The 103,387-nt window shown below is 46.1% G+C and overlaps 2 protein-coding genes and 1 long non-coding RNA gene across 4 annotated transcripts; 2 read left to right on the top strand and 1 right to left on the bottom strand.

Annotated features, from left to right (window-relative positions):
- The first annotated feature begins 13,259 nt into the window (after positions 1-13,259).
- On the top strand, positions 13,260-14,416 carry GSX2 (GS homeobox 2). The gene is made up of 2 exons (XM_056333004.1): positions 13,260-13,747; positions 13,930-14,416. The coding sequence occupies exons 1-2, from the start codon at positions 13,285-13,287 to the stop codon at positions 14,268-14,270; spliced, it is 804 nt and encodes a 267-aa protein (XP_056188979.1). The 5' UTR covers positions 13,260-13,284; the 3' UTR covers positions 14,271-14,416.
- A 35,672-nt stretch (positions 14,417-50,088) lies between these two features.
- Positions 50,089-51,827, bottom strand: LOC130146645 (uncharacterized). Its single transcript, XR_008820969.1, has 2 exons — positions 51,438-51,827; positions 50,089-50,929 (listed from the first exon to the last, which is right to left on the bottom strand). It is a non-coding gene; the product is annotated as an uncharacterized LOC130146645 (long non-coding RNA).
- Positions 51,828-52,095: 268 nt separating this feature from the next.
- Positions 52,096-87,603, top strand: PDGFRA (platelet derived growth factor receptor alpha). Of its 2 annotated transcripts, none has more exons than XM_056332848.1 (23): positions 52,096-52,231; positions 59,457-59,517; positions 61,240-61,554; positions 64,549-64,812; positions 65,548-65,678; positions 67,083-67,254; positions 67,358-67,547; positions 68,096-68,211; positions 68,693-68,819; positions 69,817-70,010; positions 70,475-70,569; positions 70,680-70,812; positions 74,779-74,883; positions 75,595-75,705; positions 76,078-76,231; positions 77,350-77,516; positions 78,664-78,779; positions 79,359-79,481; positions 80,091-80,202; positions 81,954-82,053; positions 82,175-82,280; positions 82,991-83,226; positions 84,247-87,603. In XM_056332848.1, the coding sequence occupies exons 2-23, from the start codon at positions 59,469-59,471 to the stop codon at positions 84,392-84,394; spliced, it is 3,264 nt and encodes a 1,087-aa protein (XP_056188823.1). In that variant the 5' UTR covers positions 52,096-52,231; positions 59,457-59,468; the 3' UTR covers positions 84,395-87,603. The 2 variants fall into 2 exon arrangements, with proteins under 2 accessions (XP_056188823.1, XP_056188830.1); XM_056332855.1 differs by having other exon boundaries at positions 52,140-52,238.
- Positions 87,604-103,387: the final 15,784 nt, after the last annotated feature.

The following is a 103,387-nucleotide window of genomic DNA, read 5'->3' as shown; positions in this document are numbered from 1 at the left end:
CCAGTGGATTTGCTCACTGCACATAACAGTTCAGTGGACCAGAACTGGTGCCACACACAACTCTGTGACTGAGTCACTCGCTGTCCTCGGAGCTGCTCTGTAAGGACTGCGTGCTGTAATCTAAAGGGGACTTTAAAACATTGTCACATTTCTTTTTCTGTAGCTCTTTATTTCACTTCCCTCGCTTTCTCTTTTCCCATCTCCTTTATTTATTTTCCTCTCCTTCATCATTTGTCCCTGTTCTTTTTCTGTGCAATTCTTCCCTAGTTCCCCCTTTGTCAATGCTGCTTCACCCTGCTTCCCCATAACATCTTCTCCGCTGTCACTCATCTCATTCCTCCCACCGTCCTTGGCTTGTTTCTCCCTGTCTTTTCGTTTCTTAATTAGTACGTTGTTGGACTTCTGAAGGAAACTGTTTCGTGCAACAGGGCATCAAAGAACAAGCAGCAGGTGCAGGAGTAACCTTGTTCTTTGAACTCCTACCACCACTCGGCAGCAAAGCAAAGCTGGCAGGAACAGCTTCTCTTTTTCTTTCCCTGATTAATTAAGAGAAGAGAGGGAGTAAGAAAGAAAACAAGAGTGGGTGGTGATAGCAAGGGAAGAGGGCAAGCAGGGGAGGATAGAAGGATACAGAAGCCAGAGAGAGGAAGACAGAAATAATAGTCTATAATATACATGCGTTGACACCACAGAGAGAGTTTAGCAAAGCTACAAAACTGTAGCAAACCTCCAAGGATACTCACACCAGGTTGTGCTTTGCTTTTTCTGCCCCGAGACCTCCTCTTACATCAGTCCCTTGCCTTGGCACAGAGCCTCCCATCTCTGGGTTGGCTCTTCTGTCCTGCTTAAATGTCCCATTGCTCTCAACAAGCCTGGCTAAAGTGCTACTGATAATGTAAACATTCCTGATAATGGCATCAGTCACCACCACCTCTTGAGTTTCAACAAAACAAAATACAACAAAACCAAACCTAAAAATGAGATTTTAGTTATGGTGTTGCAAAAATGTAGAAAGGGAAAGTCAGGATCAGGCAAGTAGCTACAAATAACACAGCAGAACTTACTGTTAGAGCCACGGGATTGCATTTGTTTCTCTGACCACTTTCATTGTGTTGTTTCTTGCTGATTAAATGATTATTTTGAAAAATCTCTGCAAAACCACAGGTAAACTAACCAAAGTTTTCTTTGCAAAAAACAAAGGCAAGTCTTGACACCAAAGTGTCAAGCCTGTAAATCAGAAGTGTGTTATTGATTTTATGATGCAGAACTGAGGGAGCTTGTAGAGTAAAAAGATATGTTGATTAGACCCAGTTCACCTTTTTTTTTCTTTTTTCCTCCTGTCCAGGAATTTATTTTGTTTTCCTTTTGGTCTAACTTCCTATATTGCATTTGTATAAGGTTAATGAGGAGAGTTCAAAAGATACCTCTATACGGAAAACAGTATTTCTGAAAGAGACTCAGATTTCTAAGTCATAAATAAAGTGCAGAAGGCATAGATCCCATATAAAAAGAAAAGGAGATCCTTCTTTTTCAGAATTTCCTTTACATATAACAAAATGAAGAATAGAGTCCTCGTAGTTTCTGTTTGTAAGTCTGTTAAAACTGTGGATGCATGCAGTTGGGTACTCCTGCTCTTTCAACAACTGCATGACAACACATTACTGAAGGCAGAATCTCCTAATCCAAAAAGAATTTGTCATATGCTCAATTTGAAGACCTACTTGTGTTCCACATAACCTACAGGCAAGATAAACTCTTGGCTGTTTTTAGGCCTGACAGTGGGGGTTTATTTCTTGTAGGATTCACTGACATGGGAAATATGTATGGTCACTTCTTTCTTCCCTTCCCATCAATATCAGAACCTAATATAGCAGAATCCTTGCTGCTTTTTCTTTTTCCCCCCTGTAATCACATCAATTAAACAGAAACGCACAAAAAGTCTCTGTTTTTCATTTTATGTGAGAGGGATGTAGCATTGACACGATGGAGTTTTTCAGTGCTGCAAGTACAAAAGCGTAAAGTCCCCTAAAATCAAACACAAACACAGTCATATAAACATACAAATGGAAAAGCAAGTTCCAGGGTTGTAAGATATTCTTAAAATGGCAAATATATGTTGGAAGTGTGGAAAAGTATCAAGGAATACTGTGGGCTGAATCCTCTGCTGTATCTGTTAGAGATATGGATGCTGTTTTTTGGGTGAAGCTGTGGTCAACTTCTATCTTAGAAAAAAAATAATTACAAAACAAACAAAAAAGCCAGGGACAAATGTGGAGCTATTCTAGCTGCTATTGGAGTGAACAATTGTACCCCCAAACATCAGCAGGGATTGTAATTTAATGTATTTTTCCTTATTTCTATGTTTTTCCATCTTTTAATACCACATCTTGTAGTTTATTTCCAAGACAGTTATTTTTCTCTTGGTAAATATCACCCAATGACTAAGCTGTTTATTCACCATCTTAAAGAAACAGCAAGTGACTACTGCAACTGAAAGATGCAACTAATGCAACTGAACTGCAAATCACTATAAAAAGAAGGATCTTTTATATGAAGAAAGAGTTAAAATCAGATTTACTAATCTGTTAAGATAAAATACCTTCATGTAACATATTTTAGAGAATTAGACAATGCCTCTGTCCATTTTTGCTTGAGAATAGAAAGTGCCAAAGTTTTATCCTGCTTAAAGGCAAATACCCTCTGCTATGCCACCCACATGTACCCAATCTGTTGGAAAACTAGAACTATGTATTCCTTTAGGATTGAGAACATAATTCTTTGCCTGTCAGATTATTCTGACAAATTGCATTATAATTACTTCCTCATTAATTACTGTGACAAATGTTGATCTAAAGAGAACAGGGAAGGATGTCTTTCATTTAAAATCATCAAAACAAGAACAGTTGAGATTTCCTCTGATGAACACTTTACCGTTCATTAATATTAGGACATGCTAATACATTCACTACTGCATATAAGCAAAGAGAGATTTCTAGCACCTGTCTCTTTCAGATATGACATTTTTATTTCCTTTTGAACATCTTTAAAATAACATCTTTTCTGCTTCCAAGCAGATATTTTTCTTTCTGATAGTATGAGGCATGATTCACAAAGCATGAAAAAACCAGATGTTCTGAGATGTTTAAAGTGTAACAAAAGCACTTATAGTGGAATATATTATGCTCCTAGAGCATGAGGTCCTCGAGAAAGGTAAAGAACAAATAACCAATCCAACCTCTGTGGTAAAGCACAGGGGTTGGAAATAATCTGCAGCCTGAAAAAGAAACTTACTTTCCTTTTGAAGCAAGAGAGATATTGGAAAGGAATTGCCTCTTTTCAGAATCCTATTCCTTCTTTGTGTTCACTTTTGGCTGCTAGCGGTCTTGCCCTAAGCATCGGGCCTGGTATAGCTGGGTGAACGTCTGTGCTTTGTACTATCACCATATGAATGCTAAAATTTCTTGATGTATGTGTGAAGAAGCAGCAGAGGAAACAATCGCACACATGATTCAAATGCCCTTTGGGATCAAATTTTTAAATCTCTTTGCAGCTTGGTTGAGACATTGGAGTAGAGTTGTTTTCTCTCCTTGAAGGGACTAGAGTAACAATTCTAATCTGCAGCAGAGAATGAAGTCAATGACGTTTGGGTAACTGATCTGTTTGTACACAATGGACAACTTGTACCACACAATGTCTTTGCAAGCAGGAGAATAACCTGTATAAACTCTTACCCACAAAGGAATGGGGAAGCTGCATTAGGCATCCTTTGCCCAAGGAGTTATTAAAGTGCAATCAGATTCAGCAGACTGCAATTCTGAAAGTTCCCTTGTAAGACACTGTTATTTACTGCAAGATGCTGAAAGATAGAAGACTTTGGGTCAAATCCCACTTCCATAACTATCTTGCTCTGGGACCTTGGCCAAAATTGTTTGAATCTGTACACCTTTCCCATGGTGGGTGAATTACTGGCAGGACTGTCATTGATTGGGAAGCTCCCAGGGTTTTTCCCACTGGGTGATACCTTAACATACAAATGTTGTTTCTATGTGTGCATCTAGGAAGTGTGATCATGGCTTTTATTTTTATTTCTTTGGTACCCTTGAAAGACCTTTTGTAGCTCTGGAGAATGAGCTGACCTTTTTTGTTCCCCTAGCCTGAAAAAGGTCATATTTTGTTTAACTAACCTTTGAAAACACCAGGCCAAATTCTACTCCCACCGCACCATTCAGAAGAGCTGCAGCGTAACTGTCTTACAGCTCTGTAACTGAGAGTAGTATTTTACCCAAACCTTTCCGTCCTCTGATTTGTAACAAGTCTCTCACAGTATATCTGAAAGTGCAGGCAGTCATACCTCTTATACACTGTCGTGTTAATTGTATTCTAGACATACAGACGTTTTAATGGGAATATTAGTTCTTTGGCTCAGCTGCAGTGTAAGAGAGAGAACCCAGACTGGTAAAGTGGAGACACTTGAGTCTGAGCTATTCTTCAGTACTGCTCTACTTTTTGGCTGATGTTTTTTCATCTGCTGAATGTATAATAGTAGTTATATTTTATTTGTACTTTAAAATTGTGACGTATACCTTCCAGCTTACATCTCTTGGCCGTTTCGGTTCCAATACTTCTTCCTTCTTCAGAAGCTTCATACTGCTTTCCCCCCCCACCCACCCCCCATTTTGCTCTCTTTCCTTTTCACCAGAATAGTGCTCTGAACCTCATAAAATAATTTTCAGGACTTCTGTCATTCTTTTTCCATTAGATTTTGGCATAGCCTGAACACTAAATAAGCTTTAAACTAATAATATACTTACCCAGCATCATAAAATATGTGAAATTGCTTTGTTTCCATTATTTTTCAGAAAGTTTTGAATACAAGCTTGAACAATGTATTCATTATAAATATAAAGAGCCAGGCTATGCAAAACTGTCTGATATTTGTTTAATAACAGTCTTCATTTTGGTTCCATTTTGACATGCTTATATTGTGTCCTTCTTTTATATGTTACTTTCTTCCTAGCAAAGCAAGAGGTAGGGTACCTCTATCCTGTATCTCACCAATGCTCTGCTTCCTGAAACTTTTGAATTTGTTCCTTTATTTTAAATAAAGGATGCAAATACATATGAAGGGATGAAACTGAAAAAGGGTTGCTTCCAGCCACAGCCATTAGAGATTTGTTTTCATGTAACAGCTGCTTGGACAAAGCTAAGACTATATTCTGAAAAGGGACCTGAAGAAATGAGGTGGTAGGTTTCTTCTTGTGGAGGTTTCCGGATTGTATCAAAATCAGACCAATGTTTATTCTGACATCTGAAAAAAACGCTTCATTTTGGCACACGTGGCTTTTGTCTTCCATTACCTTAACAGAAAATATAAAATGGGAAAAAAAAACCCCGAAACAGTTCCTATTGGAGCAGAGTTGGTATCCAGAACACTAATCAGGCAATGAACATGGATGGTATAGGATAGAGGACAGGGAAGATGCAGTAGAGTACTGTGTCCAGCCATGATCTAGCTGCCCTGTAAACCTTAGTTTCTAGGAATACAAATCCAGCATCTTTATTAGAAAATACATTCCCTCAAGTAATCAACAATTTAATTTTAAGTCAGTACTATGTTAAAATGGATATTAAGCAGTCTTTGTGTGTGTCTTCACTCCAGAAAAAAATCCCATAACTTCAGGCATTGTTATATAACAGTCAGAAATGTCTCAGGCTTTCTCTGAAAACTACTTCTATTTCATACTCCCATTGGTAAACCCCACAATGAGTTTCAGAACTTCATTTCTGTCATACTTAGAAGCTTTTTTTTAATTATTATTATTTCCAGGGTAAATTTCTACATGGCCAGAGCATATCCGCCTGTTCTTGTGGTGGTACTCTTCTTCAGATGGATTAGCTTTTCTCTCTTGTGGATATTTACCTCACCGGTATAAGCAACAATTGTATCTCCGCTCTCTGGGTCTTCTCTTCTCATGAGGGTCCACATTCCTCTAACACTATACTCCTAAAGCTGTTTTCTGGACCTGCTCTGATTTAGTTTTTTTCTGAGATGGACATGGAAAACTGTCTGCTGCCTCAGACAAGGTTTCCCTATGCATGGTGGCTTTAGTTTTCCATCTCCTTAGTGGAATGGCCTTGCCTGTTAGGTTCTGTGACACCTGTCACCTGACCATGACACGCTGACTCTTCGTAAACATGGATTAATGTGCCCAGGTGCCTCAGTCACAAAGATATATGTTCAGCCATGGAGCTCCTAGATTACGTTGGCTTTGTCAATGCACTTATATTACTCCTCCTCTCAGAGAATCCACTTCTTCCAGTGTGACAGTTCAGGCTCCACAGATAGTGACTTCACTTCTTTCCTATGCATAGTGAAGTCCTATTGGCTATGCCAAGAAAACAAATTAAGTAATTCAACTGCTTCTGAGACTTATCCTTGAGGAACTCCATCATTAACTGTATTCCCTTCTGCTTCCTGAGTCTGCAGGAGGAGTATCTTCTCTCCTTTAGATAGTTCCTTCATCACTCAACAGATCTTGAACTGTCCCACATCCATACTTCCATTACAGGAAAAAGGAAAGAAATTATAGCCATTTTATTTTTTTAGACTGAATGAAGTGAAATCAAAATTCATACAATTTTCAAACTGTGAAACAGGTAGCTCCTACAACATATGACATGTTTAATGACCTCTTCATTTTTCTCACAAGCAGTGTTTAATGTCCATTCCCATTAATCTGTTTTTTTAAAAAGTAGCATTTCCTCTGGTAGCAAATTCAAAAGACTGTTTTTTGGTCACTGTCAAGCAGAATGCTTCAACCTAAGGAACGAAATTCATGAAAGTTGAATTTCAAGGATAGAAATGAGGTAGGATGCTTAGTATTACACAGACTCCCATGTTCTTTACTGGATTGGGGCCTGCATTACTACAGAATGTCACTCTCGTATTGATTTGCGATACATCAATGTAAAACCAAAACTGGTCAAGGTTGGCATGTTCCAGAGTCCACAGCAGCATTTTGAATCCTCGTTCTGACTCACATGAGCTTGGGGTTTCAGCTCCATCTCCCACCGTAAACCACCCCTGAGACTGTTGCAGGGGTTTAGCTTTATCTCCTCTAAAGATACACCATCACAGCTTTCCTTCATACAAGTTATCTGTAGCAGCTAACAATTTTAGCCGCTGGAGGTCTAAACAAAGGTCATTAATGAAACCAGAGCCCAAACTGCCTGGAGTGCCTGGTCTGATGTTACCTCATATCTGAAGAGTACTAGGGACATGGCAAAGCCAGGCTTAGAGAAATACCAGACAAGACTGCAGATAACATTAATCTCACAGGGCATTTCCTTCTCCAGCTCCTACCTGTGATCTCTTAGAATCATTTAGGTTGGAGAAGACTTTAGCATCATCAAGTCCAACCATTAACCCAGAACTGCCAAGTCCACCACTAAACCATGCCTCTAATCATCACATCTACATGTTTTTTGAACACTTTCAGGGATCTTGATTCCATCACCTTCCCAGGCAGCCTGTTCCAATGCTTGACCACCCTTTCAGTGAAGAAATTTTTCCTGATATCCAGTCTAAACCTCCCCTGGCTCAACTTCAGGCTGTTTCTTCTTGCCCTATTGCTTGTTACCTGGGAGGAAACACCTGCCCCCACCTGTCTGCAGCCTCCTCTTGTAGGAGGACAGTGTAGAACACCAGTGTAGGCTTCACTGTGGTGAGAAGGCCCAGACGAGAAGTTTCCTTTGCATCCAGACACTGAAGGGAACCTAACAACAAGCTGATACTCTTTTTAAGAGGGCTGAGGAGGGAGCACATTAAGGCTCATACCTGCCTACGTATCTGAGTACAGACCTGAATCACTTAGGAAGAGCCTTGTGAAGCGAGTAATGAAACTTCCCACTCCAAATAAAAAACTAGCAGAATAAGGCCAGCTGGTCAGTCACTACATTAAAGACACAGCAGACCTGCAGGTAAAGGCACAAGACAGAGTCAGGCGGTAAAGGGAGAGCATGGGGTGAAGGCTGCTGCTGGGGGCGTCCTGAAGCGCTCACTCAAACGCCGCTCGTCTCAGCCACCCTGAAGGACGCACATAAAAATCTGCTGCTAATCAGGTAAAAAAAAAAAAAAATCTTTGTGAAAAGCACGGACAACGTGAAACGGGAGCAGCGTCGTCTCTCCGAGGGCTGCGAGGGGGCAAAGGAGGGGGCACGTTTCTCTCCAGCAAGCAGCGGCCGCTCAGGCCCTGGCAGGCCCCGGGGTGGCGGGCACGGCGGTGTGCGGGAGGGCTCAACGGCCCCGGGGAAGGGGAGCCAGGGGCCCGGCCTTCCCCTGTGCAGAGGGGCTCCTCAGGCCTTGGCCAGCCCCGCTCTTTCCTCGGAAACGACCCGATTTCCCGGCGGGGCTGCCGTGCCAGGTCGAGGTGGGGTGATTTACGCCCGGGGATGGGGGCGAAGGAAATCTCCCACGGAGGGGAAGGGCACCGGGGAGCTGCATCTGCGGGAAGGGGGAGAAGCAGGCTCCCCCCTCCTCAGCCCGCAAACCTCCTGGCCCCTCGGGGGAGCCGGCTGCCGGGCTGCGAGCGGCTCTCCGCGGGGAGGCTCCGCGCCTCTGCCCACCGGGGCCGGGGGGAACGATGGTGCCCGGGGATGGGCGGTTTGAGCTGGGGGGGCTCGGCCTCGGCTCTGCCCTGTCCCCCCGGGCAGCGAGGAGCTGGACCACGGCTCCCATCCCTGGCGTGGCCGCCGCCGGCCCCTACCCTTAATTAGATTCTTTGAAATCCAAAAAAAGCGGGTTTTAATGTTACATCCTTATCTTTGGAGGAGCGCGGTTCTCTCGCCGCAGCGACGTCGCTTGTTAAACAATCAGCGGCTGAGCCCTTGAAAAGGGAGGCATTGCACCCTCCGTGCTGAATGCACTTCTTAGTGCATATAACGCCAGGGCCTTTTGATGTCTCACAATGCGTGTTACGCCCAAAGATTGTCTCTTTGGACAGATCTACAACGCTTGGCTTCATGTTTGGAAGTTAAATGGACAGCGAGGTTGTTGAAACTCCCACGCTTTAAGCTAGCGCAGACACTCGGTACATTCGCCCGTTACTTTCCATGAGTGAAAGAGGCAGGGGTGGAGGGAAGGGGCTGCTGGTTTAATCCACGCTCCGAGGCAAGGGAGGCGGCGGTTCGGGGGGGAGAAGCAACCCAGCCCAAACTTTTCCTCTTTTTTTTTTTTTTTTTTCTTCTCTTTATTCTCTGGCAGCCTTAAAATAAGAGCTATGTGCAAAGCGTGCGCCCTGCGTAGGTAGCTTGTGTCTCGAAGTCGCTGGCAATGTTGCTGCTCCATGAAATCAAAATTTATGATTATTCAAATGTTGGGGACTGTGAAAAGAGAGGAAGAAAGAGAGAAAATTAATATTGCAGCTGTTCTTCTGATTAATGAGAGATAATTGCTCATGAAAAGTCACCCCTGTGGCATTTTGTTGTCTCCTGGATCTTTGTTCTTTTCCACTATTATTGAGGACTTTCTTGAAGACTAAGCGGTTCTTTTCAATTTTTGGTATTCAGAAAGTGTTGCTTGGTTACAGATAATGGAGAAATCTCGGGCTATATTGGGTAAGATGTGCCACAGACAGCAATATCACAATGCCACTTTCAGAAAAGGATGGATACAAGTTAACGATGCGCTTTCAATAAAACATTAATAGACTTGTTCACGCTTTTATAATGACCTCCTTAATGGGAGCTGGGGGCAAGTCCTGTCTTTTGCTTGCGTTCGCTTCACAAAATCCGGCCTCAAGATCTCCGATCGTTTTGGAAACTAATAGGAAATCAATGTTAGATTAGCGAATAAATGCGATTACAGCGCAGGAGCCCGCGGCCCCTCGCCTCCCCACGCACGGCTTTATTCCGAGCGGCGCTTTCCCGCCTGGGAACCGACCCAGCCCGGGGCGCGCTCTGCCCAGCGCCACCGCATGTCCCCCGGCGCGATGCTGGCCACCACGGCTGCTCTGCAGAGGGGGTTTGGGGGTTGGATTTTTTTATATTTTTTTTTTTGGCTGGTGGAAACGTGTCCGCCGGTTGCGGCGCTTTCCACGGAGGCAGCTCCTCCCGTGAACTCGGCGGAGATGCGCCGCTGAAAGCCGGCGCTTTCCCCGGGCGGACACGGCTTTTTCTTCTGCCGGGAGCTGCGGGGGTTGGGGGAGGGAAGAGAAAGAGTTGCTTTTGTCATTTAAGCCGTGAATCTCTTCTACATAAAGGTGTTAGAGACATCTGGAAGAAAAGAGGGACCAGCACCCAGTCCTGCGCTCGGCGGACCAGGGGAGCGGCTCTGATGTTCTTTTTGAACTGCTCCACTTTCAAAAGGGGGCAATTTCGTTACATTCTCATTTGTTACACTGTCTTGAACTAAAGGCAGACAAAGCTATACTCTGTCACCCCGAGCAGAATGAAGGGAATCAAAGGATTTTCCCTTAAAAGGACTAATTTTCTCCTTGAATTATGAAAGTAATGGCTAGGTAACAGCCTGTGCTCTGTACCCAACTGCTTAATACCTTCTAAATCCTTCCACGTGGCTCTCCCAGTCGTAGCAATTAGAGCTCATTATAGGCTCATAAGAGCTCTCATTTCGGGGATTACTTAATGGACAATGAAATTTTATCGGACAGAATTATTGAAAAATAAAATTGTAACGAGGCCGATGTGATGTGGGCGCACGCCTTGCATCATTCCGCCTGGTTTGGGATATCTTTGCTTTCAAATGACTTCTTTTCTTGCTCTGGCTTTCAGCGGTGTGTTTTTCTTTGTGGGTTTCCCTCTCCTCCCCCCCCCCCCCCCCCCCCTTTATCACTGCACTTGGTTTATTATAACAATTACAAATTGCAATTTTGATCCGACTCTTGCTCTGTCTGCCTTCCCTTACGACAGCCCCCTCCCCAGATCCACTCTATCACTGCAGACAGTTTTTTCCACTGAGGTCGATGGGGATTTTTTTTATTGTTATTCATTTCCAGAATAGCCTCTCATAAAGGGAAAAGGAGAGGGGGAAAAAAAAAAAAAAGAGGAAGAAAACACAGAGATTATTTCAACTCTTTGCCCGATGAGCTGTGTTTTAAACGGGAAGAGCCGGGCAAAAGCCTATTCTTGTGCAGTGTGACGGTGATTAAAATCTCACCGGAGCACAGGAGGCAGAGTCCCCGGGCACCCCGGGGGCCGCGGTCCCCACACCTCGGCGGCCCCGCAGGCAGCGGTCCTGGGCCCCGCCGCTGCCCGGGGCCTCGGCTGCGCCCTCGGCAGCAGTTTGGGGAAAAGTAGGTGAGGTGGGAGCCGACCCGCCTAAACCCCGCGAGTCCCTAATTGTTGTCACAAGACGCGGGATTAGCGCATTGCTGGAATAGCTGTCTGTTTACACTCCGGAGCCCCGCCGGCCGGTAAACACTTTCTAATTGAATTCTAATCACATTCAAATAGCTCCATAACCAGCCTCAGCTGCAATTCATAAAACTTTAATTGCCATCCATAAATCCTCGGATCGCCGAGTGCGGGAGCGTCCCTAAAAACACTGTTGCATCGTGCCTGCTTGGGGACGTGGCGGGAAAGGCGAGCGGGGCCGCTCGGGGCGGGGGCCCCGCACGGCGACACTGCCCGCGGCAGGTTGGGGACCGGGACGGGACAGCGGGGCCAGACCCCGGCCCCTCTCCTCCCTTGCACCGCTGAGCCTTGCTGGTCCCGGGGCGAGGAAACGCCGTCTCCATCCGAAAGCGGGGGCAGCAATTTTATTTCCTGGGGTTTAACCGCAGGCGAGGGGGTGCGCGGGAGGGCTGGTAGGGTGTCGGCGTCCCGGCCCGGCTCTTGTGCACAGCAACCGTCTCTAAACACGTTACGGCTATTGAGTCCCTCCCCAGCCTCCGGTAATCAGGCGTACTCTGGGTTTTCTGCTTTAGAGCACAATTATCGCTTCCCTCTCCCGAGTCAAGTGGGATGGGATCCGTAGTCGGTTTTAAACGCCGCTTCGCATCTGCCAAACGAGAACGCGATCGCCCTTCTATTAACGATAAGTCTCTTCTTAAACTCCCATAAAACAGGTCATTGGAAAATCGTTTAATATGCTGCGTATACCTTGGCTTTTTAATGCAATCTGAAATGCTCCGGAGCCACCGACAGTATTTAGCTGTTTATCCAATTTTACTTTGAGTGATTGCTTCAGCAAACTTGGTGGAGATCAAAGAATCCCCCCCCTGACATGTTCGCCTTTCATTAGCACTGCGCGCTGCAGTCCTGAAGCGGTCGGGGAAGTTCAGTTGGAAGTTTTCCGTTTTGATACTGTTCGGCTGAGAAGTGTCCAGAAATTTGAAGGCTTTGTCCGTTGGAGTAATTGCCAATTTGGCAAGATTCACTCGAGGTGAAAAGGGCGAGGGGGAAAAAAAAAAAAACCCAACAACCCAAACCCCACAACCTACCCACCCGACTTGCGTGTGCACAGACACACACGCGATCCCTAACTTTGTATCTATGTCTGTATCTGTGACCCTGGCTCCTCTGGTGCGGAAAGGGCCTCCTGAAGGAGTCCTGCGTGCAGGGAAAGGGCCGGACAGGGGAAAGGTGTTGGTCCCACGCATCCGTGGGAGTCACGGCCCCTTGGATGATCCCTTACTGGGGGGTGTGTGTGTGTGTGTGTGTGTGTGCCGCGTTGACCCGCCTAGTTCCAGCGCATCACCTGCTCCCCTCTCTCCTTTCCTCCCTGCGGGGGGGAAAGAGCGTGCTTCTCGGAGTAAACCCCCGAGGAGAGGCTCCCTCCGACTGATTTTAAACACACACACACTCATACACACCCCGGGTGCGTTGACAGGGGGATGTGCCTGCGAGCGCGACGTGTGACGGGGCCGCAGCCCCCTCCCCGGCTTCCCCGCTCCTATAATTTATCTGGGGTGGAGGCGGGGGCGAAGGACTGAACTCATCGGGCGGGCGGACGAGCACGCACACTTTGGGCCCCCCCCGCTTTGCCATCCCCCCCCCCCTCCGGCAGCCTCTCCTGCCGGCCTGGGAAGCCGGGGAGATTTAGATCTGCGAGGCTTTCAGCCATCACGTGTTTAAATAGTTGATATAAAACCCCGGCGCAGGGGATCCAGGCGGGGGGACTTTAAGACCAGCCCTCTCCAGGGACCCTTTTGTTCAGCTCTCAAACATAAGCACCTTCTCGCCTCGCCAGGACTTCAGTGGCAACTTGGCCAAGCAGGAAAAACCCGACTGCGGGAGAGCCGCCCCCGGCTGCGGCAGCCCTCCGCAATGTCCCGCTCTTTCTATGTCGACTCCTTAATCATCAAAGACTCCTCGAGGCCGGCTCCGTCTCTGCCTGAGCATCACCACGGCCAGGACTTCTTCATCCCTCTCAGCATGCCTTCCCCCCTCGTCATGTCGGTGTCGGGCCCGGGCTGCCCGTCCCGCAAGAGCGGCGCTTTCTGCGTCTGCCCGCTCTGTGTCACCTCGCACCTGCACTCCTCCCGCGGCGGCGGCGGCGGCGGCGGGGCCATCCCCCTGCTCAAGAGCCAGTTCCCCGCCGCCGCCGGCGAGGCCCAGTGCTGCCCGCGGGCCGGCCACACGCACCACCCTCCGCAGCACCCGCCGCCCGCCGCCTCGGTGCCCGCCGCCGCCGCCGCCGCCCTGGGCCACCCGGCGCATCACCCACCTGCCTGCGCCGGCACCACCTACAGCGTCAGCGACCCCCGGAGGTTTCACTGCCTCGGCATGGGTAGGAGCCCCGCGGCCGCCGGGGAGGGGGGGGGGGGCAGAGGGAGAAGGGGTTCCCCCGGGGGTGCTCGAGGGAGAGCGGTTGCCCCGGGGCGCAAAGCTGCGGGACAGTGTTTTGTTTCTCTTCCCCACCCACCGCCCCCTCCCCCGTCCCACTGAAGTTTGTGCTTCTCTCCCGTCCAGGAGGGTCCGATTCCAGCCAAATCCAAAACGGGAAAAGGATGAGGACAGCTTTCACCAGCACCCAACTCCTGGAGCTGGAGAGGGAATTCTCCTCCAACATGTACCTGTCCCGGCTGCGGAGGATCGAGATAGCCACCTACCTGAACCTGTCCGAGAAGCAGGTGAAAATCTGGTTCCAAAACAGGAGGGTGAAGCACAAGAAGGAAGGCAAAGGCACCCAGCGAAACTCGCACGGGGGCTGCAAGTGCAGCACCGGCCAGGGGCATTACCCCAGGTCGGAGGACGAAGAGTCTCTGTCCCCCTCATCGGCTACCGAGGATAAAGAGATCTCCCCGCTATGAGCCCGGCCTGGAGCTCCGCACCCGCCGCCGCGCCCCAGCCCGGAGCGGGACGGCGACACAGTGGCTCACCTGGCCCCGCAGCCCGGGGACAGCCGCCCGCCGACCTGCAGCGGCCGGGGGGTTGCTTTTCGTCCCTCCGCAGTAATAGAGAGAGAGATAAATATATATTTTTGGAATGTAAATGTTCTAGTCGTGAGAGTTCAACTAAAACGTTATTTATGTAACCCCAGGAGCGGGCACCTGCTCTTCCTAACATGTAACACGGGACTGGATCCGCAGGGCCCAGGGTGCCTCCCCCCCGCCTCCCACCAGGCAATTTAAAGGAAAAAAAAAAAAAAGTATTTGGAACCGAAAGTCGAGACATTAAAAACTGAAAAGCAAACAAAAACCCGTAGGGCTGAGAACCTCCTGGACAGACTTCTTAACAAAAATAAGAAATAAAGATCGGTCGTTTGGGTTTGGGATGGCGGTTTGTTTGTGAATAGTTTTATATAAAATTTATATTTATATTTATTTAAATAAATTACATCAGACGAGAATTTAATTTTTTTTCCTTCTCCCCACACCCCGCGTCCCCCCAGGTGCCAGCCTAGTCCAAGCAGCGGAGGTGGACTGGCTGGGGCAGGGGTGCGTTTCTTCGTAGTCCTTTGTACGGTGAAAGCATTGGTGTATATGTGTCAGACCTCCGTAAAGACTAGAAATAAATGCCAGCGGCTACTAACCCGAACGTGCTTGCTGTTCCCCTGCGATTCGGGCCGGCTGTGGGGCGGAGGAGGGTGGGGGACCCCGCTCCGGCCGAGCGGAATGCAAATGAAGCCGGCTTTTCTGAGCCGAGCAGCTTTGTGTCCCCTCCAGCGGAGCCAGCGCCCGCCCCCGCCGCGGCTGACAGCTTTCCCCCGGCTGCTCCCCGGCGGCACCGCGCCGGGACACCCGGCTGCCGCTGGCCCGGGGCCGCCGCTGCCGGCAGCGAGGCTGCGCGCCGGGACCCCCCGGCCATGCTGCCCGGCCCGCTGGCACCGTCCGGCTCTTTTCTCACCGAGGGGCTGCCTGCGCCCGTCAGCCCTTCGTCAGGCTGAAACTCCGCTGATGTTATCCCAGAATGATGTTAATCAGAAATAAGGGGATTTTTTTATTACTATTTTCACCCTCAGGCGCCGGGACGGCATCCAGTCTTCTCGGTGTTGCTTTCATTCAGGCGCCTTGGCTGAGCTCAGGGAACAGATCCGAGAGCAAACCTGCTCGTGGGGTCAGGCTGATGGGGTTGAAGTGCTCTGCGGCCTGCGCTGGGCAGTGCCCGGCCCCCGGCCCCATCCTCACTCTGCCTTGGGCCATCCATCCCGAGCTCCTTGCGGGGGGCTGGTGCAGAGTGGCATGGGGCTGGAGCTGTGCAGCCTCAAATGAGCCTCTTGATAACTTTTTTCCTAGTGCCTGCAGGCCCAGCAGACAGCACATGAACAGGTCAGAAGTGCCTTCTGCACATTATGTTATTTGCCACACACTTCTTCCTTGGGTGGGTTTCCCACTAACCCAGCCCACACTTCTGACTTCAGCCTCCAAAACTGTTGCAAGACCTTTTTGGTAAATAATTCCCTGAGCAATCCCTACATTTCCCATATTTGATCTCTAACCTCGGAGCTTCAGCTCAGAGGTATGTCTCCAATTTCACTTGCCTGCTCTGCTTCTAGTGGGAAAACAAGTAATAAGGCTGCTTAGGGTTTCTGTTGCAATGTGAATAACCCAAGCACCCTGGACACTGGAGAGAGATGCAGCCCAGCACTGTAACGCTCTCACTGCTTGCTCACCTTGGAGAAGGAGCCAGGTGCATGGGCATGTCTGGGGGTAGGATGAAGAGGACCTGGTGTGGCACTGCCCCACAGTCCGGACCAGCTGCAGGACTTGGGGCAGAGGCAGTACCCACAACGTAGTGGGAGGAGAAAGGAAAGGCAGGATCAAAGTGTCTATTCTGGACTTGGAAAACAAATACAAAATCTCAGTCTTCATATCACAACCATTTCACTGCCTCAGCTGATGGCCTGTACAGAGACCAGCGGCCCACGTCCCAGCTAAGCAGGTGAGGATGTTGTTTACCCAAGTAGCAGTCCCTGGACTTGCCAGGCTGGGGACACCAGAGAACCAAAGTCTTGTGGGCCTTGTAACTTCCTCCCAGGAGACCTCACAGAGGGCCCTGCCTCCTCTTACCCTAAAATCTGATGAGGTGGGCGCAGGGAACTTCAGTTCACCTGTATCTAACTTGTTCCTATAATCCCACTGTGTCTTTTCCAACCTAGAAGCTCTGGGAGGAGATGTTAGCATCACAGAAAGTCCTGCCCATCCTCTCGGCAGTGTCATCCCCATCCGTTGACAGGGGGGAGTCAACAGGCCTGCAGCAGCCTGGGAAGGCAAAGCTTTGCTGGGACAGAAAAAACATCGCTGCCTTTGAAGCCTAGCACTGGGTGATACTGCAAAACCCAAAGATATTTTGAAACTGCAAAGATACTCCTTGGCCAAGTGTATCTGTTTTTTGGTCTAAGTCTGTGGAAATATGCACTTCAGTGAATAAGCGGGTATTTCCCTCTGCTTCTAGAAGATACACAAGAAGGGATCTCTTCATTGCAGTATTTAACTGTTTCATAAAAATAAAAGGAAAATGGAATTAGTTGCCATTTCTTGCAGTAATCAGTGTTTGCCTGTATCTTTCAAGGGCTGAAAGGGCATAGTGGCATATTATTATCACATACAAGCTATACTGGAGACAGTTGCTGTCCTTACCAGGTTTCTTTCTATCTCAAAGTAAATGTTTCATGTTAAAATTTTGGAAAAGAGGAATGATGCCTTGACACATCTCAGAAGGCTGGTACAACCAGCTCGACCTGAACCTAGCACTGGGGCATCCAAGCCAGTCTGACAGGAGCAATGCTGGAAGTTGTACATACCCTGCTTGCAGTAAACATGTTGTAGGGTTTTGAAGTCCAGCATTCAACAGTTAGATATTTAGGCAAATTGACGTTATAGTGTGTTGGATTTTTTTTTCTTTTTCTTTTTTTGTAACTACTTCTTTCTATTTTTTTCCCCTCCCGCAAAGTGTGAAATGCAGGTTTTTCACCCCGCTGTGCCCAAGACAGGCAGTGTTCAGCTTCCTATTTAATATTCCTCTTATCGTTAGTTTTCTAAGGAAATAAGGATTACACAGTTGCTCTGTTTATCTGTCTGCCACTTATCCTCATTCACTCATAACTCATAAACCCTGTGATCAATAATAATCAGTGGGCTGACATGATAGCTCTGTGAGGGTCTCCAAGATGTCGAGTTCCTACGACTTCTGCAGAGCTCAGCAGCTGGCTGCAGGGGACAGACCTGGGAGACACCTCAGCTGCCACCATCCAGTCTGGCAGGAGTCAGGTAACCTATAAATGGGGGGCAGAGGGATGTCTTTTGCCCAACATCTTGCTAGAAGAGGATGTTTGCAGGGGGAACAAGATGGTCACAGAGGCAGACCTTGACACAGAGGGTATGGTCAGCCAACAGGGCTGGGAACAGATGCCATAGAGAAGGCTGAAGGGCCTGGGGGACATGGGACAGCACCAGATAACAGCTTTTTCCTTTTACCATTAGGCATGATCCCAAGGCTTATTTGTTGCAAGTGCAGTGAATAGGAGACAAATGCTACCCTCTTGTTTTCCTTTGGTACTTGTCATGACGATGTTTGAGAGCACTAGAAACACGACTGCATTTATCTTTATCACTCCCGTGGGAGCAATAAATTGGCTTCTCTTCAGAGGTCAAGAGCGAAGCCTCACAGAGGTTCAGACTGCTGCTCCAGCCCTGCCCTCGCATTGTGAGGCTCCATGCAACTTCCCAGCCTTATTCCCGTTTTTAGCACCGGATATAGCCCAGGCACGGTCCCGACATACTCCAGCTGCAGTTACTGCCCTTACTGTGCTTTGAGCAACAGATGTGTCCCACTCCGGGCGGCCAGGAAAAGAGGAGCGTGTGGCAGCTAGCTGCGACCGCTGCTGCTGTAGCCACTCATCTGGGCTTAACTCGATGGCAGAAGAGCTGCCTGTCCCCCGGCGCGGCGGTTTCAGGCGGCGGTGTGTGTCCCGGCTGGCTTCCAGGTGTGGGCTGGCCCCAAGGGGAGGCCCCGGCCGCCCCGTCGGGCCGCCGAGAGCCACTGCGCGGAGCCCGCCCGCCGGCAGGGACCCGCGGGGGGAAGGTCGCGCAATTAACCCCGTGCATTCGCACGAGGGATGCGAGTTAGGTCTGTGCGAGTGACCCTGCTACCGACCTTCTGTAACCTTTCGGGGCTTGAGTGAGCAAACATAGCATTCCTCCAGCGAAGCTTCCCCCCCGTAGTTATTTATTTGCTTCCTTTAATTCGATTTAAGTCTTTGCAATAAAAAAAACCCCAAAACTGGAGGAGGAAAACATCCGTCTTGAAGAGTGTCCCTGATCTTGGTCTGCAGGGCTGGGATCAGACCCTCGGCACCCACCTCTCCCGTTGTGAATCCCCTCCTTGAACCTGTTACCGTGCTCTGACCAGGCCTGTTTGCCCAGGGGCTGCCGCACCCCGCCGTGCCGAGGGCACCGCCGCTCCCCGCTGCTGCCCCCAGGGCTGCCCCGGGGCTCCTGCCGCAACGCCCCTCACCGGCGTCCCGCGCCTCCGCCCCGCACCTAGGGGAGCTCAGCCCGGGGCGGCAGCTCCCTGCTCCCACCCGCCGTGTGGCCGGGGCACCGTGGCAGGACTCGTCGTGCGTCCGTGCCTGGGGGACAGGGACCCCCAGCCCGGAGGGCTCCGCGGTCCCGGCCGGCTGCGGATCCGCCCTGAGGTGAGCGGAGCGAGGTCGGCCCTGTCAGCCGGGAGAGGCGGGCTCACGGCGCCAGCACCCTGGTAGCCATACCCAGGCACCACGTCTAGCTTGCTCGAACTTCCTACTCCCGCCCCACCGCCGAGCCGACCCCGCCGGGGCACGTCCTGGGAGCGGCTCCCGAGTGCCTGGCGCTGGCCGCTGGGCTCGGCCGGCCTCGCTGCCCGGAGTTCGGCTGCTGCCCGGGGCCCTTTGCCCTCTTGCACGGTTCAGCCGACGGCTCAGCCGCGGGACGAGGCCACTCCGGAAGGATCAGGCCCACCCGGGAGTTTCTGCCGTGTCCACGGGGATAAGGCTGCCAGGAAGGGGCGCGTCCGGCTGGCACCGCCCCGGGACCCCGGGCCGGAGGACGCAGGCAGGGCGGGGAGCGCTCCCCTTCTGGGTCCGGCGCCCGAAGATGACCTTCGGGAAAGAGACCTGGCCAAAAAAACCCCAGGAGTGTGTCTATACTTATTTATTTATTTATTTATTTAAAGTCCTGGCAGCTGCTCGAAAAGGTCCAGGGGTAAACTGACGGTTTTAAGTACGAGCGCGGCAAGCGCATCCCGCAGCCTCCGCGCCCCGCCGTCGGCCGAACGCGGTGCCGCTCTGCGGGAGAAACCCGGGGGCAGTTTGCGGGCCGGTCCCGGCGTGCCGGGAGGGATCCCGGCCCTAGGAAGGCGCCCTCGCCCACCGGACCCCCGCCGGGGCGGAAAGCCGTGCGCTGGGCAGCTGCCCGGGAGTCTCGCATGCCAGAGGAATAACAAACAGCCTGAAACCCGACGTGCCGCTCGGGAAACCTCGGGGCGTGTGTCCGCGCTGCGGCGCGCCCAGCCCGCGCCGTGAAAGCCCCGATTTCACGCAGGAGCCGCTCCGCGCCCCCCTGCGCCCCACTGCGCGCCTTCCAGCCGGCCCCGCTCCGGGCGGTGCGCCGGCTCCCGGCCCCTCCGCGCCTCCCCCCTGCCCCGACCCCATCCAGCGTGTCGAGGGGGTTGGAGCTGTTGGAAGCCAACGCCAAGAGATCGGAAGCGTGTGCTGTGTGCTCTGGAAAAATAACTAGTTTCAGATTAATGAAGGAGTGACAATTTCAAGGCTAACGTTGGCACTGCCCAAGCCAGAGCGTGGGGAGCTCGCCAGGCTTTGCTTTATATTGTCTACTTTTCTGAAGAGCAGACAAAGATGGATAGAGAGACATTGAAAAGCAGGAGGCGTATTTCAAACAGTTCAATAAAGAGGGTTGTCACTTAAAGACAAGAACCATAGTGCTTTGATGACTTTGTATTAGCCTCACCGTTTCAAATAAGTGACTCTACTCTCTTTGCGGAATTCACCGAGTTTTAGTAGATGACACTTCAGTGAAGCCGCTTTAGACAGGAACAAGAGCTTGTAACTGCGGGGCAAAACTCCCCTTCGGGCCGGTTTTGCAAAGGAGATAGCCGATCCGAGGCTGTTTGTTTCTTTCCGTCTTCAAACTAAGGAACCTCGCTAAAATCAAGGTTCGCAATTTGCGCGGAACCGCTGTGCAGAAGACGGAAAACCGCTCCGCTTCCGTGTGACTGGCGAGGGAGCGGCGGGGAGATGGCGCAACGCCGGGGAGAAACGCTGCCCCCTCGCCACACCGCCTCCTGCACCCTCGGAGAAGGCACCCACGGGGGATGCTGCTAATAAAGCTGCGTGTAACCCCCCGCAGCCCACGCGTGCTCCCACCCGCGAGGCCGCTCCCGGTCTCGCCCCCCGCTCAAGTCCCCGGCTCCGCCGCCCCCGGGGCCTTACTCAGGCTGGGGGGTCACCGCGCCCCTGCCCGGGGGTGTGCGGTGGGGGGAAGAAGGGCGCAGCCCTCCGGGTGAGGCCTTTCTGCCAAACCCGAGATTTTTTATTTTATTTTCTTTCTTTTTTTTTTTTTTTTTTTTAAAGATGGGGACCCCCGACGGCTGCAGCCCCCCCAGGCTTTGAAGGCACAGCGAAAGGGCTTCGCTGCGGGTTTGAGCGAACCATTTAGTCACTGTTTCATTAGGCACTATTTGAACCTTGCAACATGTGGTAATTTCTGGGGCAAGCTGAAAAGGGGGGATTATGTAGGAGGGACACAAGGAAATTAGCTAACGGTTAATTTAACTCGTTTTCTGGTAGAATTTTCGATACATTCCTAATTGACTGAGGAGGCAGGTGAAGTCTTCAGTTCCAGGCAGACTCATTCACGGTGAGAATAAATGGCTCTTTTTCAACTCACACTGCTCACAATATATCATCAGGGCAAAGACACGCAATGAATATGTTGATTTTTATTATTATTGTTATTATTATTACTATTAATGGAATTACACCCTGCTACGCAGGTGTGAGGGTAAAAACCTATACTGCGATGAAATCAGATTAACAATGAAACGAGGATTTTATTAGCTTTCGATGTCACATAGACCTGGATTTAAACTGTCAAAACAAGAAACAAGAAGGGGGGGAAAAAAGATACTCTGAAGGCAACAGTGCCAATCGACGGGCAGAAGTAGCAGCCTGGTAGCCAGATGATAATTAGCTGTAATTCACGGTGAGTATCCATACCCCGCACTCTACGCTATTTATATCATATAGAGAATGTATGATTAGCCTATAATGGCAGATCTCTTTTGAGTCCGGGATTTGCCAATTAACCCGAATCACCTCGACATTTGCTCACAAGGTCCGAGTTTTAATAAGACATTAGATGATGTAGCAAATAAACTCTGGCTGAGGCCTTTCCCGTGTTGGCAGGGGAAAGGGGCCCAGCCAGGCCGGAGCGTCCCGGGAAGCCCTTGGGAGCAACCCGGGGAGCTGCGGACGGGAGCTGCGACCCCGCACCGGGGGGCGATGGGCTGGAGGTGACCCGGCACCGAGGGGCGGCGGGTCGGAGGTGACCCGGCACCGGGGGGCGGCAGCGCTACCTGCGCCGCAATGGGCACAGGCGGGCAGAGCCGGCCGCCGGGAGAGCCCGCCACGTCTGCCAAGGGCCCCTTTGTAACCTGCTATAGAAAATGGAGGTATTCTGCATGACAAAGCCCAATTAAGCTCGCTATTCAGGACCTCTGCAGCTGGTAGCCCATTGGGAGAGTGGGAGGAAACGCGAATATATTAATTATGCGAAGGGGCGGTGAAAAAGACCAACAACTGCGGTTCTGGGTTGGGTGTTGGGTATGTTTGTTTGGTTTTTTACGTGTCAGCCCCGTTATTTATGCATGTATATGATGGCCGAGGCGGTGGGCGGAGGAGGAGGGTCGGGTGGGGCGCTGCGCGGGGGGCACAAGCCCCGGGCCCGTCGGGGCGCTGCCGGCCGCAGCCCCCCCGGCCCGGCCTGGCCCTGCCGGCAGCCGCCGGAGCAGCCCCCGCCGGCCTCGGGTGCTGGCGGAGAAGAGCAAGGGAGGCTGCCGGCCAGGCTGCGGGTGCCAGTTTTCTTCAAGAAGCCTCTCTCTCTTTATTTTTTAATTGTCACTCAACAGCGGTCAGCATGAGCCTGCCAAAGGGCTTTCACAGGCCGAGGGGCACGAAACGCCAGGGCAGACTGCGGGCCAGCCAAAGAAGAGAAAATACTGGAGACCCAATGTTAAGATTGACCTACACAATCCATTTGCTTTTCAGTTTTACCTTCCCAAGCCAACAGCCCATAGTACATGCATGACTGTAGTCGGTATGTAAAATATAGTTTCGGACTCCAAAATCCAAAGTGCCGGAGAAACATCTTGCATGACATTGTCATCTTCCTCTAAATAATCTGACTCTCATAACAGCAGATGAGGTTTAGTTCAGAGCTACGTGCCACTGCACACAGAACCATGCTTGGGATCATGCAGTCTTCAGCTGTAACCACAAGTGCATGGATGTGACCACAGATCTTTCCCTTTTCTCCTGTAGAAGCATACAATGACAGAGAAAATTCAAGCTGTTTTCATGCTACAAGTGCTCCCAGCCTTCTCAAAATGGCACGAAGTTTAGGCCAGAACATAGTCAACCAGACATGTTGAAGATGCAAATAGCAGTCAGCCAAGAAGTATACTTGGCACATGACGTGCAACTCATGTGAACAAAAACTTGGTATTCTGATTTTTCTCCAGTATGCTTAAATTTTAACTAACCTACCACCATTATCCTCTTCTTCTAGAACAGTTGTCAGAGCAGTCACTGCCTCCTACTCTCAGTGTTGCTACAGAAAAGCAGGTAGACACACTCAGCTTGGCTACCACAAAGGAGGGATACATTGCTTTTTGTTTCAGTTCCTGTGAAAGACCAGCACTGGCTTTTGGTGCATATTCTGAAGTGGATAGACAGGGATCCTATGCTGACTTTCATTAAACTAGTAATAGTAAAAACACCACAAAGTCTTCAGGCATGTGAGTGACTCAGCTGAATACAGGACAACTGTGTGGGTGAGTCAATCTTGCTGGTGTAAAAACCGCAGTACCTCTGACAGGGAGCTAGGATAGTAGCAGAAAAAAATGCTGCTTGATGCCAGCAGCATCAATTTTCATGTTACTGTCACTATTTTCACCTGTTCCCATAGTTTTCTTTTGAGATTGCCTTTCTTTTAATTATTCAGTCAAATGAAAGATGGATTTTAATGAGTTAATGAACAGACAGACATCAGAGGCGGTTTTTTTTGTTTGTTTGGGTTGTTTGTTTTTTGGTTTGTTTTTTTTTTTTAGCAGGATCTACCAATTTTTCACAGGCAAAAGATACCAGCTCTAAAATCATTGTATTAAAATTTGGCTGCCATTAAGAAAATATTAAAAGACAGAGCTTTTTAGTTTTTTTTGGTACTGCCTGTTTTCTCTTGATAAAAACATTTTTCAGGATCTGATTTGTCTTTTTTAATTAATGCAAGACTGAGTGGGCTTAGGTAATGTACAGTTTAATAGATTGTGGCAGCTCAGTCCACTGGGTTTTCAGCATAAGTTGTCAAATTGGTGTAGAGTTGTCAAAGTTTTTTTCTCTTTCCCAGTTGCTATGAAATGTGAGTAAGTGATGGCATGCATAGAAATTAGCTCTCTAGTTTTTGTTTTTTCTTAGGCAAAGGTAAAATTCAGTCAGTTCCAAATGTATGTCCAGCCACACCATGCTGCCTCAGCAATGGATTGCCTCTCAAGGAAATCTCCCACTTTGTGATAAAATGAGCAGATGTTTTTATCTTCAGAACTAACTTTCAGAATGGGTTTAAGCTAGAAATCTGTTTTAGGGAAACAACTCAGACCTTGCGAGATAGCTGCCATCATAGGTGAGTGCGAGAAGAAAGAACACCCCAGTTAGTTGAAGACCTTCTACAATACAGGTACTGAGTCCTTCAAACACCTTGATTCAGGTGGAAATATTTAGGAGCAAGACTGAGATCATCACCTTGATACTTGGAGGGCTTCTTTATTGCATATACTGTGAGTATAGGTAATAGGGTCAGCAGATGCAAGTGTCCTTGGGGTGTGAAGGCACTGTCTTCTGCCACGGTGCTGACCTCAGTGGCTGCACTGATGCTGCTGAGATTGGAGCAGCAGTGCTGGAGCTTGCCACCCTGAGGGCACCGGCCATTGTGCCCATCAGAAAAGCAAGAAGGATGATGCTACTTTTTTGCATAGAGGGAAACCCTGTGAAAGTAAATGGAAGTGAATCCTGAGAAGCACAGGCTGTGAGGATGATGTGTATTGGCCTTGTTTATGCTGGAGTTTCATGAAAGAAGCCAGTGTTGTTGCTGGAAAAGATGGCCTTTGCCTCCTGTCATTCCCTGCCTCTTGTTCTCCGGCTCTTCCATCTTTTGCACTTGTTTCTTTCCTATGGAAACTTCTGCCCTTGCCTTCATCCCATTTCTTGAGAAGTACACAAAACCAGAGGATGTGATCAGGTCATCTTGTTTACAGCCCTGCACCTACACGGGAGGAGACAGCATCAGTATCTCTTAAGACTTGTACTCCTTTCTAATTGATATTGGCTAACAGATCCCAAAATTACAGAGCAGCTGAGTGGGTGGGGACAAGCTTAAGAGGCAGAGACAGGGACAGGCAGATTGCTCTCATAAATTTAATCTCTTTAGAAAATGAGGTTTACACTATCAGCTGCTGGCAGAAACTGCACTCCCATAGTTGCTAGGTCAAAGCTGAGATGGTTTAAAAAATCTTCAGTATAAATGCAGCCTTTGAAAGAGGTTTCTCTGGAGGAGGACTTCTAGCGTGCTTAAGGTACAGGACTATCAGCAGGAACATGCCATGCCTGAAGCCATAAAGCTGACATGCTTCCGGGGTCCTTTGCCCTTAAGAACTAGGGGGTTCTGACCTGCAAAGAAAAGACTTGCATAAAACTGCAGGAAGAGAAGGGAGTAAACATAGTGTGTATTTAGAGCAAAGGACAGTACTGATCTGCTGTTTTCATAACTGTTTTTTCCCTTGTTAGTCTTGTGTTTAGTTCTTCCCATAACTCTAAAGGGAAGTGGAAGAAATCTACTGTTTTTAAACTTTTGTTGGTGTCCGTGTCTTCTCCACACCCCCCTCCCTGGCAAGCTCAAGGGCATTTGAAGAAATTTGACATTTGAAATTAAACAGTAATTTCTGTGTAAAAAGTAAACAGGAGATAAAAATGTTTGAAAGAAAATTCTGTTATACCTTAATTTAGAACTGCCAGCTTCAGCTTCCCCAGGCTCTGCAGCGAGCTGCAGTCCTCAACCAGCAAGGCCCCCCTTGGCCTTCCTACTTCAGTTTACTCAGGATTCAGCTTTTCTTGAGGGAACTTGGAAATCAGTTATGTCATATTTTGTGGAAAGATGATATTTTAGGTTTTGGGGTTTTTTTGATTTTTTTTTTGCATAGAAAAGCAGGGTGTATTATACACCAGTCTTTCTACTACATAACACTGTCTTTCACAGAGCTAATAACACAGAAACAACTTGTTCTGCTGGATTTGTGGTATTCCTTTTTTCTGGTTTGGGGATCATTTTAGAATGAGATAGGGAAGCACTCGCTTCCCTTCCACTTTCTGACATCTTTACTCTTTAGAAGCAAGCAGAATAATATTGGACAGCAGTTTATAGTTCATTTGTTGGTTTTATATGCATACTTTCTATTATACGTGTAAGAGCATGTGCAGTTCTTGCTACACACTGAAATGAGCTATAGAAACTCGTGTTTTAAAAGTTTATTTACACACAAAACCGGTATACATTTGCAAAAGGCATGTTTTTGGCGGGGGACGCTGGCAAGTCTACAGAATTAGCAGCTCTGGGAATGGGCAACATCCAGGCGGGAGACAGGGAGTGAAAGAAGGCATGGTCCAGCCAGCTCCAGGGGGGACTGGTGGGGAGCACAATCCTTGCAGCAACACGCTCCAACAGGGAATTTGAAGTAATGCCATCTAATGGAGAGCGGGAACCGCTGCAGCACTAGGGAGCATTGAGGTCTGGGGTCAGTTCAGGGGACCTGGGTGGGCGTTCCCGCCCGGCCCCTCTGTGGAAGGTGTGGTGAAAGCAAAAGGTGAAAGTTAAAAAGAGAAAGTGCAAAACAAAAGTTTTTCCTATGAAAAGACGTATTTTGATTCATTGGCAATTTTACTGTTCAAGCTGCCAGACTATATAAAAGGGGGAACAGGAATGACCATCAAATCAAAAAGGGGATGGGGATTTGAAAACTTCATTCTTATTGTAGCCAGAGGAGAAAATGGCACAACATGAATCCATTCTAGGGGCAACGATTGCAAATGAGAATGGGAATGGCACAAAGGTAACCTGTTCCAGTCCTAACAAGGTACACTTGTGTGGTCCTAACACGCTTTCGCTCTTTATTTTGTGCAATTTGCCAGATTGTTTGCTAGAATGACTGCATGCTCCTAGCCCTGGGGCAGTGCATTAGCAAATACATTTTAATCTTTGAACAGAACTTTCCACTTTAATTACATTAATGTTAATCAATAAACATGTTTCAGCGACTAAGGCAATACTTGCTGTATCAGCCTATTCCAGCCACTTAGAGCACTCCAAAAAGTAGTTTTTTTGCCTAGGATGAGCTGTGCTTATTCTCAGCTGACAAGGTTATGTGACAAGTGTTTCAAACTGTGTGCCTGGCTCAGATACGTGCAAACACAAGTGGACCCACAAACAAACCTTGAAGTGTCTGTGCAGGCACACAGTTGCAAACGCAAAGCCGGATGTATGTGTAAATGGGAGTTCGCTTACACACACTGACTAGCTGGGGCAGAAAACAGCATGAAAATGCTGCTTTAATTCTTTTAGAAAGTGAAGTGGGGTGGTAATATTTGCCTGGGCCACTTGGTGCTGTTAGCCATTTCCCAGTCTCCTGGGAAAGGACTGGGAAGGCTTTGCTGGTTTGTAGGTACAGGTTGCTGGGTTTGTATCCAGCTAGAAGTGAAGCAGGACAGGAATCAGGAGTGAATGCCAGTGAGGGTCAAACAGGTCCTTACAGAACCCCCCTGGGGACCGTAAGAGAGCTGTTAAGTCTTAACACCAAAGTCAGAGTAGGGCTGGAGGAGGGCTGAGGGTAAGTACGGGCCAGGATGAAAGGTAAGTCTCTCCAGTTACATGGTATATTTTTTGTAGAACATTCAAATCCTTTAATAGAATTTGTTAAAACCTGACTAAAAGTTGTGTGACATATATATATATATATATATACACACATACATACATGCATACACATGCATACACACTTGGCATCTTATCAGCACACTCAGGAAATCCCAGGATTATGTGTTGTTTAGCAAATAAATGACAACTTTGAGAGGTACTTATAGGGGAAAATACACCCAGGCTAAGTTTATAACATACTTTATATTTTTTTAATCAAAGATTCATACTACAGATAAGAAGATGGGATTGGTGATGGCTTCACATTTAGGGCTTTATTAGGTTTTCCTTCTAACACAAAAATATTTGTATAATTCTATTCTAATTATCCATGCCAGAGGAATTAGCTGCTTTCCTTCATTTGCATTTTTCAGTTCTTTCTGGTACTTAATAGTTTAAAAATGCTGTCTTTTTTGGGACTCTATTGTCTTTCTGCTATTGTGGTATTTGGAAAGCACCCACCATGTATGTACAGTCAGTGGTCTCATCTTAAATTTATTATCAGTATTCTGAGTAAAAGGAATAGATTTTAAACAAAAGGAATAGACTTTAAGTGCTATGCACTGAAATAAATGCAAGTGTTTATTTGAATGGATCATAATGTATTCATGTGTCTCAGCAACACTGAGGAAAAATAATTTTCCAGATACACAGGTCATAAAATAGCAGGATGTGCTAATTTGTTGTCTAAATGAGATGGATTCTCTCTGAAGGTTTATATTCAAATGCAAATCTGAAGAGAGAGTGATGTTTGTATTTCTTTTAGATACCTGCAGAAGAAGGAGCTAACGCCATTGCAGCACGTCACCAGCAATGCTGTGGGCAACCCAAAAGTAAGAGCAATGCAGGAGACTTTTCATCAGCTTTCTTCCTCTATTTTTTAAGGTTTTATTAGTCCAATGTTAAGCCTTAAGAGACCAAACTACTTTGCTGCATTCACAATGCAGAGCAAACCCTCAGGAACAGTACTGCACCTTTATTCAAAATAGTTCTCTGCTAAAAACAAATGGAAAGCTATCACTGAAGTTATCACTTCATTGTTATCTGTTTGTTTGTTTGTTTATTGCCCAGGCTGAAACGTGTACACAGATTATTTTCTGTTAATACTGAATGGTAATAATTAAAGTACCCCTTTGAAAACAGCTTTACTCTAAGCACAACAGCCCAAGGAAAAATAAAATAATACGTAAAAAATACATGTGGCTCAGGCCACTTCAGCACACTTATTTTCCTCCATGGACTGTATCACAGCCTGCTGAAATAAATTCTTAGACTTGGATGCCTGAAGCAAGGCAAAATGAACCCTCACAGGCCAGAAGAAAATGAAAATACAAGAATTGGCTATGCTATATATTTCACAGGGTGTCAGAGCTTGCTGTTGTTTTACATTTACTTAGACTGCAGCAATGTGAGAGCTTTTAATGGCAAGACAACCTCCCACCCTCTGCTCTAAATAATGATTATAAAATGCTGTAAGTATGCTTTGGCATTTACATACATATATCATTTTTTTGAAACCCAAAATTAAGTATACAACATTGTTAAGGGACTATTTGTATTTCTTAAGGTGCTTAGAATATCCAGCATTGTGTTCAAATTCTTTGAGAAACATAATCATTATACCGTATAGAGGATTGCAGCTTGAAATACTCAGAAAAGAGTCAGAGCCAGAGAGAAAGAGACACACACTTCACTCTAAGCAAACACTTCTCTTGCTTGGAGCACAAAGAGCCATCTTGTTTATAGTGTTTCAAGTGAACCGTTTTAGAGGTGCTGTAGTGGATTTCCAAGAAGAGTTGACAGTGCTATTGTTAATCCCACTCAGCGTGCACGGATTTCCCCTTGGGAACCAAGTCCAACAAGCCTTTGAACCAGGAGACTTTCTTATTTGATGACTTCTTTACAGACCTGATCCTGCTTCCACTTCTGCAGTAGGTTAGATCAGCTAAAGGCATTGCAGGCATGTGCTTTAAAGAAAAATCTTGCAAATAGTTTATAACAGGAGGGAACGGTAGATTGATGCTCTTAGTATTTTGTACCCATTGATTTGTCTCTCATCAGTATGGCTATACACTAGACATGTACCCAGGCTTTTAATTAGAGAATTCAATGTTGTTTAAGCACACTTCAAAGGTTAAGTGTGTGATTAAGTGTTTTCCTGAATCATTCTCTGGAGACACCTCTCTCTTTCTGTGCACACAGAGGCAACACACTCAGCCTGGGTACCTGCACGTAGATGGCTAGAGCTGGCTGCTCTAAGTTCCTTCTCGGTGGATATAGCTTTAAAATAAGGTTGGACAGTTTCCCATTTCCAGATCACATATGTCAGCCTCTATCAGCCAGCATCTTCTTCTCCAGCTCTGACTCACAGCATAAAAACCTCATTCAAACTGGCATTAGACTCTCTTGGGCAAGTTCTGCTGCACTTTATGTTATAGCTCTGAAGGTTGCAGCAGGCTTTTCAGCAGGTGCCTTCTGTTCACAAGTCTGTCTGCCTTCCTATTTGTTTTCTTACTGCTTTGTTTTCTTACTTGAAATTTAACATTTGGGAGAAAAAATTGTGGATGTATTCCCTGCCAGTTCAGAAACTTTCCTGTCTTTGAGAGGGACGTACGAAGGCATAGATGAGATTTACCTACATTTCCCTAGATTTTCCTAGATTTTTCCTGCTTCACTTGGGCAGGGTGGTGATGTAGTAAGAGCTGGAAGGATTTTCAGGTGTTTTTTCTCATGTGTGAGGTCTAATTTCCAGCCCTGCCCTGTTCTCATTCCACATCTTCATCTCCACCTCTGCTTGTGAATTTTTTGCTGTTCTTCCTGGGAAAGGTTATTCCTTAGAGCGAGTAGTAGCCTTTCAAAGGGACTTTATTTTGATTCAGGGGATCTAACAGAGGAAATCTGAAATACCTTTGAATTAGAAATAGCAATTATGAGCAGATGCATAGGCAGTCTGAGCTAGTAACTTAACATTAGTCCTTTGATAGGCAAGAAATGAAACCCACTGCTGAGCAAACATGGAGTAGGTAGGGTCAGACTACTTGCTCCTCACAGTTTCTCCATCCCCATTCAACCTGCAGCACTGCTGTCAGAGCGTGGGCTGTGCTTCAGAGCGAGCTAGTGGAGCAGCTCACACTTGGTTGTTGTGTGGCAGGTATGTGGTGAAGGAACAGCGGGTGGGATTTTCTGCTCTGCCCATGGGGGAGTTGGGAGCTGCTGAGGGAACGCTGCTCATGCAGCCTTGGCAAAGTGGCAAAGACTGGGCCCAAACCAAAGAGGTCTGATTTATATCTACTACATTATTTTGACAGCTTTATAAGAAAAGAAGAGGGGATAGTACCAGAATGACATAATATTGGTAACTACACATCAACTTCTGTGAGGTTTTATCTAGAACCACCTTTGCACATCACATAGAGTAGTTCCAGATGGAGGTCGCACACAGAGCATAAAATGTTAAATGCACTTTTATTAATGACATTACTTCTTTATATTAATGTCAACCTCAGCTTCAGGTCGTCTTTATAAATTTATGTATTGGGCCCCAGGTTTACTCTGCTAGTATATTGTCTAAATGGATGATTTCTTGGCATTCTTTGTTTCCTATTCCTAAACACTGCTAATTCATGGAGCACTTCTGCAGTACCACAAGGTTGGAAAACCTGTACTGTACACCAGAAATTGATGAAAGAACCTTTCTTGTGATGGGTGAGAAATGTGAACAGGTGTTTAGTCTGAGAAGTCTCTCAGGTGAGTAGAAATTTCCTGGAGTAGTTTATATTAAATTACAAGTAACATACACCTGCTACATTCTCTTATTTGATTCTTCTTTCATATATCAGGTGTGCAGTGATGTTGTGTTAGTCCGATGTGACTCCTCCTGATTTGGATCTGTGTAGGCAAGAGTGAGACCTCTTTATGCTGAGCTGATGAACATTTTGTTAAACTGTTCAGGAAAATATTTTGATTGATGAGAGAAAATGCCTATAATACTGCAGTCAATATGTTCAGTTTGCGTTGTCATTTAAAACAGTGGGCTGAACTTTGACAACATAAATTTCTCATATCTTTTCCCAGGAAAGTAGAAATATTTCGTGATTTCAGTGGTGCAGAATCTGGCCTACCACGAAAGTACTGTCATTCCCAGAGGGCTTAGCCCGTTTTCAGATTTATGGGGTTAACTCCCTTACAGCTTGATTTAAAATATTGTTATAATGGGCTATGTGAAAGCTTCATATGATTCATTATTAGAGTAATACTGTTTTTTGCAGTAAAATGACCAACTGTTATTTCCATTCCTCCAGAGTTCTTAAGAGTTATAGCCTCTTCCTGGCATAATTTGGAAAACAGTGCTGATTTGCTCCACTTTAAAAGCAGCTTTAAAGCATGATGGGAAAATGTTACATACAAATATCTTTTCAGCAAAATTGCCACTGCTACCTTTTAATATTTAGAAAGAGCAACACTAATGAGAATCCTGCAATTACAGCCTTTCTTCTTGCACAGAAACATAATCAACTGTCTCAAGAGGGAATAAGATTTGATGAAACTGAAGTCTGGGAAAAATGTAATCCTACCATGTTGGTGTTTGTGTGTTTATAGTGACAAGAAAGTTTTTCTGCTTTGAAACCAAGAGCAGGTGGAACAATACCATTCTCCTCATACATTTGCTTTCTCTCCTGTAAGAATTGAAGTGTGACAAGAGAAATCAGTAAAGGATTTTTCTGATTTTCTTTGTATTTGTTTTATGTGTGCTTTTTATCAATATCATAGTGAATCCCAGATTCCTGACCGTGAGCTGAACTGCAGCTTTGCTCAAGAATCAAATACTTATATGAGTCTGGCAGTATGGGCTGCAGAAGGCTGCAAGCATTGCCTAGAGTAAGATGTTCAGGACTTGGTACACTGTTTTAAAGAGAGAAAAAGGCACAGGCATTTTTAGATGGCAGACCCTAATTATATTTCCGGGGTAAACTCTTTGGGGTAAATTCTTTGGTGGCAGCTGGGTGGTGGAAGATGTCCTGGCACAGCTGTTGGCCCTTACCCTCCCACCAGCTCCCTATGGCTTGTGTCTACCCGTCGAGCAGCTTCTACAAAACCTTTCCCTTTTGATAGTCAACAGAGATGGACTAGGTTAACTTAATCAGTTTAAAGAGGGGATTTTTGCTAACCTGACCCGTTCTGTGAGAAGCATTTCAGAGAGCAGTCCCATAAGCAGCTGAGTGGATAGGAGAGAAACCGGTGGAGTTTCCACGTGGGGATGAGTACAAGGAGCAGAGGAGATGGGAAACTCTGAAAGCCAAGCTGCTATGACGCTAACAAACTCTGTAACTCAGCAGGTCTTATTAGGCTGGGCATGGTGCCATGCAGCTGAGGGGACAATGTGCAGTCAGCAGTGGCTCTGGGATCTCTGTAACATGTCCCGCTGAGTAGCGTAGACGTCTACTTTGTGTTTTCTTCAGGCCATTCATACTACAACTGTTTTTAGGAGGCTAAAAAAGCCTCAACCTTGACAAGATGCACAGAGTCGAAGCCCAAAATGAAACTTTTAATTTGTCTAATGTGGGCTCCCATATATCTCAGGATATTAAATTTCACCTATTTATTTTTTTGCAGGTTGGAACTGATCCAAAGTCTACTGCAGCCTCTGGACTTACTCCAGCAAATTCAATGGGTTCTGATTCAGGCTTTGAATCAAGCCTTAACTTTATACATTTTTGATTATTGAAAGGGCTCTAATCCCCTCCTGCCTCCATGTGTGCTGATACAGAGACCTCATTTTCCATTGGTTAATGCTGGAATTTGTCACTCTGCAGGAAACATGCAACATTTTAAATTGATGCAGTCGACCAGGTTTTTTTCTAACAGATTTTGTGGGTATGTTAGTAGAGCCATGTGGCACAGACTCAGGATGCAGTTGACATAAATTATTTCTAAAATTCAATGAGCTGCAGGCGTAGAAGCAGAAGTATCGTTCTTCACCTTCAAAATACAGATCTCTGCTGCCTGAGTCACAGATGGTGTTCCCAGAGGTGGAGGGTGTCAGAGACCCACAGACGTGAACCAGCATCCCTGTACAGGTACACCACTCCCAAAGCTTTGTGAAAAAAATAGCTGGCTGATTGCTAGAATAAAGAAAAGCAGGCATCTCCTGTACACAGTTCACAAAAAAATAACGAGTAGAAAGCAGAAAGTTTGGTCCAAGGCAAAATTTTTTTGTTTCTGGAAGCAGCAGAGAAGAAGGGGAGGTGGAGAGAGGACAAGGTAAACTCACCAAGCAAGGGTGGCATTTGCCCTGTGAGCCTGAGCAAGCAGAAGGAAATATTTCCCTCCACCTTGGGGAAATCTCTGTTCTGTGTCTCTCAGCAACCAAGAGGCAACAAGTATACACAAGTGAGAGGGAGCTGGCGCAGTGCCAGACTCTATATACAATTATTTGAAGAAACTTAGATGTCAGCGCTGAAGAGAGAGAAAACCCTGAGAGCAAGCAACGATGGCAGCTGTGTGCAGAGTTACTTAAGAAAATACCCACAAATTTTGTTCCCTTTATAATTTCTAAAAGAAAATAGAACCAATGTGTTGAAAGAAGAGTGCAAGGGTTAATCGTTTCATAGATATAAATAACATGCGGTCCAGGTTGCTCTGCAAATACAGCTTCCAGCAACGCCTGACTTTACAACGTTCCTTTACTCGCAGTAGTGTAATAAGGCAATTCAGCACATCGCCAAGGTATTTTGCGATATGCTGTCATCTCCAGCCAACTTCTGAAGGGTTGTGTGGTGAGAAGGGAGTCTTCACGAACTGATGCACTAACAACGTGCTGAGCTGCTCTCGGAGGAGTGTGCCAGCTCCCGGTGAAGTTAACAGGTTGCAGTCTTGTTCCATTCCCGGTCTTTTTTCTGCCTCCTTCCCCAGCATTTTAATTCAGTACTGGAGAGAAACTGTAGCTACCAGCTAATTACTGCCAGCTTCAGAAAAGTGTACTCTTTCTGATGACCTGCCCAGTAACCTAGGAAATCTTGAGCAAACACTGAGCTTCTCACAACCCCGTTAATGAACTATCAATGCAATTAATGGTTTCCTTTTACTTAGGATCTTTAAACACTATAATAAAGAGATTCATTCCTCTTTGCACTGCAGTGGCTTGTGGAGTGTCATTATTCAGCTCTAATTCTCAGCGTGGGCAAATCTCTGCCTCTTCTAAGTATCTAAAAACTCTGGAAAATCAGACTGCAGTTACTGCAGCCACCATCAAGGGAAGAACTGGTGAGTATATAGTGGAGGTTACTGGTGAGGGAGATGCCTCCTCCCCATAACATGAGCTATTGCCTCATAGCTTGGTTCCCCAAGCTGGGGGTGGCATACAGCATTTCCGATGTCCATTTGCTTTTGCTGTCCCGTCCTTCTGGCAAAACAAATGCTCTTCAGGATTGTATGGAGCCTGGTCCTGAGACTAGGGCCATGAGAGCTCTTTCACCTCCCATGTTAAGCTGGGCACTGCTCTGTCCTCACTGCTTTCAGGCTGCTGCAGGGCTTCTGGTGATCAGCCCACCGTGTTAGAAGACCATCTCTAACCTCGTCGCTCTGGTGCTTGGAAACATTTTGATTACCAGCCTAAATATATGTATGTTCAATATTTTTCTTTACTATTATTTTATTTACTGATATCTGTTAGCATGTTTATTCTTTTGCTTTTTCTTAAATGAGTCTTCTCCTTTCTGGTATTTACTCCATTGACAAATTACAGGAAGTTTACACTTCTTCAGTTTTCAGTTTGCCAGGCTGACATAGTGAAGCTTTCTAGGTGTCCTCTTATGCCCTCACTTTCAAAGTAGCCCTTCTCCTGTACCTAGGATTTACCTTTCCTGGGTATGCTTGAATACAGCTGTACAGGGTATTTCAACTGAGATCTTACCCAGCGCCTTGTAGAACGGCACTTGTTCCTCCATCTCTCTGGTGTCAATTCCTATGCTGATCCATCCTATTATCGGTTTGCTTTTTTTTTATTTTTTATTTTTTCCATTACACATCTAGGGGCTCAAAACCATCCCATCAGTCTACATCGTTCTTTATTCCACAACAAAAACTGTTCACAGCCCATTGGCACATGTTCTTGCACTTTCTCACACCAGATTTAATCTCATTTCTCTCACTTCAGTCCTTAACTTCTTCCTTTTTGCCTGCTGTCCTTGTCCTCTTGCCTACCCGTGATGCTTCCCAGCTTGATGTCAATAGACTTTATTGGCAGACTCTTCCCTGCTGTGCTGCTCTGGAGAGGCTTTTGGAGAGCAGCTGTAGCATTTGCAGTCCTTTGGCCTCCTGGAAGAGCCACTGCGGAGACCATGTGTTGTTGCTGGCTGCTCAGCTCCTCCAGCCTTCAGCTTCATCACAGCCTTTGGATACACAATAGCTGGAACTGGCAACTTGCTGCATTGTAAACTCTGGTTTCTTCTGACTTTTTCGTCTTCAAGACGGCCTCATGTTTCTACGAGGAAGTGACCAAGTTCAGGGCAGGCATCTTCCATATTTCTGGTGATAAACATAGATGAAGGGAGACTGCTTAGCTTAGCAATGTGCTTATTTTGAGTTTTTCCTTTTATCCTTTGTGACCCAGTGAGCCCCGGGTTCTTTCCATGAGACCCTCTTTCTGATATAGGTAAAGAATCCCTTACTGTTTGTTTTAAACTTTTTGTACTTTTCTTTATGAAATTTATGATGACCCTTCCTCCTAATTTCCTCCCTATTATATACCTGCTGTAATTTATGGTGTTTGTTATTGGCATCCCCAAAATCTGATTTCCCCATTTTGACTTTGTCATTGCGTCTCTCTGACCTTGCCAGTGTCCATGCTGTTGCCACTGGTACTCATGTCTCCTGAGGCTCTGCTGACACATCTTTCCAAGGAACATCGTGATGCTTGATGTGAAGAGGCTAAAAATCTGCTAGGGTACAACGTAGTAACTGGAAAAATTAATGGACAAAGGACATCAGGAACTATTAAAAATGAAGGAACTTCTGAGATGCAAATTTTTGCAGGCTAGTTTGGTACTCTGAGAAAGTAAAATTATGTCTTTACCTCTGTTTCTGTCTTACTACCGCCCATGGCCAGAGACAAGATGGGCCCTTGTTCTGATTCAGCACAGCTGTTCCTACAGTCTTATCTCGACCACAAAACCTGGCTTTTTCCTTTTCTAATTTCCTTTTAACTCTAACACTTCGTGAACCCTCTCATTAAACCGAAATCTTTCTGTGTGAAACCCGGCATGTCTGCTCAAAGCACAGAGCCAGCATCGCTTTGTGTGCGGAGCCGCTCGGTGCTTGCGGTCCAGTGGCACTTGCTGCTTGGCACCTCCTGCACCTCAGCCAAGACCAGGGCCAGCTCCACCTCCACACGGCACCTGAGCTCTGCTGGCTGCCCCTGTGACCGAGGTCTGAGACAGGAGCTAGGGACAAGAACTTGGTCTGTCACGCTTATGAGGCTCTGGGACAGGCTGTATATTTTTCTTTATATATATATATATATATATATACACGCACATACATATGTACTTGTGTGTGTACAAAGCATCCATCACGGCAGGGCCCTGATCTTGACTGGTACTTACTACAATAAAAAATAAACCTCAAAATACTAAAAGCAAACAAACAATCATAGGAAACAAACCCAAGTGTGAAAGGAAAATGTAGATAAAATCAGAAAGTTGCCAAAAAAAAGTATGCTTGCATATATAAGTGCATAGAAAAGTACAATAACTAATTGCCTCTGCATGTAGCTTATTCATATGGTTCCCTATGCTTTATTTTCCCACACATTTATTTTAGATAATAAATCAAGTTGTTTTTAACAGTTCCTGGATTAGTTGGAGGAGGAAATAATGGATTATTGTAATCTTTCTCTAGAAGAGGTGTCATGTAAAGTTATCTACATTGCTCCAGAAATGCCTCAATGCCATTCTGATAAAAATGATCTGTGCTAAGGGATGAAAACACAGGAGAAGCATTGTGCACTTTTGCTGGTTTATGGGAATCTGTCAGGTCATGTTAATAAAACAGCTTTCTTGAAATCAAAGTGTAAGGTGGCACTGCCAATTTGAAATTATGCCCATGCCTGCAAATTCAGTAATTATCAAAGTGGCAAGTATCATACACTAAACAGTCTTGGCATATTTTTTCTCTGTTATGAGGGAGCTATTCAGATTTTTTGTGTTTAAAAGACTTTTGTGAAAATATAAAACTCAAAGACTAGGAAAACAAACTAGTAAAAACAAATAATGTGACAAAAATATTTCAAAGGGATTTCAAAAGCAATGCTAGAGACAGCATTTCAAAACTTTGCTATTGGGAGTTGAATTTGTCAAAATTTTTCTCCAATAGAAATCATAACAACCTGATAGTGATCAAAGTTTGTAATGACGCAAATTTAATGCCATGATATAACTTTTTGATCTGTCACCACACCCTTTAGAAAAATGAGTGACCTTTGCACCTCAAAATCCTTTTGATATGAGTATAGGAAATGAAAAATCTTTCTAAAATGTTATTTTTTGTTCAAAGCAGTTGTCAAATAAAGTAAAAATCAGCCTAATATTGTGTGTAGTCACATTCTTCTAAGCTTTTCTTGTATGAATGTTAAGTGCGTTACTGAAGATACTGCAAATCTCATTTTCTTGAGGCAGCATACCATACATTTATTGATATTTTCATAAAATTGTGTATTTTCTCAAATTTGCCTGACTTTTGATGTACCATAGGAACACTTAGGATTACAGTTGTTCTACTTGTTGAACCCATAACCAGCCACACTAGTTCTAACCAGATGATACCGGTGGCAGAAGGAAAAGGAGCTGGGAAGGAACTGTTTGGTTTCTTCCATCCTGTCCCTGTTCTTCACCACTCTCTGTTCTTGAAATTGTTTAGAGAAGTCTTGGATCCCTATACTGGCCAAACCCATCACAATCTCCTCCTCTCTAGGGCATATGTCCCCTGATGCAGTCTGGAACTGAGCCAGCATCTGCTCTGCCTGTGCCGCCAGAGCAGCTCAAAGCCTCAGCACTGGTTTTGCCACAAAGGACCAAGAATCGACCTGTCTTTCTCTTGACCCTATTTTTCTCTGTCCCTGATCTGGTAAATGGGAACGTGCTTCAGTCCGAAGACAGACAGACAGACGGAGGAAGAGTCTCAGGATGTGGCTGTCTGTTGCAATAGCTTGAAAGCGAGCCAGCACAACTGCATCGTTGCCCAAAGTAGTAAACAAGCCCAACTGGAGTACGGCGTTGAGATAACGCGGGTGTTCAGTGTCAGCTCTCGAGCTGGGGAGAGTCACCACACAGCAGGGACATTTGTCATTCTTCTCTCTTTCTTTTTGTCTTTCTCTTTTTTCTATATGTTTTAGGGAACATAAGAAATGTAGAAAATGAAAACCTGACAATGTTTTAAAAAGATTTTTTCTAGTTTAGTAATTAAGTAATTTGCATCTTCTTAACTTAGTCAAAAAAAGAAGAGATTTTTTGGAGAAAATGAGAAAACCTCCAAACCTCCCACAAGTGCCTATTAAAATTTTTTTAGCAAAAAGCAGTGACCTGTTTTGGCTAGTTGAAGCTTTTGCATTTATGTTAGCAGCTGCCAGAAGCCCATTTGGAGCAGTGAATTTGCACTTTTACTCGTAGAGGGGTTTTGGAAGGAAGACCCCCTGCTGAGCTACACTCACTGTCCTGAGTTTCTCCCATAGTGATGCTGAAAGAGAACCTCTGATGTACATATAGGTATAGCACACTGAAGGTTTTTAAACATCTTACAGTGAGTTCTGGAAACACTGATCTTAACCCAGGCCCCAGCTAGTATGGCCAAGCAGAAAGACTTTTTATGTGCAATATCCAGAGATACAGATTTTGACCAAATGCTTGCGGAGTCGCTGGTTAATTCTTATGTAGTTAGTACAAGGATAATTTTTTTTTTTTTTTTATGTTTGGGAAAGAGCAATGCTTGCCAAAATATGCTGTTGTGTCTAATGAAATATTTTTCAAGATTAAAAGCTACTATACTACCTCTCAGTAATGTTGGTCACTGCTTAAATCCCTCAGCAACTTCAGAAAATATTTGGTAAAATATTTAGTATGTTACAGCTTGTTTGTCAGTATTTTCTTTTCTTTTTTTTTTTTTTAATTATCTTACACCATTGTAAACCAGGAGAAAACCCACACACTTCAGCATGCTTTACTATTTGTTCTGCACCAGTCCTGTGCTTCTGGGATGCCATTGTCAGCAGAATTTGGTGAGGGGAGGGGGAAGCAGGCAGGGTGGTGGTTTACCAGCCTATAGCAGGCATAAGCATTCTGGCAAATTCAAGAATTTTTGACCCAATTGTCTTTAGGATCAGAACCTCTGAATTTTAATAGCTGTCTGGTGATTGCAGAAGCCTCTTTATCTGCATCCTTCCTCTACATGACAGCAGCAAATCCATCGTCTCCACCAGCTGCAGTTTATAACCTCTTTGAAGAGTGTCAGATGGTGCTGGTGTGATGCACTTCGCACTCGGAGAGCATCAGCCCAGTTACTCTGCAGGGAGTGAGGGACCGGCTCGGTAATATCTGCCAGTTCAGAAGCTGGGGCCAGAGAACTTCTGCACATTTTTGGGAGTTTGTGTGCTAGATGGGTAGGATGCCCACTGCCTGTGCAGAATAATGGAAGATACTATCGAGAGGGAGTAAAGAAGCAGTAACTGAAAGCAGCTCTTGCAGGGCTATGGAAGGATTTCATGAAACTCTGAATCTACTTTATGAAATCTACTCCCCCGCAGGGTTGCAAGCTGTGGTAGCCTGGCTTCAGACAGCAAAGGATCTCCTGGCCCCATTACTCTGCATGTTGCCGCTGAGGGCCCTCCGGGCAGCCTGTGCGCCCCACCAGCAATGTCCCACCAGCTCTGCACACAGTGGAATCCCACTGCGTTTCTTCCAGAGGCGCCTCTAAATCCCTAGGGGCAGGAGCTGATTTTGTACAGCATGCAAGAGTGCTTGAAATGCCTGTGTAGAGCCTGCTGCTCTGTTGTGAGAGGTTGAGGAATCTAAGTGAACGGTCAACTTCTTGAGATTTAGGAAACAGTCTGGTATTTAGGCTAGAGTAAAAACAAATGTTCCCTGCAAGAGCAGATGAGGATGCTGTGTTTCACTTCCTGGAATTTAGGGCTGGCAAAGACGGAGTCCTTTTAATTCATATCATATCAAGGTCTTTTGCACATTCCTTCTGAATGGGAGATGCTGGAAATGGAAAGTTGGCTCTGGTTTTTATGTGTTTCCAAAACAAAGTCCTTTTGGGGGTATTCTTAACATAGATTGAATGAGTGAAACCAAAAGACTAGAAACTTTGCTTAGAACCCCACCTTTAGGACACTGGTTTTTCTAAGACATCTAACAGACCCCTGTAGATACAGCTTGTTACATATAATGTTGTCCTCATAGATTTTCTGGTTTACCATTTTAGTTTTCCAAAAGTGAAAAACATTATGGGTGATCACCGTGACATCAAAGAAAACAAGCTCATCCAGTCCTTTTTTTTTTCTTGCTCACTGTAACTTCATGGATTTCAGCACTTATCCCTCGTTTACACCAGTGAAGACACTGCACCTGTAAAGTGACTGGTATTTTTTTCCAGTATAACTAGTACTAAACATGAGCGGATCCATTTCATTTACTTCGTCAAACCCGATCTCCTGGACCATAACTTTGACAGGTATTTCATGTGTGATATACACAGGCCTAAAGTTTTCCAAGCTAATATGAACAGAAATGGTAGGCAGTCTAAGCTTACACCTTTGTAGCCTTGTAGCTGCTTTACTCAATTGTGAAGTGCATAATTAACTTAAATCCCAGCAAGAGGACACAAGCCTCTGCCTATGGTTTCTCCACAAGCTTAGCTGTTCCTTCTACCCTGAATTTTCCCTTCCCCAGACAAACTCATGCTCCTAATGTGGATCTAATCACTGTGTCTGCTTTAATCATCAGCAAAACCACTTCCCACCCAAATGAAGAACTTAAGGACTGGCATCAATGCATTTCAATAAGCCTGGAGACCTGTCACCACCACTGCAGAGACTAGGAAGATGCAAGTTCTGTCTGTACCCTTTGCACGTGGCATTTCTTGCACTGTGGTCTGGTTCAGGTTCCAGGTCTCAGTGTAATTCCTGGATTCAGGAGACCACAGACTGTGCCCAGATCTTTCCCAGGAGAGTGCGGTTTTGGAGATGCCTGTCAGGCCACAGGACACTTCTGGTACCAGAGGCACTACATCAGGTTTTGGGAATGGGACAAGCTTCAGGTAGTAATGAACGCAGGAGCAAGGGGGGTGGATTTTTACCATACTCTCGTTAGTGCTCCCATTTCACTTAACTGTGTGGAGGAAACCCTGTCCCTCTTCCTGCAAAAGATGTGTAAAAGTGGCATTGCAGCCTGCTGTGGAGGGATCATACGTGTGCACCACCCACAATTACCCTGTCTCAGCTCTGCCTCCACTGTTAACTTAAGAATGAAACAAAGCATCAATATAAAATTGCTTATTGGCTGTTTTAGAGCTTCTGTACAATCCCTCTTTCTTCCTCCCTCCTCCCTGTGGTCTCCAGAGCTGAACCCTCCTAATGCTCCAGGGCAAGAGCCACAGGGATGCTCTTTTCCAGGCTCCAAAACCACAAAGACCTGACGAGGAAAGAGTGGCCTCACAAGCAGCCCATAACCAGTGTGGTTGGTGGCTGCGTGCCTTCCATCTGCATTCTGCCCCCAAGGACTGCCAGGTTGCTGCCAGCACATGCCAGCAAGCATGTCCTCGAGCGTGTTACTGTCCTGCCCCTCTGGCCACATCTGCAGGCTTGTTGTGTGGTGGAGCTTGTCCTCAGGTCTCCCCAACAGATGGTAGAAACCAAAGTCCATATGGGTTAGTCATCACATTGCCGTATCAGGATGTCACATTCAAGCTCTGACATCAGGATGACATCAGATTTCTCAGAGCTGACTCCTTACCAAAGCAAGCCATGGTGCCAGGATATTTTGGATTCACCACCTGCTCTCAGAATCCAAACAGGGTCAAAACAGTCACTCCTGGCATGTTTTAACCTCTGTGGAGATCTGAAAGCATTTCTTCTTGAAGGACACCTCACCGCAGCCTACTTGGTGTTTGGCTTTTGTGGTGTCTCCTTTCTGCTGTGGCTGCTGGAGATGCCACGGGAGTTGCAGAGCCAGCGAAACTGGGGAGCTGGGCGGAGGGAGCCCACGGTGCCTGTGCTTACAGCCACTGCTTGTTTTATTTTTGCTTCTGGGTGGGGAGCCAGCAGTTGGTTTTAATCCCAGTTTGAATGCATCTCTCTCAGGGTCTGGCTCTCTTCTTGTGTAATGCTGTGTTGCTGAGATATTCTGGGACACTTTTACTAACCATGGCAGAGATACATTCCTGGAGACTGGAGCGAGGGTGTTTTTCAGTGCAGGGCCACATGTTTGAGTGATTCCAGCTGGGAAACCCACTCTCTGTGGTGGTCTGATGGAGCCCAGGTTTACTGACCTTCATAAAACTGTGCCACCCACGGCAGTAAGCCCCCCCTCCATGCCACACACATCCCCCTTTGCACTGCATACCCCCGTGACCTGGGACTTCAAACTTGCTTCTCCTGGGTTTCTGCAGGCAGAGCAGTTTAGGGTCAAGGATGGCAACCAGGAGAAGGAAGGAAACGAAGCTGCCCATGAACGACAGCAAGTTTCATTCAGGCTCCAGTGGACTCTTTGAGAAATCCAACATGTTTTTTTGGAAGTAAATTTGTTACATCCTTAATTCCAAATAATCCCCGCTGCTGAAAGGGGGTGCAAACATCCTCTGCTGTGATCCTGCTTCTCTTCTAGCCTTCAGAATAATTGAGGGATGACACTTACACAAGGTGACTGACTACCCTAGCCTCGCTTGTCCCCCTTATCTCCATTCGGATGCTAATGATGGTTTAAACCAATGTTTGTGATTCACGGGCCTAAAGCAAAGCTAGGCAGAAGGTCTGTAGACAGTACGGGAGCTAGCTGTTTTTCACTCTCCTTCTTTCCTAAGTCAATATTGGGATAGGCAGCAATGAAAAAAGCCAACATACGGAGAAGGAATTTGAAGCTGGGAGAGCTTCAGAAGCTGTCAGAACAAGCAGCCCCACAGGGCAAAGGGCAGCAGAGAGGCACTGGCAGGTGCTAAGTGGGCTGGGGGACCATTTGTCTCCCAGGAAAAAAACCATTCGACTCTTCAGATATTTACAATGGCTTCTGTACATGCAAACTGTCTAACTACCTATATATTCTAACCTCCTGTAAGCAGAACTGCGTGCCTCTGACTTCCCTGTTAACAGCAGAGGCTACAGTTCTACTTCCGAGCGCGGTTTTGATCAGCCCCCAGCTGTACAGCTGCTGATGTTTCTGGAGTAAAGCATTTCCTCGAACCCTTCATCTTGTCAAGTTGACTAAATCCTACTATGTTTTGGAAAAGGATAATCGGAGCAGGCTTCATAGATTCATTCAGACCACCAGAGACTCTGCTTGCAATCTTAATGAGAGATTCCCAACAAAGTTTCTGTAGAGGCATGGATTCAAAGAATACCTTTTTCTTACAGTAATACAAAGCATCTTGGGAGAAAAATAACTGAGCAGAGGAATTGTAAGTTTGGTGATGGATAGGAATTGCAAGAATTGATTTGGATTTACTTTGGCTCTACAAATGTTTTCTCCCATCACAAGGAGAGAAGGAAAGGAAATTCTATATTCTCTTGACAATGAGGAGAGCACATTTCTATTCCCTTTGACTATGAAAATAGAAAATGGGGTTCAAGTGACCTGTTTCTACTCTATTCCTTCTTTGCAATGGACAAAAAGAGCCAGGTAAAAGCATTGTTCTGATCCGAGTGTTTTTTGTATCCTTACTGCTATTCCTTCAGCACTTAGCCTGTTAACATGGGACAAAGGGAGCAAAACATGGATGGGAATAGGGGCCAGGAAGGTGAGGGATTACCCCACAATTTCCTTTCTCTGAAAGAAATCTCAAATGTATAAAATCAGAATGGGCCCCATCTTCCCAGCTCTTGCAGCACAGGTCCTTTCAGTCTGGGCTCTGCCGTGTTTGCTTCCTGCGTCCCTCCGAGGCACCCCCACAGGGTGGAGGAAGGATGGGGGGTAGGCTCAGCGCAGCAGGAACTTGGGGCACAGCGTGTGTCTCACTGATTCCCGACTCTACAAACCTGCTCAACAAATGGCTTGAAAGATTGCTTTGTGAAAGAGTCAGCTTCACCGTGATGCCTTTGTTCACTGATTCAGCAAGGAGTCCTCCAGCAAAAAAGAAGGCAGACAAAGCTTGATATTCCTGTACTTCTAAAATTACAAACAAGATTTGATGACTCCTACATCCCAACCCCACTTAAAAAGAGCAAAACACATTTATCAAGTCTGTATTCTTCATATACCACAAGGAATGAAAGACAGCTGATTCTTTTCTTCCCCTTCTTTTCCTACACACCCTAAAGGAAGATCTGATTAACCTGTAGTCAAAGTCTAGGACCACTCAAGAGAATGACAAACATCCTTGTGATTTCATTGGGGCTGAATGCCACAGTTGGAAAAAAATTGGCTGACATCTCATCAATCGCAATTAAATTATGATAAAATAGTTTCTATTAAGGACATGGGTCTAACAAATGAAGCGATATCAGACAGAGAAACTGTTAAAGGACATCTTGCCCTTTGATTCATGTGAGACAGAAAAATATCTAATATTTATGGGTCTTCAGTTTTTCAGCATTCCTTTGGAGACTCCTTTCAGAGTTTGCTTCCCCTTCCCAGGGATACTAAGCATCTGCCTTCTGAAAACTGCTCCTTCTTAGTGTGATGAGTTTAGCAGTTGGATAACAAGATTTGCACCACAAAAAAAAATACCCTGTTGACAAGTAAAGTATGAATTCAGATTCATTGCAATGCCTGTGTTGTGGCTAGAACAGCAAAATTCATGACTTCACCAGCAAGAGGAAGCTTCCTACTGACACATCAGCAATCGTATCATTTTAATGGATTTTTTTGTTTGTTTGTTATTTGGACCATGTCCTGCAAAATGATTGGTTTCTGTACATAACATATTTTAAACACAGTTGGTTATCAAGGGTTAACTTGGTTAGTGGAACCAAAGTGAAAGTTTTAAAATACTGCTGCCATGGAGAGCAACTGCCTTCAAAGCGCCTATAGCATATGTTATTTTAAAGAGCACTGAAACAATGTCCTGGTTTGAATTATTTTTCTTCACAGTACTTCTCTAACTTTATTGCCAAAGAAAAGACTTCCAGAGCCAATTTTTAATCTTAATTGTACCAGATTCAATCTGGAATATTTCCCTTGAAGTTAGTTACACCAGATTTACACAAAGCAGAATCTGGTCCAGTTTCCACATCAGACTCTTTCTCAAAAGATAATTTAGGTTAAAAAACAGAGTATCTGACTAGAACAGCCAGCAGTCCAAGGATCAAAACCTACCTACATGCTGCTGTATCCCCTGTTCTTCAGCTACACCAGCGCTTCCCTGTTAAGCCTGAGCTGTAGCTTCACATCCATGGCTGCAGGGAAGGGACCTATACCTGCATTTTCTTCTCATCTGACTTTCTTGTTCCTCCCTCTCCAACCACCTTGCTCAAGCATATAAATGAGTAGTCTAAAGGATTGTCAACAGCAGACAGGGAGATGAACATGGAACTGAAGCAGAAATTGCTCCCTGCAGAATTAGGTGAGATACAGAAAGAAACCTGGTGACTTCAGACAAAAGGGGAAGCCCAAACAGTCTTTCATCTAAGTGACAGAAAACAGAGGAACAGTTTCCCCTGACCTTTCAGTGTGTCAGTCCCTCCTGTCTCTCCACTAAAGAAAGAAAACTGAATGTGTGGGCTTCAGCCACTGGCACTCTTGAAACGGCTTTAGGTGTGATTGGCACCAGCTGTATTTCTTCCATCACAGATTAGGGTTATAGAACTAACCTCGATCTTGTGTCTGAGTACAAGAAACACACAGCACTGCAAGAAGAATAACAATGTGATTCACACCTCCTGCCAATGCACCTCCAGCACAATCCTGGTACATAAAAGTAGAGTGAGTAACTGAATCAGATGACTAAGAGGAATGACTAAATTTGTTTCCAGCTCTGGAGCTTTTTGATGACTGTGTCAACATGGGTGCTGATCCTTGCAGTTCCTAATGGTAGATTAGGGTTTGAGCTGTTTTGGAAAGTATCGGGTGAAACTCATAACCTCCACTGTCTCCACACAAACCCCAATTCTGCAAGCTCCTAAGAGGCATCGATGACTTTCCTTATCCTTTATCCTTGAGATGGGGGAGACTCATGCTCAGAATCTCTCTGTGCCACAGAAACAGAGGGATTGTGTTTTGTTTGTGATGGTGTTTTGGAGCATGAAACATCCAGGGAGGAGAGGGATCCTTTCAGAAAGCCAATTATAATTCAGAAACCTTGGCCATAGCTCCTGTTATTCTGCAGTAAATCATCCGGAAGGGATATATTGTTTATCACTAAGCATCAGAAGAAAACCTCTTGTGGGATGCAGCAGAAAAATGGCATCCAACATCTGGAGCAAGGGCAATTCAGGGTAGTCTGTAAACACACACATTGGATCTCCCCTGAATTTGGCACTTGGTGATGCTCAGCCTATCTTGGCTCTTCCGTGCCCATGGGAGGGATGTGTGGTGGATGTGGTCAGCCCAGGCATGGGCAGAGACTGACACTGACACAGACCAGGGCTGGCCCGTGCCCATCGTGTCAAGGGTGACAGTGACTATTATGTCCTGGGTGGCCTCCACACCGAGACAGCTCCCCCGTGCAGAACTCAGGGCTGGGTCCTCAAGCACAGCAGCCTGAGGGGGCAAAGCTGGTACTAATAGTAAATAGATGTAGAACCAAAGCATCCTGGTCTGGCTGCGGTTTTGTCCTGCTGTAATCCATTAATTGCTGCAGCTTGAAAGAAGAGAGGCAGCGATAATGGTCTCGGGAGTTATGAACTGAAATCAAACCTGGGCTGAATCAGCAGAGGAGGTGCTTTGATTTCAGAGGGAAAGCTTGCCATCTGTGGCACGGGAGGAATGGTCCTCCCTGCTTCACTTGCAGCATCCACATCCCCCGAGCTGCCGAGCCCTGCTCGCGGCGGCCCGAGGCAGGACAGGCTGGATCTGCAGGGATGAAGCCCTCAGACTGTCGGGGGTGGGCGGGAGGCCCCGAGCCTCACCCTCCGCAAACCCGCTTGATCCCTTCGTTAACACCAGAGCCGCCCCGGGGCGGGCTGGTCCTCGGCGGGGCCGGCCCGGCTGCTCCCGCGGGCTCCGGTGCCCTCTAGTGTCGCGGGCGGCGGCGACGCTGCCCGCGCACCTCGGCCGGCCCGGCGAGGGGCACCTCCGGGACCCCCCGCCCCGACGGGGCGGCGGCGGCGCCCGGGGCTCCCCGGCCCGGGATCTGGGGCGCCGGGGCAGAGCGGCGCGGCGCCGGCGGAGGGCTGGCCGGGGGCACAGCCCGTGTTCCCCTCGCCTTCTCGCCCCTGCACGGCGTTCGGGCTGCTTCTGGACCAGAGCAGCCTGTTCATCCTGCCCCAGTCAAAAAGTCAGCGCGGGAGCAGAAGGGAAAACAAAGCCTGTTTTTCATAGAATGAGGCTTCCACGGCTGTTTTGGCATCTTTTAATGTCAAGAGCCAAACGCAACAATGAAAGCAAAACAACCCGACGTTGTGGCAGCAGCGGCCTCAGTGGGAAAACGACGGGCACGGGGAACTACCTTAACCAGCCATGTGGGGAATCAAAATAAAGGTTGGGGAGGGCAGGCTGTGCAACGTTAGTTTCTTTTGTCTGGCTCCCTGTCCTGCCGGTGACACGGGATCCCTGCTATTCAGAGCCAAATTCTGTTGAGCAAACAAAATGAGGGAATCTGGTGTTGTGGAAAGAGGGAAAGAAAAAAACCCTCACCGAACAAAACCCCAACTGCTAGGACTGTAAATGCACACAGGGCCCTCCTGTGGGCAGCGCACATCTCCCGGGGGGCCGGGGGGTGGGTGTGGGTGTTGGCGATCCCCTGACTTGCTCCTTTTCTGCCTCAGGAAGCCCTCTCTGCCGTTGTTCTCCTCCCTCCGCGATAGATGCGAACGGAGATGTATCGAGACAAGCGATGAAAGGCCGCTCCGCTTTCTCCCTCTTTCAGGGGTCTGAGGGGTGTCTGCTACAGGCTGTAGCTGCTCCACACCGCGCAGGGGTTCCTGCTCCGAAAGGTAAAAGGGGCGAGCAGGCTGCGGCTGACCCCCCGCACCGCGCAACGTGGGTACCGCTAATCAAAACCAGACCTGCCTTCCCACCGAGACAAAGGGCTGCGGCCCCACGGCGGGGCTTCGCGCGGGGCCCGAGCCGGGGCACCCCTGCCGCCCCCCGCAGGAGCCCGCTGGGACCCCACATGGGCCACCTATCGGGCTGCCTCGTAGCCCCGGCCAGCTGAGCGCCGCCCGGCTCGCCCTTGGGAGACAGCCGCAGGAAAGGGCTCATTACTTGCAGCAAATTGGGACTTCTCCAGGGGAGGAGGGTGGGGGATGCTCGCAGGCTCCCAGCCCGCCTGGAAGCGTCCGAAAGCTGAACGAGCCGCCCTGCAAAAACACACCCCGACGGTGCTCGCTGCTCGGACCCTGCCGGCGCTGCGGGCCCGGGGAGGGACCCCCACCCCCCGGGGGCAGGTTGGCAGCATAAACAGGCGAGAGCGGCTCTAGCCCGGGCGCCGCAGTTTTGTTTAAGATGTGCGGCTCCCATCTGTTGCCGCGTAAACACACGCTAGCGGGATGCCTCATGCTCCAACTCTTCGGGGGAGGGGAAGGCGGGAGGAGAGGGGAGAGGAGAGGGGAGCCGCAGCGGTAAAAATCCCCCCACCCCCAGCCTGTCCTCTCGCTAACCCCAAGTCCCCCACGCCTCCCTGGACGGGACCCCCCTGCGCCACGCGGGGCGGTGGGTAGAGCTCTGCAGCCGTCCCGGAGGGTTTATTTTAGCTACCACCTCCCCTGCGCGGGCCGACCCCCCGGCACGGCGACCCTTCGGAGGGGGATCGGCCCCGCGGCTCCCGGCCCCTTGGCGGGGCGCTCCCCGCGGCGGCCAGCGTGGAGCCAGCCCTTGGCGTGGGGAAGGGGGAAGCCACGTCGGGGAAAGCGTCCCCGCTTCCCCGGGGGTGCTCTGGGTGACAGGACACCGCCGTCCCGGTCCCCGCAGAGGCCGTCGGGCACCCGCAGCGCCAGCCTGGCCTGGCAGGCAGCTTTGCCAGTCCCCCCAACCTCAATTTTTATTTTTCGCTGGGTCTTAGGAGATCCACGTGGAAGCCGTTAACGACCGCTCGATAATGATCGTGACAAAGGCATTATTCAAATGAGGCAGGTAATTACAACCAGAAGGCGCCGCCTCCCCTTTTGTTCCCTTCTTTTTGCGAGAGAAACTCTCGCATTGCATGCCGTTCTGACGGTACTTCGTCGGGAATCACCTCCACGGCCTCGCACGTTAAACCACGTACGTTCACGACAGTAAATTACGGGCCGAGCCCAGCAGGATCGCCTCGGAACTCACGGGCAGTTGCTGCCGCCGGTCTAAACAGCACATCTCCGTAGGGCTGAAATCTGCAGGAGCCCGCAGCTCCGACCCAAGTGATGATAGTACTTTTCCCTCCACAAATTAAGGGATTCAGGCTGCTACGTGCGCTCGCTCCCCCCCTCCCCCCCTTCCTCCAGGTAGAGTGTTCCAGGCTGCGGTGTGCTTTTTTTTTGCCCTGGGTTGGGTTGTGGGGTTTTTTTGTTGTTGTTTGGCCATGCTTTTTGACTCACTGGGAGCCTGTTGTTTATTCACAAGCATTACGGTATCCTGTTAGCATTCCGACCAGGGGCTGCTCACAGATTTGACTCCGATGATTTCCTGGAGGAACATGTGGAAGCAATAGCGGGGTTGTGCACTCAGCCGAGCCGGGGATGCGCTGGTGGCGGGCGTGCAAGGGGCCGGGAGCCCCGCCGGGGACACTGCGGGCCCAGCCAGCAGCACCTCAGCCCGGGAGCGCTTTCCAGGGCAGCCGGTTCTGGTTTCTGCCCCCGCCCCCCCGGGGCATCTTCGCTTCGGAGGTTTATTCTCCTTAGGAAAGAGAACAGGCACTGTATGCTGGCGCTCGCCTCCGAGAACGAACTTCTCTCTTGTTTAATACTGAAAGGAAAGAAGAGGTGCGGGGTGTGTGTGTGAGCCTGGGAGCGGGAGCAGCCCCGGGCGCAGCGCTGGGCCGGTGCCCTCCCCAGGGGCCGGCGGGCGGGCAGGGCCTCCCCGCCGCTCCTTTCCTGGGGCTGCACTGCCCCCTCTCCCGCGGCCGCCGCATCGCCCCGCCGGCCCCGCTCGCCTCCCCGCCACGGAGCCCGCCGCACCGGGCTCCTGGCAGCGCCCCGGCAGCTCCCCCGGCCGCCCCTTATCGCCAGCCGATAGCGACGGTCAACAAAGCAGAGATAGCCGGTGCTGGCTCCCCGGAGGGGATCAAAGCTCCGTCTGGAGCGTGTTCAAACAGGAGGGACGCGGCCGTGCGCTGCCCCGGCCCCCGCAGGCACCCCCGGCCCGGGCGCTCCTGGGCGTCGCGCTGGGCAAAGCGGAGGCAGAGGATGAGAAGAGCTTCCTCGGTGCCGTCGGAGCAGCGGGGCTGGGGGGGCTGGCTCCTGGCGAAAGTTACCTTTCGTTGCGTCTTTCATTCATAAACGTTAGTGAGTCGTCTCTCCCCCTCTCTCCCAGTGCCTCCCGCTCCGGGCTGCCTCACGGCCGTCCGTCCAGCTCTGGAGCCCGAGCCGCAGCTCGGCAGTGTGCAAAGGACACGAGGAACCCGCGAATTCGTTTCCAGATCCAACTGCCCATCCATAAACTCACAATGTGACCGTGGACGCCGAGCCCGGCGCCCGACCCACCGTCCTGGAGGGTCTGAGGAGAGAAGACTCATTCATGAAATTGGGAGCGCTCGGAGTTTTTATGAAAGTTTTTTGGGCTTTTTTTGGGGGTTGTTTTTGTTTTTTATTTTCTCCCCCTGCAGTGCAAAACTCCCCGCTCCCCCCTTTCCTCCCCCTCGCCCCTGCCATATGGCTAACCTCCCCCCTCCCCTGCAAGGCTGCTGAAATCTGGAGGCAGAGGCTCGCCCCCCTGCCTGCGTAAGAGCCTCCCGTCGGCGCGCCCGCCTCCGGCCGCGGGGCTGGGGGCGCCGGGCGAGCCAGGGCGGCTCTTATTCTGAAGGGGCCGGAGGGGGGCTTCATTTCCTGACAGCTATTTACTTAAAGCAAATGATTAGTTTTGGAAGGATGGACTATAACATTGAATCAATTACGGGACGCGGTTTGTGAGACCATTACAGTCGGATCGGGAGGGAGGGCGAGCGGGAGGGTAAGAGCGCGGCTGAGCGGGGAGAGTCACAAAAGACGTGGACATATTTTGGATATTTTACAATCTGCAGGACTGGGGCTGCGGATTATAAAGGAGAAGGTAAGAGGTGAGGGGCAGTTTCCCCACCTTTTTCTGTTTTTCACCTTTTCTCCCGCTTTTTTTCCTCTCTTTAATTTCTTTTTCTTTTTCTCCTCCGTTTATTTGTTGTTGGTTTGGTTTTGTGGTTGTTTCTTTTCTTGCCCTCTTTCCCCGACGCTCTGAGCCGGGCGGGGAGCTCCCTCCCGCGGGGCGCGGACGGCGGGGGGCGGCGGGCGCGGGCGGCCCCCGCGGAGGGCAGCGCGGAGCCGGCCGTCGGGGCGCGGCGGCGAGCGGCGCGGGCAGCGCTAATGACAAACACATTGGGACGGTGGGGGCCACCGCTCCGCATTCCTGCCGCGGGGGCGGGAGCGACCCTCCGGGGCTCCGCGGGCAGCGGCGGCGTCCGCCCAGGGGGGACGGGAGGACGCGCACCGACAAAGCAAGCGGCTCCCCCTTTTCTCGCATCCCTCGCTCCCTTCACCCGGCTGCTCTCCCGTCCCTTCCCCCACCCTTTGTTTTTCACCACCTTTCCCTCTTCAGACCCCCCTTCCCACCTCACTCCCCCTGACCGGGTAGCCTAAACCGCCCCGAGATCTCGAGCGGGGGCGCGCACACAACCCCCTCAAGGCAACCCGAGCGCGATCCCTGCGCGCCCCGTCTTTTTTTAAACGTCTCAGCAGAAGGGAAGATGCTGAATTTAAGCAGGACTGGTACCTGGAGCCCTTCCAGCTTACAGCTCCTTCTCGCAACGGGAACGCCAGCCCTGCCGCATGCCCCGCCGGACTGCTGGAGCCCACCGCCCCCTTCCCCGGGGGAGGGCAAAGCCTTCGCGGCCACCGTTTGGATTTTGTCAAGCGCGGAGGCTGCAAACTTGCCAGACTCTGCCAGGCTGGAGTCCCCTGGAAAAGTCCTAGGAGCAAGTAGGAAATGGCTTTTTGGCTCTCCGCGGCATTGCTCAACATTTTTGGACGCGGACCCCGCGGCCCAGGAGCCGTTCCAGAGAACAGGACTTGAACAGCTTTTTCTGGAGCCAGCAGCGACAGCTCTAGCGAGGCAGCAGCAGCCCCGGGGCGCAGCCGCTAGCCCCGGGGCTTGCCCACATCCCGCCGGGAGGGCGACCGCGGCGCAAAGGAGGGGGCGATGCCCTGGCCCCCGCCCGGGCCGGGGGCACGTTTCCAGCTCCCCTCGACGGCATTTTCGGCGCGTCTCTTGCAAACGTTCCAGCTCCCTGGCACTCCTCCGGGGCCCAAGGCTGCGCGCCCGGGGCGGAAAGGGCATCGCCTTGGTCGCAGGGGGACCGACGGACCCGTCCCCAGGGCTGCGGGCACATCGCTTTCCCTTGGTCCCACAGCTCTGAACAGGGGCACAACATCTGTCCCCCGCCGAGACTCCCGCCCCCTCTCCAGACCCCGCACCCTCGGGGTCCGCGCCTCGCCCGACGGAGAGGGCTGGAGAAGAAGCCCCGGATGGCAGCGCCAGCAGAATTAGCCAGCCCCGGAGGGGAGCACGGCTTCGCTCTGCCCCCTCCGTCTCACCTACCCCGCTTTTCTTTTTCCCGGCTACCTCGCATTAAAAAAAACCCCAACAAATAATACCGCTCCAGCTTGGCAAAGGCTTTCCTATTGTTTCCCAGACAAACAGCGAAGTGGCTGGGAGTTGCCATCTCTGCTAGGTTTGCTCCGCGTCCCGGGCAGCCTTTGATCCGCAGCGGCTCCAGCCGTCGGGCTCCGCTGAGGGGCCGCGGCCCGAGGGGGAGCCCCGGCAGTGTCACTTCACTGCTCCCTGGGGGCTGCCGCCAGGGCTCCCCGCGGGCAGGCAGGGTCTGGCAAGCGCCTGCAGCCTGATGGGGACTGGAGAGTGTCAACATACCCCCCTCCCCCCATTCCCACCCCGGTCCCAGCTGGCTGTAGGTGGCCTGCTGTCTCCCCGACAGGGCGCACCAGGGGAAGGGGGGCAGGGAGGCTTGTTATACCCTCGGCATCTCCCAGGGCCGATGCAGGGCCCAGCTGGGATCCCTGCTCGGCTACCTTAATTCCGTGTCCCTGGATGGGGCAAGAGACGGGATCAAAGCAAGGAGACGGGCATCAAAGGTTCCTCTGTCATTGGCTGAACAAAATCTGAACTGTGGAGTCCCGACTTTTAACTCTGGGTTTAGAAATGCTAGGGAAAGATCTCCCAGCAAGGGTCTTCGGCTTTAGCTTCTAGTTAACAAAGAGCATTTTAGAAAGGCCCTCAGCTAAACAGCAGTTTAGCCAACCTCGAAGCTGGAAAAAAAAAAAAGTTTGAAGAAAAATGAGACCGCACAAAGCACTGGGATTTAGGAGTCCACAAGCAAACCAGCTCCGCTCTCCCAGCCTGCAGGCGCTCTCCTGCTGCTTTAAAATGAGACCCCTTGTTCTGGTACTGCTCTCCCGGCACCAAGGGGCAGGAGGTGTGCCAGTCCGGCTGCCATTGGGCACTGGGGCCATCTTCCCTGTTATTTGCTTGTTGATGTATGGGAAATCTTCATGCAGCTGTGAGGGTAATATATAGGTATGCGGTTTCAAGAAAGCAGGAAGTAATAAATATTTTAATAAAATACCTCTCGGCAGTACTACAGTATCGAGCTAGGATTAGAGTACAGTGTATATAGACAGAAAAAGTCTCACATACCCCAGACCTTGCTGGTTATTTCCAGCTATACCGGTTGGTCTAAAAATGAGGGTGAAATGAATAACCTTATGCAATCCTCACCTTGCTTGCGTCCTTAGTTCAATTCATGGCCACAATGGCACTACTTCTGCAAGTGAACCCTGAAAATTTTAATAAAAGATGTTTGCTTTGCCTGTTTTAAAGACCAGTGAACTACTTCTGAGAGGTTATTTTTCCTGGTGGTGGCAAGAATTGCTGATAATTTTGAAAAAGCAAGCACGCAAGCAAACAATCCTTTCTCTCCCTCTTGCCTTGCTCTCCTGCTTGACTCATCTTTTTCAGGCCAATAAAGATTTGGGCACCCAAGGGAAAAGTTTGCAACAGCTAGGCTTCCCAGCTCTTGTGGTCAACAGAGATGGATTGTTTTTTCCATGCAGTGCTTCTGAGCACTTGAGTTGGGATCTGGGGTGTTCTTTGATTTGATCCCGAGAACCTAAGTGAGATGTTATTCCTTGGAAGTGCCAATCCTTCTGTCTGTTTGCTGAGACAGTCTGGAAAATCCTCTTTGGACTGAGGAGGGGAAATTCAGACTTTGCAAATTTCCCCCCACCTGTAGCTCCTAATCTGTCCTTGAAGGTTAGGCTGCAGAATTGGGGCTGACTAGTAGGCTTATTGGGTAGCAGCCATCACTGTGTGTCCTGCAGAGCCTGAGGTGCTCTGCAGGACCCCAGCACTGGGCTAGTCTTGGTGCATGGTTATCCCTGTGTACAGGTTATGATGGATGCAAATACTTGTAAAGGGGTGTGGAGAAAGCCTTATTTGAGAAGAATACTTGTCAGGTTTTTTCATTGAAGAAAGTTTGTTTTGTTGTTTGAGCCCTTCCCCAGAGAAACCTTCAGACCCATCTGTTAGCACCACAGGGCAGCTCTGTTCTTATGGAGAGCTGAGTTTTCAATTTGGTAATTGAGAACCGAGAAATGTTTCAGGAGGTCCTGTCTGAACTTTTACGTTTAGCTAGCGACATATGCTGCAAGGAGGAAATGTTCCCCTCTTTTCTTGGGCTGGCCTTAGCTCTTCCTGGAAAATATCAGTCTTCCCAGAAGGACAGACTGCCACTCTGACAAAATCACCACTGAAATTATCCAGCCCTTTCATAATAAAGATAATCACATCACTACGTGCCAGTATTTGCAATCCAGCTAGTGTCTTATCACATATGTAAATACAGAGCAATAGGGACCAGTTGTTGTTTGTTTGTTTTTTTTTTTTTTGTTTGTTTTGTTTTGTTTAAATAGGTGAACTCGCATGGAATTAAAATGTAAGAAATCGGAATTTTAAGTTGGTAACAGGAGAGCCAGTCTATATTCCTTCTGCTGCGCTGGAGACTAGCGTTGTCTTCTGCTCGACGTTTGGCTCACTAATGTGAATCAACATTGCCATCCAGTGGCCAAGAGGGCGAACTGCAGTGACCGGGTAGCTGGCAGGAAATCAGTCTGGTAGTCTCCAGTTTTCTGGCAGATGGGCTAGTTTTCTGTCTTGAAAGAGGTCTTTGTTTGATTTATTGCGGTACGAAAAAATATATACCGTTGGCTCTTCTTGGTCCACCGCCGTGCTTTCTCTCTAGGTCGTGTAGAGCAATCACCTTAGGAACATCAGCATTTTCTGAACACCTATTTCCACTGGATTTCTGGATACGTTTTTACTTTGTCTTCTGTGGTGCAGTCAATGAAACCTTTCTTGGTAGGAAGCCAGTGCTTGGCAGTGAGTGTTTGGAAGGCTGGTTCCTTGCTGTTAACAGTTCTTCAGGTGTTATTTTCCTGATTTTTTACCACTAATGCACCCAAGAGAGATACTAGGATTTCAGTCAGATCTTTCAAACCCCAGGGGTTAAAATAGATGCAATGGCTGTTTTATCTTGGGCAATCAGCCTTCCCTGCAGAGAGTATGGCAAACCCCTTGTGGCATCATCTAGCTTTCACTATACATGCCCATGTTACTATTTTAGCTAGCAGTGTTCAAGGTATGCAAGGAATGAAGATTGACTCAAACTTAAGTTGTATGTGTGTTGTCAATACTGGGCTTCAGCTTCCATAAATCTACTGGCTTCAATGAGGTTACACCAACTTACGGTTTGATGGAGCGGTGGTAGGAATTGAACCTGATGTATTTATTCAGGGCTGAGATTTGGGTGGTTTAGGACAAAGAGGACTGCTCTGCCATAAGGAAGGTGGAGAAGCCAAATATAAGTGCATAGAAAATTCATTGTTTATAAATAAACAAAAGCACGTGAATTGTACCTGCTTGGTGTTGTGGGAATGAGTAAACTCTCTCTTGCTCACATGTGTGAAGTTGTACCGGTATTAAATCCTGATTCTGGCACTGACGTGTGAGAATATGCTGGTGATGGGACTCCAGCGTGCTCAAGTCAGATGCATGATCTAACTAAATCCAGTTCAAATACATTTTGAATACAGATGATGGTGAATCCTTAGTACATTCTGTCTGTCACAGTGAGGAAGTGTTGCCCTGGGAGTTGATGAGATTAATGGGTCATTGAGGAAAGATCAAAGCTTTGGGTTGTGAAAGAATAGCCAGATGGAGAAAAGAAATTTAGTTAGGTCCTTGTGTTTTTAAACTGCAATGGTAGATTGAGGCACTCAGCTCTTACTGATTTCTATGGCAGCCTAACCAAGACAGCAAATTCAAAGTAGCACTTTGGAAATGTCATCACGTGTACTTACAGCAGTGTAGTCACGGGGCTTCAGTCTTCACCTGCACAGGTTTGGCCCTCACACACAGAGCTCTGCAACAGTGCAAGTCCACTTCAGCAGAGATTCTGCAGACTGGTGTACAAAAGATGAGCTAGCTTTGTTTTTTCTCCTTCTTGCTGCATCACTTGCACTGAATAGTCTGGAAAAAACAACATGGAAGGGGGAGAGAAGGAAACTTGGCAGACAGTGGGGTAACATTGTCTTGTGGATGTTGGGAGGCTAGGAGTCAGACCAATAAAGCAGACCATGGTAAGCCTTTAAAGATTTACAACGGGTTACTTTATCAGAAAAAATTACAGGATATAAATGTGATAAAAATGAGTAAGGATGCTGAAACCGAGGGACTTCTTTGATGCCCAAGAGTCTGTTATCAGTGTGAGACAGATACATAAATACATGGCAATTATTGCTAATTGAAGAATCAGGCAAAATGCCTCATCTCTGCTGGAATGTTGTCAGCTGAATTTCCCAAGTTGTTTGTACATGTTTTTGAGGCTGGTAGTTTGTAAGTCTTCTAATCCTGCTTCTGAGACATTTTTTTGGTTATGTTTGATTCAAGTATCAAATACTTTTTGCTTTGCAAAGGCGTACTGTCTGCTCTGCACGTTGCGGAAGGACAACGGGATAGTTCAGAAACAGCCCTTGGCATGTGAGCATTTAACTCCCATACGGCACTGGCATAGTCATAATAACTAGATGCACCTACGTGCTTTCCCATCTCAGCATCAGGAACTGAATACGAGAGGGTGAATAGAAACTCTCCAGAACCTTGGAAAAGTAGTCCCTGTCTTGGCACATCATCCTTTCTTTTACTCCTTGGTGTATGTTTCAGATTAGGGGCTCTTCCATGCAGTCTTTTTTTAATCTATATTGGCTTTGGGCCAAATCCAGTTACTATTAAAGCCACCAACAAAATGTCCATTGATATCAATGGGAACAGGGCTTGTAGGAGCTCGTCCTTTGGAAGTTATCTAGCAGGCTACTTGAGGGTTTTAAGTAGAAATGTCATTAGATGGTACAAAAATTGCACAGATGCTTACTGCCATTGTTGCCTCTTCAAGACTGATGCTTTAGGATTATGTGTTTGAAAGCTGAAATTAACGCATGTGATCTATGACTCTCCATGCTGTTTGGGAGAGGAGATGCTCTGCAAACGGCAGTGCTGGTCTACAGTCTATCATGGATTTATTCCATTAGAAAATTTCAGCATATGTTTCAAATAGCTTGTCTCTTGATCAAGGGAATTCTTGCTAAATAAGCAATAAACACTATTGTATTGCATTGTATTCAGTAAGCTATATATATATACATATGTACAATGGCAAAACAAAAATATCACTCAGGATTGTACTATTTGTAATAAAAGTAGCTTTAAATTATGATTTTTCTCCCACAAAAGCTACTTGCAGCTGAAAGGTCAGATCTTAGTGCATAAAGCCAAGGCAGGTTGCCTGTGAGGGTGCTGCCTCTGTGCAGGGGTGTTTCTGTGGGCTCGGCGCCGGGGGCTGCAGTGGGTGTCAGAGCTGCTTGCAGGCTGTTGGGAAGGGGGATGCACCGGGACTTGGCTCCCTACACTGCTGGTGGAGAGAAGGGGCTGTGGTGCCTTAGCTGTGTTCCCTGTGCCAGTGATGTGCCTGTGGCCACATGTACCTCGTGGGAGGTGGTGGCACGTGTCTCGGCGAGCTGTGGGTGTGAGCCGGGCTCCCCGGGCCATTTCTCTCTGTGGCACCATGCAGAGTGTCAGGAAGCTGTGCCAGGGCACTGCAGGAGAGGGGTCCTGCAAACTCTCATGCCATTGTCAGTCCATTAACTGGCACTCTTTTGCCTTCTCCTTTCTGTTCCAGTTGTTGGTAGCTATGGGTACTTCCCCACGGACGTTCCTGATCCTGGCATGCTTTCTCACAGGTAATGTTCCTCAGTCCTCTCCACCTCTATCCCTTCATAAATTCCTATTTAAGCTTGCTTTCATTGTGTCCACAATAACAAATGCCAAACGGTTGCCGGCTGGCTACAAACTCAGTTTTTCTGCCCTTCCCTTCAGTAGGCTACAAGACCTACTGAGAATGCAGTGCTTTCGCTAGCATGTGCCGACCACTTTGTCACCCCTACAGCTGCTGTAGCCTCCTGCCCGGTTTGTCCACCTGTGCAGGGAAAGTGACCCTGCCTGCCTCCAGCTGTCCCAGCCCTGTCCTAGCCAGGGTTTCTCCAGCAGCGTGTGCAGGTGTGGCTGCTTCTGTGGCCCCCCTGCAGCCCCCGTGCCACACCACCTCACCGTGCTCACCACAGCCCCCTGTGTGGGCTCCTTGCAGCCCCCCGTGCTGCACCACTTCACCGTGCTCACCCCCTGCAGCCCCCCATGCCGCAGCACCTCACTGCTCACCACAGCCCCCTGTGTGGGCTCCTTGCAGCCCCCCGTGCTGCACCACTTCACCGTGCTCACCCCCTGCAGCCCCCCATGCCGCAGCACCTCACTGCTCACCACAGCCCCCTGTGTGGGCTCCTTGCAGCCCCCCATGCCGCACCACCTCAGGGCACCACCTCAGGGCACCACCTCACACCACTTCACACCACCAGCTCACCCTGCACCGCGGCTGCCTGCCCAGCTGCCCAACATCTGCCGAGCACGTGGGTTGGGAGGGGAGGGCAGGGCAGGCCTGGCCACAGAGCGCCAGACACAGCAGGGGCCTGCAGGCTGAGATAGCACGTGCAGGGCTGAGAAACGGGCTTCAAAGACAGTCTGGGTTCCTGCTGCTGGTTTATTGCACAGAGCCCACTGTCACGCCGTGGGCCTAAGTGCTTGTTTATCACGAGCTACCCTATCTGTTTTGTACGGGTCATTTGATAGACTGAAACAGCCAATCTGTTTTCCTGGTGAATTCCCTGGGTTTTTTTTAGCTTGTGAATCCTCTAATTTTCCTTCTGGGAGTTGGACCTGCACCAGCCCACCTACAAATTACTTAGGCTTGCAAATCTGAGGCAGTAACTGGAGACTGCATCTGAAAACCACCGCCACCTACAACATCTAGTTCGGTGAATTACGGTTTTATTTGGCTATAAAATTTTTGTAGATTTTGGTTAGAGGTAGACCTGATGCACAAATTTTTGTTCTAAGCCCTTGCTGCTGCCCTTTGCAGAAATAGAAGCCAGAGGTAAAATGCAGGTGTTGTTTTTGAGAAGTGGTTTCTAACTTTCAGTTGTGAGCTTACTAGAATACTGACAGAACTGCCGCTTTCCCGCTTTCCTGACCATTGCTGTAAGGAGCTGTGAGATGCCCGTGACCCAGAAGCCAGCCAGCCTGTGGGATTCACCGGTCTGCAGCACAGGCGTGCCCACATTTGGGGCTGGGAAGCTGCGGTGTGTCTTGGGAACCACCTCTGTCTTCAGCTCTGTCTTCACATATTGATTTGACAAACAAGTGAGCAAGAAAACACTTAACATTTCAAAGGGAAGCCGTTTGGCATCCATTGGGCAAAGCTCTGGCTTTTAAGGAGGGCAAATTTCCTGGGACCTCGGCACATCTGAATGGTCAGGAAAAAAGCTGCTCTGGATACTCTGTGCTTTCTTTCACTTCCCCATGCTGAGGCTGTTCTGTGTGTTCATATGATATTTATTTGTGTTTCTTTGCAGGACCGTTCCTAACATTTTGCCAGCTTCCTCTGCCGACTATTGTTCCCAATAGGAATGAAATGGTGGTACAGCTGAATTCCAATTTCACGCTCAAATGCTCTGGAGACAGTGAAGTGAGCTGGCAGTACCCAGTGACCGAGGGAAGCCACAGGATAGACATTAGACATGAAGAAAACAACAGTGGCCTCTTCGTGACGGTGCTCGAAGTAGGAAATGCCTCGGCTGCTCATACGGGCTTGTATGTTTGCTATTATAACCACACTCAAGTGGAGGATGGGGAAGTGGAAGGGAAGGACATCTACATCTATGTGCCTGGTAAGTGGGGGTGCCACAGCCGTACCCAGAGTTTTGGATGGGAAAGCTGAACAGTGGGTGGTCAGAAGAGGCATATTGGTGGTGGCAATTTGCTCTCACAAGAACATAAATGACCCCAGGGCCATTTCCTAACGTGTAAATCCTGACCAACCCCTGTGAGCCTATGGATGTGTTCCTCTTCCTTTCTATTGATTTTCACATTTTAGGTAAGAGTTTCAGTTCTCAAGAAGAGGGATGAATTCACAATTTCAGAGCTGAGGTCTTCTGACCACCAGGGACTGGGTAGCAGACCTTGGTGGCCAGGTCAGCTCTGCTGTGGGAGCATGTCCAGCCTTCAGGTTTGTCTGGCCTCTAGGGGGTGATTAACGTCGATGCCAGTCCTTTCAGGGGTGACTTGGGTGGATGTTTTGGGATGTGTACTGACCAAAGCAGTGCCATGTCTTGCACACCGTTGCAAGATAAGGAAGGCCATATCTCGTTCTTAACCTGAATTAGGCTTGAACTGAGAACTGGAAAAAGCTCATGTGTGCACAGGGCCCGGGAAGAGCAAAGCAATGGAGACATCTTGGGGGTGGCTGTCACAAGGGAGGGTGAAACGAGAAGTGTTGTTGCTGGCCAGTCTGACGCAAGATTAAAAATATGGTGCTAGCATGCAGTGCCCTGTAATTTTCAAAGCAAAACACAGCCTTCCCAGGCCCTGCGCTGCCTTTTTCTTTAGTGGTGGAAAATCTGTTGGACCTTGAAAAAATGGCATCCCTTCTTTTCGGAAGGACCTGCCCCCAGCTTTGCCTTCCCACCTCCTTGTTCCAACTGGAAATCTGTTTAAAGGCATTCCACACTATCCATGGGATGAAGATCTTTATTGTCATAGCTGAGAAAGGCACCAGAGGCCGAGCCACAAGCGACAGCCTTTGTAAAGCCCTGTCTGGAAGTTTCCTTGGCATTGGCTGGGGTTCAGGGGATAAGTGACACAACGGCAGGGCCAGGAAAGATCGAGCCAGTCGATTTGCAGTAAATATTTTGAACAGGAAACAAAAGAGAGAAGAAATTGCAAATCATCCTGCAAAACTGTAGTATGTTGTGAAGAAGATGATGTCTGCAACTACAAGAAAGACTGTGGAAGGGGAAAACATCAGAAAGCAGTAACAGGACTTGTTTTAAAGGCTATTTAGCAGTGGCATTAAGTCTTTTACGTTCACGATATGTGATTTGAGGACAGTGATTCTTCCAAGACTTTATTTCCATTTCCCACAACGAATGTGAAGTGTTTGTGTTCATTCTTGCAACAAGATGTTTCAGCAGAGGCTGCAGGCTTTGGCGCATGTATCTTGATTTCCAAACAGCTCTAACCAAATCACCAGAAGATGTTGTTGCTGTTAAGCAGTCTTGCAACTCGATCAGTGAAGGACTATAAAGGCAAGAGATGGAAGATTTCTTCAAGAGTGCTTTTTGGTTTGGTTTTTAAAAGCCTCTAGACATCAGCCTACCAGATTTTCAGGGCAGAGACACCCTGTAATTTTTTCCACTCGCTAACCATCAAGATGTCATAAATGCAGAAACATATCCTTTTCTCCAAATTATAGAGAATGTTTCTGTTCCCACTATAAACTTTGTCTTTACAATTGTTTTTCCTGCAATGAATTAGGAGGGCAATGGGTGGCAGCAACCCACTTTAGCCAAGGAGGATTACATTGAGACTTCACACAGTATCCTATTTTCACTAACAGCACACAGAAAACCAAACTAGGTGAATCCTGTTTCTGTTTTAAATTACAGTGGGAAAATGAATACATGGAGTTGGCAGCATCTTTGGCATGGAGCGCTGTGTTTGGAATATTGCTACAAAGAGCCTGCCAATGCAGCAGAAAGTCTATTGTTGGAGGGATTTGGATTGCTATTTATTAAATTTTATTATAAAGCTTTGCACAGAAGCTTCAGGCTAGCAGGGATTATTTGTTTATTCCGAATGGCCAAGTGGAGATGATTTGAGGGCTATGCTTTTTACGTTGGCTGTGTTATGCAATTATGTTTTAAACTCAGACTTTGGATTGGCTGGGTAGGGAAGTTGGCATGCATTTTGTTGACTTTAAAAGAAATAAAACTACCAGGTGTTTGTTTGCTTTTTTTCTGGTTAAATACCATATTTTGAAAACCACATACTGTGACCATAATTAGCTATGTCTCATAAATGTAATGTTGGAGATAAGTACCTTGAACTATTTTTGATGAAATGTGGCTTTAACAGTGTTCAGCATAAACAACATGCAACTGATTTCTTATTTTTGACATGGAAAGTGTTTAGACGTTTTATTTTCTTTTTAACTTTCCCCCCTGCTTATGTATTGGTTAGGAGACAGCTACTACTATCAAAGGAAGAAAAAAACATCTAATTGAAGAAGAGTGATTTGTGCCAATAAAAGGGAGGATGTGTAATGATTTTTTTTTGGTGGTGAATGTTACACCTAAGTACAAAATCTTGTGTCATAAAAATAGGGTGTTTTAGTCCAAATTGTTCCCTGAAATCTTTGCCGTACTTATATCTTGATAGAGTTTTCTATGGTAAAGTGAAGTCATCTCTACTTTAGTCCCCAGCAATTGCATGAATGTTTTCACATCCAAAAGTGATTTTCTTGCTTTTTGTCACTTGGCATACTTTTGCCCTCGCTGTAGGAACATGTCAGAAGCAGGTCTAAGGGGATTAATAATACTTTGCATTTTTTGTGGGGGGATCTTTTGTATTTTTCGCTCTGTGTCCTGAATTGCCACAAAGGAGCCCAAGACCTTTCCTGTTTTGTGCTTAGGTCAAATGTCTTGCTAAATGTCACATCAAATAGCAGAACTGAGATACCACACACAATTACCATGCCCTACCTGCAAGCTCTGAAAAAGTGGGGTAATAAATTTTACAATCTATAATCAGTCAGTGTTATCCAATTCTTGTACGTGGACTTACTACAAACGAGACAGTGTAAAATTACCTCTTGTTTTTTACAGACCCAGACATGCCTTTTGTTCCTTCTATACCAGAAGACCAGTTCATCCTAGTAGAAGAAGGGGATCCCACCGTTATCCCTTGTCGGACAAGTGACCCAAATGCTCCAGTGACTTTAGTCAACAGTTTAGACAAGGCTGTCTATGCTTTCTATGACAGCAAACAAGGCTTCATAGGGAATTTCCCTGCGGGGTCATATACATGCAAAACAATGGTTAAAGGCGTGGAGTTCAAGTCTGATGAGTTCCTCATCTATATTTTAAGAGGTACTTATTTTTGTTCATAAAAAAAAAAAAAAGAAAAAAGAAGTAATAATGTTCAACCCAGTTCTTTCCTCACACTGTAAAAGCCCTGTTAGCACCAGCATCACTGGGATATATCAGATATTTCCCCAATGATGAGCTCCTTGCTCCTCTGGCGGTATTGCCAGTTACTTAGTTGCTACTTTATTTAGCAGTTGCATACAATTTTGATGAGAATGAAATGTTCTTAACTTTATCTCCTCTCCCAAATGTTTGCAAGAAAAGTCTTCCATAATCCATGTATTTTCATCCTGTTTGCTGAAACATATCTTAAAAGACATGGTGTTTCCCAGTAGCTTCAAACTGTAGGATTTTGGATATTCTGAAAAACAGCATGATTCAAATATTTTAAACCCCAGGTTTTTATTGATCAGCAAGGGATTCTCAAAGACAGTCACTAATTAGCAAAGTGGGAAATGCTTTTATACTGAGTGCCTTTTCACAGGGGCATTTGAGATAGGAACTTCTAATTGAAATATTATGCATGGATCATTTCTTTGTAGGATTGAACTCAATGCCTGTACAATTCATGCTTTAAATGCAAATTGTTTATATCAGTATAAGTCAGCAGCATATTCACTGGATTTTCCAGGTAATTTCTCAGTAGAGGAAGTGAAATGGAAATGTCCCCCTGAAATTGCACTATGTGAAAACTGCATATTTAAAAAACCTAAATCCGCTCTCTCTCTCTTCTCTCAGCTACTTCACAGCTGCCGGTTGAAATTGAAGCTCTTAAAACTGTCTACAAAACAGGCGAGACCATCGTAGTAACTTGTGTGGTCTTTGACAATGAGGTGGTAAATTTACAGTGGAATTATCCTGGGAAAGTGGTAAATCTCTTTTTCTTTTTTTAAGGTGTTTTGTTTTGTTTGAATGTTTGTAGTTACTTATTGGGGAAGAAGGTGGGGTTGTAAATTTTTCTTCTTTCCTCTGAATAAGGACAGCTGAGGAGAGAAAACAAAGTAATTTCTTTCATTTTTAGATTACCACAAAAAGGAGTCAGTCTCAAAAATTAGAGTTTGCTGTTAGTAAGTATGCAAACATGAGAGGAAGGTGAGGTATGGCTGGGAGTCCATCCTCCGAGGGAGAAATGCTGGCTTTCAGGTCTTGTGCTGGTTCAAAAAATGAAATGCTGTGGAAACAGAAAGATCTGGGAATGTATTGGACATCTGCATAAAGCTCTGCTGCTGAAGGTCTGACCCTCTAAAATGGCTCTCTTAAACCCTGGGTGCTTGGACATAATAAGGGACAACGCAAAATCAAGTCCATAGTCTTAATTGTTCCTCATTGTGCAGGTGTAAATGAAAATGACTCTTACAGTCAGTTTAATTACTCACTAATGAGAACTGTCTGGTAAGAAAACCTTGAAACTTTTGGAGAACCTTGAAAATTTTCAAACTGATGTAACATTCTTCTGCAGTGGAAATTTTTATTTAGCGAAACTTGGTTAGAGCCAGTCCCGGTCAATGGAGTATTTCAGAGAGTCCCGTACAAAAAGGCTGGTAACTGAAGGAATGGAGTAGTTGTAGCATACCTGGTTGTGACCCCAAATCCCACTCGTTACTTAAGTAAGTGAAAAGCCCAAAAGGAAAAATAATTCGAGAAGGTTTTGTTCTATTTTTCCTGTTACACATCATAATCTCTTCTGTATGCCGCCCTTCAAAAATAGCCCCTGCATATTTTTAGTTTCAGCTTCTTGTGATAACATGGTCTACTATTCTCACAATCTTTTTACTCACAGGAGTATTCTCCTTGCCAATAATTTTTTTTTTTTTTAAGAAGCAGAACGTAGCATCTAGCAGGCAGGACATAGCATCTAGCAACTGGTTACTTATTTTTTGGTGGAGGGGATAAAAATTCACCCTACTTCATGGTAAATGAGCAAAGAAATCTCAGGTGGCTTTTACGTCTGAGGAGAAGGTAGTGCATGAGCAGTAAAATGCTTTTTCAGGCTGCTCACCCAAACTTTGAATGGTATTTGTTTTGAGTGAACAAAATATACTCTCAACCTCCTCACCCTTTTGTGCCTGACCCCAGAAGGGTGTATTTTCACAGGGACACCTTTTGTGCCTGTGGCTGAAAAATGCCTCCCTGACTGAGTAAACAAGTCTTCTGCTGCCATACAGGATTTAGATGGTTGCTTTCACTCCAGTGGCATCGTAGATCCTCAATGGTGTGCTTTCAGCTCAGCTTGCTTACTTAAGTAAGGTTTTTTTTCCTTCTCCAAACTGCAGAAAGAAAAAGGTCTGATAAAGCTTGATGATATCAAAGTCCCATCGCAGAAGCTGGTTTACACCTTGACCATTCCTGAGGCATCAGTGAAAGACACAGGGGATTATGAATGTACTGCTCGGCATGCAACCAAGGAGGTTAAGGAAAATAAGAAAGTAGTCATTACAGTTCATGGTATAGTCTGTTTTTAGTGTCCAAAAATTATTAACACATTGGAAAACACTGTTCTTGAAAAATGCTGCACAGCATGGTTTACGCAAGGTTTTTTCATTTACAGACAAAGGCTTCGTTCACCTGGAGCCCCAGTTTAGCCCTCTGGAGGCTGTCAATCTACATGAAGTCAAAAACTTTGTCGTCGATGTGCAGGCATACCCAGCACCAAAAATGTACTGGTTGAAGGATAATGTGACTCTGATCGAAAATCTTACTGAGATTGTTACTAGTTCCAACAGAGTGCAGGAAACAAGGTAAAAATATTCTTCTGACCCTTACTTTGCCGTGCTGACTTGAGTTTCTTTTCCAGAAACCTGGGCACTGCTCCTGCTCTCTCTTTCCACCTCAATTTGTTACTTCTTCCTCAGTGGCGTTTAAAAATAATTTTTTCTACTCTAAAGGGCAATGCCTAGTCTGCCTCTTCTTATTCCCTTCGTAACATTAACCTCTCCAAACCATAGAAATCCTGTTTTCTGTGCAGTAAGCCTCTTGAGTCCGACATGACAAGTCTTGAGGCCAACATGACTCCACAACAATAATCTCTAGCTATTTCCAGTAATATTTCCAGTAATATCAGGGGCTTTGTCAGATCCCTGCAGAATATAACTACGCCCACTTGTTTCTCACTTGTGTGTTGGTAGTTATTTACCGCTCAAGTAATGACTGTCATTAAAGTCATGCTAGAAATGCTAAATGTCACTACATTATAATCTTTACATACCCAGATTACATGTTGCACCAAAATGATTTTTTTTTTTTATGCCCGCTTCAAAAATACAAACAAAACTTCTTATTTCTGCAGGTTTCAAAGTATATTAAAATTGATCCGGGCCAAGGAAGAAGACAGCGGATACTATACTTTGGTTGCTGAAAATGAAGATGAGGTTAAAAGATACACCTTCTCCTTGCTGATACAAGGTAAGGAGCCCAGAGCCTTGACCACCAGAACTGATGGCACACAGCAAAGACTTGATCCACTTACACATTGGATTGCCTGGTGTATTAGGATAAGACAGGCATGAGCTGGAGCGTCCAGAGGAGTGTGTGCATGTCGAGTCCTTGGAGCTCTCCTACCCCGATCCTGGCTTTCACTTCTGAGCTGGCCTTGAGCCAAAAAGAAACTTTATCCTCCCGCCTAAGTTATTCCAGCTGACAGAGGGGATGATAGCTCATTTAGTATGACATGAGGACGTGGCATAACCGCAGCACTTCCTTTTCATGGCTTTAGCCTAGGATCTGCTCTGTCCTGCAGGAGATGAGGACCTCCTGGATGAGCCTGGGTCTCTAGGAGTTGCTAAGCTGCCAGCCAAACAACACCTCTCCTGCTTTATTTGAAATTTCAGGCTGTTTTTTTGTAGATCCCAATGAATATGCTGACAAACTCTTGACTCCTTTTCAGTTCCAGCACTGATCTTAGACCTTGTGGACGATCACCATGGCTCTGCGGGTGGGCAGACGGTGAGGTGCTTGGCAGAGGGGACCCCGCTTCCTGATGTGGAATGGCTGGTTTGCAAGGACATTAAAAAGTAAGAGGAGTGGGTACTTTCTTATTTAAGATATGACTTGTTGTGTCCTTGATCAGCTTAGTGTTATTAGTTACCATACCATGTTTTCCTCATCAACAGCCAGTGAGGTCTAGATAATTTTTTTTCTTTTTGGAGGCATGTCGCTTCTGTTTCAAGAGAGGTTATCAGTGCCCTTCCTATTGCATCCTGTAGGAGAAGACACAGTGCATCAGTTCAGGAGGTTTCTCTCATAAAAGCTTTGTGTTCAATAAGCAAACTCAGCAGATTTCATAGTCCCGGTTTGAGTAAAGATCTCGGGAAGTAGCTGTTCCTCCTTTCAGGGAGTTCTTATCATTTCAGATAGTTCAATCTGCCTCATTTATGCTCTTGCGTGCTTCTAAATTTTCACTTGTAATTATTTTCTGCCTAATTATAGTTTTTACCTTCGAAGTATTTTAGACATGTGGAGTAATTACTCCCATTTTTGCTAGCTCTAGACTGGCTCTTTCTGTGGCTACTGGGAGGCTGGTTTTTCCCTGGGAGGTTATCTACCAAGGAGAGGGAGACGACGCATGGAAGAGGGCTAGGAGCCCTGGGCACCTCCCAGCTGTGTTCTGCTTTCATTGTGCTAAAACCTCTTACTACTTGGTGGGATGATCGTCCTCCTAGTCCTGCCCCAGGGAGCCTTGTACAGCACTAAGGGTTCAGGGAGAAACAGAGATCCATCCAGTACTATAACTCTATGGGATACATAGTGACACCAAGGTCTATCTATACCAGACCTGCTGGGCTGCGTTGTCAGGCCCTCAAAGCAGCAGCAGCAATGAGGATCAGAAGGCAAATTATTCTGAGGGGAGAAAGATGCAGGCTTTCCACAGAGGCGGTCTTAAGCATTTCTGGTCTTTAAAAGGATCATTGTCAGAAGAAAGTTATAGGGAAAGGTGATTCTTGTTCTCTTCACTCTTCATTATCCGTACCTACGCCCAATGCCCATTTCCCCTGTTATTCTTCTCTGCAGGTGCAGCAATGACACCTCATGGGCTCTTTTGACTAACAATATCTCTGACGTACACATGGAAGTCCACCTGGATGAGAAAAACATGGTGGAAAGCCAGGTGACCTTCCAGAAGGTAGAGGAAACCCTGGCTGTGCGGTGTGTGGCAAGGAATGACCTTGGTGCTGTTACTCGGGAACTGAAGCTTGTGGCTCCCAGTGAGTTCACTTTGTCCTTCTGTGAAGTTACCACAGCCAGTTTGACCCCTCTATAACACACTCCAGTCCAGTCTTAATAGTTTAAAAATAGGAATTGTTGCAGATAAAAATAAATGGAAATACATTCTTTCCCACCCTGGGACATGTGAGGATGAGGCATTCTACAGGTCTTCATGGTGCATCTGGGTTTTCGCTTATTAAACGGTTCCATGATTCATTTTATAATTTTGTGATATCACTGGCTAGGAGATGTTCTTCTAGACAATCTGTGCATTTTGTTTTGAAACAGGAAGGCAGAGCAGCCTGGGGCTTGGAAAGACTTTACAGTCACCAGCCTCAGCAACTGCCCCTGCCACATCTGCAGGACATGGGGACTGTGGTGGTATGGGAGGTCGGAGTCTTCTGTGTGTGTCATGTTCCTTGTGGCTCAGGAGGAAAACAGAGTCTGTCTTTTTACCCCACAGCCTTGCGATCAGAACTAACGGTGGCTGCTGCAGTCCTAGTGCTGTTAGTGATTGTGATAATTTCATTGATTGTCCTGGTCATCATATGGAAACAGGTAATGTAGAAAAGTATTTTGGTTTGGAGGCTGAGCCCTGCTGGGTTTTGAACTGCTCTGAAGTCCGGCACAGGTCTAATGGTTGGTTTTGCATTTAATATGCTTTGCAGAAGCCAAGGTATGAGATAAGATGGAGAGTCATTGAGTCCATTAGCCCTGATGGCCACGAATACATTTATGTGGACCCAATGCAGCTGCCTTATGACTCCAGATGGGAGTTTCCTCGAGATGGGTTAGTGCTTGGTAAGTTTCCTCTAAGGAACTAATCTCATCCTTCTCCGGGGAGAAAGACGATTAAGGGTAACTCTGAGGTCCCTGCTACCAGGAGTTGCGATCTAAGTTATGGCTATGAAGTGTAGAGCCTCTCTGTACCTGTCTGTTCTCTTTCTGCATCCTCTTCTTCCCCTACGTTGGTGTCAGCCTTAAGCTTCTTGTGTTAGTCTCCTGCGCCTCCATTCCAGCTCTCCTCCACATGCCCTGCATGCAGTGCTCACGTCCACATGGCTTAGGGGGCCTCTCGCAGCATTAAATGACCTCTTCAACACTCACTCCTGCTAAGCCACCCACAAGAAATGCATCAGCGTTTTTTATTTGCAAGACATTTATATACTTCTGTGCAGAGGCCAAGGGAAATCTGCAAGTAGTTATGTAGTTTTATTAAAAATATTTTTTAAGTTATTAATCCACATCGTGCACATATCAGTGCTGAGTAACTGCATAACTTATTTTTGAGGCTACTGCCTTCCTCCTTCTCCTTCTGCTTTCTCGCTTTGTTATTCCTGCATTGGAGTTCGTACAGAATCCAACTGTAATTAGTTCTTCAAGGCTGGCCCAATCTGTCATTTATAACAATTTGGCAATTCTAATGCTCTATCCAGGTAGTGCTTTACATATACAAGGCTTTCCTCTCTTGGAGGTATCTGTGCGCCAAGTTGTATCACAAAATACAGGATAAGAAGATGAAATATGGTTTTTGTTTGATATATTTTAAGACACATACTCCCCTAGTGTAGTTCCCCTTCCCCATTGCAGAGAAAGAATTGATGTTCATTCTTGAAAGAAGCAGCACAAATCTTTCTGTTCAGGAATGATACCCTGTAATTAAATTCCCGTTGCTAATTGAAAGCTAGAGAAGGGTGGATATTAATGGAATTATTTTATTACAACCCAGACTTTAATTATATGCCTAAATAGGATTTGTCAGATCTGAGTTAACAGACCACCACTGTGACTTTGTCTCCATCTGACTCATGAGCATCAGCCTACTTCAATGCCTTCCTGTTTACAGGCATATTCGGGATAGTGCTTTAAAAACTAACGCTACATGTCCTTTTAGCAATCTGGATTGCACAAGCATTCTTCTTGACATGGTTAACATCTACCCACTGGCAGTTTTGCCATATGAAACGCTTGCTGGTGGGGACCTCTTTTGTTCCTGGGGCTGATAATTCTGGTTTGTGCAGATTTTCTCATATCAAAGTGGGAGATGACAGCAAGGCAATTACACCTTCAGCTCAGGGAGGCTCTGAAGCAGGGTACTAACCCATTTTGGCTCAGCCAGATGAGCATTTCCCATCCTAGCTGTGTAAGCCAGCTGGCATTTATTTGTTTTTCTAGCTAGTAGGGCCTGGAGTGCAGTGCTGCGTTAAATGCCAACTCTGAACATTGGCTGGCTGGAGCTTCAGTTGATAAATTTGGATTACACTGCAAGTTTTCCTTTGCTATCACCCCTCCACAATGTACGTAGTGCGCTGCTGTTTAAAGCTCTTAGCAGCCAGCGCCAGCCTGGGAGATGCGTAACAGAACGAGGAATGCGGTAGTGCAGAGAGCTGTTTGGATGCCACTGCCTTCTCCTGGTTCTGCTGGGAAGTGGCGAGGTCCCGGCAGGACCTGGACCCCCTCCTTCAGCCGAGGGGGCAGAGGGCAGGGCCTTTTGAGGAGTGGGGTCTGAGTGCTGCTGTTTCTTGGGATGCTGGGGTGGCTGTAGAAAGGTTACACAGCATTTAGGGATGTGGCACCTAATTTCTCAAGAGTCTAGAAGCCGGATGTAGGTTACAAAGCTTGTCACTTGACTGGCTTTTGATGTAGGCAAAGACAATTCTGGTTTAATTTGGGGTGGGCTGATCATCCCAGTTCAATTTTAGCCAAAGAAATTCTCACACAGTTGAGAAGGTTGTGTCTGGAAAAAAATCACAGACTTCACCTTTGTATTTGTGGCCCCCCAAGCAGAAAAAAAGCACCTCTCTGACAGGCGCTGCAGACCAGCTCTACGGATGGGTGCAGAGGCTGAAACAGCCCCCCCAGGTGCTGTACCTGTGCTGGCCTGAGGAGCCCAGAGCTCTTGCTGTGTCTGCACAGTCCCTCTGTGGCAGAGAAGCAGCGCTGCTCCTCTGGCAAGCAGATCACAGCGGTGTCTTTATACTGAGAAAAATAAACACCTGCTATAATTTTGGTCTCCACTGAAGGCCTCGATGTCAAGAATGTGATGGCGTTACAGATGCCTTCAGCCCTTGAGCAGTCAGCTCCCACCTGGTTCCACATTGCAGGTGCAAAACACATGGGGCTTGGGCTATGTCTGCGGAGAGGGGTGAGAAGGGGAAATAGCAGTGATCGCTCCCCACCACTGCGGAAGCGCTCTCACCATCTCCACGTGCACCCTGGCTCAGCAGAGGTGATGGAGAGGGAGATGTGCACCTTGTGCTCAGCTGACAATATGGTTTGGGGAGGAACTGGCTTATGAAGACAAGAAGATCAAGGAGCATCAGCAAATGCCATTGCATTCTGAAGGGCTGCATCCTGCCATATGGTTCCCAGACTTTTGGTCTGAAAAGTTTCAGGGGCCAAATTTCAGACTCAGGTTGTTTGAATTAGTCTGAAATTTAGTGGGAAGCTTTCTCACATCCTGATTAGGAAGAATAACCATCAGAGCACAAGAATCTTGAAAAGAAATCACATAGTTTTTGTATGCATGACAAACTACACTGTCATAGTCTTGAAGAGGTTCTTCAGTGGTAACTCAGCTAAGCGTTCTTTAACCATTTCTTGTGCTTATTAATGATGTAGATATCAATTGGCTGGAAATTTTCTTTTGAAAGCATGTATACAATAAAAGTGAGGGCTGCAGCTAGAGGATAACATATGGTGTTGCATGCCAGATAACACCTTCAGAAGCGTAAAAGGCGGCGGGTTCAAACTGTAAATGAACGTCAAAAGACAAAATGCCATATATCTCCATAGTAAAAGTCACTACTTCTTTCTGTGCTGCAAGTTAAAAAGTAACATAAAATAAAATAGAGAGCTTGTCAGGAATATGAAAATATCCTGGCATCTGGAGCTCATATATGGGTTTGTTCACTAAGTGTTGCCTTGATGAACTTGCTCTTCAACATGGAAACTATGAAATATAGTATTTTGGATTATGTTTGTGCAGTTCATATTTCTCTAAAATCTCACTCAATCTGTGCACAATTCTTCTGCACACTGTATCCATATCAGGAGACAGGTTATGATGATCCAAAATTTTTGTCTAAATTGATTTGTGGGAAGAGTAAAGTGTGTATAAACATTAGCTGTTTCATTACAGCACTTGGAAATTTGCAATAAAATTTATTCCAGCATATGAAACACACTTGTACATTAAACTTCAGAGAAGTTTCCCCTCATATGTGATCAACATGTATTTCAGCTTCTTGCAGAGCACTGATGGTCCTGCCTGCCTATTTCTAAATGTGCTGTTGATATACTTCAGTCTATCATGCTGCTAGATGTATCCAGGATTGATATTACAGCCCAAAACTGCAGCTAAGGAGTTCAGTTCAGACTTTTAAGTAAAAGACACAACTGCACTGTAATCAGGTGCTGACTGAGGTAGAGAAGTCAACTCAAACATCGGAGAATAAATGATTAGAAAGGATTAAGTGAGGGCAGCAGGGCACAGTAGGAGACGAATTTGAATGAGTTGACCTCCCATGTGCAGATGTGCTCCTGTTGTTTGCTTGTTTGTTTTTATTTAAGGATTGTACTTAATAATGGCATTTTATATTTGCCTTTTCTGTTTAACAACAACAGTAATAACAATAATACCAGTGGTCTGGCTAAGTGAGTGTGCTCTTTCCACACAAGGATCACAACTCATAGAGGAATGGCAGCAGGGAATGAGGCGAACTGCTGTTACTTTCAGAACTAAGTAATGCTTTCCTTTGTGTTCAGGTCGAATCCTTGGTTCCGGTGCCTTTGGAAAAGTAGTTGAAGGGACTGCATATGGATTGAGTCGCTCTCAACCGGTGATGAAAGTAGCTGTGAAAATGCTGAAACGTAAGTTGTTGTGGTTCCATTTCCCAGGCTGGGGAGGGCACATTTCCACAGGGTTACTCAGGCATTGCTTGTGTATAAATAGATTCTCCACATCTGAAGTTGCAAGTGAACTGTGGAATGACTGAAATTTAAAATTATACTTTAGATTGCTTCATGGCTTTCCAAGACGGAGAGTATCCAGGCTTCTGAAAGTCTCCAGGGTTTGGTTTTACCTGTAGGGACTGTAGCAGCCACAGTAACTCTGCAAGTTCAGAAAAAGATAAAATAACCATGAATGTCTGTGAGCAAATGAAAGCTACACAACAAAAGAGAAATAGGCAGGCTTCGTGTGAGAATCTTAAGTTCACTGAAGATTTCCAGGTTCATGAGAGCTGAGGATGTGATGCAGTGTCTCTGAAGGAGCCATGAAGAGCTTGTTTGTGTTGAAATGAGCAGCTTATAAAATGCCTCTGTGCCACCTGGGCAATACACCATACCCCTGGAGAGGGAAAACCAGACTGTGTCAGCTGTTGAGCTGCATTAAGTGAGTCCTTTATTAGTGATTTGTGACTCCTCTCCAAGTCCTAAGAAAGCCCACTGTCAAGTAAAGAGGACAATCTTCTTCAAGAAACCATGGTAGCAATACTTTAATGAGGAAAGCAAGGAGAAATTGTTTGTTCTTGTGAAAAAGGTGATTGCTCTCACTGAGTGGTTGGTGTGTTTTTTCAACAGCTACAGCTAGATCCAGCGAAAAACAGGCACTCATGTCTGAACTGAAGATAATGACACACCTTGGCCCCCACCTGAATATTGTGAATCTGCTTGGAGCTTGTACAAAATCAGGTGAGTTTGGCTGACAAAACGGAGGTTTGCTGTGGAGCCATCATTCACTGTTTAACAAGCACACAAATTTCAATTAAAGGATTTAACAATAAATATAAACAAATAAAAGGTTTCACAAACCTACTTGATATTTGGTGGTTGTTGCAGTCGTAACTTAGTAAATAAAAATGTATTAACTCACAAATTCTTTGTTTCATATTCTAATTTCTACTATTTTTTGAGTCTTCTTTCTTTCTTTCTTTCTTTCTTTCTTTCTTTCTTTCTTTCTTTCTTTCTTTCTTTCTTTCTCTCTTTCTTTCTTTCTTTCTCTCTTTCTTTCTTTCTTTCTTAAGACCTCACTTATCAATGTATTATTTTGCTTTATTTTATCAGGTCCTATTTACATCATTACTGAATACTGCTTTTATGGTGATTTGGTGAACTATCTGCATAAGAACAGGGACAATTTCCTGAACCGACACCCAGAGAAGCCAAAGAAAGATTTGGATATCTTTGGAATGAACCCAGCTGATGAAAGCACAAGAAGGTGGGAAAAAACAGGAAAAAAAAAAGTATGATCTGCAACTCAAGCAGATGTCATTATTAACCCTTACTCCATTCCTCTCATTAATTGGTTTAGAGCCCTCCCTAGTTCTTATCATTAGGCTTTTATTTGTCAGGTTTCATAGGTCTGGGAAGGTTTCAGCACTTTTTGTTCAGTCTCCTTGACGTGTGTCCTAGATCCATGTTTTCCCTGTGTAGAGATGCTTGAAGTTCCAGGGCCACTGTGGGTTTTCCACAGACATCCTGAAGTCTCAAAGAACATTTTTATTAATAAAGCATGACCCAGTGTTCCTCTTTTCTGTAAAACCATCCTTTTGCATTTTAAAAGTACTTTTAAAGTTTTAAAAGTAAAGCACAACTACGTGGTTTCCTTGTTTCCCTGCTTAGGGCATTTCAGCTGCCTAAACCTCCTTCCCCGCAAACAATGTGGCAGTGTTTGTTCTCCAGGCTCAATACTCTCCTTTATCTACTGGTGGCTTAGCCCATCTCAACAGTTTCCTTATGGTTAATGTTCCCATAGCTTTTTCCAGATGATGGTGGAGGAAGCTTGTCATCATACATTCAGCAATAAAGCAATGTCATAAAATCAGTCAGGATTCAGAAGGTGAACAGAGATTCCTTAAAAAAAATCACTCAGGCAAATAGAACAACTGACTCAGTAGCTGAGTGCAGCCAGGACTGTTCATCTGAGCATGGACTTGTTCATCAGGACTGGATTTGATGCAAACTGTTTGGGTGAATTAATTACATCTATCTTTTGGAATACCTTGAACTAATAGCCCTAGGTAGTAATACTTGGATTCAGTGTGGTTTTGGGGTTAGACAATATATGTTTACATACCTGTCTATTGACAAAAGGATAAATTTGAAGCACTTGTGTTTGACTACTGTGATACATGGTAACATGTACTAATACGTGATAATACATGGTTATGTTACAATATATGATCTTTACGTATTCTCTACCAAGAAGCCAGCTCTTGTATTTCACAGCAATGCAGCTGTACACTGTAAAAGAACTGTTAGATCTACAGGGTGCTGTGGCAGGGAAGTCACTTGGGCAATACCAGCTGATACACCCCTATTTTTTTCCAATTTCAGTTATGTGATATTATCATTTGAAAACACTGGAGAATACATGGACATGAAACAAGCTGATACCACTCAGTATGTGCCAATGCTGGAAAGGAAGGAGGGATCCAAATACTCTGATATTCAGAGATCTGTGTATGATCGGCCTGCTTCATATAAGAAGAAGTCTATGTCAGGTAACATAGAATTGTCCCTTCTGCATACATCATTAATACAAGTAATTATTGCATAAATACATCTCTTATTTTTGCCCTCTGCATGGACGTAAACTACTCAGCTGTGTTGTGCAAGTGTGTGAGTACAAGCTATAAGCTAAAAGCTTATGCTTGTGTTCTTCATGATGCTCTGGGGGTAGGAGTATCTGCTCCTGGAGCAGAAGGGGACCAGCGGGGTCCGGCTGTGCCTTTGCTCCCATGCTGAAGCGCTGAGGCTGTGCTCTGCCACGGGGCTGTAGGCACTCTTGGGGGGCAGAGACTTTGTCAGTCTTGTAGTTTGCAAGATTTTGAGCAATAGCAATGAACAATAATAGTAGCCATTTGTATTGCTGTGTTTCCACTGACATTTCACATTAACTGACACCAAATGCAGAACACTCCCAAATACTTTCCCAGGTTATGTAATGAAGATAATGAATGCATCCCATTCCCCAGCCCTGTTTTCAGAAACCAAATATGCTTTGCTTTAAAAATAAGCATCATCACTTTTGCCTGAAGGCCTCAGAAACTGAACCATATCCAGTCCCAGATTTACATGGCAGACTAATGTACTCATACAGCGCTCTAGGACAGTCGGGGTGGATGAATCACTGAATTTTGACTGGTTTTTTGCTGACATCTTTCATAAAAAATGAGAAATCTTGCCATAGCATTTCTGACCCTTTTTGCTGGTATTGGATTACTCCCAGTGAATGCTTGCTGGGAAACATAACAGTGTTCAGCAAAAGCAAACGGATAAGAATGTACAAAAACCTAACAAAGGCACCACCTCTAAATAAATGTTTTTGTACCACACACTGAGTATTGTAAACATGCTGTACAAAACTTAAGTGAACCTTTTAAACGTCACCTTTTCCTGCAGTTCTGTGGGGAAAACAATACAGACAGGAGAAAACCCCAAACCTATATTTAATACTGGATGTTTTTAAGAAAGCAGTATGTGTCAGTGACTGATGCAGACATTAAAAGTGGTTAGTTATTATAAAAAAACTGGTTTGGTCATGCTACTCTGTTAAAATTATCAGCTCAGAATCATTATGGGTAGGAGGAAATGGATGCTGCTTTCATGCTCCACAGCACAAACACATTTTTCTCTCTTCTCCAATAGAATCAGAAGTCAAAAACCTTCTTTCAGATGACAGTTCAGAGGGCCTCAGCCTGCTGGATTTGCTGAGCTTCACCTACCAGGTTGCACGGGGAATGGAATTCTTGGCTTCCAAAAATGTAAGTAAATAAAAAAGTCGGTAAAACGAAAGAAAATGTAAAAAGGTCTTCATCTCTGACTGTGGTTTTCCATTTAGATTCTGAAAACGTGACACAATATCATATTCTTTTTGGGGTTGTAGACAGCTTTCTCACTTACCTGGCAAGTGAGATCACCACGGGTGGAAAAATCAAAGCAGCAGTCAGTCCTCTTCTCCTGTCGCAGCCTGTGACATTCATGGAGTCAGGGTGCCAGAGATGGTGGTGGATCTAGGCAGGGTCTGGGTGGAGGGTCCATACGGCCACAGACCAGCATGGTCAGAAGCATAGACATGTCATTAGTACATGATGGGTAGAAGGGGAAAGGGTGGCATCACTTTTGTCTCCTCCCCACTGTGGTGCATCTGCATGAGCCCTTGCTGTTTCTGAGGACTGGTGCTTCCCTGCCCCAGTTAGTAGGGTGAACAGGTGCCTGTTCAGTAGAAGATCTTGTTAAGACTGTGCCCAAAAAGTCAACAGATCTTTTCCAGGGATCTTTGCAGGGGAATAGCCCTTGTGGAATTAGCACATCCTTGAACAACTTAATTTTTCTCCATACAGTGTGTGCACCGTGACTTGGCAGCTCGTAATGTCCTCCTGGCTCAAGGAAAAATTGTGAAGATCTGTGACTTTGGGCTGGCTAGAGACATCATGCATGATTCCAATTATGTCTCCAAGGGCAGCGTATGTACTTCTTAATCTCCTGAGTTCTACTTTAACTGAAATGAGAGGTGTCAGTTTTAAATGCTATTTGATGTTCTTGCCATTCAGTATTGGTTACACTAATTGACTATTGGGATGAAGACTCCTGAGAACAATTTTTCTTCAGTTCATTAATTACCGTAACTTTCCTAATTCTGCTTCAAAGCCAAAAAGTACTTGGCCACACGTAGTACTTCGCAGGTTTACATTTTAACTGGCAAGTTTTGTGACTAGACAAATCATTAAGGAACTGTCACTATGACATGGAGTATAGTGATACACCAATCAATGACATATTGGATCTAGATCAGCAATGCCAGCTTTTGTATCATACCTTCCATCAGCCTGGTCATTTGCTAGTGATAAAATGAATACAGTTATGGTTTAATCAGTTTTGGTGGGGAGCAAATAGTAGCATTGCTTATAAACCTGGTACCTCTGTGTATTGTGCAATTAAACATAAACAGTAGCCAGGTTAACACAATTTTCTTATTAGAGAGAAGCTGACACTGGCTGTCAAACAATTGTAATGGGAAGCATTTCTTTAACGACTAATCTGTGCATTTTGGGGTTTCTTTCTTTTTGCTACAGACTTTCCTCCCAGTAAAATGGATGGCACCAGAAAGCATTTTTGACAATCTGTACACAACATTAAGTGATGTCTGGTCTTATGGAATTCTGCTGTGGGAAATATTTTCTCTTGGTATGTACTGTGAATGTTTTCTTATGTGTAGTGATTTTTTATTTTTTTTAGTTCAAACTGTTCTGCACAAAGTATTTCAAATTCTACAGTAAAAATATACATGTGAAATCAACTGTTAGTTATTCTTCTATATGGGGTTTCAGATTCCAGTGTCAGGTGTGAAATGAAATGTCCGTACTCTTCCAAAGTTCTCATTATATTTCTTTTTGCAAGATACTTTTTGTTTTTTCTAGAAAACTAAAATCACTGAGTGAAAAGCTTTTGTGGTAAAGTATTGGTGTGCCAGGCCAGGATGGATTTTCTGGCTAATACAAGAAGGAACATGCTTCCCTTTTGCACCAGGGTGCCTGGGGCTGCATGCCAGCCCAGCGGCTGGTTTGAAACAGTCTCTTCATACGTGTTTCAAAAAAGCCTGTCTTAGTCCCATTACAGAATGAAAACAAGTGTCAATCTTCTGGGATGATGATTTCTCATTTCCAGGTTCACACGGTTAGTTTATGGCAGTGTAAAGTAGTTATGACAATGTATAGCAGTTACAGACGATGTATGGTTCCCAGCTGGGAACAGCCTGGCTCTTTCCTCAGCCTCATTAATTAGCCTCCCAGGCGGATGGCTGGCCTGCTTCAGTGAGCGTGCATTGCCCACATTTACTCTCAGTAGGATTAGTCACACCTCTATGGTACCTACTACTGCCCCACAGCAACCCCAAACCTAATGTTATTTTCTAGAATAAGTTGTCATATAGCTGCTGCTCAGAAAACAGCAGTTGCACCACTGTTTATGGTGTTGATCAGTGTAATCTCTCGGCATCATAGGATCCATTCCCCAGCATCCCTGGGAATGAATAGCTCAGGAGCTGAGACACCTGTGCTTCACTGCCCTGCCTGCAAGGAAGGTTCTGAAGCCCAGTTTTATGTGACAATCCTGCTTTTGAAGGGCTGAGGTTTCTGGAGCAATATTATTGCATGCTTCCTTCATCTGAGAAAGATGATCTTTCTCAGAAAGGAAAATGTGTCCTCAGGGACATTTTTAAAGAAGGTCAACTTTGACATCTTGCTGCAATGCTGACTTCAGCTTGAATGATACTTTTTATACATCAGTGACAACTGAGCATGAGTGTGATGATGTCTGTATGCTGCAGCCCCAAATGTTTGCCCAACTGTCAGCTCAGGGGCCAAGCCCAAACTTTTCAACAACCCATGCTCCTGACGTGTTAGCTGTGGTCTAAAGCTACCTGCCCAGGTGGGAAGACTTGGGTATGGAGGGGACTGGCTCACACTAAGGCTTTGCCTTTACAGCTGGGAGGAAGCAAGTTACTTAGGCCATGCCACCCTCAGCTGTCCTGCAGGTGCCAAAGGCAATAAAACCCAGTGGAGCAAGTGACTTGCCTAAGTCACACAGAAAGCCAGTGGCAGAGCAGAGTCACGACCTCAGATCTGCCAAATGCAGGCTGATGACCTGATCCAGGTATCATCCAACCTCTGTGCCCACTCAGTGCATTCTAGAAACACTGTAAAGGTGTTTTTTTCTTAGTACCTACTTCAATCTTTCCTAGCCAACATTTCACATCAGAGCTTAATGTCATCAAGACAGTATCTCTGACTTGACACATTGGGTAGGAAAGATTAATTTTGATGGCATGTCAGATTATAGCGTTAACACTTTTTGACAGGAACAGCAAGACAGTATTTGGGAAGTTTGCATGGATAGTAAAGTACAGAGTAGTATTTTTTCTTCTCTTCTATCTGCAGGTGGCACACCATATCCTGGCATGATGGTTGATTCTACTTTCTACAATAAGATTAAGAGTGGATACCGAATGGCCAAACCTGATCATGCTACCAATGAAGTGTATGTGTGCATCCGGCTTTTCCACACCTGGCCAGTCTCCAGACAATTTTGGCTTTAGTTTCTGTTTGGTTACTCATTTTCCATTTACAGATGCTTAAATTGGTTTCCATCTTAACTGCAGGTATGAGATCATGGTGAAGTGCTGGAACAGTGAACCAGAGAAAAGACCTTCTTTTTACCATTTGAGTGAAATTGTGGAGAGCTTGTTGCCTGGAGAGTACAAAAAGGTTTGCTCTTTGAATTTTTTTCTGTGTTTTCTATATACTGTTTTAGGGGGAATTGCAAGTGTTGTTCCAGCCATGAGAGCCGTGTCCACTGAACTGGCACATCCTAACCTATGTGGATTATGTGATTCAGACAGGGTCATTGCCTGTTTGGTTTCTGCATGCAGACTAACCGAGAGAAGCAGTTCTGCAGTATTAGCTGGGCAGCAGAGCTTTCCATTTCTAATGAAATCCTACCAACACAATTTTTCTGTTGGTGAATGGGTTTTATATGTTTTCATGGCATTTTCAAGGCATTGAAAGAGTTCTAGAAAAGGGACTACTTGGCCCACATGTTTATCTCTCTATCTCCCTCTTATCTCCCTCTTTGGACCCTGACACCAGCAAGTTTTCCCCTCATACTTCTGATACCTCTGGACAAGCTCTGCCTGCTCTATCATTCAGTGTTTCTTTTTCCCACCTGCCTTCACTCCCTGCCCCTCTCACATCTATTTATCTGTTTTGTGCTGCCACACTTACTCCTGCGCTGTCTAAAACATACATGTCACTTCTCCCTTCAAGTCATTTTAAGATGCTGGGCTTCTCCATCCAGTGTTGCTGGCTCATAGGGCAGAATATTTGCTGGGTTAATGAATCACAGCCATCCGTCTGCAGAAAGGCAGCCTTAGTGAGCAGCATCTAACCAACCAGGGGTTTGAAATTAACATTTTCAGAGCTATGAGAAGATTCACCTGGACTTCCTGAAAAGTGATCACCCAGCTGTCACCCGCATGAGAGGGGACTGTGACAATGCTTACATTGGTGTCACCTACAAGAACGAAGACAAGCTAAAGGACCGGGAGAGCGGATTTGATGAGCAGAGGCTGAGTGCTGACAGCGGGTACATCATCCCCCTGCCCGACATTGACCCTGTTTCTGAAGATGAGCTTGGCAAAAGGAACAGGCACAGGTAGGTCCAGTTTACAGGTCACGTAGCCCATAGTCACCGTTCGGGGTCATGTTTGGCAATGTGCATTAACACTTGTTAGCATCCTACTCTGCAAAAGGTTTCCTTAGCTCTGTTGAGAACGCTCACTGGGAAGGTCACATGGAAATATAGTGGTAGAAGTGGCCGCAGTGTTTCCAATGGGAAAAAAATAATTTTGCCTCTTTTGTGACTGCCGGGGGAAGGGGACTGCAGGTAGGGTGCTGTGTGTCACTGGGACTCCCTTGCTAGTTTGGCCAAGCCACAGTGGCTGGGCGGTGGCTCTGTGGACACATCTTGCCCCTACAGCTCGATGCCTTGGAGCTGCATATGAGATCTCAAGGGATTGATCTGTTCTGTGCAAGACCAGCTCTAAAATTTGGGAGAAGGTGGGTTTAATATCTTCCGTGGTTGTCTTTTCTTTCACAGCAGGGTATGCAGGACATTTTACCGCTCCCTTGCCAGTTTGCACGACTGATTCTACTACAGCACAACACTGTAACGCTTACTGTGAATGGCAGGCGTTTAATTCAGCACTTAATTAATAGTATATAGAAATATCAACCTAAAATCTTCTTTTTTTTGATATTTTTGTGCAATTTGAAAGAGGGAGATGAATGAAGTTTCTAAGAAGCACTATCCAGATTTGTTACCTCTTCTCTGCTGTTCCTATCTTATTGTCTGTTATTATCTTACTTTCACCTGGCCTCCCGAGATTTACCTAAGTGACCTACTGTCACAGCAGTGCCAAAGCTTAATGAGTTCCTGGCAGAAAGTGCTTGGAGGAACATATGAACAACCCCTTCCTTTGAATTTCAAGGTGGTTCGTTACTCTTGAGATACAAGATGTGTCGTGTTCCAAGAAACGGGCGGTCAGAGTCACCTAAGATTGTGCCATGGGTCAGAAAGCAGGTGGGGGGTAGTGTTTAGTTCTGCTAGAGACTGGAGCACTTACGCAGTCACATTCACCGTGTAGTTTATCTCTGAGATGTTTGTCTCTTCCAGTTCCCAGACATCTGAAGAAAGTGCTATTGAGACTGGTTCCAGTAGCTCTACTTTCATCAAGAGAGAGGATGAGACCATTGAGGACATTGACATGATGGACGACATTGGGATTGACTCCTCAGACCTGGTGGAGGACAGCTTCCTGTAACCTCACGGACACCTTCCAGCTCTGCACACGGGGAAGCTTGCCGTGTCGTCTACAGACTTCTGCTCCACAGAGAAAACCACTTTATTGCAATGTCAAGGATGTGAAGATGAGGTGGATTTGTATAGAGAAACTCCCAGCGATGGGCAGAGGAATCAGCCTGACTATGAATGAGAGACACGTCCAAGATGGATTTTTTTTAGTGTTGCTTCTTGCAGTACTTCAGTAGCATCTCAGTGTTGTTTGCCATTTGAACTGGTAGGAGGACGAAGGAAAAGGCCACAAACAGACCAGTTTTGTGTTTCAAGGGCATTCATATGACTTTGATGATCGAATTTCCACTGCAGCAATACTTCACCATTGTAATTATGTAAATAACTGTCTACTCAAGGATCTTTTGAGGTGCACATTGAACATATGCCATGGGTTTTAGAATAGATCGCTTATGAATTTTGTGTACTTCCTCCCTCAATCTCAATGTCAGCTGCTGTTGAACTATCATGTGAACTGAAGAACATGCGAAAACCACTTTTGGACCAAAAAGGTCTAAAACCACAAGGGACTGACCGGTACTACAAAACATGTTACTTTTAACCATTAATGCAAGTAAAGGGGAATAATAATAATGATGATAATAATAATAATAAACCAGTCTATAATAGGTGTTAGAAACCTAGTAAGTCCTTATTAACTATAGAAGATAGCTGTTTTCAAGATAATACTACTACTGTTTTCAGTAACACTAAATGTATATTTTACAATTCATTGTCCTTCAGTAAAAGCACAGTCTCAAGAAACTTTTTAAGTACAAGGAAAAGATTTATGACCCAAAATATTTTATGAAACCATTCTTTTTTTGGCTTTACACAATATATTAACTGTTCTGGTTAGCTAAAACTACTTTAACATGGAGAAAAATTTAAGATTTTGGTTTATATTATGAGCGGAGTAGCTTTTCTAATCGGGTATACTAGAAACAATTATTATCCTTGATTAAATGAGGTTCTAAAAATTTAAATTTAAAAAAGAAATGAATTTAAGCTGGATTTCCAAGATGCTGGAGAATGGAGGTTTATGATAAGCCACCAGCAACATTCCATTATTAGTGTCAAAAGGAAACTTGTCCTGGGGTTAGCTGTGAAGAATTGATCTGATATTTGAACTGCTCAAGGAATAAAGACATCTCTCCGAGCCTGGAATTCAAGTTTAAATAAGCAGGAATAATTCTGCAGCAAATATTCTTGTCTTAGCTTTCAGGTTTAAACAGGAATAGAGAACTCTGACTATTATCTTTGCAGACTGTAACTACAAACAGTTATCACTTTCAAGAGCATTTTTTGGAAGAAGGTGCATGAAAATGAATCTGCTTTCAGCCTGCAATAGTTGTTTTGTGACACCACTTTTATGAACAAAGTATTACAATTACTGCTATCACTGTACGATGTGAGATATGATGCTTTAGAAGACTTACATGTGAAAAAGGTACACCACTGCAAAGGCCCCCATCCTTTCTGGTGCTCAGCTTTCAAACTTAAATTTAATTCAGTGTGATGAGCGCCTCGCAGGGCGTACTCAGCCTCTGGCATGACACAACCAATGCAAGTGCAGTGCAAACTCATCCCTGTGTTGCTGTACTTTCCTAGGAAGTGTGAAAGACAGACCAGCAGTGACCGACAACATGCTGCCATGTTAAACTACCGGTTCACTTGAGATGGCCCTAAGAAAAGCTACACAAGCCCCCTTCACTTGTTGTGGACAGTTGTGGATCAAATGAAAGCAAATGTAATACTGTCAGTGTTACAGGGAAATAATTCTGGGTCTGGGTTTCAAAATGTCACCTGGCTGAGGTCATGTACAAGCATATTGCAAACGTGAAAACAGGACCTGAAGCGAGGCACCCACATTTTCAGCCCCGGTGGAGGCCGACAATCAGAAGGAGCCGTGAGTGATGGCACATCCTCCATTTCTTGCAGTCAACAGACCAAGACTGAGTGTCATCCTGGGAGCCATGCTTTGGCCGAACACATGCCACTGAGCTCGTACAGGGACAACTGTGAAACAGAGAGACTCTCGTTATAGCCACGACAGATGAGACGATGCAAAGTCTCCCTCCAGCTATGAACTATGAATTGAGGAAACACAAATTATCTATTGGATATCCCAGATATCTCAATGGCCACCTGAGACCACATGTGCCTTAATTTGCATGTGTAGTCATTACAGCTACACAGTCAAATTAGGCAAGCAATTTCACCTGCATTTTTGCACATGGCCTAGTGTTCTTCAGGGTTTGAAAATCAGCCCCAGCATGTTTTATTATACCAGTTACTGGAATCTAAGGACATCTTCATGCAGTCTCCCCTTCCACTCACCAGTTTCGTTCTGTATCTCGCAGAGCGTCTTGGGGCTAGACCCAGATGGTGGACGTGAACCAGAGCTGGCTCGCTTTCTGATGCATGGTAAGGTTGCTTCTCCATCCTGTCATGAGCATTGTGCAGATGAACTGCATCTGTGACAGGGGTCTAGTCAAACCCAGCTCACTGCAGGCTTGCAATCAGATAAGCTTGCCTGGAAACTGGAATGAGAAGCAGAGGAAGAGGGAGAAGTGTGAGAGGATGATTCGTTTAGTTTTACAATTTTATTAGCATTACAGACTTTTTCTTTTATGGCTTAATTTTTGAGAAGCCACTGGAAGAGATATTCCCAAACTTTTTGCTACAGTAATTGTATAACGACAATCAACATTAGCCTATGAAACACAGCTTGTGATTTGGAATGGCCAACCAATTCCTTACAGCGTGGTCTGCAACTTGTACAAAATGGTCCTATTACATGATGAAGGACGTGAGATATGGTGATGTTATACATCAATATGTATATAAGTATTTTTATATAGACTTCTAGAATACTGCCAAAACATTTATGACAGCTATATCACTGCCTTTGTTTATATTTTTTTTACTGTGATATATTCCACAGGCACGTTAACTGTTGCACTTTGAATGTCCAAAAGTTATATTTTAGAATAATAAAAAAGGAAGTGTTTCCAAAATGGTGGCTGTTGTGAAATGTTTGAAGAAGGGCAAACTGGCCTGAGTGATGGTAGGCACAAAATGTATTTCAAAAATGCCCCTGTTGATATTTTGTCTTTGAAAAAAATCCTGTAAATTAAGATATCTATATTTCAATAAATGATATATAATTTAAGGACACGTGAGGGGTCTATACTCACTTATTGAAAGACAGTTATGAAGAATCAGTCTTGATTAGGGTTCTTTTCCCTCAAAACGTTTTTGATTGAGTGCACTACAAAACCACCAGCCAAAAGTGACAAGCAGGTCCCTGAGCCCTTCCCGCGGGCATAGTGGGGAAGTGCCTGCTGCAGATGGCCTGGATAGTGAGCGACATCTGTGGGGAGCCATGCTGCACCCCAAAACATGGCAGGTGTGCTGCTCCAGCGAGTGTTACCCAGAGTAAAGCATGTGTCCCGACGTGGGCGCTGGGCTCCTCACATGAGATGAAACCCTTCTTATCCTCAGCACCGTATGTGCTGGGGTGAACCTGCTTCTCTGCACACACCGGGGAAAGGGGGGACGTGGGATGCAAATGGACGTTCTGTGCCATGTGTCTGTAATGTATGCTACTAGCACCAGTGTACTATAAAGGATGTTATGCAAAGGTTGCCTTTAACAAGGGACTAAAAGTGACATGTCTCAGTCTTCAGCCTAAAGCCTTAGGTGATTACAGAGGATTCGGTGGCTGCACCTTGAAATCGCCAGTTTCTCTGCCTTTGGCTGCAGGGTTTTTTTAAACCTGATGCTGAGCTCACCTTCTTTATGAATCAAACCAGATTTTGTTCTATGGTTCTGTGCTCCTGCAGTAATTATTTTTACACGGTGGATGTAACTGAAAGTGAATTTGAGAAGAATTGCAAGATTTCAACCTGAAAACAGAGTTAAACTGGTCAGCTGCACTTCCTACACTAGATCCTGTCCTGGTTTGCCCGTGGGAGCCAGACAAGGCTGGCAGTGGGAAAGCCCTGTGAACAGGCAGGTGAGCAACCTCCTCTCCATGGAGCAGTCACTGTTGTTAAACAAGCTTGGAGATGAGCTCTCCATCTAATATCTCCCTCTCCTTCATCACTTTCTCACAAAGCAAAACTCCTTGCTTCAAACAGGGTGCAGCAGCCTGGGTTCTAGCCTTAGATAAGCATTAGAGCAGGTTCTGTCTCCTTTGCATCCTTGTCAAAGAGAATCTTTGTCCTGTAACGCTGTACGGACATGCAACGCTTCCTGCCACCCCAGGGGTTTGGGAAAGAGTGGTGGCAGCCAGCGCTTGTATCCTTAGGTCTGTCATTCTCGACCATGCACCTGCTGTTCTGGAAGTTCAGCAGCTGTGTGAGACATGAGGACTGATGGACTCGTTATTCCTTCTGTGCAAGGTAAAGGCTGGTGGTGCCAAAATCCCTCTCTATGCAATAGGCGGCAGCTGGGTACAGAGCTCAGGTTCAGCTCTCCATTCTCTTCTTCCCCTTCGCAGATGGGAATGCAATCTTCCATGTGTAGGGTACAGCTGAGCGTGTGTCCACGGTGGGGAGTATGGACAGTCAGTGTCTTCACCCCCTTGCTGAAGTAGATCCATTTGGGGTAAAACAATCCACTGATAACCAAAGTCAGTGTGTGCAGCAGAAGTTCAGCTCATCCTCTTGCTCCCTGTCCTAAGGCCTCTGCAAGTGTTTGGCTGGAAACCAAACCCGAGGGAGCGCACTAGCACACGGCAGAGGCAGTCTGCCCAGGAGACAGGAGCTGGGGGGAGACTGGCAGTGTGCCCAGGGTATCAGAGAGGGGTGGACTCCCGGCCCGGATGGGAAGGGAAAAGTAGGAAATGGCTTTCCATGTGGGCCCTGTGCAGGAGACTTCACTTTATGCAGGTAAACAGACCTTTGGCTAAGCTTCTGGATTGCTATGAGTGGTGCAAAAGGGGAGCAGCCGGTTCATCAGCCAGAAGCAAGTCATCCAGCCACTGCAAGATGCTCCTGGTGGCTCTGGGAACCTGAGGCACGGTGCTTTGCAGTTGTCTCAGCAAGATGGCTGTGTTTCATCACCTTATCCCCATCATTAGAGGTTATGTGGTACAGGAGCTGTGTGCTGGCGTAACCCCTGGGAAAGATCAGAGGAAAGCAAAGGAAAGTCTTTTGTACGCTCAAAAACAAGGAAGAAGGAAAGTCACCTCATGGACCTGGGTTGGCCCACGGAGCTGGCAGCTGAAGCAGGGTCCATCAGCTGTGGGAGTCCCACCACCAATGCCTACAGCAAAGCGAAGGGTTGGGCTCAGCACTTGTGGTCTTGTCCACCTGGCCCTGTCTCTGTCCTGCACCCCTTGGCACAGCCAGCTGGCATGAAACCAAAGTGCAGTGGCGGTAGAGGAGGCACCAGCTCCTTCCTCCGCCAGCATTGCTGTTCAATGCCTTTCAAACTTCCAAGCCCAGTTCATACCCATCCATGTAACTGGAGGCAAGGCTTTGGGAGACCTTTAAAAATGCCAATGTTGCCTCACATTTGTTAATAGAACGAAACTCTTCTTTTCCAAGTTGGCCACAAGGTGGAAGCATCAGACAAAAATCTGTTAAATAGTTCTTGTCCTCTTGCTTTTTCTGTTTTTGTTTCCACAGCAGCACAGATATGCTGCCACTGCAGAGGTAGAGCAGCTGTAGCCCTTAGAGTAATAGAAGGTAAAGGAATGCATACGGTATCCGTCAGCTCCGAATGTTTTTTTTTTGGAAGAACTTTGAATCTGATAATCACAGTTTTCCACAAGATGACACTCCTTTGGAAGAACGAAATATGTACTCAAGTCTACTCTTACCAAAGGAAAGACTGAAACAGCATCATGGAAGTCAGGGAAGTTGCCTGGGGTTTTTCTGGGCCACAGTTATCCATGTTGTCTTACAGCATACAACTCTGATTCTGAAGGCTGGAAACTTCACTGGCAACCACTATGTAATCCCTGGTGGTGCTGAAGGACACACTGCCTCTTGCCTCAAAAAAATTACCTCTAGTGGAGAGGGGGAGGGATTTAGAATAAAATATGATTTTAAATATAATGAGGAGTGAGACCTTAGATATCCCAAATTCAGCTGAGACTGCATCCGTTTCCTCTGCATTCATTCTTTTGTTGTTTTAGTGTTGGGTTGATGTTAGATGAGGAGCCGGAAGCACTCCTGAGCTGAGGGCTAGATTCATGTGCCTTCGTGGTAGTAAAAAAAAAGTTGGGACCCATCTAATGAATGTAGCCAGACCTCCAAACTCTAGCCCCCTGAAGGCATGCAGGCTCAAGAGGTAGTTCGAGCTTGCAAACTATTCCAAACCCTGCAGCGATCTGACATATCAGACATTGCGGTATCCACCATGTGCTCTGCCATCAGGAGCACCACCTGCTTCATCGTTTCTTTGTAAAAATGATGCAAGCTTTGTAAGAAGAGGGTTGTGATTTATTAGACCAGCTGATATAGCTGAAAAAAAAGAGAAGTAACTCATGTCAGGACTTGAGGTAGGGCTTGGGTATCTAAAGACTGGCTGTGTTTTCCACCTCTACTAACTGGACCTCGTAAAAGACATCTTCTGCATATTACTTCTAGGTGTCTAAGAACAACAGTCATTGCCTTGCCAGCAGTAGCATGTGCCAGCTGATTCCCGAGTCTTAGAAATGCCTATTTAAAGGCAGCTCTAGGCTTTGAATTAGAGTCACCTTGTCAGAGGTGAGCCAAGCATGCAAGCACTACCAGCAACAGCTCTGCGAGAAAGCGGCTTGCACTAGCAAGTGTATTTGGGTGTATTTGGGTTTATATCAAGTGCATTTGTGAGCTTGTTGATTGATTGCTTCCAAAGGTGGGGTTTTGTTTTGTTCACAATCTATTTGACATGCCAAATGATGGGTGCTTTGGTAGGTGAAAATGCTGCTATATTGATGTGGGAACTATGTCAATGCTTTAAAGCCAATGTTAATTGAGAAAAAAAAAAGTCTACTGTCGTCATTTAACCTGGCGTGCTGTATGATACAGACCAGAGGGTTTTCCCAAATTAATTCCCATTTGAACCAGAGCCTGCCATCTAGAGAAAAAGCAGTCTTTTCTCATCTCTGTGAATCCTTGTGTAAATATCAGGTCTTGCAGCTGCTTACATGTGAGACAAGTGCTATTAGTTCAACACTCTGGGCATGCACCAAACCAAGACTTACACTTCCACACTGTTTGCTCAGAAGAGCTCAGAAACCCATTAGCCATCATTTCTAGTCTGATCAGCTGGATGAGCAGGGGAGTGGGATTTCATCAACATATTTCAATCACTTTCAGCATAGTTTCTGGTGGCTGCCTTTGGCAGTTTTGGTTATGTGTGTACAATACTCTGATGCTCATGTATGAAACAGGAATTCCTCTGGCTGGAAGTTAGTGGAGGTGGACTGGCCTGAAGGAGGAAAGATGCCTGTAGCTGCCTTTGGCTGCAAGCACAGGGGACTGTCCATGCTCTGTTACAGCTGTGAGCTGGTCAGGAGATGCTCTCCCTGGCTGCAAGGCTTGGCATGAGTAGTGAGACTATGCTGGGGTATGGCATATTCTGATTTTTTTCTGCTGTCTTCCTAGGATTGCATGATTTATTCAAAGGTGCATTCGACTTGGCTCTTCTTCCTCCCACCCACCCTTTTCAGCTTCCCCCCTGGAGAAGTGGGCTGGGAGCTCTGCCACACCGCTGCCCTGCTTCAGACTTGGATGACACCAGTCGCTGCCAAAGGCCAGGGTCGAAGGGGTCCAATGTCACTTCAAGCTGCTCCCGAGAGTCGACATAGCTAACGCGTTTCCACACTCCTCCCTGGATCCTTGGCTGTTCCCCTGGCAGTGAGAAACCCTCAGAATTAAATACCATGAAAGAACGTTGTTGAAAACGTTCAAGAGAAACTGCATTTTGAGAGAAAATGCATTTGAAAATGTCAGCATTCTGTAAAAGAGGAAGAAAAAAAAATGGTGCGAATATATGTTGCTTCACTGTCAAAAACTGAGCAGCCCAAACCTGTCCTGAGCTGCCAAAAAATTAAAAACTTTATTTTTTGGCTTGAATATTTTGGTGTTCAAATGTTCTCCTTAAAATGCCATGTTCGCTATGAAGAATGTAGAAAGCAAGCTTTGGGATTTCCCCTCCCCCCCCCCCGTTGAAATCCACTTTTACCTCCTCCCTCCAGAAAAGGACATCCCTTCCCATCCCACGTGTTATGACATCTTGTGCTGAGACCAAGACTGTGCCGCTGCAAGGACCTTTCCTAGGAGCAGCTGTTAGAAGGTGTCTTGCAAGTTCAGGGAAGTATTTATCAGGATTTCTTATCCTGGCAGCTTCCAAAAAAAATGCCAGCAGAGGACAGGGGTGTGAGAGCTGCCCCCGCCAGGGTGGTGCTCAGGCTGCAGGCAGGGGACCAGCAATGCCTGCCAGGGCATGAAAGATGCATCTTGTTCCCCTGCTCTGCCCTGTGGCAGTCAGCTCTGGGAGCTGATGAGAGCTTCCTTTCCCAGCAGCATCACTGATGCAAGGGCTCACATGCCAGAACATAGTGGCTCTTGTGTACGGGCACACGGGTGCCTGCCTGCCACCTGGCACCTGCCCACGAGGTGCCCACCTGTATGTCCCAGGAGCAATGCGAAGGAGGGGTCTGAGCCCCACCATGGCCGTGCAACTTCACGCTGGTCAGAGACTTTGCTGGTGCTGCCTGGGTTTTGCCAGCTTCGTGGGCAGGGCTCATAAAAGACATCACCCCTGCCTGTGAACCTGGCACATGTTAATCTTGAGATCATCTCAGCTAGGGGAGCTCCAGTGCTGAATTTTGTCACAGCATTGCTCAGGTCATCTCCTTCTGCACCGAAGAGTGAGCAGGGAGCTTGTGAGAGGGCCAAGCCACCCTCCAACACCATGTGTCTCACCCCAGCAACTTGTCTGCCCCAGCCACACACATACTGCTGGCCGTACTGCTGAGACCTGTGTGACTCCTGCCATGGGGGGAACAGTAACTCTGGAGCAGGAGAACCCTTCAACAACAGGAGGTGGCACTGGATTGGCAGCTGGTGAAGGAGGTAGAAGGACCCCTGTATGTGGTGGGAGATGAAATGGGACCATGTACGCACTAGGACAGGGTAAATGCCATCATATAACACACTCTACAGTCCTAGCAAGGATCAAACCCTCTCACCATTGCCCAGGACAAAGCACCTCTGTTCTCATTCACACAGGAGCATTGAGCAAGGATCTGGCCAAGACCTAAGTCCAAAAGTGTGACACTCCTGGACCACCTAGAGGGACAATCGATTTTTTAGCCTTAAGGAAGTCACTAGGAGAACTTCAGAAAGCCATAAAAGCAGCAACTTTGTTCCAGCCCTTCACTGAGGGAGGCACTTTTGGGGCTCAGAGGTTTTTGTGGTTCCAGTTTGAAGTTTCTTACTTCTAGGTGTGCTTACTATTACTGAAGACACCCTCGCTGAATTTTGTGCATTGACATCTCTCTTCTAGGGAGTGGTCTGAGAGCTTTTCTAGCACTGTCTAGATACCGGAGGGATGGGTAACCTAAAAATATTGGAGCAGCCCACTGACTCATTTTACCTAAGTCCAACAGCTGCCAGAAGGTAATATCAGTGGTAGTTGCATTATTTTCATTACTGTGGCTGGCAACCTGGGCTGGGTTTGAACTGCTGACATCTGATCCTTCTGCCAGCTCCCTAAACCACGCATTCTTCTTTTTGGCTACAGTTTTACATGAAGTAGCCATGCAGTAGCTAAGATACTGACAAATTATGATTTTACAGTATTCTTATATTGTTGAACCTGATGTGGTATCATGAGATTGGATTGTTTATATTTATATGTACATAACCATACCTTCTTCTCTCTGAATGGTCAAACACTCCGAATATTGGTCATCCAGTGCATTGAAATATATCCTCTGCATCTTTCATGAAAAGAAAAGAAACATTTTGCTAATTATTTTTTTTTTATTTCATTAAAATACTACCAGAAAGCTTTGGGAATGTTTGGAAGTTTTTCATTTTTTTTATGAATCTGGAAAAAACTAGATGAGAAGAGGTTTAATTTAGTAAACCCTCCTCATTTATATAAAACATTTCAACAATAGCTATGGAAAATCAGTTATTATCTATGTTACGTGACCCACAGCCTAGGCTGAGATTAAATCTTTTCAGTAGAGCATGCACATCTTGAAGACATACCGTTTTTGCTCACCATCTGAATTCTTCTGGCTTTAGTAGTTCTGCGATTGGAAGTGCTCAAAGGCTGGACACAAGTATGAGTTCAAAGAAAAAGAGAATATTAGTTTATTGCAGAAGTTATACATCTTTCAGACTTTTCATTATGTTAATATGACTACATCAAAAGGATCTGTTGAAATTTTCTATCAAATCTAGACAGGCGTTTTCAGCTTGTCAACCTTTGCATGCAACCTTAGTTGTCAGTGATTCTGTAGAATAAATTCTGCTAAATACATAGATGTACAGCTATACATCTGCTCAAAAGGGCCATAGTTTCTCTTTGCAGAGAGAACTTTGCCTGAAAGTGGAATTATTTTGGACGGAATAATGAAAGCAAAGGATGCTAAGTAATAAGAGGGTCCTAGGGGAGCAGAGGAGCAGGGCTGGGCTTGTCTGTGCCCTGTTGACAGTGTATTCTGTCCCAGTATAAACCCCCCAGCTTAGGCTTCAGCAAGCTCAGCTCTTTTCTCAAAGAAATTGGCAGAAAGGCCCCTTAGCATGCAACAGCCAGAAAGTGGCAACTGATAAATACTTGCCTTTGCTGCTTCCCACACTCTTAATTCTGCAAACATATGAAAGTCACAAACTAGCAATACCGATGTCCTTTCTCGCCCTTTGTCTCCCTTAAGGCCACATCGCCCCACGATATGTCAGTGGTCAGTACTTTGGAAAATCAGTCTGACTCCTTCTTCCTTTCCTGCAGGTGCTGTGACTCATTCGCCTGAACATTGCTCTGGAGGACACAGACAGATGCCTTGCTCCATGCAATACTGCAAATCACAGCTCAGTCTTGGGTTTAAAACCTACAGATTCTGAAGAGGCATACATGTGAGTGACTGTCCAGGAACATAGCTAGATTGTTTCTAAAAAAATAACTATTTTGATGCAAGAACTACCCACTGGAGAAATAAAAAGCAGAGAAACAGTATTATCAAAACAATAAATGGACAAAATGCACCAGCCCCCCAGTACCATCTCCAGATCCTGAAATCATGATTCTTCAGTCCTTTGTAAATGAAGGTCCATTCCCACCTCTGCTTCTGATATATTATCAAGGAGTTATCCAAAATGTCCTCATATGTTGCTTCAAAAATCTGCTGGTACAAGTTTGGAAAGACTCCTACAGACTTAGAAAAATTTTGACTCAAAAGTCTGCCTTGATTACACAGTGTACAATATGCTCCTCACTGGGTGACCTTAGTAGCCCTGCTAGATATCTAGGCAGCAAAATGATGGTGGTGCCCCGGAAAAAAACTGAAGCATTGCTGTATCCAATAACAAAAAATTATAGGCTGATCCTTCAAAGCGTGATTTAAAACCAAGGCAAAACACACTGAGTTCTTTCAGTTCCACTTGGTGGGCTTTCAAGTTGTGATTGCTTCACATGGTGATGTTTATCTGCAATGATGAGAGCCAGTGATGCACTGTGTGCAAATGAAAGTGAAGAAGCTGTGATTCCAGCAGCTGGGACTTCACCATCCATTGTAAAGACATTGCAAAGTAATCTGATACAGCACATAGCCAGTCTAACTTTCCTTCTGCCGGCACAGAAGTCCACAGGAACTCATAGAAAATTTTAGAGCTCCTTCTCCAGAACTTCGTTCTCTGGGAAAACCACCAGCATTCAGTTGATTAAGTAGTATTATGTGTAGTTAGTTACCTGTTTTGGCAGGAAAAACATTTCCTTCCTCTTGTTTTTTTCAATTTGCTAGTAACTTTAAAAAAATGAGAATCCTAGAAGCTGTTGCTAAACTAGCATTTAGTACTAGTGTTAGCCTGTAAAAGCTTTAACAATTAGCAGTAATTTGAATAAAACTGAAAGAAAGTTCAAGGGCTATACTCAACAGGAGATCCAGGCGCTGCCTTTAGTCTTGAATATTCACATCCATAAAGCAGAACTGCAAGAAAGCCATAATTAACTTCTATCTCTCCCATTTTCACAAAGCCCAAGTTTACACTCTGGCTTATGCGCAGTCATTAGCATGTAATAACATAAATACCCATATTCCCTTATCATGTTGAGTTGTTCGTCTGCTTTTTGTTTTCTGCAGGTTCAGCTGTCTGTGTGTACACAGTCGCAGGTGTACGTGCAGGGTCTGGTTTGGTTTCGACACTTACTCTTTCATCTCGTCCATTCCCAGGGAGGCAGCAACGAGCGTTTCGTATCTCTGAGGTCCGCTTCCTTTAGCTGCTCCTTGTCATTTCCTAGCAGGATTTGTCTGTGTATGTGAGGGCACAGCTGGATAGAGGTGGTGTGTGTCCTTTTTCTCCTGCAGCTGCCCTGTCTATGTGCATGGAAGCTGTCAGGGAGGCCACAGGGCTCTTGGTCGCAGTGAGAGTCGTAGAGGAGTGTGACCTCAAACTCTTCCCAGGAAATCAGATCATCTCCCTGGTTTAAATTTGGGACTTCCTGGGGTTTTGGATGTATATATTATTTTCACTTTTTGTTTCTTGGAAAATAAAATAATGAGGAATGGAGAACTGAGGAGCAAAACTGTGTGTTTTAGGCTAATGAGAAAAGGCAGGATAAGAGCAGAGACAAGTCTGCAGGTAGGGAAGGTGCTAGAGATTAAATGAACCAAGGTTAAACTGGGCCCAAAGTTTGCAGCAAAGGAGCAGCTGTAGGTAAGGGAAGGGCAGTATCAGAGGCAAAGCTGGTGTTTACACAGCAGCCCTGAAATAAAGGGCAGATACTAATAGACTTCCTTCAACTTCTGTCAGACCATAGCTGTCACTTAATGATAACATTAAATGGCACCTAAAGCTGAATTTAAAATGTACTTTTCTAGACTGATTTCACAAAAACTCTCACCCCAGCTGTGATAAAGCTGGTGCTCTCTATTTATCAACAGAATGAGGGCTTGGTCCTCTAGGAAGACATCTTACCGTGGGAATCTCTACCTTTGTTTGCTAAAGGCATGCTGTCAAAATGATACCTGCTTATTTCCTAAAATGAGTTAAAAGTAGCTTGAGGATTACACCTGTCCTTGCTGATTTCTGTCATTAAACAATTTCCTGTCCCCAGTTTCATGCCTTATTTCCTGCTGGTGTTTAAAGGATGCACGCTGACAGCTGAAGAAAGCGACTGTTGTGAAACACTGGCACTGCCTGTGGGGCTGCGATCAGCAGCAAGACTAACTGGTGAGCCTGGGTGAGATGTTTGCTTTTGTTTTGATCAATCGTTTAGTGTGAGAAAAAATGAGGCTTTGGCGGATCTGGCACTATTCACTAATTGGGCTGAATGTGCAGATTGACTAAAGCACATGCTTATGGTTTGGGAGATCCAAGTTCAACTCCGCCATCTGCTTGAAGCCTTGTTTTCCTTCAGTCCTGGTTGAGCAAGCTCTGGGTTGAGTGGGGCTGGCAGGTGCAGAGTCTCTCTGGATGAGGCTATTACACTTTGCATACAAAGATCAAATATTTGTTAGTGCTGGTGGTCCCGTGTATTCCAGCTCCCACCTGGGTGCCCTAATCGCTGCGCTATAATGCTCCCTCTGGAGCAATTCATGTTCAAATGTGATGTGCAAAGTGAGAAAGCAGCAAGGGGAGAGACTGCAGAAGCCTTTCGGTGCTGCAACCAGTTTGCAAGGCTAAGGCATTCTCTGGGGGAAGTGATGCAGGTATGCATCACCTTGGGCAGAGGAAAGCAGGGCAGAATTGAGGTTTCCTTCACCCTGAATCTGTGGCTCTGTGGGGTTCCCCTTCAGGTGCGCAGACTTCCCTAGTCTCTGAGCTATGCAAAGGACCATGAAAAGTGTTTCAGAAGCCTGAGCTTGCAGGGGAGATTTTAAATCCTTTGTGCTGCGGTCCTCACCTGGCAGCTTTGGGGGATTTCAGTAAATCAGAAAAGCTGGAAACAAGTGGAAGAGATGCTTGGGTAAAGGGGTGCAACACCCCACAGAATCAAAACTAGAAATGTCTGCATGCTTTTTTGGCTTTTACCAATTCAGGTGAGATGCATTTAAGTATTTCTGAAGGTCTAGAGACTGTCACAATCAACAACACAACTGCAGAACTCAGTCTTTCCTTCAAAACCTCACAGGCCATAGTGGGTAAATATAGTTCAGACACAAATATACTTTTAGATGAAGAGTGTTCTTTTAAATCTTTTTTTTTTCTCTCTTCTGAGAGTGCCAAGTAGTGCCAGTTTGGAAGTAATTTCTGAAATGTGGACATCTGTCTTCTAGGTTCTGTACTGAAAACACCATCTTTTTCAATACGGCTCACCAAACAAGCCATTCATTAGTAACTAGTTTCAATCTGTAATGAACTTTGGGTCTGGTTCATGGTTGTAACTCGCTTTGAGTCACTGTCAATGGGGTTTGCATGAGCATACATCTGGGGTGCAGAAGTGAATCTGGCCCTCTTTCTGGTCAGCCTAATGATTTTCATGTGATGTTTCACAGCTCTTCATCAATCCCCAGAGCCCTTCTGATGTCTGAGAAAGAAAAAGCTGCAGAATAACATCTACACCATAAAATTACTCTAAAAATAACAGCTAATCTCCTGTTTGAGATGTTGGTTTATAGAAGGAAAGGCTTTGGAATAAACCCCAAATCTTGTAATTATGTGACTGTTGTTTGTTTCTTGAGGTGGGTAAGCAGTTTTTCTGTCCTTAGCCGAAAAAGTATGAGCAGTGTTCTACCCCCAGATCTTTTAGCACTAGCTAAAAGGTATTTCACACCGGTCCACACGTAAGAAAAAGCTTTTAATCAGTTTGAAGTAAGGTATAAACAACCTCAGGAAGTTTGGAATACGTTATTAAAACTGTTCTCTAGTATCATTGTTGCAGGGTGTTTTGGCATCATATCCTTTACTGTAAGCTTATTATGTAAGTCACTTGTTGGCTGGCCTCTGATCTGTCCCATGATCTCTCACCCAAAAATCACATCCTTTTGTAAGTGGGGTATGAAAAGAGAGACAGCGTGCTGCTGTTCATTTAATAATTCTTCCGTCTTGCTTTCCTCCTCTTCTAACCCCCTTCTGTTTCTGGATTTCAACCTGCCTGTGTCTCAGGCATTTCTCCTGGCTTCCTTCACCCTGTGCCTTGGGCATACCTGCACTTGGATATGTCTGGGCTGGCTTTGGGCACCTCCCTGAGCACAGCGTCGGGGATGTGCTGGCCCTTGGGCCCTGCTGCAATTGAGGGGGAGGCTGTGGCACACGTTGGGAGCAATGCACACAAAAGTTGGTATTAAAAAATGAAGGCTACTGAAGAGGAAGCCTTTTGCTCCCTGGTTATAGGGCATGAGCTGAGCCTCCTGAGGAGACGGCCCTCTCCACGCTCTGCACAGCACCCCCACTGCAGGCATGCTGCTGCGTGCAGGTTTTGCAGGGAGAGGTGAGGTAGCAGTGCCTAAGCTTCTGCGAAAACCAGGAATTGTTAAAATGCTGAAAGGGGAATGGGGCACCCAGGTAGTTGTGTTTCCAGCTTCCAGTCAGTTTCTCTGTCTCTTACCTCACATTTGACATGTTCAACTAAAGGATGCCACAAGCAGACCCTGTACCTGGTGGATTTTGAAGATCAACCAAAACGTCGGTCTTGGATAATGCCTTGAGGCCCTGTAGCTGTGGATGGGACAAGTACTGTATTTATTATTGCTAAGGAACTATATGTTGTTATGGGAAAATATGAAACTATGGGAGCGTGACTATGAAGCATTACAGTGCTGCACAAGGAAAAGCATCAGGTGGTTATTTTCTTTGACAGCATTACCTTAAAATGAGTAGGTCAGTGTGTTTCTAGGATGACATCTGATACTTCATCTGTTCTCAAGAGAAGTCTTCAAAAGTCTTCAGACTTTTGTCACAGGGCTGTAATCATCTGTCTCTTTAAAAGACCCTTCCCTCTGTCCTTTTATCAGTAGTGCTCCTTATGCTGAATACAGCAAAGATCGTAAATCACCCGACAGATTAAGTAACAGGACTGAAAACAGCCAGGCGATGGGGTTGGCAGAGCATTGCCACCGCTGAAGCAAAAGTCATCTTGCACTTGTGGTGAGGTTATCTGAAGCGCCCAGAAGCCCCAGAATCAGTACGAGTTCAGCCTCCCTCAGGGCTTCCTGCGCTGCCTATCAGTCCATCAGGCAGGGCTGGAGGTGGTGCCGCGGGTGCCAGGGCTCATGGGGTGGTTGCAGGAGGAAGAGGAGGAAGACAGGGGCCAAAGCAAACCTTCAGAAATCTTCCTGTGGTTTCTAGGGCATTACCAAAGCTTGACATGCTTGTGCAGGAGTGACAGGAATAAATACACTGATGGTAATGAGTATGGGTAAAGAAAGTGTGAGGGAGACCCTGTCAGTGTTTGCGCATACCTTTTCCAAAATTGCTTTGCAGGTGGACCCAGCCCCAAATATTTCTTTGCTCTTCTTTACACAGAGGTATGTTCAATGCACCATTTTGAAAAGGTCATTAAGTGGCTGAAAGATGCTATATCAGGGTCTTTATTAACAGTGATGTGAGATGAGAAGGGTGAGAAGCCAGAGCAAAGAAGCTCGAACCTTGCAGTGGGATGGGTGGTGCAGCTGAAGGGGAGCATGGGTGGCTGTGGTGGCCAGGAGGGAGAGCAGTAGTGTGCATCGCTGTAGGAAGCGGAGAAGGCCTACTGGAGGAATGTGCTGGCAGAGGGAGAGACGACACAGCACCCAGATACCTAGTCTGTGCTCCTAGCAAGTTGAAGCCCATCAGTAAAAGCTGCTATTGTTGTTACACACTATAGTTATGAGCTATCTATCATCCTTCGGAAATTAAGCATGTGTTAATGATATATTACCTATTAATAAGTACTCTTGTTTAGGTAAAACAGAATTTTTCTGCCTTTTCACTGGCTCTGTGTTTTATATCCACTGAAAATTGCAGGTCTGGATCTAGTTATCTGCTTATCTGAATTGCTTTTGCTGCTTTTGCTACCACTGCTATAAATTTCCTAGGAAACCAGCCTACAAAGCCTTCATAGGAATTCAAACCTTTTTGGCTGATGGCACCATAAATACAAAATTTCTTCAAGGTCAGTCTCATCAGAGGTGTTTTTTAAAGCTTTTAAAGTAGCTAGCCTGGTGCTGAGTCACGTGTATTTTTCTTGACTTGGTTTGTAGTAAGAGCTTGAGCTACAAAACTTACTCAGGCAAAAGTCCCATTTATTTTAACCAGACACTTAGCTCCTGTTGCATCCTGGTTTTGCTTGCTTGGTGGAAATCAACTTGCATGATATCCTGACCTGCACATGCAGTGTGACACTAACCTTCTTTAGCCAAGTTATCTTTGCTTGCTCCGTGCAGGCAGTGGTTATCACAACAGATATGGAAATATTGGTGAGGGAAGGCTTGGGCAAACCACCTGGCCACAGCCAGCTCCTGAATCTGGGCACAACTGGGTAAGGTTGTCTTGGGCTCCTGCCTGTCGCCCTGGGATGGCAGCATGGCTTTCAAGAGTGGAGAGGTGGCCTTAGCTTTGTGTAACTGATGCATCTTTCCTTGTGAATATGTCAGATTGCCCCAGTTGAAGACAACACTGATTCCTTATTACCCTCATGTTTGATGCCAACGGGTTTCAGGGCATAATTACTGCCATACGGTACCAGTGGGTTTCCACAGGTAATTAGCTCCACGACCTCTGTCTACTGCTTGCGAAGAGCAATCAGATCTTTGCAAAAAATGGCTCCCCCAAATTTGAGTTTGCAACTCCAGCACCATTGCCCAGCTACCTTGTATGCAGCTAATAAACCTTCCAAGGCCCCCAATTTTTTCTCATTAGACCAGAATTAGACTTCTTAGCTTGAAGTGTTATTTCAGAGAGCAGGAAAGCAAGGTAAGGCAGCAGCGAGTGAGGTAGAAAATGAAGAGGGCCCGTTCATGCAGCACAGATGCTTCCAGAAGGTCTAGCAGTCCCTGGAGCTCCTCTGGGCATGGGGCCGGGCTCTGCAACTGCGTGGAAAGAGCAGAGGATCTGGCTTCACTCTCAGATGGGTGTTTACAGGGCAGGCAGAGGAAAAGTGGATGTTTTACTTGAAATGTTATGGAAATCACTGAGAAATAATGCCTGTAGAAGGCAGTTCTCAGAGTCTATTTCTGTTCACGAGGGACTGAAAGGCGTGCAACAGAACCAAAAATCCTGCAAATCCATTTCCTTTTATTTTATCACTGCAAGGTTCATGAACTGGAAGAGGAGTTTGAGCAATTTGACTCAGTTTCCAAGTGGAATTATTAGGTTTAACTTTTTTTTATACTCAAACCTATTGTTTTTTTAAGATAAGCCAGGATTTTTCCCTCTATACAACAATAGTTAAACCTGATATGCAGTTGCTTGGCTAAGAGACTGATAGGATTAAAATCTAAAAATACAAAAGATAGAAACCAGATTGTGTTATCTAAAATATACATCCTCTCCTGTCATGCTGGTAACTTAAGTTCACACAGTGTAAACAGAGAACTAACAAGTTCTGGTATTGTCATTTGGGCTAGGGCTTTTTTTTAACATAAACTAGCTCCAAGCCCCTCACAGAGCTTTCTGAGAGATCAGGTACATAGATTTCAAAGTGTCTTCAGTCCATGAGTGTTTGATTGATATAGCACAGTACTCCCGTTCATATAAATATTTGAAGTCGGAAAAACCTTCTGGTTTCAATTCTGTTAAAAAAAAAGCCAGTTTGAGCTAACTTCCCACAGCAGAACAGTTCTTTCACACACACACACACAGATTTCTGT

Source organism: Falco biarmicus, chromosome 1 (assembly GCF_023638135.1).
Source record: "Falco biarmicus isolate bFalBia1 chromosome 1, bFalBia1.pri, whole genome shotgun sequence".
Lineage (NCBI taxonomy): Eukaryota > Metazoa > Chordata > Aves > Falconiformes > Falconidae > Falco > Falco biarmicus.
Note: the sequence above shows the minus strand (reverse complement) of the source record. Positions and strands in the feature narration are given on the sequence as shown.

Coding starts and splice junctions, on each gene's coding strand:
- PDGFRA (XM_056332848.1), top strand. CDS start 59,469: ATGGGTACTTCCCCACGGACGTTCCTGATCCTGGCATGCTTTCTCACA. Junction 75,706..76,077: donor TGGAGCTTGTACAAAATCAG/GTGAGTTTGGCT, acceptor TTATTTTATCAG/GTCCTATTTACATCATTACT. Junction 83,227..84,246: donor GGCAAAAGGAACAGGCACAG/GTAGGTCCAGTT, acceptor TGTCTCTTCCAG/TTCCCAGACATCTGAAGAAA.
- GSX2 (XM_056333004.1), top strand. CDS start 13,285: ATGTCCCGCTCTTTCTATGTCGACTCCTTAATCATCAAAGACTCCTCG. Junction 13,748..13,929: donor GTTTCACTGCCTCGGCATGG/GTAGGAGCCCCG, acceptor TCTCCCGTCCAG/GAGGGTCCGATTCCAGCCAA.